General features: G+C 40.2%; 7 protein-coding genes, 3 non-coding genes and 1 pseudogene across 14 annotated transcripts; 4 read left to right on the forward strand and 7 right to left on the reverse strand.

Annotated features, from left to right (window-relative positions):
- Nucleotides 1-1,909: 1,909 nt before the first annotated feature.
- On the reverse strand, nt 1,910-32,800 carry STX7 (syntaxin 7). 3 transcript variants are annotated; one of them, XM_058836201.1, is made up of 11 exons: nt 32,687-32,800; nt 29,284-29,456; nt 26,148-26,288; nt 11,628-11,697; nt 10,023-10,113; nt 8,258-8,395; nt 7,521-7,573; nt 6,768-6,858; nt 6,044-6,116; nt 4,983-5,065; nt 1,910-3,317 (listed from the first exon to the last, which is right to left on the reverse strand). In XM_058836201.1, exons 3-11 carry the CDS (start codon nt 26,227-26,229, stop codon nt 3,225-3,227), a joined length of 774 nt encoding a protein of 257 aa, XP_058692184.1. In that variant the 5' UTR covers nt 26,230-26,288; nt 29,284-29,456; nt 32,687-32,800; the 3' UTR covers nt 1,910-3,224. The 3 variants fall into 3 exon arrangements, with proteins under 3 accessions (XP_058692184.1, XP_058692185.1, XP_058692186.1); XM_058836202.1 differs by lacking the exon at nt 29,284-29,456 and having other exon boundaries at nt 32,687-32,797; XM_058836203.1 differs by lacking the exon at nt 32,687-32,800 and having other exon boundaries at nt 29,235-29,456.
- A 13,979-nt stretch (nt 32,801-46,779) lies between these two features.
- On the reverse strand, nt 46,780-47,614 carry TAAR2 (trace amine associated receptor 2). Its single transcript, XM_058835709.1, is given in 5 exon segments — nt 46,780-46,859; nt 46,862-46,989; nt 47,027-47,121; nt 47,124-47,215; nt 47,218-47,614. Coding segments are annotated over 5 exon segments (792 nt in total).
- Nucleotides 47,615-53,761: 6,147 nt separating this feature from the next.
- On the reverse strand, nt 53,762-62,098 carry TAAR1 (trace amine associated receptor 1). Its single transcript, XM_058835562.1, has 3 exons — nt 62,004-62,098; nt 57,496-57,623; nt 53,762-55,311 (listed from the first exon to the last, which is right to left on the reverse strand). Exon 3 carries the CDS (start codon nt 55,274-55,276, stop codon nt 54,206-54,208), a length of 1,071 nt encoding a protein of 356 aa, XP_058691545.1. The 5' UTR covers nt 55,277-55,311; nt 57,496-57,623; nt 62,004-62,098; the 3' UTR covers nt 53,762-54,205.
- A 5,808-nt stretch (nt 62,099-67,906) lies between these two features.
- On the reverse strand, nt 67,907-76,655 carry LOC131577272 (pantetheinase-like). The gene is made up of 8 exons (XM_058834933.1): nt 76,444-76,655; nt 73,615-73,846; nt 73,380-73,510; nt 72,145-72,337; nt 71,232-71,523; nt 69,969-70,342; nt 69,645-69,815; nt 67,907-68,330 (listed from the first exon to the last, which is right to left on the reverse strand). Exons 2-8 carry the CDS (start codon nt 73,825-73,827, stop codon nt 68,211-68,213), a joined length of 1,494 nt encoding a protein of 497 aa, XP_058690916.1. The 5' UTR covers nt 73,828-73,846; nt 76,444-76,655; the 3' UTR covers nt 67,907-68,210.
- A 6,318-nt stretch (nt 76,656-82,973) lies between these two features.
- Nucleotides 82,974-93,611, reverse strand: LOC131577271 (pantetheinase-like). The gene is made up of 8 exons (XM_058834932.1): nt 93,460-93,611; nt 91,494-91,749; nt 91,259-91,389; nt 89,308-89,500; nt 87,587-87,878; nt 86,021-86,394; nt 83,585-83,755; nt 82,974-83,225 (listed from the first exon to the last, which is right to left on the reverse strand). The coding sequence occupies exons 2-8, from the start codon at nt 91,704-91,706 to the stop codon at nt 83,106-83,108; spliced, it is 1,494 nt and encodes a 497-aa protein (XP_058690915.1). The 5' UTR covers nt 91,707-91,749; nt 93,460-93,611; the 3' UTR covers nt 82,974-83,105.
- A 1,269-nt stretch (nt 93,612-94,880) lies between these two features.
- LOC131577669 (pantetheinase-like) lies at nt 94,881-101,309 on the reverse strand (annotated as a pseudogene).
- A 243-nt stretch (nt 101,310-101,552) lies between these two features.
- SLC18B1 (solute carrier family 18 member B1) lies at nt 101,553-118,706 on the reverse strand. Its single transcript, XM_058836719.1, has 14 exons — nt 118,451-118,706; nt 117,688-117,827; nt 116,623-116,718; nt 114,918-114,991; nt 114,016-114,163; nt 111,076-111,232; nt 109,452-109,588; nt 107,832-107,933; nt 106,945-107,036; nt 105,703-105,798; nt 105,057-105,131; nt 103,555-103,648; nt 103,407-103,453; nt 101,553-102,653 (listed from the first exon to the last, which is right to left on the reverse strand). The coding sequence occupies exons 1-14, from the start codon at nt 118,494-118,496 to the stop codon at nt 102,581-102,583; spliced, it is 1,377 nt and encodes a 458-aa protein (XP_058692702.1). The 5' UTR covers nt 118,497-118,706; the 3' UTR covers nt 101,553-102,580.
- A 6,110-nt stretch (nt 118,707-124,816) lies between these two features.
- On the forward strand, nt 124,817-128,577 carry RPS12 (ribosomal protein S12). 3 transcript variants are annotated; one of them, XM_058836176.1, is made up of 6 exons: nt 124,817-124,871; nt 125,011-125,062; nt 125,480-125,596; nt 127,272-127,374; nt 127,832-127,933; nt 128,488-128,577. In XM_058836176.1, exons 2-6 carry the CDS (start codon nt 125,049-125,051, stop codon nt 128,548-128,550), a joined length of 399 nt encoding a protein of 132 aa, XP_058692159.1. In that variant the 5' UTR covers nt 124,817-124,871; nt 125,011-125,048; the 3' UTR covers nt 128,551-128,577. The 3 variants fall into 3 exon arrangements, with proteins under 3 accessions (XP_058692159.1, XP_058692160.1, XP_058692161.1); XM_058836177.1 differs by lacking the exon at nt 125,011-125,062 and having other exon boundaries at nt 124,847-124,871; XM_058836178.1 differs by lacking the exons at nt 124,817-124,871; nt 125,011-125,062 and having other exon boundaries at nt 127,256-127,374.
- LOC131578365 (small nucleolar RNA SNORD101) lies at nt 126,319-126,400 on the forward strand. Its single transcript, XR_009277457.1, has one exon. It is a non-coding gene; the product is annotated as a small nucleolar RNA SNORD101 (small nucleolar RNA).
- Nucleotides 127,678-127,764, forward strand: LOC131578375 (small nucleolar RNA SNORD100). The gene has a single exon (XR_009277466.1). It is a non-coding gene; the product is annotated as a small nucleolar RNA SNORD100 (small nucleolar RNA).
- Nucleotides 128,036-128,170, forward strand: LOC131578374 (small nucleolar RNA SNORA33). Its single transcript, XR_009277465.1, has one exon. It is a non-coding gene; the product is annotated as a small nucleolar RNA SNORA33 (small nucleolar RNA).
- Nucleotides 128,578-143,264: the final 14,687 nt, after the last annotated feature.

Consider the following 143,264-nt stretch of genomic DNA (forward strand, 5'->3'; position numbering starts at 1 on the left):
AAGTCTCCTAGGTATGAAGTTAGCTTGGGGATATTGCATACCCTGCTGATTATCAGAACAATTTAAAAGGGGAGAGGTACAGGAGAAAAAACAACAACAACAACAAAAACTTTAAAAAGCTGTGTGCTCCTGTGATTTTTAGCTCTTTGAGAAAATAAGAAAGAAGAGAAAAGCACCCCTGGTGTGTGGTAAAGATAACTACAAAGGAACTATTCTTAGCATGTTCCTTCAGTAAAATGAAGGGTGCTTTGATTGCATTTTTTTGCCTTCTTAATCTGACAGATATTGATGGATAATTCAGAACAGCCAAAATCTTTCTTATAAAAACATTGACTCATACGTGTTACACCCAGTGTTTTATTGGGTTCTTAACAGATATCAAAGCTTCCTTTAAATACTTGGAAGTTGCATTTCATACATTTAAGAGTGTATGCATGTAGGAGAGGGAAATGATAGAGAAGCTCCATTAAGAGCAGCTTAGAAAGGAGTATTTATGCCCCCCAACATGTACACTCTAAATACAACCTCTCCCAGCACTTTGTTTCTGCCTAATCAAATTTGAAAATTAACATCACCAGGATCCTTAACGTGCAATTACGGCCTTGCAGGCAGGTCTCTCCAACAGGTACAGGAGCTTGTGTGTAAACACTCCAGCACTGACCTCCTGACCAGCCCCTGCCTCACAGATGGGGCAGCAGCAGCAGCAGAAGCCTCCACACCTGCCAGAACCATTCCTCTGACTTCTGAGAGCTGGCCCTTCATCATTTCTAGAGGTAAAGGGCTCCACTGTCCCACCTCCAGTGGGATTCAAGGAAGAATTCTTCCATCTGAGAGCACATGGGGGAGCCACCCCCACACCACACCAAGCAGGATTTAATTTCAATAAATCATAAATGAAAGCAAGCAAGGCACCCATGGGGACTCTCAGAAGCACTCTTCTCCCTCAATGTGCCCCAACCACTAACACCAGAGAACAGCTGAACAGGCACATGACTGAAAACAGAGACAATTCCATGTGGGCGATAAAGACTTGCAGACAAATCAGACACAGAAGAGCAGAGACTGCAGGTTGCAGCAGGGGTTTGGGAAATGCAACACTGTGCCTCTTGCAGAATTTCCAAGTTATTTGGTGCTGTTGCCCCAGCCTGATTCCCACCAGCTCCTCATAGTGGATGCTTTTATGAACTGGCTATCCCACCTTGCAGTCACTACTGGACAAACTCAGTAAAGAGGGTACACATCCCTTTATAAGGTAAACAATCAGTAATACACCATCTCTTCCTAAGAACAGTATTTCTCAAGGTGGTATGAATTTTAGTATAGAATCCTCCTAGTAGAAAACCTAAGACAAATGCACTGTAAGAAATATCAAGCATAGAGTGAATTTCTGATCTGTCAGGAGTCAGAGCTGAAGTTCTGCTACCAAAGAGCTATTTTCATTCCTCAGCATGTCAATGGAATCAGTCACAAACAGAGGCAGGTATGAGGTATTGCAACAGGGAAAAGATTCTCCTGGCAAACAGGATCCTTCCATCCTTCTGTGCCTGTTTGCAGTAGTGCAGAGTTGGCTAAACATTAAAGCCAGGAAACTTCCAAAGTCAGTTTTAGACAGCTTACTGGTAAGAAAGCTAAACCTGACTAAATGCTGACTGTTCTAGTTTAGACTAGTGTAATCTGAAAACAAAAATCCCAGGGCATTAGCATCACTATGGGAATGCAAGACTCAGGAGCATTTTCATTAACCATGTGAAGTACAGCACAGGAAGAGAGGTTCCCTGGTACCTCCTCCCAGCTGACCTAAAATTCTCTGGAGTTGTTCAGAGAAGTTTCAATCATTCACATAAAGGCAAAGACAACAGCTGTGCTTTTAAAGATGGATTCTGAAAAAAAGCAGCTACTAGAAAAGTGTACTCTTTAAAAGACCTTTATTTTGGTTGCATGGTTACAATTAATTTATGCTTACAGTTAGATTGTTCCCAAATAATATTTCATAGTTCACCATGTACACAGTGCATTCTCTATCCATCTGGTATGGAAGAAATTTATAAAATACAGATTAAGTGACTTTGTACACTTTTAAGATTAGTTCATCAAGATTAAGTAAAAAGGCAAATAGTTTAATTGGCAAAAAAGTGTTTTTACATTTTTAATATATTAGTAAAAAATGGCACAAAAGGAAAAAACGTCATTTTAAAGGCTATAAGCATCAAACTTTTAAAATGCTTTCAATCAGATTCAACCAATTTTAACTTAATTCCACATACCACTGTTAAACTTGGAATTGAATTTGTAATCTTCTTTTCTTAAGCTGCGTAAAAGACATCATATAGAGCTTTGGACCTGTTTGTGGGGACTAAATCACAGCAGTTTCAGAACAGTGACATTCAAGTGCAGATAGGAAGTTGGGAATTTCTATTCTTCCCAGTAAGTCTCTGAAGTCACAGACTAGAGCATATTTTCATCTAACCAAACCCACTCATGCACACTTCAGATGCAAAGATACCAGATGTGTGCAATAAAACACAGTATTTCTTAATGCAAGGACTGGAAAAAAAAATTTCACGTAATTACATCGTTCACTCTACCTACCTTTGCAGGAGGTTTCCAGACATAACCATACTTGATGCCAGATACAGAGATAAACAGAACATTTATAAGATTTCAAGCAAACTGAAGGCTTAATTCACAGGCTTCAGGTATAGAAGAGAAATCACATTGACTTCAGCAACTTACATTTTATTTTGGAACCACCCATATCAAACGTGTAGGTGAATGTGATGGAATGGAGAGAAAAAAATATATTTCTAACTTAAAAATAAATTCTGAGATGTGAATTTATTGCCTCAAGCAACAATTCAGGAGTTTGTTTTGGCAGCAACATTTAGCAATATCCCAAAATATAATTACCCACCCTGTCAACACAAATTATCATTACTTTGATTAGCCCCCTAAATCTTAAGATGTTTCATGTTAAAGTTAATGGAACAGTTTATGAACTTGACTGTTTTTTCTGGTAAGACAGCACCCACACCTGAGAGGGCAGGCAGTTATACTGATGGCAGTAGTGAGAACATTATTTCTCAGGTTAAAACAAAAAGTCTTATAAAAATGTAAGTGTGATGAAGTACAGAACCACTATTTTACTCAGCTTCACAATGAGCAAACCATGACTATGAATTTCCTTTCCTAATTTAAATACAAATTACAAAGCTTTCTCCAGAGACTTATCTTGTAGATAACCATATGATGATTCCAAGAAGCAATGCTCCAACAGTAAGTATAATAATCAGTATGCACATCTTCTTTCGGGATCTTTGCTGCCAACAGAGAAAAAAACAAGTTGATTGAAAACTGTACCACATGAGAACATCAGAAAACTATCAGACGCTTTTATGGTCCTACTGCTTGTGCAATCTAACTAAATTGTGTCCTTACATACAAAGATGGTCAAGTCATCTGAGGATGTTCAAGGAAAAAAAAAAAAGCAAAAGCAAAGTTATCTACATTACTTTATGGCTATATTAATCAGCAGAATTATTTCAGTGTTATTTCTGGTATACATAATAAACTAATGAAAGAACACACAATAATGTAATGAATGGATGTAATTAGAATGCTGGGGGAAATAACATGAGCACAGGTGACAGCATAGAGAGGAAAATGGACAATCAGTTGTACAACAGAGGAGGTAGAAATGGCCTGCTAGAAAAAAAAAATACTATTATTGTATATACAGAAGGGAACAATGGACTACAATTTTAGAATGCTGTGTCTAAAGTTATTTTAAAAATAAAATGGTCTAAATGTGTCTAAAAATAAAAGTGTGTCTAAGTTATTTTAAAGGTGTTTTTGCCAAGTTTCTTAGGTAGAACCTGCTCTTAAAGAAAACAAACAAACAAAAAAGCCCACACCAGAGACATTACTAGTGACCCACTTATATAGATGTCACTACAATATAGTCTAAATTATGAGCATGTTGAGAACTTTCACATTTCCCATACACGTCTGTAACTTGAGATACCAAAGCACTCAAGACCAGCACTCTGTCATCCTTTCCTCCATAAAATAAATCATGAAGCTTTTAATTTTAAATTTCAACCAGAAAACTTATACCTTACATTGAAATTTTTGGTTGCTATTATTTTCTTTCCTGAATTTTTTAAGTATCACAGTAGGAGTCATCAAATGTATTTAATGTGCCAAGTAGTCCCACTTAAAATACAGCTCAAGGATGCGCCCTCTCCCACTTCTGAAATCAGTAAGGCAGTCTTTCAGACATTCTATCACTCATTTACTGTCCTAGCTACTACTAACACACATAAGATTTTTAAAAAGGAAGTCTAAGGACTAACTCTAACTTAAAGCAGAAGATTAATTACTAATGAGATTATTTCTAATAAATTCCGAAAATGTTATAAAGAAGTAGAATTTAAAGGTATTAGAAGGCTTTTCAAAAAACTTTGACAGTTTGAAATATGTTCTCAGCATCGGAGTAGCAAATAACAAAAGCTGGATATATACAGCTTTGGGAAGATTTTAGACAACAAAAATAAGTGCCAACTGGACACATCTTCAGAAGATTTTCCTGCCTATCTTCCCTACTCCTCCAGTGATCTCCAAGGGCTTGCTCTCTCCCCTATACAGGAACCTTTAACGTCTTGAATTATAAAAGTAGGAGTCTGTTTGTATAAGATTTTTTGGTTGGTTTTTGGATTTTTGTTTGTTTGTTTATTTTAAGTAAAGAGTGCTCTCACAGAATCTCAGAAGGCTCTGAAACAGTCTGGCTGAAAACAGCTTCACACAAAGCCCAAAGCTTTCAGAAGTCACTGACTTTTATTTTCTATTGACCTAGAAATAGCATTGTAGTTTAACATAAATCTTTAAGTCTTCAACCTTTGAGGAACTTGCTAGGCAAAATCCAAAGTGCCTAAGAAAGTTTAAGTCAGGACTACTTCAGGACAGTTTCACACAACTGGCATTACCTGGTAGTTTGCTGCTCTTGACAGCTGCTGGTTTGCTTGCTGCACATGTACATCTGCATTTTCCACATTGGCTTCTATGCTGTCTTGGTTTTGAAATGAAAAATTTCAAATTTTGGTAAGTCATAAACCAGTCAAAGGTTTTGAATGCTAAAATATACTTGAAAGCATATACAGCAGCTGTCCCAAAATGCTGGTGTCTTCATCAGTATTCAACAATGTACCTTGTATTATGAAAGCTTGACCCATCATATGCCTGAGTCCACTCCAGAACTGCCCAGGCAATGATTGGCTGAATTCATGTCAGCTAACAGCTCTCCTGTTGTGTATGCAGGGCTAAAATTTAGATACCAACCAGGGCACAAATTTTCAGTACTTCCGCCTTTTTTTTTTTTTCTTTTTAAATTATCTTTTACTTGTCCTCCAACTTGCTACTGATTACTCTCTGCTCAGATTAAAAGAAGTCTTAAGGTTTATGAAACAGAGGCAACAGACCAAACAATACCCCAAGAGGCATGACTCTAGTTTGGTGTTCTACCATATTGTCACAGATGGTATTTTTTTTCAGTAAAAAAACCATGAACCGATTATGGATCAATGTGATACAAAAAAGCCCTGAAAATATATTCTGAACATAGACAAGAGCATGGTTTAGCAGTTGACATAGAAAATAGATTCTCCAATCACATATTGTTACAACAATAAACCTGTTTGCATGAAAGGCAAAGTATAAATATTTGCTGAATCTACACTCTTAGATCATTAACAAACACAGCAAGCTGTCCCACATAAACTCCAATTTTATGTACAATCAGTTCAAAAAACTACTTTAAAGACATTTTATACACATGAAAAATTACATGGCTTAAACTATATCTTAGGCATTCTTTCTTACTGCATTCCCAGTCATCTCAGCCAGTTTACCCATTATTAGGTTGTACCTGATTTGTTTTAGCATTGATAGTGTCATTAGAGGAATTTTTCCAGCAAAAGGAAGTTCTACACTGCAGCTTGCCAGAGAAACTGAATTAAAAAATTTCAGGTAATACTTGAATTGGACTTACCTATCACATCGCCTTGTTCATGAATCATCATTCCTAGATCTTTGAAAATTTCATTGATGTCCATAATATCAGCCTGCAAAATGAAATCATTAACGTACATCACACATTTTAACATCTGTGGTGCATTTAGATACAAATACTGTTTATTCTTCTCCAGGGTGTGCATCCATGACTCTTTATACTACAGGATGAAAAAAAAAATTGTAATGTGCTTATTTTGATGGTTTTTCTGGTACTTTGAGATCGAGTTTATGAAGCCCTTGCTTACAAAAGTTTCAGTGAAACAGAAAATCTCTGTATTTCCAGAAATATTTTTGAAAAAATCCACTTAAGAATGAACATATTGAACAATACATTGGGAAGACGTGTGAGGAGAGGTATAATTTTGGTACATTTATATTCACTGTTTCAAATGGTTCTATAATATGATCATATTATAAAAAAAATATACATACTTTTTCTTGTAATCACATGAGCACTCCTATTTTATAGCCAAACCACTGAGGTTCAACACAGTATCAAAACATGGTTTTCTTACAGTAGATTTCAAATGTACATTTCACATCTAAAGACAATATTTGCAGTTTTGAAAGGAAAAATCACACCCACGGACAAACCCAAACTCCTCAAGAGTCATGCCTCCAATTAATGCTCATGCTCCTTTAAAATGCTATTTCTTTGGAACATCAAAAGCATATTCTGCTGTAAAACCACTTATACTTACTTCAAGCTGCCTAATGGAAGACTCCCTCTCCTCGATAAGACGGAGGTCATCTTCTGTAATTTCTTCATCTTGCACTTGTGCTTGTGGTTGACTATCAGACAAAAAAAACCAAACTAAAACCCATGCAGAATTGAACACAATGAGAAATTATTCAGAAGGATAAACCTACAGTTAAGTACATAGCCCATTTTACATTATCAGTTAATAAAATATGTGTTTTTACCCTTGTCTATCCCTGGCTAACAGAAATGGTATAACCATCACAGCTTTGGTGCAGCAGAGCTCCTGAAGCACTGCTGCACAGAGCCGGTGGCTGACTGGAAATTCTAAGTATGAATACAAGGTCAAAGTTGCTTCTGAATTATCAACTGCAGAGTTTACATCTACCTGAGCAACAAAAAATAATCTGAGACTGAAAAACAGTTCTTGGAGAGTATGGAAGTAATGGGAGTTCCCAGTAAATACTGGGCCCTTATCACAACAGCTTTACTATATTCAAGTTGGACTCTTCTTCCCTAAATTTGGGTCCCAGAATACCTAAATGCAGCTTAGGGGAACTAAAGGACATGGCTGCGGCTGAAGCATCAGGAAACAAAGGAGGGACTTTATGTGAACTGCTTCTTTCTCTCCCCATGTATGCCATCAAAGTATCTTCCTTATGCTAAAAACCAGAAAAATCATAGGCAGCTTGTTTCCCTGCAAGCCATTTATTATTCTGAGCTAGATTAAGGCATATTAAGTAATTCAACCTACCTGTCCCAAGAGACAAGTGTTCCTTCTTTGTAGTTATCCTCTGGAGCCCCACCCTACATGATCAGTGTTTAAAAACATAAATAAAACATTATAGCCCTGAAAACAGTACTGGCAGCATTTCTATAAGGAGACAATACTAGAAGGTTTCTAGTAAGTCAAAGTGAAGCATGATTCAACACATTCTCATCCTGATTTTGCTTTATGCATGCATAAGGCTGAAATACAAGCAAAAGCATTCAGCTCAGTAACTGCCTGCTACAACTGACAAGTACAGAATGTGTATTTGGCACAAAGTGAAAAGGCAAAATTGATATACTGACAAGGAAAAGCTTAACATCTGAAGCTACTCAGCACTTCTCCACCTTAATACTCCACTGAAATCTGGTAAGTCATTCTTCCCCAAAGGAAAAAATCTGTTGATATCTAAAGATAAATGCAAAAGCATTTCAAAATCTACTAGAAGTTGCTTTTGCAAGATTACAGCATGAACATAGCAGCAGTTCATTCCTTTGTGTGACAAAGGCAAGGAAAAAGTAACAGTTGTCCAGGGAGGTTATTATAACTTAATGCAGCCTTTACTATAAAATCATATAGCACGTGTTCTGCAGCATTTAGACTCAGCTATAAGCTAAGTAAATTTGTCTTAAGTAATTTGCCTCCAGTGTGGAGACAAATCTGACACATAACACCACTAACACCAATGTAAAGAATGTAGTGGCACATTTTCTGATACTTACAGACACCCTTGAGCTGGCTCTTACTCTGGCTACAAAGTCTTTTTCCTTCTCAGCAGCTTGCCTTTGGAGTCTTTGGAAATTTGTTAGTGCTGTGGTGAACTCCCCCACGAGACGGTCTTTCTGTATTTTTCTTTGACGCTGTAGGAGAAAAAGCTTTACCAAGTCAAATGAGCTCAGGCTTTCCAAGGTTTTACTATTTCCAGGCTGCTAAATACCAAGGTATATATATTCTAAATTGGTCTGAGGGAAGGCTGTCAACAAAGCCATTTGCAATTCCATGGACAAACCTTCTTTCCTTCTGGGACCACATAACCACACAAATTAAGGCATTTAAAAAGGAAATTAATGTATTTATTTTAATTTAACAGCTGGAAATGAGAAACGATAAGAGATTAGAAAACTTCCACCTTCCTTATGATCTGCTGATTGTGAAATCTGCTTTGGTGTGAAGTATTTTGACACCAGGAATGCTAAAATATGCAGAGGTGACTGAATTTAGAGGGAAGGAAGGGCGCAGAAAAGAAAGAACAGAGCACTTCATATGTATTTTACATAAATGCTGGAAATACATATTAAACTGAATCCAGAAGTGGGTTCACACCCCTTAAGTCCTTTAGAACAGATCCAGAAATACTTGTTCTAACCTTTCAGGTTTGGGGTGATGTAGTGAAGTGAAGGGGAATATTGGGCACTCAAGAGAGCCTCCACCATATTTTCCCAGTAGATGCATATATCAACCCTTACAAATTTCTGAAAGGTTGTCATTTGCCATTCATGAATCTGTTATTTATACATTTCATTAAGAAATAGCTTTGATAAAAGCATAAAATTAACCAGTAAAACATTTCACTGTGAACTTTTCAACTCCAAGATAAGCAGACAATAAAAAACTCAACAAACTAAGGAAGGCTGAACTAGAGGTTATATACCAAGGCTGTTTTAACACTGCTCTTAGAAGTTTACAGCTTGACAGGATGAGCACACATGGATCATGGCCTGTCATTTGAACTCAGTGTTTCAAAACCATTACTTTCCCAAAAGCTCCTTAGTAACCACCCTCAGACCTTGCAAGCTGTTTAAGTGACAATAACCCAAATCCATGTTTTCTAGGATCCTGTTGTTCTTCCCTTATTTAAGTGACAGATTTTGCTAGGATAAGAAACTACAGGAGGGCAGACAGGAGTGTACTAACCACAACAGCCACTTCACGTATTTCTGACTGAAAGATTTTACACAGATGTCAGAAAGAAGCAGTTTGAAGACTGCAAAGGTTGATTTAGTAACAGCTCCTGTCTAGTCCTCTTGCTAAAGGAAAAGTCTGTGACAAGACATAGCACATATGCTGATCTGAGTGATGCAGAACAGACATACTGTAATGATCAAATTAATTAGGCAGTGGGTGAACAGCACTTTGGCACACAATTCCTTGACCCTGGAAGCAGTCAGAGTGCTGGCAGAGTCAGATACAGCATCACTGCAATGGATTACAAAGTGTGCAGCTACCTGAAAAATCAGAAAGGCACAGCACACTGCCTTGATTCCCACTACTTCAGTCACATTACTTCACTCCTGATACATAAAAACAACTCTGAGACAAGTCTGGACAGCAACAAAATATTCTTACATTTTAAGTATTCCTGCATTGCGCTAATGTGTTGACTAACTAAACAGTGCTTTGAAAACAGGAATAAAGAACTGAAGTGACTCAACTACTTTACATGAGCCAACATAATAGTCAAACAAGCCATGCTTTTTGTTTTTATACCTGTTCACTTGTCGCAGGCAAAGATCCAAACTCTTTAATGTATTTGTCAGTTTCTTTGGCAAGTTGGTTGGTGTATTGCTGCTTCTGTTGCCTAAAACCAAATGCAAATTTTCATTAGAGACCATTGGGTTACTTTGCTGAATTCTACTGATTCTTGGAAAAACATCAGTACTAAAAGCTTCTCTGAAGCACACAAAGCCATCTTTAGTCTGTTCTTCGCTGTAAAGGCAAGAAATCATGAATTCCAGGCAGGACAGGTGTTGAAGAAGGTGTGTTGCTCAGTGTGACAGCATTATTAATTACCCACTTGTTTTTTTCCCCTTAGGTTTCTTCTATTTTATTTGTGTAGTCATTATGAATACATAAATATACTTCTTATATTATCATACAAGCCTTTACCAATAGTCTTTTTTTTTTTTTTTTTCCTTGAAGCAACTCAAATTCTTTACCTGCTTTGGCTTCCTCCCTGCCCAGTCTATATAAAAAGGTTTTTCCTGGAAAGCTATTATCAAAGCCTTCAGCATCAGTATTTAAAATAATCAAATAACTCTTGGAAAGGCCAAATATTCAGGCAAGTGAAAAACAGATAAAAACTCAGGCAAGCTTACTATATATACATAAATTATCTCAATAAGGGTCTGAAGCATGTCCTTAACAACAGTTTCTGCTCTGTTTAGGTGTGAATTTATGCCTAGATCCTGTTGGGTTACTGCATAAACTGTGTATGTTGCTTTTTATCTATTTCTAGTCCCCAGAAGAATATCTCCTGTGGATTGTACCTGGCTAATATTACAGGTCCCTGAACTCAGCTACTATGAAGTAATTAGGCTGTTCACACAAACTGAACATCATGACTTTGGTCCAACACACCTCCTCCTACTATTCAGCGGCTGCAGCACAGCATAAAACACACAAAAAATGCCAGGGTGAGCACAACACATTGCTTACATGCATTTGTGGTGCTGAGATTAATGTGATAAAGGAGTTTAATGAAAAAAATCATACTGGTTCATAGACCATGCAGAGAAGCAGAGAGCAGCGGCTGTCTCTCCTAGAGCCGTATTAGTGAAAGTCAACCTTTAAGTGACTGAACTCCAGCAGAGCATCTGCCCTGGAGTCTGATTTCACTTCTGTTACTATTTCTGGTACACATTTTTTCTATAATGTCATCCCTTACTGTAGCTTACATCACTAAAAATGACATTCCCTTTCTTCTCCCAGTATCCCACCTCATAAAAAACACACCCCACTATATTTATTACCTTATGACACTTCTACAGATAGGAAATGTTGATGAGAGGAGGGGTGTGGGGGTATGTTTTTGAGCAGTGATACTGCTTTCTGGTTGTGCCACTTTGCTAACAAACAGCACAGGTTTTATAGATGCACTGATACTACAGGCAACATGCACAAGCAAACCAGCTGATTCGAGTTTACAGACTATCCTACTTTTAGAAAGCACATCTCAACATCTAAGTTACAAATATTTCTCTATGCTCACCTTTCTCAGGGAAATCAAGCACTCTGCCTAACAGAAATCCACTTCATCACCTAAGAGGAGATTGTTTACTATGCAATGAAATTGTTTTCGTGTGAAGTACTCACAGCTGTTGCCTCAGCTCAGGCGTGTCCTGTGGTGTTCCGAGCTGATGTAGTATTCTTTGTATTTCAGCAGCTGTTTGTGAAGAGGAAGAAAAATTTGAATGAGGCAGAGCCAATTGCTACTCAGTTTTATGCATTCTTGCTTGACAATTCTAAAGCCATATAAATAAATTGACAGAAATGGATATGCAGGACTTTTTAAACCTACAACAAAGACCCTATTTGTAAGTCCCAGAACAACTACTGAATGATTTTTGCCATGTCAAAGACAAAACCTGGGGTTTCTTATGAAGTATAGGAATGTATTCAAATCTTTAGGTTGAAAAAGGCAATCTAAAGACTATTCAATTTCATTATACTAAGTCTAAATCAGCACCATTCTTATTCTGCTTTATTTTATGTACATAATTTTGGAAAACTATTTGGAAGACTTCTATAACATTATCTTACACAAATATTTCAGAATCCATGTATCAATGAAGAGACAGCAACAAAGCATTCATGGGTTTACAGCACATTAAAAAGGAAATAAAACTCACATGTCCAGGTTTAAACTGCAGTTTTGAGACTCTTATGTTTCTAAGTCTAGGATACAAACTGCCAGTGATTTTTAAGTGCATTTCATAAAACATTAGTTTTGAACTGCAAGAAGTGACATATTGTCTGGGCCTTATTTTCAGCCTAATATATTTTATTGTCACATGAGAAAGCAAGGAGAGAAACGGACAGAAACTTAAAGAATAGGTAGTTTTTCACATTGAAAATCTTGCAGCTTCAAGATGCTTTATCTCAGTTTAACAATCTCATGTTCTAGACAGAACAATAAATATTCAGAATAACTCATTTTACTTGACTTCAGCTAGGAGTAGATTTGTCTTCCCTGTATTTCTGTGACTCTCCCCAGGCAGATTGGTGTGCCAGACAGATAGATATGGTAAGATATTATGTGGGATCCTCACTTCATTAGTTCACTATTTTTTTTTTCCTAAACACAGTTAAAAATGCAATAAGTGACAACCCTACATAAGGAAGAAAGAACATATTAAAAAAAGAGAGTACTTTTCCATTCACTACAGAAGCAATCTGTAGCAGACAGAACTTCAGGTAAAATAAGAAAATAAGCTACGAGTTACATTAACCAGTTAGATAAAACTTGCAATTCCTTAACGCATTTTTAGCAATAATATTAATTCTGATCTTTGCTTCATAACCAGTCTTCAGTGAATGTTTTATAGATAATACTGGATTACCTACACTACTTTACAAAACATCCCAATGCTGACAACTGCTATAGCCAATACTTGGTGTGCACACCCTGGTAATGAATACATAAAAATGGGAAAGTTAGATTTACATGAGGTAAAAAATAAGATACTTAAAGCAAGTGTTTTTGAGAGAACTAAATGGCATAAAGTACTAACAGAACTTCTGTGGGGAATAGCACTGTAAGGTGGGTTTCATGCATCTTGTATTTTAACTGAGCTGAAAACCAGCAAAACACGAGAGGAGATTTTTGATTTTGGCTACCACTGGCTACTAAGGACCAGTCCTTCCCTGCCTCCCGTCTGCTGGGCGAGGCAGTGACCGCTGCCCGCACTTCTGGGCAGCTGCAGCTGCTCACGCACACTGATTAACACGAGCTCAGGGCAATTAAGCTTCCTTTTTATGGTCAGTGTAATGCACTGTTTTAAAACAAACAAAAAGATAACTGGCTGGTGTTATCTTGAAGAACACAGTGTTTTAATATCTATAAGACTGAACGCCAATTTATTTCTCTCTTCTGACTCCAGAGCCGAGGAGCTCGGTTATTCCGTATGTACTTTTAAAAGGGAGAGTAAAAAGAAAACCAAAAGAGATAGAAAAAGTCCCGGTGTGTCCTGCCGCCACCTAGAGGTGCGTTATTTAACTGCCAGTAAAGAAAACGCAGGTTTGTGTTTTAAATAAAAATTCCCTAAAACGTGTCTTATACTTAAAATATTTGCATTCCAACATAATTGCATACTCATCCTCCTTCTAAAGCTGGACACAAGTACATAAATGCGAGAAAATTAAAAGCCAGCACTGCTGAATTGGTCAGATATACAATTCCAGAGGCAGAGCTCATGGCAGTTCTGGTCTTGTGATTCAAAAATTTAGCTTCATTTTACCATGAAGTCTGTAAGTATGCATAAAAATAGCAAATTTCCAATAGGACTTCAAATCACAAGGGAAAAAAATAGAGGAAAAAAATCCTAAGGGCTGAAATAATAGAATTTTTTATTGTGCTTCCTGTGATTCAGTATTTTCCACCTGAATCTTTCACAATAATGGTTATTATTGAAAAAAATTGAACTATTTGTTTATATGAAGTATACCACATAGAAAAATGAAAATGCTTATTCAAGTAAGTAAATAGAAAAAAAAAAGGCAGAGCAGAAAAAGTAAATTTTGGCCAATAGTCTTCAGCAGCACTCTGAAAGATGCTTCATAAAAAAGCCAAAAAGAAGTTAGTAGGACCAGTATAACAAAGTAAGTAGAGAAGCTGACTTTCCAGAAATCTTCATTTAAAGTATACACCTACAGGTTGATGAGTTAAAGAAATCCAGTCTTTGTTCTCCTTTGTATTAATATAAATATGCTGGAGTGTATACCAGACTAAAAAATACACTCTTTATAGTCTTACAACTCTTTTGGTTTGGCTTGTTCTTACTGATTTCTCACTGTAGCTACTTCTCATTCAAATATTTGATATAACATTATACATATAATCATAAAGCCACCTAAACTATAGACATTCAGTTTATAGTCATAGTTTCATGAACCAAATTTTTTAACAGGATTAAAGATGTTACCACAGGGATCACTGAGGGAAGGGTCCTCTTCCCTCACATGCACACACAGATCTCACAGAATCCAATTAAAAGCAAGGACAAGCTTTACAACTTCTTGAATAAGACAATATCCCTTCCTTTCCTTAAGGGAAAAGCAGAGTAGCCTTAGTGTCTCCTACTAAAAGTTAGACTACAGAAATACCTCTGCTTGCTCCTTCCACTGCTCCATTTGTGAAACAAGCAGGGAGAAGAACCAAGCATGCAATGAAGAGCAAAACTGCTGGAAACCTGGGATTACTTTTTGGAAAACAGAAGTTCCTAAATTCCTGATTTCACTGCAGATAGTTGTATTTATAAAGGTACTGCCTTCTTCATTTAACCAGCTTTTCAGCCCTGTGTAGGGAGTTCAGGCTGGCAAGTCACAGCACACAGCATCTGCTCTGGTCCCCTCAATCCATCAGCAACACCCAGGTGTCCCAGAGAGCCAAAGGCTTAGGCCTAGCCCACAAAGCCCTAGCACTGCACTGCAAACATATTGGTAACAGTCAGGGACCCAAGATCACAGCACAGTTTTGACAGGCTCCTAGGTTGCTTCACTCATTATGGTTTTCCCTTCCCCAGTTCCCCAATTCTTCAAACATTCCAAGGAGTTCCAAAAGACAGGAGTAATCTAAGGTCCCTTCTGTCCTGGACATTACCAATCCTGCCAGTGAGACTGACTGGATCCTGTGCATGATTTTAATTCATTTCAGTGCAAAGTCAGACACAGGCTCACATGAGCACTTGGGCATACATAGGTGGCTGCTGCACTTCGCTCAGGAGCTGCACAAGGGGACACACCACGTGTGCATACAGGTGTTCTTTACCAAAGTCACCAGGGTATGACAACAGCCTGCATCACAGGCTGGAAACTCCTGCAGCCACTTCACACTGCACATCAGGGTAGATGTTTGCATAGAATGGAAATCAACAGCTGTGTAAGGGCTCACACTCCACCAGCAGGAACAGCACCTTGCCAGCTGTGGGTTGGCAATAAAAGAAAGCAAGTCCACTTTGGAAACTGAGCAGAGCAGGAAGCAGGGTACATGACACCATGCAAGCAAAATGCACTTTTTCCCAAGAAACTGCTCTCTTGCATGCAAAGGAATCTAATTTTTTTCACCTGAAAATTAGTCTTGTCTTAGAAAGAAGCAATAACATAACATTAAGAAGACTTTTCATTTGTCTTTCCAGAATTCCTGATCTGGATCTCACAATACACAACTATTAGCTGATAAAAGCTGCTCAGCCTCTCTAAGGCTAGTCACATGCTCAGAAACAGGTCAGACATGGTTAATGATGAGCCAGAGAAACAATTAAGACCTAACCTGAATTCCTACAGAGAAAATTATTCAAGAGTCAGCTTGTGTTTATTTTTACTAAGCCAAACATTGGTTCCATTTCTAGTCAGTGGAAGACTCTTCCTCTAGTTAAGGAGAACATAAAAATGAAAGTAGTAATCTCTGCTATCAAAGACCTCCTTTTCTTTACAAGAGTCACCAAAGTAGAGATAGTTGCAGTGGAAATATTTACCATGTTTAACAGGTAGGAGTACTTGAGAAACGTGTTCCTGACTGAACTGTAATACATAGAATTTTTTTCATAAATAAAACCATGTTTCACATACTGGATCACACAACTACCCTTGCTTTAGAGCTGTCTAGCAAAGAAGAAAGTTTCTTCTCCTTTCTCCTCATTTTGTCTTGTTTTTCAGCCAGATTTGCAAAGTTGTTCTATTATTATAAGTAAAGCCACGTTGACATAACTGCTGGTTCCAGTCCTTGAAATCAGAACATTTAAAAGGTGGCATAGGAACTTTTAAATGTAAAATAAAGGCACAAATAAATTAATACAATGAAGACCAAAATGTAAACAACTTATTTCCTCTAAGATCATGGGTGCAAATATTCTTAATCCTGAACTGTGAATTAGAAATCACTGTGCAAGCTGCAACACCACAGCATTGCTGCACTAGGAAAGGTAAAAAAAAACCCTACCCAAATCCTTCAGTAAAATCCTAATGTTTGAAAGGCAATGCACTGACTAGGAGAATGGAAATGAAGAACAGAGTGGAGGTCACCTACCCTCTCTGGCATGGTTGAGAGGTGTCTGAACACTGTTTTTCATGTTCATCTACAGCATTAGCCAAAGGAAACTGAGGATGGTCTTACCATGTTTACCAATGTCATGTTTACATGTCTTACCAATGTTTACCAGTAACTCCAGCTACAGGAGATAAGCTTTCTCAAGCTACCTTCAGTCAGCTGTCTTCCTACCTTAAACTCCGTTCTATTTCACATTTGGAAAACCAAACTTTAAAACCTCAGGTGGCCAGGATGAGCTTTAGAAATGGAAAATGGCATGTACCAACAACATAATCCTGAGAATTCTAAAAATATACCTCAATATAGAAGCATGAAACTGAGGGCAAATATGTTTAATGAGTACTACTTATTACCCCACTGCAGTAATTTCACTTCTTACTTGGATTGCACAAGACTGCTTTATAGCCTTCCAGCAGCTGCTTCCTTCAGCTTCCTTCAGCCAGACCCACCACATTGCCCAGTTTCATAAAGCTATGGTCTAATGCTTCCACAGAAAATGCGGCACTCACTAGGTGTGCATGGAAGAAACACCAACAGCAACATGAGCAACAAACACCAAGGCACTGCACTGCAGAGAACACGAACCAGACAAGCAGGCAGAGCAAGCACAATGAAACCTGCCTTACAAAACAGCAAGGATTGGGACCTCACAGGAAGAAGGAGCAGAACAGCTCCTCCTGAATGTTAATTGTAATGGTCCCACCTCTGTCACCATCCTATACTTAAAAAGAGACAGACAGGGTTTTAGTAACTGAGGTTCTCAGGGTTAAAACAACAACAGGTATTTAAAGACACTGCTTTTCAGCCATTTTCCTTATTCCTGAGCCCAAGAAGAATAAACAGAATCAGCAAAATGTTCCTTTGCATGCAATTAACGCAACATTTGATTTGCTCCATGTGAGCCTTGTGCTCCAGCTATGGCTTCATAAGGCAAATAGGCAGCGATTACAGCACCAGCACAGTCACCTTGCAGAAATGCTTTGTCAAATACTTCACACACGCTGCAACCGGCTGGGTAACTATGAAGAAATCCCCTACTTCTTTCCAGCTGAACAAGTGAATCAACAAAGAGAACATCCAGTTACAGATTAATTTGTGTGGAATCTAATAAACTTCAGAGTCCCTTCAGAGCAGGTTATTGGAAAAAAAAGAATTATTTGTTAAAATTACACCAGTTCAAGCTGCTTTTTCCTGGGGCCAGACTTCCTCAATTTATTAAAATCCAATTCAATGTGTTTTCCTTCTGCACTTCCGCTGAGGGTACTTGACTAAAGATGAAGAGACGCTGCAGAAAACATTCCTGGATCAAGGAAAATGGAGAGTCCTTTTACAAGGGCACCTAGTGACTGGACAAGGAGGAATGGCTTCAATCCGAAAGAGAATAGGTTTAGGAAAAAAATTCTCTGCTGTGAAGGTGATAAGGCACTGGAACAGGTTGCCCAGAGAAGCTGTGGATATCCCATCTCTGGAAATCTTGACAACCAGGTTGGATGGGGCTTTGAGCAACATGATATAGTGTGTGGCATCCCTGCACATGGCCAGGGGTTGCACCTAGGTGATATCTAAGGTCTCTTCCAACCCAAGCCTTTACACAATTCAATGATTCTGATTTAGTTGCAATAGCTTCATCAGATGAAAGTCTTCTGTGCAAGACCCTCTTTAAAGCTAATAGTCTAGTTTACACTCCTTCAATTTTTACATAAATCACAATGCCACAGTGCTGTCTTGCTAGCCCTACTTAAACGAAGAGTGACAGTTTATCAGAGGAATCAAATCCAGGACACAAGTCAAGATACCAGTTTACACTAAAAACATCCCCATGAACCCACCTAAGTGGAATCAAGTATCTAAAAACTTCAGTAATTTGGTTTTAAGTAATTTGCTTTATTCTGTCTTAACTCAGTGTGTCACACTGATTATTCTAAAACAGGAGAATGCATCAGCACAGAAAAGCAGTAACTGATGTATGTGTGGGAAGGAGAAAATAAAATGAGGATGGGCCTGAAGATTGTCCTCTGTGCTCTAAGGACTAAAGACACAGTAAGCATGAAGAGTGGGAAAACATCCCACAATATCATAACCTTTTCTTTATATTTTGTTACAGCTTCTGTCATTTCTAAATAGTACCACACCCCAGAGCGACCAGGAACACCAGCAACAATGTCTCGACTTCAGGATCTGCCCTCAGTTCTTTCAGTGCTGTTGTAATTATTTCATTCTAGTCTACTCCCATGTATAATGGTCTTTCAGTGACGCAGTGAAGAGAGATTGAACTATTGGCTCTAATAAGGGCGTAGAACACACTAAGCACACATTAAGTGCACAGTAACTGATCATGCAATCATTTATTACAGCTCAGCCAACGGGAAGTCATTAAATCAATCACTTTATAGTCTTATCCTAAAGTGTCCTTGGTAACTTCCTGAAACCCAGAAGTTTGAACATTTCTCTAAAGAATACCACTAGCTTATTAAATTATGAAAATGAAGCATAGTTATGCAGTAAGCAGTATCTGCACAAACACCATAACCCAACCCAGTTACAAATTAAGGAAGTCTGGTTTTTAAGAGGCCAGGTCATTACTGCAGCTACCTCAGGAGCTGACATGTAAGGAGACACAGCACACCACAGACTGGTCAACACAAGCAAGTAGCTGCTACTGCAGGGTCACTCAGAATCAATCACTGAGCTGGGTTTATCCCAAGCCCTGACAGGTGTCCAGCCCCCAGCATAGCAGTTTTACAGGAGATTTGATAGAGGGCTCTCTATATAATCAAGCTGCTATGCAATCTCCTGCCCACAGAGAGGAAAATCCAACAAAACTGAGCTGCAACAGGCACTTTACCTTAGTGAGGATTTGAAATACAACTCTCTAGAGACAGGAAGAAGCATGAGGACCCTGGCCACCTCCCTTCTCCTCCTCTGCTGCAAATGCAGGCTGCTTTGCAAAAAGTTATCTTGTCAAGGTGAGTCCATTTATACTTGCTCCATCAACAAAAGCAACAGTTGCAGTAAAATTGTGGATGTCTTCATTGGACACCTTGCTATTTATAATAATTGTCATGCAATACAGTGTCAGTCAAGGAAAAACTCTGCCTTTTCTGCACATATTGACACAAACTGTGCAGGGGCATACATGGAAGACCCATTTTTTCATTCTATTCTGCTGCTAGCATAAATAAATCCCTGTCCCTCTTGTTAAATGTCATCAAAGTAAGACAAAGATAAGACAAAACACAGAAAAATATTTTAAAAATTTTCCATATTCATAGACAAATCTGTGAGGCATGCTTTCTTAAATGTATATGCTATTTTACATATAACAAAGCCTTTAAGAACTGTATGGAAATTATTCAGACTTGAGATTTTAAGAAATAGTTTATTTCTACAAGAACTTTATAACTTCACCTCATTACAAAGACAAACATTTAGAAAGAGCCAAATTAGCTAACTTTCTCTTCAATTCCTCAGTCTTGGAAGAAGTCCACAAAATGAAATGTCAAAGAACATAATGGTGCTCTAAATAACCGGCCTTTTCCAGGTTTTATAGAAACTTCATTCTAAATCCAAGAAACCTTCTGCACAACAGGAAAAATAATAATAAAAAAATTGTTTCAGCTGGTATGTTCCCATAAAGTTAAATCTGGTTAACTGCAGCTAATTGGAAATTTCTGACAATACCACTGCTAGAAGTCTCAACAAGCTCTTCTGAGAGCCTATTTTCTTTAGAACCACACCTTATATACAAAACCACACTCTATATACAGAAAAAACAGAATTTTGTTTTCATACAGGCTCTGATTTCAACACCTCAGTGATCTCATTTACTTTCCATGTGCCCATCTGTGCTCTTCTTTAGCCACGAGTAATCACGTGAATCTGCTGGTGTTTCAAACATAGTGACAGATACAGATTTTGGTGAATGTTTCAGCCTTTTAGCAGAAGATATTAACTACCTACTGGACTTAAACCACAACATAAAGGCATCTACCAAAAGTCTTAATATTTTTCATTGTTTAATCTACATTTATGATTTTCTACAGTTAGATAATGTTACAGGCAAAGTCATAAGATTGATCTCATTTGACTCCCATTTTAACAATGTTCAGTGAGAATAGTAGCTTATACACAACTTGAGATGCAAAAGAAATTGAGAAAAATTGTTGTCACAGGACAGGTATCACATGACACATGGATCTCTGCTGGCTTAAGCTGACCTTCCTGGAATGTGCTCTATATGAATCGATGCTTGTGCTGCCTTAACAAACAGCAAAGGAAGTCAGCAGAAAGCAGAAGTCCCTATGAGAAAGTATCTCTCAAAGTCAGCCAGACCCCCTCCAACCATATGTGGATTGTGGCTACTGAATTTTATTTTATTTTTATTACCTTGAAGCATGCAGAGAATGTGTTTGTTGAGCTGGGCTGATCTTTAGTGTGAATGAACAAGTCAAATATTCTAGCAGTGATCTACTGTGCCAATACTGAGCAAGGGTAGATTACACCATTCTTACTGGCTTTGCAACCAACTCTGCACAAAACACTGACACATCCCAGAGGAGCTGGCAAACGAAGGAAGGCTTTGGTGTGGAAGGAATATGAATGCATTACTACAGTTAGTCTAGGCTCTCTAGTTGCTTGCTTACTGTTTGCAAACAAAAAAAAAAGGTGCTTTAAAAGAAGTCTTTTAAAACCCAAAGACTGGGTATATTTTACAAGTATCAGGTTTTGTTCTGTGTTCCCAAGCAAAAGCCTAGGCATTCCCAAGCATTCTAAACTGCTTCTAAATGGACAGCTCACGAAACCCAGCTCAAGATGCCAGTGGAGACTTGATAGTTATTTATCTAGCCTGCACCATTCTTGCTTGTTTTCAGGAACTGCTCTCAAAAACATATTTGGTAGCTACAAATAAAATATTAACTACAGAGCAAAACAAAGGCATACTAGCCTGCTTCCTCAATGACCCCCACACAGCAGTTATTTAAGTATATGGGGAGAGGAAAAAGCATGGCTGGCTACTTCTTGCACAGTTCCTGTCAGAGACTTGAGTCAAATCTTTCCAGCTGAGCAGAAAAGGCACCTACTCCTTTTACAGTATCCTTCCTACATTTATAACTGTGGAGTTATTCCTGTAGAGGAATGCAACTACCATTTTTCTCCCTCTTGGGAACATATTTTTAAATATAATGCTTTCCCTCTTTTAGCCACACAAAGAGAAACAATTCTTTAAAATGAAGAAAATGGTCAGATTTCAAAGAACTGCTGCCTCTCATCTTCAGTTGTGAGAAGTCTGAAAGTTACATATTTTAAAGCCTTTAAATCAGGCTTTTTGTTTGTTTCACTTAATGTACATTCATCTTGGAAAGTACAGATTGGTACTTTCTGTACCAATTGCAAGATCAAATTTGTACAACTGTATGCCCTTCCAAAAGAGAGGGAGAGAAAAAAAAAAAGAAAACAAAACAAAAACAACAACAACAACAACAACAAAAAAGCCAATCACATATGGATTCAATGCACTCACATATGGATTCAATACACTCATCCTCCTAGGCATATCCCAGCAGGGTAAATGAACATGGCTGATAGAAATACAGTTTTGGAAGCAGGCAGAATTTGTTTTGTCACAGAGAAATATATTTTGATAGCTCATCTTGTGCATCACACTCATTCCTTGTCTATCCAGTTGCTATAAAAAAGCAACCAAGAGGAAATATTTCAGGAAGGCAGATTTGTCTGAAGTTAATAGCACTGCCATTAAGCTACCAAATAAGTGAGAGTGCTACCTGTGAAATCCAGTTCTAGAACAACTGCTCCTTCAGTAAACACTGATTAAACCATCTCGATAATAGGTTCTCTGTCTGCAAAGGCCAGACAGGTTGGAGTTTTACATCCTGCATATATTCTTCCATATATTCTCTCCTCCATATTTTTCTGTATTCAGAAAGTTAGGGGTAAAACTCAACCACCTTTAAATGCACTGGCCTTTCAAAATATGAAACATAGGTCACCTAGATTTTATAAACAGATATAATATAGGCCTGGAATGAGAATTACAGTTACTTTGGACTAGAATCCAGACAGACCATCAAACCTTAACCATCAGTTGCGTTCTAGTAAAACAGAAATTTAACAGCTGTCCAAATCTAGCTCATTATACACTTCTTTGGCTTTATTATTTCAATCCAAAGTTCCCTTAGCTGTTTGAAGATCTGCTTCTCATCACTGTTAACACAGACCTGAAACCAAACCAGTGAGACATGGCTTGCAGGCATCGCTGACCCCACCGAGGTTCAGCACACAGCACTGCAGCTCATTTGAGCACATGTGATTCATACTCTCCAGACTTCAGAGCACTGCTCAGAGTCACATGGATACTCTAAAAACTCCAAGAGTGCGTCTGAGAGCCCAACTCTCCCTCTCCTGCCTGAGCCCCGCCGCTCTCTTCGGATATCAAGAGCAGCCTTAAGTTTTGCAACTCCAGCTTCTCAGTGAAACAGTTGTAACAAAAGTAATAGGGAAATACCCCACAGACTAGTTCCCTAAATCTCAGCTCGAAGATATCACTGATAAAACATGAGTTTCAGGCTGAGGAAAGCAGACTGTTCTCTAGATGTTGTTAAGTGATGTTATAATCACTTATTTCTGCAGAAATGCTGGAAATGTGAAACAAACCACATCCTTCTTTAGAGGACAGCTGAGAGAAGCTTCTATACACAGAATGCTCTGGGGTTGGGGATCTCAAACACAGGCAGGTGTAAGACAACTCACAGATAGCTCAGTTTCAATCTTCAAGGTCCTGAAAAGGACTCACTAGCATCCTTTCCTCCAAAGAAACTCAAACAGTCCAGTACAGATAGCATTTATTGCAGTAATTGAACAAAGGTTTGTACAAGACAGAAGCAATTTATAGCTCTCAACACATCTTCAACCAAACAATCAACAGCATGATTGGATCAACAGATAAAAATATCTTCAAAGTTCAAAGGCTAAGATGTTACCAAACACAAATGTAGGCCCTTCCATTAACAAAGAACAACCCAAACCAAAAAGAATACTATCTTGCAACTGATATAATTCTTGAAGTAGTGTGTTAAACCAGCATAGAGAGGAGCTTTCCTAGTCAATCAGTAACAGTGGGCTAGATGAACTAGAAAATAAATGAGAGTACTAATACAACAGCAGCATACTGCCCATGCATTATGAAGTGTGAGGTACTTAATATATGTATTTTATCTTAAACAGATCAGATTTATTACTTGGAAGGCGAATATGTAACAATTCAACCTTGAAGAAATGTTAAAGATTGCTGTTCTCACCCATGCTACTTCCTATATACTCTGGTGTATTACAAAATGTTGGCTGCACAATGTTATCTAGTATAGGAAGTTCTGTATTTCTCCAACAAGTTCAAGGACCAGTTTATAGCTGGAAGGGATAGTTTCTTTTCAGCTAATCTGTATCTCATCTCCATCTCTGTAGTAGTATTCCCACGTTGCTTGCATGTTAGCAGAAGTGTGAACTAGTTTTGAGGTACCTCCTGAAGTAGCCTGGTGATCTGAAATGAAATTCTCTTCCTCTATTGATCTCACTGAAAACCAGAGCATCTACACACCTCCAGGTTAATGAAGAAGAATTCAAATGCGTTGACGCCTCTCACAAATGCTTAGCATGTCTGGGCAGAAGTGCAAGACCAAGTCAACTGCCTAGATGGAAACCCATGCATTTAGGGTCAAAATTCCTGCGCCTCTCCCCCTTCCTTCCTAACCAAGATGATAAATTGCAGTCTAAAAAGACATGCTCAGCATCTCACTAGCACTATAGGTGCCTAAGCTTGCAGGTTTGTTTCTTCCCGTCTGAAGTTCCTGCAGCTCACACATTCCAATAGAAAGCTGGACAGGTATTACACACTGGAAAAAAAAGGCTAGAAAAGAGTCCATAAGTCATTAGAGACCTCAGTTCAGGAAACACATTCAGGATGTCCGTAGGATCCAGATCCTCATAAAATCTAGCAGAGAATGGGTTGCAAGAGTAACTGAGTGGTTACAGTTCAGTCTGATCTACAGAAGAGCAAGAGATGGAATCCAGCTGTGTCCCTGCCAGAACTAGAAAAGTGCTTGGCTGGAGCTTTTCAGAGCAAGGCTCGTGTTTCTGAAGCCATGCAGCAGTGGGGCCAGGAGATATTTGGACTCGGGTCTTTGCATAGCAGTAGCACCTATCTAATGCTCAAACTTTAGCCATCTAAATCTCAAAATACCAAAGAGAGCAGGACAGCAGATAATTCTCCTGGCGTATCTTCTATCTATGCATGGGCAGCTTGCTCTTAGCATGCCTTGGGGAGGAAGAAGGAAGAGAAGGGGCGGAAGGGGAAAGATGAGATTAAGGAATCACCAAGTCCAGCACAAGATGGTTAATTGTGTTCAGCAACTTTCACAATACTCCAGTTTGAATCACTGACTTTATGTTTTCACCTGATAGAAAACCATTTTTTTACATCTTGGAGCCTCAGGTTGGCAGCTGCCTCTGGAAGACCAAGTTAGAAGCCATCAGACTGAATGAATTCACTGAGTAGATTTTAGGAAATAAAGCATAAGGACTTTTACAGAGTTGGTTTGTTAACTTTAGGTTGTGGAAATACCTGAAGTATGAAACCCTGAAGTACAGAAACATTTCAATAAGGCAAAATTGCAGTTCTTGTCCCTGTCTTGTTCCTGTTGAGATCTTAAGAAATTATTTCTGGAAGAAAATATAAAATGTAACTGAAAAAATAGAAAAAAATCCAATCTGTGCCACTAACCTGTGCTACAAATACCCATTTCTAGCACTTGTTTTGCAAAGCAAAGATCAAAATTTTGATGAAAACTGACATACTTTATTGTCCAGAATTAATTTGAAGTTTTAACATTAAATACCCATTTCTGCAAGCACTCTGTATCCTGCACAATATAAAATACATGTACCAAAACTAGCCAGGTGTTGTTCATGACTACCTGCCTTCTGATGAACCATATACTTTACAAATTTGTGAATCAAGTTGCATTTGCTTCGTAAAATGGAAAATGGTGGAAAAAGGAAAAAAGATTGAAAATCCCAGCAGCCTAATTAACCTCTAGCTATACCCCAGTTTGGTGGCTAAAAAATACTAAGTAGCATGAAACTAAGCACTGATATATTAAAACTTGCAGAATCTTATTTACATATCTAATATATACAAGGGACAAGGGGAAGCTGCAAGGCCACAGCTTCTGTCCCTGCTAAAAAATTCAAACTTCAGTGAATATTTGATGCAATCCTTGCTCATCAAACACCTCAGCCTACCATCTTAAAATGCCCTTTAAGTGCCAGGACAAAACTGAATACAGACTGATAGTACATTGTACTTGCCATGGCAGATCACTGCTAACCACACACATGAAGGAAGGAATGTACATGCTGAATGGGGTGCCACAAGCCTGCCAAATGAGTAGGCAGAGTCAGAGTTAATTCCCATGAATGAATCTGAGAAACTCACCTTGAATGGAGGCACCACAATTAATAAAATTTTACACAAAACATGCACAAGTGCAACTTACAGCATTGTGTGATCTTCTGGATGTTAGAAGTTATGCGTTGGGCTAGTTGATTAGGATCCCCAAAACCTGGTCCGTACGACATGGCTGAGTAGATCTGCTGTCACAGTCATCCACAACAGGAAAATGACAGGCAGTCTGTACCTACAGAAAACAATAGTTATGTTTTGGTCATTGGTCTATAAAGTCTTCAACTTCTTAAGGAATGCATAGGAGGAGATTAAACAAAACTACATACACTAATATTTATCCTCTCCAAAAGCACTGTACTTCAAAGATAGAGTTTATTCTTTCTCAAACTACTTATGTATTTTCCCCACTGTAATCAAAGAAAGAGTGTAATTTTCATTTACTGCCTTCCAGAAAAAAAAAAAGCTGTATGTTTAATCTGAAAATGCCAAACCTTCTGAAGAATTACATCCCAAACCAATTATATAGTTATTTACATACCATAAATCACCCATCCCACCAATACAATCCAGCATAAGTAACCACTGTGAAAAAAAACTCAGCAGATATCACACAAGATATCAGAAAAAAGGCAGCACCCAGTTTCCTCTAAACACCAATCATTTGTATCAACTTCAGTTTTAGTTTAACCCAGTGTCACCTAAATTCTACAAATTAGCACTTTATCCTGTTTCAGCTGCTGTGTTTGTCAATATGAATTCATTTTTCAACGACCTGGGTATTCAAACACATTTTTAGGGGTGTTTTTCCACCAATACAGATCAATTTTGAACACAAGTTCATGTGCTCATATCCTAAATTGAAATTAACAAGACATAGATTGCAATCAAAACTGAAAGTTTATCTGTTCTGCAGTGAGAATGCAGAATAATCAAGCATATACACATCCAACACAATCCCACAATTTCATCCAGGCTGTGCTCTTCTGCACATCACCTTCACAGGTTGAACATTTTAACTTCACCACTTCCCCACATTTCCACTGTTCAGTCCAAACCATGTGCCTTCCAAGCAAAGTCCTTTTTTCGTGGCCTGTCAGCTTCTGGTTAAAGTGACACCACTAAAACGCAGTTTCAGGTATAGAGAAAAAGAAAGCACATTTACTGTGTGAAAAGAAGAAAATGAAAAGGTCAACTGATCTGTCAACTATGACAGCAGCTGTGCTACAGTTTGCAAACTCAAGTCCTTATAAACTTCTTTTTAAATACAAATAACTAACAGTCCTTGTTGCCAAATATTTCCTTTGAAAATGCCTGGGCAGCAATACCCTGGCTGTTTTAAAACACGACTGGTTTCATATCTCTGTAATATGAAATGATCTCTAGTGGAGCCAAGACACTGGACTGATCCTGACGTTGTACATCCCACCAAAACTTCACCAGGATGTAACCACAGAGGTCAGGCCCACCCCTGCTGCCCTGCAGGTGACATCACCTGTGCCCCATGAAAAAGCTGCTGCTAGCGTGAAGACAAACCCTGCATGATTTTGAAATGGCTGCTTCACTATGATCCTAAACCCTGCTTGGAGTCTTCAGCCCCCTAGGTATCTCCTAGTAATGAACAACCTGACTGCAGATGAGGCGACAGGGAGTGTATTTGCACTTTTCTATTTGCTGCACTGTTGCCTGAGAGTCATGATAGCTGTCTGCAATGTCGTTTCCTGTCTTTTTCTGTACCACATGCAGATTCAACTTATTTTGTCTAAAGTCTGGAGTCAGTCAGGCAGTCAGCCTAAATCCCACTTATCTGGGCCAAGCCTGGCATTACAACCCTTGAGCTTTTTGGAAACTCTAGGCAACACTGCACTGAATTTTTATTGCAAGACTAAACCCACGCAAACTTTACAGCAAATAAATGGCTCTATACCTTGGTGGATTGACTAAGTAAGGAAATCTATTCAGTGAAAAATACAATCAATCATAGGCATAACATCCAAAGAAACCACCTAAAAACTAAGTTTGAAAAAGATTTCTTAGAACTGCTGACAGGTTTCTTTAAAAGTTATGACTATTTCTAGGTACCTTAGTAGCATGCTAACTACAATGCTACTGACTAAAAAGCTTTTTAGTTAAATATTATAGTTAATGTTAAAAGTTAAGCATACGTTTAATGGAAATGTTAAAATGTCACTGCTAAGAAGAGATGGCAAAAGGCCAAGCTACCTTGTTGTAGAATTAACTAAAATAGTATTTCATGATTGGTTTTTCTTCTTGTGTATTTATATTTGCCAAACAGCTGCCTCGAACACTGTTCTCAGGAGCACCTTTACAATCAAGAGATATACACTGAATATTTCATCCAAGTCTTGACAAAAGCAGTTATTGCTTTTCTTTGTCTTGCAAATTTCTACAGCTAACATTTAATTATCTTTAAAGAAGTTACACCCCACTGACAAATGTACAGATTGTTCAACACATAAGAATTTTCAACTTTCTACTACAGTGAAACACAACAGATAGTGAGATGTTCAGATGACAGACTGAAAAGTCCATAGGATATAGTTCAGCTTTTCATCTGCACATGTAGCTCTAATTGTTGACACAATTCTTTTTATCATCAACCCACATACTTAAGGATTGAGATTTGTAGTAAATTTTAGGATAGCCATGTAAATTCACAGCTGGTTTACTCCATGCACATTCTTCCATTAATAGAGCTATTCCTGACTATTTCAGTAATACAGGCTAGTGACAGAGTAGGCAACTGGTCCGAGGAAAAGACAGAGAGAGAGGTAAGAGGACAGCCATCAGCTGTCATCACCTCCCAGTCTTCACCACACTTTCTCCCTCTAGTTCTCACAGTAACATGGGCATTGGAACCAGACGAACACTCTATTTCCACTCACAACCTCTTCACTTGTTAGTGCCGAGTTACTCAGACTCCTCTGAAAACACAGATAAGCTGAGCCCTTGGAAAGTCAACTGCTAATGACCTAGACAAGGTCAGGGTTTCAAAGCACCAAGAAACAAAACAGGCATCCACCAAGCACTTCCTTCTGTCCACAATGATAGGAGCATTCATCAAGACACTGAATTTCCATAGAAATTATCCCTTTTCACTTTCACAGCATTTATCTACTCTGTCATGACATATTTTGGTATGACTGGCTGCACAACTTACAAAACAGGGAAGTTAAAAGCCTGCTGCAGTTGCAGGAAGTACACTTCACCTTCAAACTGGAACGGAGCTGCACTTGTGGTAGTCTTCAGTTCCTCTAAAAGTTTCAGTCAGGTGTGAGTATCTCATTGTACATTTTATCTTCTGCTCAACATCTCTGCCTCTGAATAGGAGTATACCTAATGCCAATTCATCTCGTCAAGCTTCTGTAGAAAGTCCAAGGAACTACAGGCACAAATGAAATGAAAAATCAGAACACTTTATTAACACTAACTGAAGCAGGACCTCACTGTACATTGTGGTTTAAAGAATTCAAAGGATTGAATAAATTTTTCATAATTTCTGCATTAACTAGTTCCTACATCACATGATCACTCCATACCAAAATAAAAAATGAACCTTAACATCAATGTATTTTCTATAAAGGTGTTTGGCAGGCAATAGAAAAAATCCAGTTTTCCATCAGCTATGGATGCAGAGACAAGAAAGTCTCCACATCTAAGCAGCTCCCCAGTGTCATTCCTGAAAGCTCCATCAGGACAAAAGGAAGTGATGTGACAAGCACTGAACATGTCAGATTTCACAGCAGTCACACAAATATTTTGCAGACTCCAGTCAGCTACAGTCAGCAAGCACCTAATCTACTCTTTATTTTCTCGTTTAGATATTCAAAGGATCCTTCTCCAAGAAATCTAGCCCAGATACATTAGGATAAAACCCTTAAGTAATAGTTTTACTGTTTGATCAATATTGCAGCATTAGGACCTAGAAATGTTTACATGGACCCTTAACTTTCAGAAAGCAAAAAGTATATACTGCATTCCATAGAACACTTGAAAATTTAAATCTGATCTGAATTTAAATCTGATTTTATGCTTTTAAGTATCCAGAAGGAAGTCATGGGGCTTTCCTTACAGGGTTTTTTTTTTTTCCTAAATAAAGGCCACAGTAACAAAGCTTCTCCTAAACAATATGTGGCTTCCTTTATAAACTACCCCTCCCAAAAAACAGAAGTGCAAAATTCTTCAAGGAGGGTGAAAACACAGGCAAAAGTAATAAACTCATGAAAAACTTGGGGAAAAATTTCAGCAAGTCACAATGTTAGCTACAGAAAAGATAAAGACCTCTTGCTACAGCACCTTGAGGGATTCTCATACCTGACTCATTGCAACTGACTTAGTAAGATACAGGTCAGCATTAAAACTGTCATTATTTTTGCTATGGGATGAGGGAGGTTTAATTTTCTTCCTGGACTTGTGTATTTTTTTCCTTTATACTTAAGCTAAAATATTTAGAGACTGAAGTTACATTTCTCGCTTTCTGTGTTTACAGCTCCAGTCCTGGTCCACAGGCAGGCTGAAGGACCCCATACCCTGGAGCATAATAAATATGCAAACAAAGTAGTAGTAAAACAAAATTCTTTTTGCCTTCTTAAAAGAAAAGTTTCCAATTTATTTTTTTTTTTAAAAATCCTCTAGTTTCATGTAGGAGTCAAACTTAAATCCATATATGGTAGGAAAAAGCAAAGTTTACTTAAATTGTATCTACACTAACAGATGTCAAAAGTTAACTTCCTACCTACTTCCTACTGCACAATTCCCTTAGCCTTGCCACCTTACTGGTGCTGAAATTTACCAAAACCACGCTTGCATCATCTAACAGCTCTATGTTTGGGGTTTTTTGAAGTAATTATTAAATTGTGCCACTGGTCAGTGTTTTAGTCATTTTTCCTAAAAATGATTCTGTTGAACAAAGATGCAGTTTAAAGCAGCAACATTTAAACTGCTCAGCAAGAAAAACTAAATTACAGAAGCCTGAAATTCTACTAGGCCTAATGCATCACCAAGACTTAGCACATATGGATAAAAATTAACATGCTTATAATTGTCTGATTCATCCATACTGATATTTATGATGAACTAGGTGAAGGAAGCTCATAGCTTTCACAAGTCTAAGAAAACATGTTAGTGCTTGGCAAAATGCCTTAAGAGAATTATGTTTCCTAGGAGCACACAAGGCATTTAAAGGCCTTATGATGAAGCAAGGAACAGGAAAATGAACAGAGGAGACTGGAACCATGGGGGAAGAGAGGGAACAGAAGAGGGAATGGGAAGTCTGAAAATGGACCTGAGATGACCATTTCAAAGTGCCCAGTTTCTTGTGCAGCTGGTAGGCAAACAACATCTCATGGGAAAAGGAAGATGGATGAGAAGCCTGACATATCTGGTGTGCTGTTTGTTCTCACCCAATTCTCCCTCACAGTAGCTTGTTCACATTGAACCAAGTACCCAGATCAAGCACACCAAGGGAAAAGTTACCTTTGCACAAAGTCTGATTGCAATGCATGCCGAATGTCTCCGAGGCCTACCAGGGTGCTAATGACTACATAGAGCCTGTGATCTCCTTTCTTCTCTCTCAAGAGTTTCACTTCAGCGTAAGCCACCAAGAGGAGTGCTACCTCATACTCTTCCCAAGACTACAAAAGGCGTCTTCATGAAGAAAACGCAGACACAGGTTATAACAATGCCACCATTTAGCACCACTTTCTTCTAATTTTAACTCTTTTTTTGGTCCCCTTTTCCTTCTTTCCCATTAAGAGAAATTGCATAGTCCCCAGGCTCCAAGCAGAAGGGCTGCACTGCCAGCAAAGCACAAGCCTCTATCGTGACCCGTCAGGAGGGCTCCACTCGCCCCGTGCCTTTGAACGGCTTGTGGAGGGGATCACAGCAAAGGCGCACATTGCTTCTGGCCAAGAATCCTGAGATTTTATCACTGGGATTCTGCAGTTAAGATGCAGTGCCCTGAACTGCATGCCAAGCGGAGTGAAACCTTCCACTGAATTGCTGAGTTTGAAGGAGCGCCCATCCCTGATGCCGCGGCGAGTGATTCACCAGGAAAACAGCGATAACGTCGGCCGGCGCGCCAGGCCCGGGCTCACTATTTACATCGGCCACTTTTATCATGTCCCCTCCTCCCGCTGACATGCTCGCCTCGGACCTGCAACAGCAAGGGGAGCATTTCCACAAGGCGGGGGTGCCCGTCCTAGCCTACAGCTCCACGCCGGCTGCTATAAAACACCTGCTGTAGGCCTCGACCCTCCCCCGAGAGCATCGCCGAGCCCCAAGCCCTGGTACCGCGGCTGTCACAGGGGAGGGTGCGGGGAAAGGAGCTGGTGCCGGCACCACCGACCGCGCTCCAACACCGCGCTCCCCTGGCGGCCCCGGCCCCGCGGCCCCGGCCCCGCCAGCCCCGCCTCGCCCACAGCCGTCCCGCTCGCCCCACGGCCGGGCACGGGGGCGCGGCCCCGGCCCCAGCGAGGCCCTTCCCGCCGCCCTCCGACAGGCTCCCCGCGCCTGACAGCCCCTCCCCGGCCGGCCGGAGGCCGCCCTGACAGCCCCCCTTGGCTTCGGCGGGCGGCACCCCCGGCGCCCCAGCGGAGCTCCCGCGGCTCTTACCCGGCCAGGCGAAGCCGCTCCCGGGGTGCGGCGGGGGGCGGTGGCGGTGCAGGGCGTGGAGGGGCGGGCCGGGCCGGCTCCTGCCCGCCCCGCCGTGACGGGGGAGGCGCGGCCCCGCCCGGGCGGCTGCGAGAGCGGGGCCGGGCGGTCCCTGAGGCGCGGCTCCGCCCGGGCCTGCGGAGAGACCCTGCTGCTGACCGGCTGCCGAGGGGAACGGGGCAACCCCGGCAGCCGCAGCTCTATGCGAATGGAAAAAATTAGGCTGAAGGGTGGGAGAGTGTAATTTAGGAAAAGGATGCTTTTGTATCAGAAAGCAAGGGGAAAACATGGGTAAGGTATCGCAGTGAAAAATTACGATGTTACTATGTTAGTAGCCTGTTTTGGCAGCCTCGCCTTCAGCTTGGGTCATTTCTTCTCTAAAGGGGAATGGACAATTCAAAGAGAGCGAGTGGGAAATCGTAGTAGATCTCTTTAAAGGTGCCTTTGAATGCTGAGGTACACAATAGACGGCTGGGAGAGGGGGCAAGCGACGCCGGGAGCACGAAAGACGAAGGATGCATTCCCGCCGCTGCCGGTACCGGGCTCGGGAGGACAAGGAGGATGCTGTAGCCACAGCACCAGAGCTCCTCCTGGCCCAGCCCCCTGAGAAGTGACGGGTGAGCTTCTAGGCTACATGCACAGCATTTGAGGAATTCCTCATCCTCCCCACTTCTTCAGAGGGACAATGACAGGGCCAGACCGTCCGCACAGCCCCGGGGCTGAGCTGCTTCGTTTGCAGGATACCCCCGTGCGCATTAAATAGCACGGAGCAAACAGCCCGGAGCACCCGATTGCTGGGAATGCCGCCTCCTCCGCACAGCCCAGCCTCCCCTGGGGAAGAGCTGCAGAAACTGGGAAGCACGAGTTTAATTCTGCTTCATCATAGATCTTGGTCGTTGCTAAGACTTAGAAATAGCTGAAGCAGTGGAAAACTCACTAGGCATCCTAACCCAATAATAACAGAGAAGTCTAATAAACTGCAAACACAGTGGAGGGTTAAGTTAAAGGCCTGAAATAGGCAACACTGCCCTTAACCTTACATGGGTGATTCTTGCTGCGTCTCAAAGCATGCTGAAAGGAGAGACAGCATAGACTCCGAGACTTGTATGCCTACATAGAGTTCTTATGTTAATAGATGGTTGGAAGTGTCATTTTCTCACTTTCATGAATTGAAGTTACTAAGGAAAAAAGTCATTCTGATGTGGCTTTTTTCTGCAGAAATGCTGTATACACAGTCAATCTATTTTTACTAGGCTATTTTTATTAGTGATGCATTTTTATTAGCATTGCTACGTGTGGGTTTTTCCCCCATGATCCCACTAGATGGTGCACTAATGAGAGTAGTTTCCACACTCCAAATTAAGGGCTTGCCTTAATTATTTTCTCTGTCATATAAACTCCATCGATTGACTCAGTCACTCCTGCTTTATAAAACTTCAGCAGAGATCACTGTCAGTTTTCCTCCAGAAAACAGTACATCTTTTACTATAGGATTTCAAAAATGTTTTTTCCCTTAAAAAAGTGGCCTTTCATCAGTGAGAGTACTTTTCCTGCAGATCACCACTCAGGTACATTTTTTTTTAGGCTTAGAGGTAAGATCCAGTCATCGCTGAACAATGCTCATTCCCATTCTACAGAAACAAGGTATCCAAGTGCTTGGCTAGTGAAGCTGTGTACTTTATGAAGAAAATCCTGTTCTTCGTGTGCTGTTAGCTCACTTACAAGCATTCATCTTTTACTGTTAAATATCTCAAGGTCATATGTTTATTTAAAGTAACCAGTTGAAGAATAATATGAAAGCCTGAGAGGGAAAAAAAGGATTATAAAATAATCTTTTCAATGAAATGTCTGTACAAAGATACCTAAATAGCCTTTGTAATAGAATCATAAAATAATTATAAATGTAAAGTTACTTGACTATTGATCATATTTATCGATCAGAACTGCTAAGAGCATGGTATGCCTTCAGAATATTTTTGTTAACTCCTATAGAAAAGCCATTGACTGGGAGAACATGCCCTGTTTCAGCCTTTTAAATAAAACAGGAAGATTCCTTCAGTTTCCTATTCCAGCAATAGTGCATGGACAGGGATTGTACAGAAGCCATGTCTAAATGTTATCAGAGACTCTGATGCATTTGTGCCTCTAAATGCATTTCATTGGCTCCTCTCTAGAGCTCTCACACCAGCATTATCTGCTGATTGAATTAAGAATCATAATTTTCCTTTCCTGTTTCTTGTGGAACATAATCAGATTTCAAATTATTAAATTAAATGGGGAAAGCTCTGGGCAAAGAAAAGGGGAAATGTTGAGCCCCTGGTATGCACAGTTACTGCTTACCATGGAGGATGCTCTGGATATTTACTGACTGAAGGTCAAAGTGTTTGCCACTTATATTCTTGTCATGTGTGTAAAACTGAAATAAAAGGATGTTGTGTTTGGGGATCCATGCCCACTATGGTGTATAACATCTGACAGAGATGGAAGTTAAGCCACAGCAGCATAGTGTGATTTTGAAAAAGCACATGTAGCCCAGTATCCAAATCAGGACCCACCTTCCTGATTGTATTTCTGCCTCCCACCTCCTGCTCCTGCCCTGGCCCCTCATAAGCAGACACACAGGCCTAGCAGTGTGGGTGGCACAAGCCCCAGGGCCACCAGTGACGCAGAAATGAGGCACTCATTTCCATGCAGCTCCCTGGGCTGGCACAATGCATGATGAAATGAAGGGGAGCAGCCCAGCCCTGGCCTCGTGCTCCTGATGAGTGTTCTCTTTCCAAGGCATGAGCAGTGCGTAAGCGGTGCGTAATTTATTGTATGGGCCAATTTCTTTCTCTGCTATCGCATCTCACTTGTGCACCTCTAGCTTTACATAGGAAGAGTAATATTTTCAGTATTTGGCAAAGAGTCTGGGAGAGCTTTCCAGACAGTTATTACTGATGCATTCCACCATCAGCAAGAATTCCTGTTATTATCGTTGTCATCCCTGTTTGCTAATTTAATCAAAATATCCACTCCAGAAGCTGAAATGAGATTAGATTCCTATTATACCCAGTCCTGTACATAATTATGATGGATGATAGCTTCTAGCTTGAACAAATTTATGGGTTAATTAAACTCCAGAATGACATGTAAAACCGCCTTATTAAAAAAAAAAAAAAAAAAAAAAAAGAAAAAAAAAAAAAAAGAAAGAAAGCATTGACCATTTGCATGTTATTTAGGCTGGCACTTGCTCTCCAGCAGCAGTAATTAACATAGTAGCACATATTTTAAACAAACAGAGAAATCTATTCTTGATATTGATAACATTTCCTAAAAAAAGAGAAAAATATCATTAGCAACTTATTTTCAAATCTTTCTTTGCCTAACAGCTTAATTTTCAAAGATATTCTACACTTTCATCTGCAGTAGTGAAATAAACTGACATTATTATTTCAAAGCCCCATGTTTAATTAAGTAGTACCTGAAAATACATAATTTCTCTAACTTCAGACAGACCATATTGAAAAAATAAACATTTGTAAAAGGCATAAAATTAAACAGCATTACTTTGTTCAGATACAGAAACACAAAACTACAGAAGAAAAAATATCAAAAGTAAAAGAATCTATGCACTGCAAGTTCAGCAACTAGCTCTGATAGAATCCAATAGGTCTTCATTTGGAAAATTAGGTCACTGTTAAGCAATCAATATTCATTTTACATTTTACAGCTCATCATGATCTTTGTCCTCCTCTTCATTTTCAATTCATAATTACCTTTTTGATTTCTGGAACCACGCAAAATGAAAGAAGAAACTCACACAATGGGATCCTGTCAGAATTTGTCTAGGTAAACCAAACAGAAATCAGAGGTAAGGGAACACAGGGCAGAGCTATAAAGGTGAGGAAAATGCTTTTTTAATATTTCAAAAATACCGTGTCAGAAAATCAGGAAATCTTGGCTGCTCCCAGAATTTTAGCAGTATTTCCTCCTCACTTACCTGCTCTGGCATTGCTACTGTACACATCAGTACTCTGGGTTCTGCTTTTCCCTTTCTCCATTATTCCAGCTTGCAGTTTAGTCAAAAAGGAGACCCAACAATCACAAGATATTATGGTACAATTCTCACATCACAGTATAGATGATGGTCACCCACTGAGGGACTAAAGCTCATCCACTTCCGCAGAAGAAACCTATAAAAGCAGATTATGCTGCAAATAAAACAAAATAAAAGTGACTGCATTCATGTCATATATGTTCTGTAATCTGCTGAGGACTGATAGAAAATATCTCAAAAAACACTTAACAACTTTATGAACCTCCCCTTTCTCTATAGCCTTGGCTCCAGTGAGTTCAGAGCAACAGATGTCGAAGTTAAAAAAAGTGTCAATGTTGTTACACTGCCCCTAGGACATGACTCAGTTTGAAGATTGCAGATTTCTGCACAGCTGAATGTCAAAACTTCTGTTATATGCCTTGCTTAAGCCTAATGCTTCCACAGAGAAGCATCTAGTTCAATTTTAGGTGCCTAGATGTGTCTCACCTGTCTCTCAGCTACTGTGTAGGCTTCTCAGGTGGCATTTGGCAAAAGATTCATATTTCCTGACTAGCCACTCACCACTACAGCTGAAACTTAAACAGCCATTCCAGCTGGAGCTATAATCAGGACTCAGACACTTACCAGAATTATAATTGCCTATTTATAAATTTAAGAGTCTTAATCTCAAAACTCATCCCCCAGTCTAGGTCTTCCAGTGTGTACCACAGATTTCCTGTGTATTTCTGTGGTAATTTGGCACCAGAACTTTTATAAGAATTCTATTCTGTGCTTCATTCTTCAGCCTGATCCTGTGGATTTGGTAAATTTATTATAGAAAATCTGCAACTACGTGCAGTATGGGATAGGTTTTTACCTTCTGCTACAGCATGAATAGACAGAGGAACAGTAGAAGCAGCTTTGGCTTTTATTCCAGGAAACAATGAATATTAATCTAGCAAAATGGGGGGAAATCAGACACTGGGAGAACGGAGTAAGACTGAATTACACTCCAACTCCAAGCACAAGACTTCCTATAAGTCACAGTTTAAAACCACCAAAATTTTATGATCACTCTTTATGATCACTATTCAGGAATTCCCAAAAGTATTATATAAGCCCTCTTTTTTGTCTCCTTCCTCTGGATATTTGGTCCAATTTCAAATATTTTGAATACCAATATTTTTTTTCTGACCAGAATCTTAACCATATGGACAAAACCAAGAAGGGTTTGAAATAAACAGATGTCAGAACAGATTACATCATCTCAAAGTTGTAAATAATTTGTACTAGGAAAGGAAACTGTTCTTGACATTCAAAAAAATAATGATAGGATAAAACAGAGGGAAAGAGTTTTACCATTTATATTATTGCACATATTAAAATATGTAGCAGCTACAGCAATCACTGTATTGCACTGATGTCCTACAGAATACCTACTGTGCCATTCCTTTTTCTAGTTCTTACACATGTAGGGCCTGATTCAATTGCCTGCTGCACGTTGTGAAAAACCACTTTTCAACAGGCTGTCAGGCATCTGCCGGTCTCTTGCTGTTAGCTGCATGCTTCCTACAGCTGTTTCTTCTTCTGGTGTTTGTATTTTTTCCCCTCTTTTCTCATCTGATCATGGAAAAAGAGACCAGTTCACAATCAAGACAAGGGTCGAATAATGATAATTTACATCTTTCTACTTTGGAACAAGAAGAGATTTTTTATCAAATATTGACTTACAATGTTAAGAATACTTTCACAAAATTTAAAAATGCCCATCATTTCTGCTCCTTCTCTTTACCCTTCCTTCTTCAGACAAAATTGCTGGGTAGTCTCAAACTGAACTTTTGTTGAATGTGCTATGCAGCCCAGCAATCCACAGGAAAACTTCCAAAAATAGGATAAGAGTGCTATCTGATATGGTTCAATCTGCAATGAAGTCATGCATTGCCAACACCTTCTTTTATTGAAACTGCAGCACATAACCTCTAAGATCTAAATACCTCTAAGCAACCTCTGAATCTGAATTCCTTAAAATAGAACAAGACAATTTCAGAGGATTATTGATTTTCTAAAAGGGCTATCATCTGTGCCCCTTTGCTGTGAATTTTTTTCCTCACAGCTACCAAAAGAGCCAATATGGGATCTTTAAATAGAATATAACAGCTTGAGAAAGCTATGGGCTTACTAAAATGACCTACAGAGAGATAGAACATTCAAATCTCAAATCTTCCATCATGTCTATTACTGCCCATAGTGCTGGCTTTTGCTCTCCCTTAGTAGTGAGCAGTGACCATCTCTGAAGAAGTTGCTTGAGTGTTTTATCATTAATTCAGAGTGGTGGGAATGTTTATAAATACTCTCTCAGCTCCTTTTAAGATCCTGCTAAGTGTAGCACACCCCACCTCCCAGACAGGGGATCTCCATAGGGTATATGGTATTTCTCTTCATATTTCTTGCAAAAAATGTAAAGATTTGACCTTAAGCTTTGTAGCTGGAAAATTCTAGTCTAAAGCACTTGCAAAAGATTCCTCCACCTGCTGGATCCTCTTTCTGTGTAACTTTAGCTTTTATTTTCCTGCTTTTAGTTTTATTGATCTGTTTTCTGCCTATTCAGCTACTCATGTAGGACACACCTATAGAAAAGCTTTAGAAGCAATACCTCTGTAAGTTAACCATTGCAACTTAAACTATGTTAAAACTGAATATGGAGAGAAATCACTGCCTTCTCCAGCTGTAGCATCTTTGTCCAAATTAGTCAGCTAATTCTTCTTTCAGAAGAATTAGAGAAGGATTAAAAAAAGGATAATTTAGTTCAGAAAGTCAATAAAAAGAAGAAATTCAGAATTTTGTCTCTTATCTTTGAAATTAACAGCTCATATATTTACTTCACTCTAGGATTGTCTTAATACAAAAGAAAATGTTCTTTCTTTCAATTTATTAATCTTGTTATTCTTTGTCTTTTTTTCACTTATGACAAATTTGCAGATATTAATCTCATAATAAAGTGAAAAATACCAATATTTCATCATATTCAAGACTTTCTATTTTATTTTTTTTTTCTGTCCAAACTTTTTCTGATTGTGATCCCAAAGTACAGGTTTTTAGTGATTATTAATGAAGTAGAGGAATTGCAAAATATTGACAAAATGTGTCAAAATACACATAGAAAAGAGTTGAATAGTTGAATGTGACAGTCTTTGGGTCCATTTTTCCCTGCTGAAGAATTAGTTAATAACTAATAATTAGTTAAAAGTAATCACTGAACTGCACAAGAGTTGTGCAGGTTCAACCAATACAGCCTTTCTCCAGAGTTCCCAATTCCCTTTGTTATTGTTTGCAGTGAGCAAAACACGAGTCAGTTGGGAATAATCTGACCAAAACAAACAAGGTGTTAGCAGGACTTATTCATTCATATTTCAGAACAAAAAGTAGAAATTTAGGCTATTTTAAGCTGATAGAAAAGGAAGGGAGAGGGGAGGGTAAGGTGCTGTGTTTCACAGTACTGGCAGAACAAATGAATGAAGAATTATTATACTGAAATGCAAGCCATCAAGTAGTCCAGCCTGTGGGAAGCACCAAATGGCCTCCAGCCACCTGGATACGGCCCATGAAAAGCTGCCTTTTTACACTGAGCAATATTTTAATGGTAGAAAAAAGGCTGAGGTGGCTGAACTGGCCTGGGCAAGGGGTAGGAGAAAGCAAGGCAGGTTGAAGCAGACCCCTCCATCCCCCATATTCTGCTGTCTCCAGGCACATGTGCAGCCCTGACCTGAAGCCAGACCACTGGTCTCAGGCTGTGCAGATATCACTTGCTCCCTGCAATTTCCACCAAAGGAAGCAGAATTGGCCAATGTAATTGCCTGCAATTCCTCCCTTGCTTGCCCTGTGGTGAATCTGCTATGATTAAAGGTGATGTTCTGGTCCTGGGTTGCTTCATAGACTTTAAATATAATTTTCAAACTCTGTAGAATGACACTTTCTTCCTCCCTGAGTGAACCATGTTGCACTACTGTGGTCGTGTTGATTTCTGCTAAATTGTCACAGCGAGAAATAAAAATCACTATCACTATTATTATGGGCTGATAAAAAAAATGATCAGCCCATAAAATTAGAAAAGCCAGATGCACCAGAATGTCTTGCGTCACCAAATAAGGTGATCTTGCTTCCGTACTCACACACTGAAATAGCCATCACTTTGGTGTCCTGTCTGTGAGAAAGGGGTGCAGTGCAGTAACCACTGGGGAGACAGAGCTGAAGCTTAGCCCATGTAACCTTTGACAAATATTATAGGGGTTTTATTTATATTTTATTTATTCCCTTTTTAAACATCTAACCTTTAATTTCTCTGAGGTAATGTAACAACCTTCCTAAATGATAACTTATTTTTCATAAGGAATGGAATGCAGCACATGGAAAGGCAGGCAGTTTTTCCAAAAGTAGACCATCATACCATAAATCAACCCACATTTAAAATATTTTTCAGGTACAGGATGAAAAATTACATTTATAAAAGCAGGCTGACACTGGTTTATCATGCCTGCAGTCCTGTGAGTAGGTAAAGATGATGGGAGTATTTCAGCTGGAAAAAGTTTTGGCGCCATTCTCATCCCCTAGCTCATTTGGAAAGATTGGTGTAACTAGGGTGCTAATTTTCAGCCAGTGATATCTAAATAACTACCTCCTGTGCTTTAAGCATGAGTGCTTCCACTGACTGATGGATACAATGGTTCTTCAGTGTCTTGGCCATGTAACTTGTGAGGGTATACACACAGCAGATAATCTGGATAATGTATCAAATGTACACGTTTCAGTGTGATGGGTCATTTCCTAGAATCCAGCACATTTCTTAGGTTACTGTATTATCTTGCTGTATCTAAGCCCACTCACATCTTACCAGTTACTATATGTAACAGTAGATGCAAATACTGAGAAGATAAAGGAGCCTGTATAAATATTTGCAAAGTTTTCTGAAAGGAATTCCAGGAGTTTCTAATTGATTTATAAAGAATATGACAGGAAGGCAGCAGAGTACACTGAAAATGGTAGTCTGAGTATTGCGACTGCAATGACTATTTATTTTCATAGTGTTTTTTAGTGAAATAATTAAGCATAAATTATAGACCTACAGTCAGAGTTGAAATAATCCATGCAGGAAGTGTCATTGCACAAATCCTTAGGTGCTGAGAAAGTAAAAATATCAACTATTGGAGAAAGGTAGTCAAGAACAACAAAAAAACAACCAATGAACCAACAATAGCAAAAAAGCCAAACCAAAACTATACGAACCAGCTCGTATTTAACCCTGAGAAAATCAAGCTAAAGGTGAACAAGAATTAAATTGAAAAGCTATCTAAGAAAATTACTTCTTTCACAGGGCTGGTGCTTTTGGTGATCTAAGGAAATGGGTGAAAGATGGTATAATTAGAGTTAAGAGAGAGAAATCCAACAGGAAGGTGAGGTGCTACACACAACTGCATCACAAGAGGTGCAGGGTTTGTAGGAGGGAGCCCCAAGGTACTCTCATGATTTCATGGAGCTGGCTGTGATGTTGGCCATAGCATGACACTGGGGAAATGTCAGTGTTCACCACGGAGCAGACCAGAAACTTGTTGGGAGAGTGGATTTCTGGAGATGATGGATGGAAGCACTCACGGACATATTTCCCAACATTTTGGACAGGATGGCTCCACACCTGTACGTGCATGTAGCAGAGGAACAAAGCCCACACTTTGCATTTCTAGGCCCTGAAATCTTAACAAAGTCAAACCAATACTACACGAGCTGTGAGATCCAGAGCCTGGATGAAGTCATAATCTGGAAACTCAAGGTATTCAACAAAGTATTGCAACACAGTCCTGATGAAGAAAACCAGATAAAAAAATTACTTACACATTGAAGAAAAAGATCAGTTGGGGAAAGCTCTCTAGGGAAAAAGATGTCCTTCCGTACACAATCCCATACTTGAGTCTTTTTTCTCCATCCTGCATTTCGGTGGAAATGGGTAATTAAAAATAAAAGTGAAAACATTCCTTCTTTATTACAGGAAAAATTGGAATGTTTTTTGTTTATATGCAGCTGAAAAGATTCACAGCTGTATTTTGAGAAACTCCACATCCTTTTTAATGTCAGTGTTAGCTGTAATGTTTCATCAATGCTCTGTTGCTGCTTCAGCCATGAAGGCTGACGCACAACTGATCTGGAAGGAAGATAATTTGATTAGGTTCTCCAAACAGAAAAAGAAATTACTTTAATATATTACTGCTATAGCTGCATATGCCCTTTTGTCAGAAAGCTGATTAAAATGTTGAAGTGTTTTTTTGTTAAAAACATTGTAGCTGAGAAATAGATGCTATTAAGCACTAATTTGCCTGAACTTATCTGACTTCTTTGGCATATTTTAGTTTTGAGTAGAAAATTAATGCCTGCAAACCAAGATTTTTAATTTAAATCTTGAAGAATTAATTTTGAAACTTTATGCTAAATATTTGTTAAGTGCTCTGCAGTATTAAGGTGTAAAATGAAAATCAACACAGAGCTTTCAAAAGTAAACCAATCTGCTTCTTGAAGTTTTCAGATGGTGTGTTTGCAACTCAAGGATTTGACTTTATTTTTTTTTTTTTACACCCCTGTCTTAATATAAGGTGCTGCTGACGCTTTTTGTTAAAGCTGCTTTTGCCTGTGGACTCCACAAGAGGGTAGGAAATCCTTCCTCAATGTTTAAGCTATGACAGAAAATATTAAAAGAATAAAAGAGAGTTTAACTATCCTGACCAGAAGCAGGCACTGCAGAAATACCTGAGTTCCTGAGCTGCAAATCATTTGAGGCTAAAAATGTAACATTTTTTTTTAATAAAAATCACTGTTTTTGAAGAGAACTCTGAATGTTGCTGTTGGAGGCAGTGCAAGAGGGAGGCTGAGTGCAGATTTCCTGGGTGGGATACTCTTAACCACACCTAGTTCTCCTGCATGTTCACACTGGGATGGACCAAAAAGGAAAAGGACCATGGAAGCACTCTCAGACTGGGGGCCTCATCTGGATGTGGAAGCTTGAACTTCCTCCTGAAACCAGGATTGTCCTTCCTCTGAGGGCAATGTCAGCTCTTGCTGGAATCAAGACATCCTAACCCTTCTGGCTGATTTCCTGAAGAATAAGAACACTGGATTTGATATAGACCAGAATTTGTGCTAAAGCAGTCCACTGTGTAGTGTGGAAAAATAGGTTAATAAATGATAATGTTTTTCAGGAAAAAAAAACCAAACTCCTCAAAAAAGCCCACCAAAACAAAAGGAAAAAAACCAATGAAGACACTTATGTTCTCCTGTGTACCAGCAGGTGTGGTCTGCAGAAAAAAAAGAAATCCCTTTTATTCTGATGCACCAGGTTTTGTGCAAAGCTGTGGGGTATTTTTTAGCAGCAAGTTTAGCACCACCATCAAGCTTAACAGCAGGGAGAACAGCATGGCATGCCACAAAGTTGCTCAGGAGCCAAATTACACCATCTGACAGATCTGCAAGAGCCCTTGTCCAGAAGAACTACTAAAGAAAGACCCACTGAGAAGTTGCAAGTCATTTAGCAAAACTAGAGAAGTAGATACTCATTTAACATCCAGGGCACACATTGAACACACAGAAGGACATGACACACTGAAACCTCCCAGACAGGTCAATATTGTTCCCTGAAGATGTGCTGTCTAATACAAAAGTTGTCACTGTAGGAGATGTAATGCACTGGGTTGACTCTAAATTATTTATGCTGTATGTTAATGAAGTAGTTTAATCATTACTTAAATGTCTCCAATTGCACTGTGTGTCACCAGCTAGACATTTAATACTTAGAAGACCCTTCAGAAATATTTAAATATGTATTTTGAGATGTAGGCATCTAACATTAATGTAGCACATTCTTGTGCACATAACAGAAGGGATTTAAACTCTGCAAAATAGCTGAGTGCTGTGGAAAATACTGCTGGCAACAAACATTGTGAAGACACTTAAAAAGGATCTGTAGTTATCTGAGACTAGTGTTATAGACAATTTTTTGTGATCCATCATTTGACTCATGGTGTCACTGCTAGGAGGATATCAGGGACCATATATAATTTGTTAACTTTCAATAAAATCCCATCATGGACTAGTTTTAACACGAAGACAAATCTGGCATGCAAATTTCTCTGAAGAAGCCAGGTTGAGCTGCATGCAGACAATAACTGGCTGCAACACCGTCTCTCCTGCAGGGAGCTCAGCTCTCCCTGCCATTGCTGACACACTACAGGCCCTGTGTGTCACACCCCAAACACTGTGTATTTCACATGTCTCAGCTCCAAAAGGAGACCCAGAAAGTTCCTGGTGACATCTCAGATGTCACCATGGTAGAGATGTCACCGTGTCACTAAGGTGTTGTGTGAAAGGTGTTGTATGCAAAGGCTGCCCTCTGCTTCCCCAGAGAGCTGGTCCCCAGGAACACACTGCAGGAGCAAAACCAGATTAAGATGAGGTTAGGAAAACCTGAGGCAACAGCACAGGCTCTGAAAGTCAGAGCTAGGCTGTGTTGGAGATCCAGCTTTCCAGAACTGAGTCACTGGCTGTAATCAACTTGCTGCTCAGTTTTCTTGCTCTCCCTAAGCATCACTCCAGCTGCCCTTGTGTTTAATCCAGGGGTCTCCCTAGGCATGCATGGAGCAATGGTGTGGGACACCATATTATCCACCTTGAAGGTGCCTAAAGATTTTATTGCATCCAACTATGCTCTGTTCCCTGGTCTGGCTGTTCAGCTAGTGACAACTGTGCACAAAGAATGTACTTGTGTCAACTTAAAGACCATGGGGTTTATGTTTCTGTTGGGAAAGGTGAGAGCCTTACACACCACTTCAGACAAGTCTATGACCTTTCAGATCCTTGCTGTCTTAAGAGTTACAGGGTTGGTATGAAACTGAAATTCTCCATATCCAAAATAGCAGGTGTTCATGTTATCACAGATCCATTAAAAAGTTTTTAGCAAACAAAACAAGCAGCCATCTCTGGCATGGCATGCTAGTGCAGATGTGATAAACCAACAAGTGGATAAGCGTGGATGGCTTTTTGGTAGTCACTCTTTAATAAGGGTGGAGTATACACTGTATGGGTACTGCAAAAGGTAAGGCAGAGGTACAATTCACAATAAAAACACTGCAGTGCCTGCATTCAGTAAAGACAACTCATTTATGTCTATTTTAAACATGTAATTGATGTGCATGCTGACAGTGCCTCTTTCTGACTTCAGAGGGAGCTCAGCATGGCAAGGAGCTAAATTAGAGGTTCCAGTTTGATGTGAATGTGCAGTGAGCTGTCAGTAAGCATATTTTATAACATCTGGGGCCTGACATCCAAACAAAGACCAGACACAAACAGAGAAGAGTACAAGCCATGCTCTGATTCCGAGTACTCCTTCCCAAATATGAAGCACAAGGAGGACAAGGGGTGAAATCCTGATTCTATTGTTTTCAGGGGAAAAGATCAGCTTCAAGCCAAAATTACACTCCCATTCTATTTGCTTGGGAATAGCAGGAGTCTATGTATCTGCTAATGCCTCCTTCACAAAAGGGTGTCAAATTTCTCACTGTATGAGCCTGGGATAGGTTTAGTTTTGGGTTATTAAGAGTGAACCCTAAGAAACACTACCTGCATAAGTACAAGATTAGGTGCAATATTGAGTTTATGTGCTGTATGTAAATAATTTCTGAAATGAAAAGAATTTTGCAGGACTGACTCATAAAATTCTTATTGTACTCATACTGAAACATGAATATTCAGTAGTCCACTGTTTCTTCTTCATTTCTAGAGCCACTCTCACTAGTGGAATCTATTACTCCGACAGATCTTGAGACAAAATTTTTATTATTTTTATTTTTAATTTTATTTTTAATTTTAATTTTAATTTTAATTTTAATTTTAATTTTAATTTTAATTTTAATTTATGAAAACATGGATTAAATATTTTGCTTTTCAAGATACATTTAAATGTTTTCTGAAACCATGGATACAGAAATTCACAGATAAATGGATTTCAGAAAGAATTTGGATACCCAAGCCAGTTTAGAGAATCAAACAGAGGTAAAGGAATGGAAAAATTTAAAAATGGACTGCAAAAAAACACGGAAACCAACATATTAAGAAACCCAGCATAAAAATACTCAAAGTCTTAACAGCTTTCTTGTCTTTATACTTAGAAAGCTCATGTTCTGTTTTGTTAGGTTTTTGGTTTTGGTTTTGTTTTGTTTTTTGAGAGCCTGTGTGCCTGGCTCGACTCTGATGTGTGCATTTGGGGGACTGTAAAAGTTTTAACAAAAATCCGTGTCATAATTCAAGCAGGACCAAATAAACTGACTGTCAATAAAAAAGCCCCCCACCCCCTGGTTTGTTGAACACAATTGGGCACAAGCCCAAGCATTTAATCAGCATTTCATAGCCCTCAATCCCAGAAGGAAAAGCTTTTGAGAAAATACACCAAAAGCAAAGGCAGCAGGCACTGACCAGCACACAGCCACAATTTGTTTTATGGCTGCTACAGTCATGGTGCTGCAGTAATGCAGAGGGTGGCAGATTGCACAAAACCAATCCATGGCAATGGAACAAAGATGGAAAATGGAAGCTAAACTGAGCATCAAGTCAAAACTGTAATGCACCTTGCAGAATGTAATCCCAAAAACCCAGCACTTTTCTACAGACCTTATCATGCTGTAGGGCATAATAGCAAAGCCCAGCAGAAAATCTGTTACAGCCATGGATAAAATGAGGAAATTGGTTGGAGAATGGAGCTGCTTGAAATACAAGATGGAAATTATTATGGCCAGATTCCCAAAGACAGTGAGAATGAAGACTGCTGTTATGAATAAATACATTACCCCTCCTGTTCTTGCTGACCTAAAATTCTCAAGACAGGATCTGTTTTCAAACCCAGAGCAGTCAAATCCTTTGAGATATTTGGAGAAAGCATAATCAATCCTTTATTAGATTTTTTTTTTGGAAGTGTAGTTACATCAGCAGATTTAATTTTCAATTAAATTAGTTCAATTCAGTTAATTAATTCAATTAAGTTTCCAAAATATTACAAATCCTAATATAAGAATACAAGGTAAAGTAAGTCAAGAGCATGAACTCCATAACTAAATGAAATACAGTAATTCAGAGGCAAATTTTCTCTTGGTTTAAATAGGGACCAACTACAACCAATTATTCTTCTGAAATGGTACATGAAATTTAGTAACTGGAAGCTATTTTAAAATTAATTATAATTTTTATAATTAAATAATAATATATAATTATATTAAATAATATATAATATATTATATATAATATATTATAATATATAATATACAGTATATTATTATATATAATATATAATATATAATATAATATATATATTAAATAATATATAAAAAAAGCAGTTGAAAGTTGAAAGAGTTAAGTTGGAAATTTAATTATCTCTCAAATTAACTAAATTATATTATAATATACATTTTATTTTGTATATGGAGCATTTTGTAAAATACGGTTCTTGTATTGTGTATATGTCATAATAATAGTAAATTTAAAGTGATAGAAGAAAAATATGCATAGACAAAGAAACCCCTCAAGTCACTTCAGTCCATAAATATTATATAGAATTTATATGTCTCTTAGAATAGTGATATTTTTTCTATGGGAGAAATGTTATGTGAGTTGGTATACCTCAGCTTTCTTGAAGGTTTCAGTTAATGAACTACTCACCCAGATGCTCATCTTAAGAGTCACAAATCAGTTTCCAAACACCCACTTACCAAATTATTTATGCTGCTAAAGTCACCAGCTGTGCATCACAAAGTACCAGCAATGAACCCATCTGATGGAAATCAGTTGTAAAATTGGCATGATAAGCAAGATTCTTTTCTTTCCCTACATATAAACCTGTTTCCTATCATTATAATTCCACTGACTAAAAGGATATTGAGGTTTACCTCCCGTAATAGATTGTGGTCCAGGTGCAGTAGTTATAAATGAATACACTAGTGAATAGTTTCAAGGGGAAAAGATTCCTTTCATTTTTTTGGGGAGAACCAGACCCATTTCTTCTACCTCTTTTCCTGATAATTTGTTTTGGACAAAGAGCAAATTTAGAAACAGAAGCAGAAGAAAAAGCAGAAACTGCTCTTCTTCACAGCAGTTTAACCCACTTAAAATGAACATGGGAAGCAGCTCAGACCACTGATCTTTTTTTTCAATTGGTATCACCTATCACCTATCACCTGGAATGAAGAAAATACTGAAATTGTGCATCAAAAGATTAAAAACAGATATGGGCAGCCAGCTTTATGGTTTAGTCTTCCCTCTATCTCTTAATAATACCATGCATCAACACTTTAAGTAGATATTTTTCGATCTTGCTATTGTCCTGCAAAACTGCAATGTGAGTAACAGGCAGATCCCCTCTGTAACCTGGCTTGAATTAATGAAAGATGGGGATTTATTTTTCTTTTATGACATTATACTTAATTCCCAGTAGATTTTGAGATAAATACATGTATGCAATGTAGGGGTCTACACCAATGGGCGATAAAGAAAGCCAAGTGTCGGTATTCCCAACACCATTATTTTTGTTTGCTCTATTAATTTGTTTACCCTCATGTATAGGGGGAACTCTTTTGGTGACTTAAGGTAGACAAAAAATGTTCCTCATTATTTTCATGTTGGGCTTAAATATTGATTGAAGAGAGTTATTTGATTATTTATTACTAACTGCTTTTATTCCACTGGGCCAGCTTCACCAAAGCAACGACAGCAAAAGACAAGCTCAAGTTTTCTCAAATAATTGTTTTCCCCTGTTGGTAACTGAGGAAGTCCAAAGGATATGGGATACACTCTTTTTTCAGTGATCCCTCTCTAACTGACAGATAGCTTTTAGTCTGTACCCTATGAACAGCCAGTGTTTAAGGAAATTGACTTTTCCTATACCTATGGGAAATCAGAAGTCAGGACATCTAGGAGCAGGCTATGGAGTTCCCACTGTCTAAGTTACTTGTAGATCCAGTCTCTTAAGAAGTAAATTTGTTTTTAAAGGCTGTTGTGTAATCGTTTCATAGAAAAAAATTCAATTACCCATGCAGCTAGTTGGATTTAAAGTGTCAGCACGAAGGTGAAAAGATCCTATTAAAAAACTACAAAGTAGGAAATCAAATGTATCTGGTTATGCAAGACCATGTAACATTGTGCAAGACTCAGTAACTATTATAGGAATTGAATTTCACAGAATCACAGAATTTTTAAGGTTGAAAGGGTACATTCTGCCCCATCATCCATCTCATTAATGAGGATGTTGAACAGGATTGGCCCTAGCGTTAGCCCTTAGGGTACATCACTTCTTACTGGTCTTCAACTAAATTTCATGCCAATGATCAGCACCCTCTGGGCCTGGCCAGTTTCCAATCTGCCTCACTGTCTTCTCATCCAGCCCATACTTCATTACCTTCTTGTGAAGCCCTTACCCTTGTCAGTGTTGAAAGTCCTCCTGAAGACTAGGTGGATAATAGCAACTGCTCTTCCTTTGTCTTCCAGACCAGTCATGTCACCGAAGAAATTAATAAAATTTAGTCTGTGTCTAGTGAAAGCAAATTAGTCAAAAAGTGCTTACAGGTAGACATAGTCTTTTTCAGAATTAAGTCTTTAAGTGCAGTGTGTGAAAGTAGCATCCAGGACAATGAAGATGATCACAAAATCTGCTGAAGGAGAGGAATTTAGTAGAACAGTGATTTCATCCAGTATTTTCTCCCTTGTCGAATGCATATTAACGCATTGTAGAGGTCAGAGAGTGCGCAGTGTGCATTGCCTAGATGAGTTAACAAGATGAGTTAATGATTTAAGAAAACCCATATGCCTTGTAATATTTACACATTTTGACATCTCAGTTTTCCTGTTTAACACTGCAATAATGGACTTTTTAATCTAGGAGTTTAAAATACTCGATTTTGGAATGACTCTTTCCTTTGTGAGGTTTCCAGAAGGGTCCTACTTGGGCAGCTGGTGCTCCTTCTCTTTTCCAATCCTCCTGCCTCTGGTATCTGAGAGACCACGAGATTTGGACACAGATGGTACCACCATGCATGAGGTGCTACACCAAAATGTGAGGCACTAAGGCAGGATACAGGCAGCAGTTCAGGACTCCGAAAGTTGCTGTCAGTTTTGTATAAAGTGTGGGAAGAAGGTGACATTGCAAACGGTCCTCACTGGTGACAAAAGGGACAGACACAAGTCTACTGGTGAAACAGAGCTTTTCATCATGCTGGAGTAATTGCTTTGCACAAGTAATCAGGTAAGTTAAAACATCTGAAATCACCCACAGGAGAATAATTTTTTCTGCAAAAGGTAGCCATCTGGGAAGTGTCTAACAAGGTTACTAATTAAATGTGTTGATAAGGAATTTGACAAATACCCTTTGCACTTAATTTGCATTATGACACTTTGAGATTGCAGTAAAGTATATTCTGCTCCACTAGCCCTAACTCATAATCTGATTGGACAAGAGTATGAGGGACTTTTCTTATGCTTTCCTAATTTATCCATGACTTGGGTTCAAATAGAGTCCCTGTGGCCTCATTAACACATCTCATTTGCACATCACCCTCACTGGCTGGGAAATAGCTTTATGCTGTCTGTGATTAGAGCTGAGAGGAAGTAACCTGGGACCTCACTACTGTCACTGTGTTAGAGAAGGCCCTCTGTAAATAGAAGGCAAGGAGGCTTTTTGGGAAGGTGCCACCTTTAGGTAACAAGACACCAGAGGAAAAAGTTATTTCTGAAACTTTCTGAGTTGGGCCATGCACAAAGCTGGTTTATATTTTAGTTTATTAAGAACAAGGAGGACAGCCTTCTAGGTATAGGTGAAGGTCATCAGCAATCTGTATGTGGAAACTCCTTCTTCTGCAGAGAATAAATATTGGTGACTCCTTGGCTAGACTGGCTTGCCCAGAGAGTTTTTCATCTGTGCACTGAAAATTTCTTTTACTATTTCCACTTACACTAAATAGATTATGGTGGTCTTATGCAGCCACAATGCTTGGATGCCCTCTCCACTGGTTTTGGCTGGGTTTTGGTTTTTCTTTATAGTAGTTTGTGTGGTGTGGTGTTTTGGACTTGTGATGAAAACAATGTTGACAACATACACACAATCCCCATTTAAGTTAAGACTGAGCAGTGCTTGCACAGTATTTTAAAGGCCTTCTCTTTGAGTAGCCTGGGGGTGCACAGCAGTTTGGGAGGGGACATCTGACCCCAGCTGACCAGAGAGATGCTCCACACCATATGATGTGCTCAGCAATAAAAACCTTGGGGGAAGAAGGAGGAACTGGGGTGTTGGAAGTTGCAGCGTTTTTTCCTTAAGTAACCATTACACTTGGTGGAGCCCTGCTTTCCTTGAAATGTCTGAAGATCAGCTTTGCAGATGGGAAGTGGTGATTAATTCCTTGATTTGCTTTATTTGCATGTATGGCTTTTGTTCTACCTAGCAGAGTGTCTTTATCTGTATTTTTTCTTACTTCAGGATCATGTCTCTGGTTTCCATGGGTTTATAAGAATTAGCTTTACAGTAGGGTCCAGGCACTGTCTGTAGGGACATGCTCTATTTGAACTACAGTCTGTCCTGCAGGCAAGTTGGGATCCTACTCATTCACAAACTCCTGCAACCAGGAAACAATGCCTGAGAGATGCCACAATTTATGAAAAGAAAATTACCAACTGTGAACTCTGGTAGAGCTGGAATTGTCTGGAAACACAGTAGTATTTCCAGATTTTCAAGGAGATAGGACTTTAAAGAATAAAGGAAAAGAAAAAACTTCATTGACTTCCTGAAGGGACTACATTAATATGTGCTGATCTTACTAAATATACTTCAAAATGCCTTAGATGGATACCATTTGTCATAGAAGATCTATCTCTCATTCAATCAAAAATATGATCAGACAAAAGGAGGTATCACTTGGCAGCACTTCTGAAATTGTCACTTCAATTGAGATCAAACTGTCCAAGTGATCACACATTTTTATTTCAGAAAGCAACACTGAGGGTGAGAATTTTTACTACAGCAGGGCCAGACTCACTGGAGATGAAGGAAGAAAATAATTACCCATTATTTATCAGAAAGAGATTTTGAAAAATTTTATCTTATTTTATTTTTGTAAGTATTAAAGTAGTCATATTGTTATTAGCAAGGATCCACAGTAGAAGTGCCAATGTGGTGTATGTTTCATTGTTCCTTTTTATGTCATTTTTAGGAGGGAAAATTTTACAAGATAGCAATGGAACAGTAAAATACACAATTTCAGATCCTGATTCTTTGCCCTGCTGAAATGTATCATCATTCAAATTTTAAGCTTTTCAGCACAGAGTGTTTCAGTGCTCTACAAAGCACAGGAAACAAAGACAAGATACAGATATGATGCACTTTTACAAGGATTATGAAAGGAGGAAAGACTGCTGAGTATCGCTCTTACTTTAGTACAGTCATTAATTTCTCTCCATGGTCTCTCCTCAGATACTGATCATTTCCTGCCCATGCCCAGTACTGTTCCTTCATATTCCAGCTGAGTTCAACCATAAGATTTCTTCACAATTATCTATGTGCTTTCCTTGAAAGCTCTTACAGCATTTCCAGGAGACAAAATAACAATATGTCAAAGCTAAGAATAAAAGTTCTCTAAGATGGAAAGTAGCAAATATTTTACATCTGAACATCCATTAGATAGACATAATTTTCTGGCATTGTAAGGTGCAATGCAGCTTTTTTTCAATTGTTTTTCACTTCATACTTCATATTTTTTCTTGTCTTTGATCTTGTTAAACACGCTTTTGATCTCATTAAGTAGCAAAGCTTTTGAGTAACAAACTCATAAGTGACATGTTCTAGTTGAAATCGAAACAGAAAGAGCAGCACAGCCTTTCTCTGCCTCCCCTTCCCTCCATGCAGTGTGCTGGTATGGCTGGTTATTGGCCTGTTCTGAGGTCTGCACACACATGGAAAGGGAAGGACAAAACTTAGAGAGCTTTGGGTTGTTAGCCAAAGATGTCAAGAAATCCAAAGGAAAAGGTTTTCCTGCTCTTTCTAGAGGAGAACACAAATGAACACAAATACTGTAATACAAACACACCTTGTTCAAGAAATTAATCTGTTGTGTCAGAATATTTTTTTAATTATGAAGATCAGGGATATAAACTGCTGTAAGTTTTTTAAATGGAAGTCTTGCTCTTTCTGTGCATTGCAAATAAATAGATACAATCAAAACACCACATACAAAACCCAATCTGGAATGAAAGAATACATAAAGCATAATGGTTGTCTAACTACTTGAACTACATTTGGTAAATAGGCAAACAAATAGGTGTTTCCTTCCTTCACAGCTCTTACATCTGGGAGTTCAGCCTCCAGGCAAAAGTTCAAAGCCATGAATCCAACCATTTAAAGCACGTTAGTCTGAGAACAAATGAGTTCTGGAAGAGTCCTGTTGAAAAACTTTTCCAAACAGAATAATTTTCAATGCCCTGCGAAACCACATGTAAAAAAATGCATAAACAATTGGGTTAAATGTAGAATTTAAATAGCCAAACCAAACCAAAGCATCAATGAGAACAGGAGGTATCACATAATTCATAAACGGATTGGTAGCTGTAAAGAAGAAGAATGGAGTCCAGCAGATGAGAAACACTCCTATTATTATGCCTAAAGTCTTAGCGGCTTTCCTTTCTCTGCAGAATGAAATGTGCTGCTTCATTTCAAATTGCATTTTTTTTCTGCTAATTGCATCGATGGATCTTGCCTGCTTCTTGGCTACAGAGTATATTTTCCTATAGATGTACAGCATAACAAATCCAGGGATGTAAAAAGACACTACAGAGGCCACAATACCTGAAGTTTCGCTAAAAATGAGAAAGCATCCTCCTGCACAGCGGACATGATCATAAATCTTTTCTGCCCCTCTCAAGTTTAGGTCTAGAAAGATCATCCCAAAAGCAAAAGCAGCAGGGACCATCCAGCTTATACACACCATGACCACAATGACAAAAGTATTTATCTTTGATTTGTATCTTAAAGGGTCACACACGGCATAGTAGCGGTCAATGGATATGAAGGAAAGATGGAAGATAGAAGCTGTGCTCAGCATAATGTCCGTGCTCGTGTGGATCTTGCAGAAGAACTCCCCAAAGTACCAGCAGTGCTCAACAGAGCGCACCATACTGCAGGGCATGATAAAGAATCCCAGCAGGAAGTCTACGGTAGCCATTGAAAGGATCAGGAAATTTGTAGGCGTGTGGAGCTGCTTGAAATGTGATATTGAGATGATAACTGTCAAATTTCCAACCACTGTGGCCAGAATAATGCAAGCCATGAAGATGTACATGGAAATACGGATACTGTTTGACCAGCTGCTCCTTATGCAAGAGCCATTTACGGATTCACAGCACAATTGCATCCTTACTGAGGTCTCAAATCCACGTAGGTATGCAGGACAGGTACTGTTTTTTCTAATTCTGAGGTACATTTACAACTGATTTTCCATTTTCTAGATGGGAAGAGCTGCAGAGAGGAAAATAAAAAGGCATTGTAAACACCTTAATTTGGATGGATGTGTAGGATGTGTAGGAAATTCACATTTAAGAAGGATGGAAGTATTTTGTAATCGCATTTAGCAGAATGACACTTTTATCCTCTGACTTCCCTGGAAATGAAAATCTCCTTTGATGAAATAAACTCCATAATGGGGTGCACTCACACCAGGATAGCAGTGACCCTGAGAAGCCTGCACTGGGCAGTGCCTTTTCCAGTGGGCAGATGAGAAGCCCTTTTCAATATTTCCTGTTTCTGTTTTCAGTCCTAGTCTTCTTCATCAATATTGGCCAAAGTCCTGCATCTCCACTTTGCTCTCGAAAATCAGTAATTTTAAATTCTGAAGCTCCCTCAACTTCTTTATGAACTTTTTTGTAACTCTGAAACTTACAAGTCTAAAATGAAGGCTACAGCTGAGGAGTCCACGTGTGACCTCTCCTCCAGCCCTGTCCTGATAGTGATGACTGGACAGATCAAGTTTTACTGGAAAATCCTTGCAGGCTGTAGCTGTAAATAGAGATGCAAGGGGGAGATCTAAGAGAATAAAAAACGTTTCTGCCCTTTTGCTGACAAAATAGAATGGAATAATATGACTAATCTGAACCATTATCTGCTGTACAAGCAAATGTTTTTTTTTTTCTGTTGAGCTCTATTTTTTTTCAGTGCTAGTAGTTTAGCATTACTGTGAGAATTGATTATATTAATCTGTTTTTTAGCTAAGGCACAAACATGGAGAGAAACATTTTCAGAACACAGGTTTAGTTTGCATCTAAGGATAAAAATATCCTTGTCCTCATGTGTAGGCAGTAGCATGTCCCTTTTGCAAGTCACTCTTTTTATGAAAACTTTTAAGGAAAGTACTTAAGCACTTGGCAAGCAATATTTATTTTTGAAAAATCTGTTTTTCTTTTAAACAACAGAAAGATAGTGTTATTGTGAAAAATAGAGATCATTAGCATATGTTGTTCAGTAGCACTATCATTGTGGTATAAAATGGTTGTCAGAAAAATACTGACATGGCAATTCAGCCAGTACTGATTAAAACCACCTGCTTTGGGATTTAGTTGCCTCTGGTTATTCTGGATAGAACACAATAAAAAAAAATTCTTTCCCATATGAGACGAAATGTTACTACAAGCACACTGGAAGCTGAATGAACATAGACAAAAATCTACAGCTAGCAAAACCTTGACAGCTACAACTAGCAAACAGCCTTTGATATACAGGAGGATTTTGCAAGTAGGGCCAGGCAGTGGCACCCAAGTGCCAGCACTTCAAACCAAAGGTTCACCCAAAGGCACTGTCAGGAGTGGGGGACATATGGAGTCTATTTATGTACTGTTTGGGGTGCTTTTCACTTCCCCTTTTTTCTGCCTACTAATATTTAACACCATCTCTAGTATTTTTCACCTCATTTCAATTATCACTTCGTATACCTTTTCCTTCCATTTTTGTCAGCCTCTTCATATTTCTTTTCCTGCCTGTCATTCCTTCTTGCAGCACATTTGCACCCAAGGCAGAGAAAGCACAGCAAGATGAATATTTATTAACTCCAATTTTCAATTTTCAATTTTCACAGTAGAAAGAATTAAACATCAATTTAACTGTTTCTACTAGGCATCATTATAAAGGTTTTAAGCCCATTAAGAATGTAAATATGTCAGATAGATTTTTGAACTTCATTTGTTCTGTATAAAAATATAAATAAATTAAACAATTGTGGTAAAACAGTCTATGAAGACAATCAAAAAGGATTAACATGCTATCTTTAGTTTTTCTTAATATTTTAAAGATTAATAATTTCTCTGTTGTTTTCTGATAGATAAACTGTTTAGCCTAAAGAAATATGATCTGCCCTGAAAACAGGTTTTCTTAAAAAAGAAACAAAACCAGAGAATTTTTTTTATTTTTTAATAAAAATAAGTAGAAACCCAAACCAAAGGATGAAGCAAACTGAGATCAAGTGTGTGGTTTTGCATTACATTGAAATTAAATAAATCAAAGAGAATGTGGCAAACTGTTCAAGTGGGCTGAATTCTGAAGAAGTTTTCAAGAAGAAAGCAGAATGATTTCCTTCCATGTATAGTTACAAAGGTTAAAATCTAATAAAATGAAAATATGAAGAAGCATACTCTTAAAAACCTCTTCTCTTACCTTTATCACTTCATGCTGGGTAGAAGCCTGCTCTTGACAGTCATTTGTTTTCTGCTGGTTGAATGGCACTTCTTCCTTTTAAAGACCATCTCAAAAGGCTGCTGATCCTCTTCAGCACCATTACAGCTCTGGGCAACACAAATTTTGAGAGAACAGATGTTTAATCCACAGCTGGAGGAGCCTCCAGAAACCCCTGTGTATTACTGGGGAATGCTGGTGTGCTGAACAGATTCTGGGCTGTTTGACTCAATAGCAGCTGTTGATGTGAATAGTAGCTTGGACTGTTTATTTTGTCACACTTGTAGAGAACAAAATCATGGCTCATACTTGTTTAAGGGGCCTTATTTATACGTAAATTGAATAGATTTGAAGTACATTCACTTGTTCGATTAAATGCTGCGGTCATATTGTGAGCGGCCCAGTATTATCTAAGCAAAGAACAAAAGACACCATGTACTCTACCTCCTGTAAGCTTTTAAAATACAGCAAAAATACATAAGTATATCTTGGTTACAGCAGCATGTAAGATTTCCTTGAAAAGGTATAATGTAGACAGAGTGACACATGGTGTATTTATCAGCCTAGTTATGATTACTGAGCAAACAGATTTAATCTAGAAGCTCACCAGTTAACAGCTATTTGCAAGATACCACTGTTGAAAAAGTGTTTTAAGTAAACACCTATTATTGGCTGTACCAGAGTCATGGATGAGGAGCATCAATTTTTTGCTCCACAAAGGACTATGCAGCCTTTTAAAATGGTGATACTGCTGAATGTAAAAGAGCATTATTGTGATGACCATCAGCTAAAGCCCAGCTAAGATGGGTGCCTCAAAGGCATATTGGGTTAAGATAATACTTCTTGCAAGTTCTTCTGATGACCTGGGTTAGCCAATTTACTATGTTATGTGCACAAAAATTAAAATGGGTGCATACAACTCAGTTCTTTAATTTTTTTTTTTGGCGGCTGCTCTCGCAGACAGACTGGGGTTTTGCATAACAACTTTTCTTTGCTATAGTAAGACAGTTTGACAACTAAAAAAAGTGCAGAAACAATGATTAGGCTGAGAGAGAAACCACTGGAGAGCGTCAAGAGGATGTGTTGAGGAGAGGAGTCAGGTCTGATTCTTCAGAGCTGGGCAAAAGTGAAAAAGACATATTAGGTCCCAAATACTGGTCTGTGAAAGAGGCCTTCACCCTTCTGAGATGCTGTGTGCTTCCTCAGAGCCAGGCACTTCTTTTTGAGGAGTGAAAGTTTAGACCTTGGTAATTACTATCTTGACACATATACATTTTATAGGAAGGTAAAATTTAGGGGAACAAACCCATGTTACATTACTCTGTACAACTCGCTGTTACAAAGGAGTCTGGCAGGCAGCTCATTTTGGGCACTCAGTCCAAGGCCACCCAGGCATGCACACAGTGCTCTCTCACCACGCTCCATCCTCTCTCCCTTGAGTAACACAGGGCCAAAACTCAAGGGCATTTTCTGGAATGGCAGCTATGCTTCAAGTGTTTGTTCCAGAGGCACCTCCCTGGCAGCAACCCCTGGGGCTGGGAAGCCTTCTCCTGCCCTGAGCAGGTCTGCCTTGCTGCAGAGGGACAGGCAGCAGCCAGCCACGGAGTGTGGGTTTTGCTTTGCCTCCTTTTGTGCCCAGGCTGTGCATCTGGTCAGGGAGTGCTTCCCTCCATCTCCTGGCTTGCAATAAAATTGTGCTGCAAGGCCCACACACATTGGAACAGAGAGAGCCACAGGTCTAGGGGGAGATGTAAGCATGGGAATGATGGTATTTAACGGTGTGTTGGCTGAAAGTAAAGCAGGAGGTTTTGATAGATGAAGATAATTAAATAATTAAGCAGGCCAAATTGTCAACTAATTTAGAGTGAGAAAGAACACTGTGGTAGCAAGCTTTCACTCTGTTGGTGCAGATGCTTCAAGCAGGCATTTTCTTGTGCCTTCATGCTGTTATAAATTTGTATTGTGATATTGGCTTTCGCAGATGAATATTATATGTTAAATACTTTTTAGCTATGTATGTACTTTTTTCTTGTTAACAAGTTTTAAGCTTAAAAGAATTTCCTAGGTACAGGGCAAGGAAACCCCAGAGGGCAAGGACAGTGGGGCCCAAGCTGCTTATCAGGAGAACAATAGAGCCCAAACTGTTACCAGCAGAAGATGTGAAGCCCAGCTGCCTTCTAAGGAAGGATGAGAGGCCCGGACTGTTATCAACAAGTGACCATTTGCAAAAGAAAGGAAACCAAACTTCAAATAATGCTGACCAGCTAGAATAATGATGACCAGCAAAAAATATGCTGACCAGCAGAAAATAAAAAATCGTGCAAAAGCATGATCTAAGAAGGCAGAACTAGGGAGGAGGCACGCTTTGAATATGCATTAAACCTTCACAGCATGGGGGGATAAAAAGAGTGTTCCCAAGATACCAGGTGTGTTCCTGGCAACCCACCAGGGCACCCGGCCATTTTAACCCTTTGCTTTATTTCTTTTGTCTCCTAATTGTCTTTTTGTTTATATTAAATTCTTTTTATAATTTATTAAGTGAATCTCGTTTTTAATAATGCTGATGTGTATCATGGGAATATTCTCAGACACTCTACTTAAAATATCAAAGAGAAACATGTTTTTCTGAGAACTCAAAACACTCATAAACTGTCAGTGTTTAGCAGTCTTTTGAATCTGTAGTATATTAAAGCAGTTATAATCAAAATTTAAAGTAAAAATGTTTCTACAAAATTGTTGCCATGTCTTTTTTTATCTAAAAAAAAATAGATTTCTGCAGTAAGGGGTTTTCAGAGTTTTGGAAAACCAAGAAAGAGAGACATCACAATGTCTAGAATACTGTGGGTCATCTACTCTCCTTGTTTGTTTGTCTTTAATACATAAAGTAATTAAAATGGAAAACAGCACAGGAGGGAATGGAAATAGCACTTTTTTTAGACACCAAACCTATTTGAAAAATGTGTTGAAAAGTTATCATGTCCTTCTTACACAAAACCATGGAAAGACCACTGGAAATGGGAAAGAACAGAAAAGCACTTGAGAATGAGAACTTTTACTGTGAGAAAAAAGTCAGGAAAGCACTGGTTTCTACTGTGGTACATTTAGCTTACATTTCTGTGGGTACTCTTTGGTCAATCAGCAGAAAGTTTCTCATTGTCACACAGTTCACTTTAAAAACCATTTCTCTGTTAGGGGAACCATGGATTTATAAATGCTGGAGGCTGTAAGGTGACCCTATGGCTGAAGAGGAGTTTTGAAAGTGTATAACTCCACTCATCTTTTATTCAGTTCTCAAGAGAAAAAAAAAAAAAAATAGCACAATATTTTAAAAAAAAAAAAAAAATCTTCCTACGTTTCCATTCGTATGCTTGAAATCTAGGGGGAAATGTCCAAGTTCCCAACAAGCTATTAGTACAAAATAATTGTTTGTTTATAGGGGTTAAACAAGAAGATCTGGAAGCTACCAATCTGAATGCTACTTCTGCAAACCTGATACAATTCCACTGAAGACTGTCTGAAATTAGCCCAGATTTGTACCAGAGGAATTTGGAGAATAGATGAGATGACTGAGCTGTAGACCTTTTCCCATGGTTTTTATTCTTAGTTTTAGTGAAAGACATCTCTTTTCCTTGCCAAGTAAAGCCAGCTGTTTATACAGAGTAATGAAATGTTTGTGCTCTTTCTGCAAGTATAATCCTTAGGATAAGGACTGTAAATCCAAACTCCAATGAACATGCAAATCTCTGAAATATACAGAGGGGTAGGAGATTCCAACAAAATAATGTTTTAATAGCAAAGCAAAACACATCCACCCAAAGCCAAGAAACTATCTCAGCAAGGGGTGAGGGATTCTACCAGAATATATTTGGTAGACTCAGTAAGCAATGCCATAACACAGTCCATTGCCTTCACTCTGCACCAAAAGCTTCTCTCAGGGCTCCCGAGGGCAGCAGCAGCCCCTTGCCTCTCACTCCAGCAGGGCAAGTGAATCCTTGCAGCCACAGCACAGAGCAGAGGCACAGCAGGGCAGGTCCCTTGTGCCTTGCCAGTGCTTCTCAGCACCCATCAATCCAACAGGAGCAAACGGCGCTTACTGACTCTAACTGCTTTGTGGATATTTGCTGGCCTCTGAACAACACCTCCAAAAAGAAGGCAAACACAGAGGAGGGAGGCACTGAAGAGTGAAAAGATCCCATTCTGCATCCTTATGGCCCTCTAATAACTTCACAGAAAGGAAAGAACCTTACTCACAGGAGTTCAGAGCTGTCTGTGAAAAGACAGCTTTGCCCCCTAGCTATGTTTCTCTTTCAGCCATTGGGAATGAATGGCTTTTTAAATCATACTTTAAATCATACTTACTGCTGTTGGTGCTATTGATGTTTACTACAGAAAGAACAGTGCAGAACAACAGCTATTATCTTCAGTGCTAACCGTAGGAGATTCATCTTTGTAAGAAAATTATATCCCAGACTAGCATATTAGCAGCTCACCATACTCCAGACTGCATGTCTCGGGGATGATACAGCACAGGAGTCACTTCCTCATCACCAGCCGGCGCAGGCTGCAGATACAGCGTGGAACTGACTCATTCCACACCAATTCTCCCAACTAAGTGGCTGCATGCTTGGTCTGACTGCTCCACAGCCTGCTGGGAAAATCTCATCAACTGGATGACGTAAATCTTAAATATCCAGGAAAGATTAACATGTAATAAATCTATTCTGACACAAGCCACTAGCATATGCAACGACGAATCAATTTGAAGTAAGATAAAGCCAGGCTTCTTTCATGAAAAGAAGTATGCAAAGTGAAGGAAATATTTGTTATGGTCAAGGAACAGACAGAGCTAAAAGCACCGAACTGTTTTGAAGATTGCCCAATATTTCACTTCCTCCTTTCAGTTTTGTTTAATGTTGACAAACCTTAACACTTTCAGTTATCTTTAAAAATTTGATTTGCCTATCTCAGGCTGGATATTTTCCAAAAACTCTAAGCACAATACTTGGACAGTATCTGAAAAGAAGACTGATTAAAAGCTATTGCTTTCTTCCAATGAAAAATTTTGCTAGCTGTTTATTTATGATGCTCAGGTATTTATCTGATATGCTTTGGAGCAGGGACTTAAGAGCTGTTGCTTTCTTATTAATATACTTTTACCATACCAGAGAACTATACCTGCAGCTCATTGACAGCATCCCTCATCTTCAAACAATAGTTTGAGTATTGCCGTGGAACTCAAGAAGGATCATCCTTCCAGGAAAACATAATCCCAGAGAAAAGAGTTGACCCACTTTGGGTCAGTTTGTGTGTGCCACTTGGTGGGCTGCATAGGTGGAGAGCCAGGCCTTTCAGCTCCTTCCCAGAGGTTTCTCTGAGCCTGCAGTGGGACCTGTGAGGCTCAGGCTACAACTTCTCCCCTGGGTTTTGGGGTGGGAATAAGCTTGGGACTTAGGAAAATACGGCACTGGCAAAGTGGCAGAAAGGACATAAGGCTGAACTCAGAAGGACAGCTCACGGTGAAATGAAAGTCTTGAAATGTCACATTGTGGTCTAGAAGTGTGACTACTCTACTGGAAACCACTGAGAGCTAAAATTGCTACTCAAGACTTACATTTCAAAAAATTATGTCCTCTAGCTTGCCTTCTCACAGACTGTTCCCTGCTCCTTTCACAAATACTGGATTTGACTACAGTAGACACATGCTATTTTCCCAGAAATATTGAATCTGACTGTTTCTAGTAGTCCATTTGCAAGCCCAATAGGCTGCAGATGCCAGTGCTAATGCACTGTGGGCCGTTTTTTAAGGGGGCAGCCTGCCATCTTTTGCTTCTGCAGTCATTTCTTGCTGCAGGAAGCAGCAATGCTGTGAGTGAACATCAGTGGTATCACGGCACTGCAGAAACAGCAACACAACTAGTGCAGAAATTACCAGTGCCAGAGGCTGTACCCTTTCTTGCTGACCCTCTGCTCAGGAAGCCATGCCCGGGCAGCCCATTTCTTTTTTTTCACCAGAAAAGCTTTATTTACCTTGCCAGTAGGCGCTGTCTATCAATTGTTTATCAGGTCACTGAAGAAGAGGTAAGGGTGCACTGAAGTTGATTTGAACTTGATTTATGAATTGTTATTGGGTTCTCACTGACTAGGTAGCTCCTGCCAATATCCATAACACTGAGAGGGAACAGATGGCAACAGGAGGTTCAGATGTTTAAATGTTCCCCTACCAACTTGCATAACTTTTTGTTCATGCAGGTGAGGACTAGGGAAGAAAAAGCATCTCTCTTTTCTCCTCTCTCCCTTTTTTACCCCCTGTAGTCAATTTTGTTCTTGTCTGAAATTGTTATCAATTCTCTCTTCCATTTGCAAATGTTTGTAAGTCATCAAGATCTAATGATGAGCCTTGGCCAGAGAGGAATACAGGTCACATCCTTGGTGACAGAACAGACAACGATCTATAAGAAAAGGCTCAGCAGGAAACAACTGGCATTGTAATAATCCCTTGGCAAAATACAGGCATGGTTACATTAAGTCTTACACAATCCTCAAGTACAAGAGGTTTCTGGTTTTGATTAGTCTAATGCTGAATTTGGAAGAATTCCTCCAAAGAGAAGTTAATGTTAACATGAATAAACAACTAAAAGGCCTAATGTAACATTAAAGACAGTCTCATAAACTCTTCAACAAACAAATGTTTAAGCCTGTTGCTAGGTAATGATGATTGATTAAACTTAAGCTTTTATGTATACACAATCTTCATACATACAGACATTTGATACTCCTAAAATACAGCTAATTGACACTAGTTATAAATATTTTTTTACTCACACCTGCCAAAAGCTTTCTGTCTTTCAGTAGCTACCAGGAAGTACCTCATTATCTATTGATGGCCATGTTTTCAGAGCTTGCTCTTCCCTCCTGTATCTCAGTGTCAGATATACTTGATTTCTTCTTAGGCAAGAATAATTCTTCTCTTTTAAAAAAGTGTTCCCATGAATTAATTACAATGTGTTTTCACCATTTGTTTATGGTAGCGATTGCAGCCAACTTGGCATAAGAACATCTCTGAGAAAATTGGAGAAGTCAACCACATAATGAGAAGGGGATGGGAAAAAAAAAAGGCTTGTACATATTTTTGATCAATTTTTGTACACTTTGTCAGCTGGGTGACAAAGTACTGAGAATTTCAAGGATCAGTGCACCTAACCTTTGTCAGGATGGGAGCTATATCAGTCACTATCTCTGAACTCATCAGGTCAAAGTTAAGGATTTCCAACCAAAACTAAACGCAGTCAAGTTTTGTGAGACTCTCCCTGCTTTGTATACCCCTTCCTAATCTTGCATCCCAACACTATCACAGCTCCCAGACTATGAGGTCATCAATTCACTTTAACAGTAGAAGCAGCAAATGAAGATGAATAGACAAAGTTAAAATCATGCAGTTACAATGTATTTCCTACATTGTACATATTTGTAGTAGAAATTGATTTCATGAGAATATCTGAACAGAAAATGGATTATTTCCCTTGAAACTTTGTAGTAATGAGTTACAAGAAATATTTTAATACTTTCACAGGTGCTATTTTTTTTTTTCTGGACTGAAAGAGAAAATAACATAGTGCTATCAGTATGCAAAGTTTCTGTTTCACCAATCAGCTGTGTCTGATTCACAGGCAGACTACACTTGGTAATGCTATCATGCTCATCTGTGGCTTCAGTCAGAGGTACTGTTTGTCTACAGTATTAAAAATTAATTTTTAGAAGGTGTACTATAATTACTTCTCTTTTGGGGCTCCATGACATCTCATGGTCCATCACAAGCCACAGAGAAGCATTCCTGTATTAGCTGTGGTAAATCTTATTATAACTGCTGCTCTCTATTGACCTAGGCAAGTTATTTCTCTTTTTCAACTTTGTTGCCCTGATGGTGGACAGTGGCATTGCAAATACTGTCTGGATGAAGTGGGGTTATAATTCAATTGTTGGTTAATTAGAAATTCTGCAGTTCAAATTCAGGTCATTGTCATTCTCTCTGTCACTCACTACACCTGCACTGATTCAATGTACCTAGGAATGGTGTCCCATACTGTCAGTAATTCACCCATAACATGAGTTTTTCATAAACATTTAGCTTTGAATTACTTGGTCTAAAAGTCGCATGGCCTCTGATTGTACCTCATTTAATGCATAGCTTGAGGTCATGATGACTTAAATATATGTGCAAGGACATGGCTGAAGAGTCCTCTCTTTAAAACTCCAGATTATTAAGATTTTGTTTCTCTATTTTTTCCCAAGGCCTCCCTATATTAATTCAACATGTAAAATAAAGTATTCAGTAAAATATGTTCAATTTTACTCAAAGCTTCCCCAAAATTGTTACCAGTTTTATGTAAGTTAGCTGCAAAGTTTGGATCATATTTGTTTAAATGGAATATTTTTCTAACTTCATCTGAAGTCTTGCATCAATAAAATCTATTATGAATTTGTTTTTCTTTCTGTGTGGTTAGAAACACTGTGGACAGGTGGGTCTTGTTTGCTTTGGCCAGCATCAAGGTGTAAGGAAGAAATATTGATGTATGAAGAGCATGTTTTTCCAGCTCAGAGAGGAATGGGTCTCATTATGATACCATCTGTAGCAGCTTTTGGGGTGGGGTCATTGATGTGAATTACTTATAAATTAATTTGACATTTCTACTCTGGCACATCTGTCCTAGAGTCAGTTAATACTGCTGCTGTTAAAGACAAATGCCATTTGTTGCATCAGGCATTCATTACCTCTCTGCTTCTCTATTCTGAATGCTTCTGTAATTTGCGTAATTTGAAATTTCCTTTTATTACAAAACCTCATATTTTGTTAACTGAACTTTGTCTATTCACTTGTGAGCACCAGTCACTCAGGTGAAGATCTGGTTGGTTTCTCCAACCCCTTCAGGGAATCCTCTCCCAAAGTGGGGTTCATGGTTCTTGTGTATTGAAATGATGGAGCTATTCTGCAACAGTCCATGCAACTTCATCCTCTGCTTGTCCAGAATCTTTCTTTGACATCAGAAATGGGAAAGGGCTTAATAAACTCCTCAGTGGTTTGTTGTATGAAACCCTTGGAACCCTCTCAGGGAGAGAAAAGTTGTGCATCACATCTCAAAAACTGCAGGTCAGCCATTCTTCAGTGTAATTTTAGTGTAATTTTCAAAGAATCCTGGACTCCTGCACTGCTAATGGATGAGATACGAGAGTCCTTTCCTGATATCTTATATTTAACTAGCAATATTAATTGTATCCTACCTGTGTCCAGCTCTGACAACTCGAGACAGTCAGCTCTGCACATACCTGGGAAGTACCCAGAACTTCAGAAATGACAGCAAGCAATGTGTGAGAGATTTTTGTGTTCTGTTGTGAGGTGCTGAACAAGGAACCAGCAAGCACAACTTAGAATCCCTGTCTGTTCCAAAAAACTGCTCACAAGTGGTACAGTTCTCCCACTGAGTGCAAGTTCAGCTGTTTTATTTCCAGGATGAAAAAAACTCCCAGAAAGAGCCCCTGAAATTGCACGCTGAGAAGCTGCAGCACGGGGGGAAATCAGGAATCATGTGATATATGATTCCAACAACTTCTGGATAACATACATGGGTGTGCATGATGCAAGCCACAGAGTGTTTCTTACATGCCATATTTATCACAGTTCAGTGCTAACCTTGGTGCAGGCTGTAAGAATGGCAGTAGATGCAAAATGCTATGGGATAAGCGTGGAGGTAGGGACCACTCCAAGGCGTATTTGATGCAAACAAAGCTCTTTTTGCTCCATATCAAGATAGGCAGACATGAGGCCCAGGGCTGCTAAATTGGATCATTGCTAGAAATCCAAAATAAGGCCCATTTTTCACACTACAGGGTGAAATGTGTTTCAGGTGCTAAAAGACTGCCTATTTCATATATCCTAACAGTTTTGAAGAAATTACCCGTATACCCAGAAGGTGTTGGAGTACTGTGTTTATATGGTAAGTTGGATGTGAAGTGCACTGGACCCAGCACCCATCTGCCACGTTTGAAGAGGTGCAAGATCAGAGGGACTGCAGAACTGGATGTGCTTTATGACCTTAGCCAGACCCAATACCTGGGTATTGTACCAATACCAGGGCTGTGGAGGACCACCTTCTCTCTCTATGATTGCACCTAAGATAATTTCAAATCTGATTTTCTCTTTATTGCAGAGTACCTTGGTCAGAATGAGGCCAAGGCTCATTGAGTGTTAAGTAGGCCCTGTTGATTGGGCTGTAAGGCTGAAAAATGCAGAAACCTAATGATTATACATTAGTCCAAAAATTAGGAAGGGGCAAAAGGGACAGAAAGGCTTTCTTGGAGCGAATTTATTCTCCAGTAAAATGACAAACTACATTTCATAGATTTTGATATGTTTTATTTCTACTGTAATCTTAGTAATCTATATGCTATCTTGGGGAAACAAAATTTCTGATTAAAAGGTTCATGTGACAGATCATGCATACTAAAAAATAATTGCACTGGCTCAAGCACTGTTAAAAAGGCATGCACAGCAGAGCAAACACACCATTTTCTCCCAAATAAGCCCAACTGCCACAGCCGCTGAGCAGAAACGCAGTATTGCAGAACAGGAATCATACAGGGCAACTGCTGTGGTTCAGGAGAAAATTCCCCTCCTGTAAGTGTGTAACTCCTAAGGAGGTACTTTATGGGGAAATTCGCAGAGGATGTGGCTGGTCCTTCTCATAAAGTCTTCCAAAAAGTGTCGCAGTTAGGAGCGGTTTCGATGTGCCGCGCTTGCTGTTCAAACGCCCGTCACGTAGCACCTGGTGGGAAAGAGAAAGAACAGCACAAACAGTGAACTAACAGAGCAGCAACATTGCATAGTATAGAAAGAATAGACCTTAGATGCTGAATATTTTGATGCAACACTTTTAAAAACAGTCACATGTTTGTGAAAGAAAAGAGAATTCTCTCTGGCTCTGCCATAGCTTCCCATTATAGTCTTCCCACATTTCCTTGGACCCAGAAGTCCTTAAACCTTCCTCCGTCTTGGGAAAAAAGTATCATTTTCTCCACCTTATAAGTAGGTGAATAACTAATTTGGTAGGTTCTCTTTAGTTACTCATACAAGGCAACTAAGGTTATATACATATCTAGGACATATTTGAAACATTTTTTGATTTGTAGTCCCCAAAACATTTTTCAGATGGAAATAGAGAATTTCGAGCTACTGGCCATATGTAGCTTATCTTAGTTACTTTTAACATATCAATTTGAAATCACTGTTCAGAAAATGTGAACACCTGCAACTAATTTTTTTGCCTCTGTGACAAAGGGTAAGCATGTATTTGTAAAGAAAATACAATCTATTGTTTTAAAATTAGACCATGATCATATTTTTAGCATACCAATAAGTTCTTTGATGTGTCCATTTTTAAAGAAGTCTCATTCAAAAACATGTATGAAGGATGAACAATGCTTTTCAATTTCCTTTTTAAAAAAAATCATCCTTTGTTTCCCCTAAAAATTTCAGGTCTTCCTCACTGTCTTCATTGTCTCTTGTAAGCTGTTCAATGCTTCTTCCAAATCAATTAGGATTTCATCTAGCCTACTGCATAAAACTAACCAAAGGTTTATGAATGAAAACATCTTTTGGCAAAAAAAAAAAAAAAAAAAAAAAAAGAACCGCAAATAAAAAAAAATGAGCCCCACAAACCCCTCAAAAATCACTTTTAACATTCTTAACTGTATAGACTCTCTACTCTTACACATGATACTTCTAATTGATTTTTCTTGTTTGGATAATTTCTCAGAGTATTTTATTTCTTTTTCTCCTAAAATGCCCATCATGAGAAAAATGTAGAAAATAGCTCCTTGAAAGCTGCAGTTTATTCATTTGTGACCTGAAGTGGGAAAGCAGATTTGCTAAAGAAAGCACTGAAGAGATTTTCAACTCCAGGACTGTATGTTCTCATCAGTAAGGATTGATTCAATCCACCTGTTCCAGTCTGTCCCCTTGGGTTACAGTCTGTAGGACCAAAGAAAGTGGTTCTTGGATGGGACCTTGCTGCCAGATCAGTTTTCAGCTCCACAACGTGAAAAACCTTGCAACAAACAGCTCCAGGGTGTCCCATTACCTGGAACTCCCCGGGGGCCAGCTGCACCCCGCTGTACAGCACTTCTGGGAAGACGTAGCTGGTGCCAAATGTGCCGCTGAGGGAGAACATCTCAAATTTGGTCTGAGCCGTCTCCACGGGCTGCCCACATGTGCTCAGGTTTGTGCTGGGGCACTTGAGCAGACTGCAGATCTGTGGGGAGGAGACACAAAGGCAAAACATCACTCAACTTTCAGCAATCATGAGCTGGATTTGATAGCAAGAAAAGTTCCCAGGATGCAGTAATGGACAAATGTTTCTAGGTGGTTGGCATGTGGCCACACTCACCTCTAAAAATGCAATTACCTGCCAATGGTACTTTATGACAGAACCGTGAAGCCCATCAAATGCACCCAGGACATAAACTTCATCTTTCCTCTTGTTTGACATCTGATAAACTAGATGACAGCAAAGGTCTCCTTGGCAAACAGTGTAATTTCCATCCTTGTGCTTGAGTTCACTGAAAGTGAATATATCCTTCCGGACAGCTCCGGAGAAAGTGTCGTTTTCTCCAGGAAATTTCTTGATGCTGGTGGCATACAAACTCCAGTTGATGGCAGGAGGGTAGGTGGGGGAAAGACGGGGGTGTGTTCTCATCTCTGCTAGCAGGAGCCGTCCCTCCTCGGTGGCACTGTCATAGTGGTAGGTGGCAGGTCCTTCTGGCGTGAACAGCCCACTGCCTGCCAAGGACACCACCAGCCCTCCGTTAGCCAGCACCACACAGCACGGCTTGGCAGGGGTGCCAGTCACCCCCACACCACACTGGCACTGTTTTTTCAGTGATACTTTTTTCATTCAATATGTTACTGAGAGTTTTGGAATCATTTTAAAGCACAGAACAGCTAAAATACCCATCCTAGTATTAAAACGTTGGTTCATTTAAAAATAAATCATAGCTGTCAGAGTGGGATATTTGACAAAGGAGGCAATCATGGGGGAAGTTATGTTCCACTGAAGGAAATACAGGGCTGTGGCCTAAACTCAGCCCAGTCTATTCAGGGCAGGCAAAAATGTTCCTCTGTAGTTTTCACTTTGCTTCAAGGGAGGATAACAGGTGCAGCTACACAATTTTTTCATTTACTAGAGGAAAAAAAAGGCAGCAAATATATATTCAGAGAAAAGCAAAACATAGTATCTGTAAATCTTCAGCAGCCACAAAAAAAAAAGAGAACGTTTTATTCCGTATACAAGAGGAATCTTCCTTTCGGTTTTACAATATTAGGCTCTGATTAAAAGGGTTTTTTTCTCCATTAAGTGTTGATTGAATTTTAAACAGAAAATGCTGCCTCTAGACAAGAGACTGCAAATTTAAGTGAAACTTTGTGCGCTTTTTGAAATAAAATTTCACATTTAAGTTATCAAAACTGAATGTCATGGGCTTTCTATTTTTACCCTTTTCAGAACATTCAACATTTTCTTACCTCAAGTTGTTTGCTACATTCAGTACCAAAATCGCAAAGATCTTTACTCCAATTAAAACATTGCTTTTCAGAGACTTCACTATGTCTAAAACATTTCTGCCTGCTTCTGAATCTGGGAACAATTTCCCTGTTCCTGAAAGCAACTCACCTGTCATTGCCATGCTGGTGTTGTGAGTATTTGCTGAAAGTAAATTAACACGCATGCCCATAGCCCAAGCAGAGTGAAACTCAATTGCAGTCAGAAAGGGCAGGACATTCATCCAAGCTGTTGGGAAGAGCACGGTGTCCACCTGCATCTTGCTCACCAGAACCACGGCAGGCTCATAGAAAAGGATGTCAAAGCAAGTGAAAGTGCCAAACTTCCCAAAAGGAGTCTCAAAGATGACAGCTTCTGGCTCTTTTGGGTAATTAAACTGAGTTTCACCTCTAAACAGATTGTACTGCAGGTAAAGAAAATGGCATATTAGAAACTGAAAATAAGGCAAGGTTATGAACAGCTTTTGCATCTGAGATAGGCTTTAATGCAAAACTGGGAGTTGAGCTACCTGAGCTGGCTGGCACGGCTGGTTTGTATCCATCCAGCTGGCCCTCCCTCCCAAAAATGGGGTGGCTGTTCCACATCTACCCTCCTGAAAGCAATGCCCAGTATTGGGCATTATATTTAGCAGTATTAGCTGCTAAACTCCAAGACCAAGGGCCAAGATGTTCCATGCAAAAGCACTGTCTAGGTTTGCTATGAATGTGCCAAGGAAAAGATAATGTTCACTGAGTATGGAAAATTCTGTCACTGATTCTTTGCCATTTACTGTCATAAACCTAGCACTCAAGTGTTTGGCAGCTGGCATGCATTCTGCAGCTACAGTGCTCCTGGGAATAATTTGCCTGACTGGCCAAGCAATTGCTTGGTTTTCCTTCTGGCCATAAGATCATCAAATCATCCTGGATTAGTTGTCACTTTATAATAATGTAAAATTCTTGTATAAACCATCTGAAATTGGTGCCAGAGGGTTGAAAAATATGTTGATAATAAATTAGATGTTGATGCTGAAGCACATCCTTGCCTTATGGTAACGAGCCACCAGTTTCCCCTGTGTGTCAAACACAACATCCGTATTGTACTGGTAGCGACCGTCCCTGGGGCAGTCGGGATCGCTGGAGTCACACGGCTTCTTGTCCCCGATATTTGCAACCACATAGATGGAGTTATTTCTGGCCATGCAGCTGAGTCGTTCCTGCACTGGTGCTGGACCAAATCTAAAGTATTTTAGAGAAAGAAAAAAAAATTTTTAGAAGTTTAAGTGCCCATGTAGAAGTAAGGCATTCAGTACTCTATTAACTGCACATCCCCAGATGCTGGAAAAGTAATAGATCAAATCATAGTTTCTGTTCATTTTCTTCCCTGTTCATAGTATCATTTTAAATGACCAGTCTCTTTTATCTTTAAAAAATGGTCTCCCTGTGTTCTTCTTTCCTGTACCCTTTACAATGTTATTTTCTGTGTAGATAGAATTCCCAGCCAACATGCATGCAAAGATGTGGAGAGCTTCACAAAGCACAGGCAAGAATAAATCAGTACAGAGATATAAATCTTAAACAGCTTAAAAGCAAATTATCAAGCAGCTCTAAGCCCTGATTCAGAAGACAATTTTAGCCTTTTTTAAAAATCACTATCTGTAAGCCTTTAGTAAAAAGCGGGCAAAGCATTTACAGAGCTGAGGACTCCTGAAATCTAGCTTCATAAGGCCTCAGAAGCAAGCATAAAAGCTTAGCTAAGACATGGACTTGGTCTTTTTGGTGTCCCCAGGTGACACACATTGAGACCACCTCTGTGTGTAACACAGCAGACTGCAAGTGGCTGTATTTCCAAAAGATATTTCTTTCAGATCTGGATTAGTATTTTGTGCAACTGGGTTTTGAAATCAATCTGCCACCTGAACTGAGGACTGAATCAGCTTGTCTGATCTATGCATCTAAATGATAACAAATTAGATTCTACTTATAGAAGGTTTTCACAAGTGATCTGAATTGATAAAGTTGTGCATGTTTTAAAAATAATTATTTTGCCTAAAACATCCTCATTTTTGTCCCTTTGCAAATAAAGCTGTCTCAGTGCTTTTTAGCTGACATATTCCCATTACCATTTAATTAAGACCTCTTTTTGACGCATCTCAATTCTACAGTACTTGTGATTTTATATAGATTAAAGAATTAGCAGTTCTCAGTAATTTAGTGTGAGCTGCTCAAGACTCCATGAGATACAGGTTGAAGTCACCTAAACCACCACAGAAGGAATCACCTTGAGGGGTCAGTGCAGGGAATCCAATTCACCACTGGATCTGGGATATCCTCCAGGTAGGGGTAGATGGATTCTCTTGTGAATCGCCAGCCATAGATGCCGTCTTCAGGAGTCACGATGATGTGGGCACCCTGTCACAACAGGCTCCGTTTAAAGGTCACCCACCAGCAGATAACCAGGAGGGCCAGCAGGAACAGAAAACACTGATGGACAACCCTGACGGTACCCCTCGTACCTGCTGGGCAGCTTCCTTGATGGCCCCTTCCAGGACATCCATGTTTTTGTTCATCAGGGCCAAAGCACTGTCGGGAGAAACAGGCTCCTCAGTGGGACCTGGCAGGATGACGGCGTGCTCGTAGACAGCTGCCATGAAGGTGTCAGAGGCAAGGGCCTGAAGGGCTGCGAGTGCAAACAGCACTGCGGGCAGGAGAGCCTGGGAAGGGAGCATGGCTGCAGCCTCCCAGCTCCTGGATTAACATGAGGAATATAAATCAGAGAGAAAGAGGAGGAGTAAAGACTAATACATTTACTTTGGAAGTAAACTTCTGTTAAGTAATCTCAGAAGCTACAGTATATTTCTGCCAAAAAGTCATAGAAACTCTTCTAGGAATTTGACCTTGTTTCCAATATGAAATGTTTTAAACAAAAGTAGAACAAAAGGCTAAGAGAGCTTGTCAGAAGCCATGTTAATCTACAGGGGGTCCACTGGAAGGAGCACTTGCACATTTCATTTGCACATCCCTCTCCAGGCTTTTAAATCCATCTCGGGGCAAGCCTAGGCTCCTGTTTAGGATACACTACTCCATACCTCCATACTGCACAAGGCTTCCATCAGTGAAAACTTCAGCCAGTGCTGAAGACAGATCACCTGTGTGGGGTACAGCCCTCCTGCTTCAGAGTGCAAATAATTCAGCGATGTTTATGAGATGTGTGGTCCCACCACACCTCCTGCTTTTGGCTAATGACTTATTATAGTTCAAGTGGGTGCCTTGAGAGTGTCCTCCCCACTGGGCTCACACTGCAGTATAAAGTGTCCCTTTGCTGACCTCTCTGCCTAGAGCTAAAAGACTAGCTTTTTTTGTGAGAAAGAATTCAAAACCACAATTTTTTCTTTATGATGGTGTAATAAATATAGTTATGAATAAAAATTCGTAAAGACCTAAATAAATATATCTGTAGTATAATAACATGAGAAAATAAAAAATATAGTGTGACTAGGGATTCCTCCCTAGATTCAGCTGCAAACATCCATTTTAGAGAGAACAATTCTACCGGCATCGGGATAATGATCCTAGTCAGCGCCCATCAGCCTAAAAGAATAAGCAGGACATGGGCCATCAGGCTGGACAAAAGAAACAAGCCCGGACGAGATACTCATCACCGGACCTGAGCACCCCGCCTGACAAGCTGCAGGTGGGGAGCAATCAAACTAGACAAAGAAAGAAGCCCAGTCGAGATATTCATCGGCCCCAACCCCGGAGCCAACCACTCCGTCCTGATGGCCTAAACCAGGATGAAATCAAGGAACATCCAGGACCTTTTTACATATGAGGAGACTCTGCCCCACTGTCTATTGATTCAGTTCCCGGTTCCAGGAAATCCATTCTACCAACCATCAAGACACTCTGTTGAACAGTAACTGCTCGGAGTTTTGGCCTCAGGGCACAAAACCCCTATAAGAACCCCGGACTGCAGCCCATACGGTGTGGATTTGGGAACACCTATACCTTGGGTATAGACCCCTGTCCACCCAGCGCTACGCTGACCTATTTATTGTGGTTTTTCTCTTTCGTTGCAGGTGCTTAAATTGTTTTATAATAAATTGCTTTTTATTGACCTTATTTTGCCATTGCATTTATAACAATGGTCCTTCCAAAAGGAAGTTTTTGTACAATAAGCAACTTGAAATTTCTTATGGAAAGCAGTGTTTTTTACTCATGGAAATAAATTTTTACCACAGTATTTTCTACAGTTTCAGATGAACCCTACAAAGGACCTGTGGTATATCAGTGAGGGTAAAGGAATGTAACCTGACTCGTCATTTATCACTTAGCAAGAAATAAAAAAAATCCTTCTTTCTCCTCACAAAATCTTCCTCTTCACTATGTAGTGTCACCCAAAAGAATGATTCTTCTCCATCAGCACCAAGGCCTCCTCAGGAGAAGCCAACACTTTGTCTAGCCTATGATTCTAAAACACCATTGTGCTTACAGATGGCTGCAACATCTGTGTCCAGGGCACAGGTCTCCAGAGCAGCCAACACAAAGCACAGCAGAGGCACAAGTTTTAGGAAGCCCCATGTCTGGAGCCTGGAATTCACCCAAGAGGAAGTCACAGGAAAGCAAAGGCAGGGGACTTTAAAAAGGAAGTCTTGTACAAAAGCCGGGAATTCCCCAGGGTGGCTGAAAGCTGACACCCAGTAATCACCCTATCCGGAAAGACTCAGTATCAAAGGCAAGAGAGCTGCCAGCATTGCGCAATTCTGCCTCACAGCAACAGCCGGGAAGTCACTGAGAAGTCACCACTGTGCTGCAGCTGAAGAAACATGTTATCTACCAGATATACAAAAAAATCAGGCATAGTATTGCTGTAGTAGCACCGTTCAAGGCAAGCCTGGGTCCCAGAAGGAAAACAACTTTGGGAAATCTCAGCAGAGACCAACATGGACACATTCCTGCCCAGACTCAAGGACATGAGGTGCAGGCATGGCTAGAGGAGGCAGGTGGCCAGGCCCCAGCATAGGGAGTACCTGTGCCACCCCAGCTCAGCACAGCTCAGAGTCGCAGGGACTTTGGGGGCTGCTGCATATCCTGCTGGGGGAGCTCCCGGGCAGGCTGGTTGTCTGAGCAAAACCATCAGCACACCCACCACTCAATTACCAAGTTCTGAAGATCTCTGGTCCCCAAAGGTCTCTGTAGGAAGACTGTGGTGAATAGGACACACAATTTCTAGATTTTGCCTACTGCAATGTACTTTCCTATATCCACAGGTCACTCCAGCAGAAATCTTGAAGCGAAAGCTGCATGTGCACAAAAATCACTTGTATCTAGCGCCCGTTTCTTACCTTCTTTGGTTCTGACTCAGCAGTCAGGTAACAAAAAGGTTTTTTCTGCACTGCCCTCGAAGAAGTGTTTACTGTTATCAGTGGTTACACACAGCCTTGTCTTTATACAGAGTGAGTTGGTATGTGGGCAAGGGGTGGATTTGCATAGGATTACTTTCTGTATGCTTGACTCACTTCTCACAATAACACATTTCACAATGATAAGTGTTATGCAATCTCTGTAGAGAAAAGAATTCAGTGTCATTATGGTTTCTGCCAGTCTTCTGTAGGAAAATACTCAACATCCAAATATACCTTAAGCAGACCACAATGGCCTTGAACCAAATCCTGGATTCAAGATACTCACCGTATTCAGGGCTGGGATTCTACACTACCTGCACACACATTCCATTATCCAGAGGACTGGCATCAGCAGTGAACAAACTTGAAGAAGCCACCTCTTAGCTTTGAGACTTGCCACGCACTCCTGCTGAATCCTTTCTGCAAGATGAGACCTTCTCAGGTGCCATAACTTCCCTTAAATCCAGATCCTTTCCTTGGGAGAGGGTTGTAGTATCACCCACCAGCTTGCCTGGGGACAAATACAGTGTCTGCACTGAGTTTGTACCCATGGGAAGAGGACTACACTGGATAATCTCTTGCTGGACTGAGATCAGTCTGTGGTGGTCACACAGTAACTGATTCAAACAGTGAACAAGGTTTTAAGACAGTGTGGCTTTAGCAGCAATAATGTTGAGCTTCCATGACTCAGAGCACATTGTCTGGGGCTTTTGATAAACATGTCATTATGTGAGACATGTCACTGTTATGTCTCATGTGAATATCTATTTACATTTGGAAACAAAAAAAGTCATATGGCGCACAGCAGCCATAATCAGGTAATCAGTGCTGGGGTTTGGAGAGTATTTGCACTCCCAGTGTCTCACCAGCTCCAGAACAGAAGTACAGGGGAGTGAGGACCTTGAGAGCATCATGGTAAAAAACTTTGATGAGTAAAAATATGGCTAGAAGACAGAAAGGTAGGTGGAAGTGTTGATCTACGTGAGGGTAGGGTCTACAGAGACACCTGCACAGACTCAACCGATGGCCTAAGACTAAGGGCAATTGCAGGAGGCTCAAGAAGGTGAGCTGCTGGGTCCTGCACTTGGGGCACAGCAACCCCAGGCAGTGCTACAGGCTGGGGAAGGAGCGGCTCGAGAGCTGTTTGGCAGAAATGGGCTTGGGAGTGCTGGCTGACAGCTTGCTCAGTATGAGCCAGCTGTGTGCCCAGGTAGCCAAGAAGGTCAATGGCATCTGGCCTGTATCAAGAACAGTGTGGCCAGCAGGACTAGGGAAGTGATCATCCACTGTACTCAGCAATGGTGAGGCTTGAGTGCTGTGCTCCATTCTGGAACTATCACTTTAATAAGGGCATTGAGGTGCTGGAGCCTGTCCAGAGAAGGGCAACAAGGGTCCTGAAAGGTCTAGAAAACATGGATTATGAGGAACAGCTGAGGGAGCTGGATTTGTTTAGTCTGGAGAACAGAAAGCTCAGGAGAGACCTCATCACTGTCTACAGCTCCTTGAAAGGAGTTTGCGGTGAGGTGAAGGCCGGTCTCTCCTGCTGTGCCTGCAGTGAAAGGACTAAAGGTAATGGCCTTAAACTAGGACAGAGGAGATTCAGATTAGATATTAGAAAAATTTTTTTTCACTGTTCAGGTGGTCAGGCATTGGAACAGGTTGTGCAGGGAGGTGGTGGAGTCTCAGAGATGTTTAAGAGGGGTCTGGATCTGGCACTGCATGATGGTTTAGAGGCTACAGTGGCAATGACAAGTTTACAGCTGGACTGGATGACCTCAAAGGTCTCTTCCAACCTGAAGATTCTATGATTCTATAGTGGGACCAGGAACAGTAGCAGTGTGGGGAAAAGGAAGGAGAAATTACACAAACAGAGGTCTCTGACCACTCTTAAGGACACAGCCATGGAACATGCACATGTTTATACACTGATGTGTTGAAAGAAAGTCACGAAGTTCCAGCAGCATCAACAAAACACAGGTCACTGGGGAGAAGAGAAAGCAAAAATGTGATCAGTTCCATCTCTAGATGGAACTAGACCAGGACTAGATGGTCTGAAATAGAATTCTAAATCCCCAAATTCTTACAGCAAATTCATCTGCAGGGCAGCACCACCCAGCATTAACAAGGAGCAAAGGGCAAGGCTTATTTCACATACATTGGTGTTACATGACTAGAAAGAAACAGAGAAGATGGGAGGGAGGAGCTGCCATGAGATACCAGGTCACTCAGTGACTTGTTGCAGTAAAAATTATGTCACTGAATGGCATCCAGTGCAGTCAGGAGGTGTCATCAAACTGTTTTTCAGAACTGACAACCAGAATAATTTGAGGTTTCTATTTCAAGTTTTGTTTCAACAGAGGTTTCATATAAAGAATGATTCAAATCATGTTCTGACCAAAAAGTGGTGGCATGTTTTGTTTCAGGAGGGGCTTTTTGACTGGAGTCCTCGTTCAGCTTCCATGATGCACTGTGTTGCCATTTCCTACATGATATGCACCAATAGCATAAAGGATATAAAACCAAAGTAACACAGATAGGGGAAAAAAAGGTCTAATTGTGGTAAAAGAGCCGACTGGCATTGGTCAGCCCAAGACATATTCCAGAGACAAAGAAAAATTGAACATGTGTATAGACCTGCCACAAATCACATCTTTCACTGTTTTATTTGTGGTCCCTTAATAATCTGCAATAGAAAAATATGCAATGCTGTATTAATAAGGATGTATACTCTGGACTACAGTTTGGGTTTTATGAGGGTCAGAAAAATAAAAATCCAGCAAAAAGAGAAAACTGCTGTTTTGTACTATTAAAACATTAGTAATCTTATGACATAGAAACACATTCTTCTCAATAAATGGTAATAATATTGCCACATTATTATTAAACCAAACAGATTGATGAGTTTTTGCAACTGGAAATGAGAAACATAGTTGGAATTGTTGTTTAGATGATGCTGTATCTCATTTGGACATAAGAATAACAGTGTAGAGCTTCATTTATGGAAATATCATGGGCAGGCATGTTGGCTGTGGGTCTTGTTTCAGAGGATCCCTTTAATAAAACCATCCAAAAAGCATCACAGCAATGACTGGTTTTCTTGGTTTTTCCTTACTTATCAAGCATCCATCATTCAAGACCTGATTGAAAAACATGAAACAAGGAGTTTAATAGAGTACCCATATGAACACACTAAGAGCTCAGAAAAATGTGACAAAAAAGGAAGAAGGTACGTCAGACCATATCTCTCACTGAAACTAGTGATTTCATTAAAATGCATTTAATAGGTCTGAATAATCACCTTTAATCACAATAAGCAGGCTCACTTTGGCTGCATTGAGACAGCTTATTCCATTGCTATCCTGCAGAGGCCTAGCAGGACACAGCTCCAGAGTGTCTTAAACACTTCTTTATTCTAGTATCTTCATATTCCTTAGTTCCTGTGCTATGTGTTAGTATGTGCAGCTTGCTTCAGAGTTTCTTTAGACCAAAGAAATTGCATTAGCATCTCACTATACTTAGATGTCATGCACCCAACATGCCAGCAACAGAACTTCCTTTGAGTTTATCCCAGTGTATCTCTCAGTCACTTCTGTTTAACTGGGCATCAATTCCCAACAGCTTTCCATCAGAAAATACAAATCTGGACAGAAGTTTTCCTCTGAAATAAGGCATGTAATAAGACCTCATTGCCTGACTCTTGCAAGCCTGAAGCAAAAGAGCAGGCTATTTCACCAGGTGCAGGAGCATCCCTGCTCCTCTGCACACCTTTCTGTCCCCACAAACCTGCTGTGGATTGAGAGGCATTCTCTTTTAATCTTCAACTCATTTCAAATTCATCTGTTGCTATGACATTTTCCAGTTTTTGACTTTCTAGTATTTGCAGTATTCCCATTTGAAAAAGGCTGTCTGAGCAGTAGGAGGCAGAACAGGCTGTCTGCTTCCAGCTAGAGCAGACTGTCACTGTAGAGCTGGTTCAGAAAAGACAGACTTGTGGATGAATGCAGATACCACAGAGCTCTCTCAGAGAGTACTGCTGACTCAGAGTTTCAATCATTAGGAACTTTGATTTTTATCTGGTCCTGTTCATCCCTAAGTACTTCTCTACACATCTACTTAAATCACTAGGTCCAGCATGTTCATTCAGGAACCTTAAATGCACTTTCTAGTGTATTTAAGACTAAAAGACTTTTAAAGGCTGCAGTAGAGATTTCGGTGATACTTCAACTAATGAACCTTTGAAGCCTTCCTCCCTCTCTGCCTCACTTTTTTTACCAAATGAAATATAGGTTGAGGCACATTAAGCACATCAGTGTCCAGGAGGAAGTAGCAAATGCTCTCTTGTTGAGCAATAGTGAGGACATCAGCCAGAAAGGTGACTGCCCTGCCAGGGAGGAGCAGAAATATTTACCAATGCTGTGCTAGGGGAATGCCGCACACAATTCAAGTCTCACTGCCGGGACAAGGTGCAAGTTATCCCTGTTTGCTCTGAACCAGCAGGCACGGCTCCCTGTTTCCTCCCAGGACCAGTTAAACAAACAAATCCACCGCATAAAGTGAAGAAAACTGCAGTGGTGCGGGCTGCACTTGGCTCTGCACAGTGTAAGGGAAAACTTACCTAGAGGTCCGCCTACTTTCCACTCCTCTCCCCCCACAATCCACTCTTCCCATCCCTGTGCTGCTCCCGGCCCCATCTCTGCTACTGTCTGATGGTGGGGGCTACCTGAGGACTTACTTCGGGAAGCAGGATGCAATTTGGGGCTAAATCAGCTTAGCTGTAGAGGGAGTCTGTGATCAGACTGTACTCCGGCTTCTCTTCTTGTGCTTAGCGAGAGCGTGAGGAAGCCACTGCACATTCCAAGGGTTAACCTCGCCTGGAGCAGGCTGTGTGAGAGGTCACTCCGGCAGGCACGCAATCACTGCGGAGCACTGAGTACACGTGAACAGGAGTCAGGAAGTCAGAGGGCGCTCACTTCTGGCAACAGCACATAGTTATGTTATAGATGGGTAATGGGATGGTTGGGTCTCACAATTAAGGGATGAATATTTTGTTTTTGTTAAGTGTTATAGATGTACAGCTATGTTATTATGTTCTCCCCATAGTTTTCTTTCACTTGCCCCTTATATTGTCATTGGCCGGGGCATCTGGGGAGGGCAGGCATGTTACCTGGAGGAGCGGCATGGCAACACCTGAACTCCAATCACCAATGGACAGTACAAAAAGGAGTAGACAGACAAGGCTTTAGAAGGGGCAAAGAGTATAAATAGTATAAATGCTATATAATTGCATTGTATAGATGAGCACATGGCAGTTTAGTCTTAGGCTCCCAGTGCTGCTCTTCTCCTTATTCAGTCTTTTATTGCCTCGTTAAGGTTTAATAAACCTTTGAAATCTTAAAAGTGAGCATCATTTCTCACAGTTATGTTACTTATGCTGTAACAAGACACCTTTTCTTAGGGCGTAGATATAGAGACTTACAGATACAGCACTTTTCCTTCCCCAAACAGAAGAATCTATTCTATTACTTCTATTATATGAAGTGTAGATGGTTTCAGTTTGATACTTTCATAGACTACAATCTTATTTTTAAAACACTCCCTTTAATAAATAAAAAAAACCAAAACAACAAACCAATGTATTTTGCCTTCGGCAGATCAATTTTTATAATGATGTTGGTCAGATTAAATGTAAACAATGTTTGTGCTTCAAAACAAATCTGCAGAACAAACAACAGAATTAGGCACACATAGAAATCTTAGCTGGGAAACACAACGTAATCCAGTCCACTTGCCTAAGCAGTGCAGGGCCCACATCTGCACAAGTGCCAGCGTGTCCCACCTGCTCCAGCTCTTCACTCCCCTTACCCAACACCTGCCCAACATCCCGACTCTCCCTCTCACTGGTAGGAGCAACCATTCCATGGGAAGACAGACATGCTCCTGAGAAATTGCTTGCTTTGAGCATTTGGGATACAAACAGTTATCAACAATTCTGTCCTAGGAAGATTTTCCACATCCTAAAAATGTAGTCAGAAAATTAAAGTAGACTCCTCCCCCATGAAGTGCCTATCATAGTCTGGTAACACATTACGGTGTGCTGAGTTGATTAACTGGTTTTTGAAGGTACATGTTTTCAAGGCTTGCTTTACTTTTCAACTGAAATTAGAATCTTCAAAGGTTCTGGTAATCTCTTGTTTACAAAAGTGCCTGCTCAGAAATGGGGTGGCAACAGGGTTGTGGAAATAGCTGCTAATACTGCACCAAAATTTTCCAATAATTAAAAAGTGCTTTTCAGTGGGGCAAAACCCACTGAATCCTACACCACTAAAGTCAGAGGAATTTATTTTCTATTGTTCCCAGTGTTAAGGCCAAGCCTATGCCAACCAAATCTATCATATAGAAATAAAAAACAGTCCAGCAGAGTATTGACTTTTGCTGCAAAATCAAGTCAATAAATGAAAGTGCAGTGACTATGCTGTTAGATAAAGCAACTTGAGAAATAGAATGCCATTTTAATTGTGAATATTAGTATTATTTACCATTATTTGTGATTAATTGACATTACAGAAACAAGGAGATGAAAGGTTGAAGGATCTGCAGTGAAATCATGGTGAAGCTTGATCTGTGCGTGGAGGATCCTTTTCATACCACCTCCCAAAGAGTGTTACACTCAAAACTGCCTGTGATGTAGCATTCCGACTTATCAGACGTCCATCAGTTAGCACCTGTTTATGAAAAAGGAAAATAAGCAGGAGCATCATCAAAGCACTACTCTTGTATGGCAAACACAAAATAATATATTCAGTAATGCTGATCTAGTGGAGAGACCTCCAGTCTCAACTGGAGCTAGCAGGAAGTCTGAGAAAAACTACATTTCTATCTTAAAAGAGATCTTGTTCTAGAGGATTTGGGGAAACAGGGCAGAATAAATTGGCAAGGTGGACTTACTGCATGAATACAACCAGGAAAATCAAAGCAGAAATAAAGCTGCCTTGAACTCAAGGCAGAGGATAGAGGACACTGATAATAATGAAGTTGCTTTTTGACCACAGATGTCTGACAAATCACAAGGGTGTCCCCTTACCTGGAACTCCCCGGGGGCCAGCTGCACCCCGCTGTACAGCACTTCTGGGAAGACGTAGCTGGTGCCAAATGTGCCGCTGAGGGAGAACATCTCAAACTTGGTCTGAGCCATCTCCACGGGCTGCCCACATGTGCTCAGGTTTGTGCTGAGGCACTTTAGCAGACTGCAGATCTGTGGGGAGGAGAAGATAACAATGTGTTTAGCAAGACCATAACAGTGCTAGGAAAGCCTTGTGTCATCAAAGCTAATGTGTGTCAGTGCAGGTAAGAGTCACAGGATCTTTTTCATAATTCTTGGGTGACTTCTTTTCAGTTGTAGCTTATCTTTTTACCCCTTGATCTGACTAGCAGTATTCCAGACATGTGTTGTCTTAGTCTTATAATTTTATAAATAGATTGTCTCTGACATAAATGCAGCCAGAGCACCTTATTTCATCTCTGAAGCATGATCCTGTCTCTTCCACTAATTCTTTCAATCACCAATTGTCTTATTTGAAGTTTTCTTTCCCACATGTTTTAGTAAGATGAGTTTGTGAATGGAAATTTTAGGCAAACCAAACAAAGCCCTCCACATAGATACATTGCACAAGTGCACATCCAGGTCCTCTTACTGCTAATTGTACATGTTGCTAATGGTTCTTCATTAGATGGCCTGGTAGTCCCATGCGAAGTCTGAATTTGATGTTCCCTGTTCAAATCCTAGGTAATATAGGCCAAGGAGATGAAGTTAGCATCTTTTGTTACAGCTTTGTGTTAGTAATTGCAACACATAGAGGAAAGTAGGAATCACAATGTTGTTTCCCTTTTGTCATGAGAGTTAATTATCCAGCTGACAAATGTTTATGGTCTTCATGAGGAAATATGAAATAGGGCTAGCACTCCTCTGATTCAGGAATGATTTGAAGGATGTTGTCTGGTTTTGCTGATAGGTGATGGACCTTTTCTACATGTCTGGTATTAGGTGACAGAAACATATTTGCAAAAAATCAAAAGTATTATCCATCAGCAAATACGGTTTTGTGTTCAAATGCAAATAAGCAGAGAAATAAGGAATATGTTCTGAGGAAATGAAAAAATACTGAAGGAAAAAGGAAGAATAGAAATTTCTGTATTCTCTAGAACTTTCAATACTGGCAGAGACTATCTGGAAGCTTCCACAAACACTGAAATTAATTTTACAATCAAGCTCACCAAGAACTGAATTTATTCAAGCTACCTTCCTAAAAGTATTAGATGAGCTGTTTGCTGGATAACACCTTCCCTCAGTGTTATCTGGAGTCTGTACCAGCTCATACAAAAAGGCCATGCTGACAGACAAAAGTAACTTTAAAAAAAGTATAATCTGCTGGCATAATAACTTAATTATGAAGGCAAAGGATGTTTACAAATATGGCTCTAAGCAAATTCAACCAGGATGTAGCTCACTGTCTTCCCAAATATTTGGTTAAAAGAGAAGAAGAGAGGACTTTCCCACTAAAAGTCATTTTAGTAAGCTTCATGGCTATGATTTGGACAATGACAAAAAATCAACATCTCTGTGACCTCTAACTTATCAGAGCATCTCATAAAAATAGCTGTCATCAACTGATTTTTAACAGCAACTCTTAGATGTAAATACAATGAGACCACATCTGGAGTACAGTGCCCAGGCTCCTCAGTACCAGAAAGAAAAGGAGCTAATGGAGAGTGTCCAGCTGAAGTCATAAAGATAATGAGGAGTCTGGAGCATCTCTCTTATGAGGAGAGACTGCAGGAGCTTGGCCTGTTAAGTCTAGAGAAGACTGAGAGGGGACTAATCAATACATACAAATATCTCAAAGGTGCACCAAGAAGATGGTGCCAGACTCTTTTCAGTGGTGCCCAGCAACAGGACAAGAAGCAATGGCCATAAAAACACAAGTTTCCCTTCAACATGAGGAAGAACTTTTTCACATTTAGTGTGGCAGAGCATCACAACAGACTGCCCAGGAAGGTCTTGGATTCTCCCTCTCTGGAGATACTCAAAACCCACCCAGATACATGTCTGTGTAATCTGCTCTAGGTGACCTCGTCTTGGCAGGGGCATTGGACTATCTGATCTTCAGATGTCACTTTCAACCCTATCTATTCTGTGATTCTGTGATACTGAGGAGATTCAGAACACTTACTGCAGATATTCAAAGAAGCTAATGTAAATTTAGTCAATACTGCACACCCCCAAAAGTTGTGTGTGTGCTTGGGGCATTTAAAAGTGGTTTAGAGACCTCTCTACTGCATTTTAGGTTTGGAAGGCAAAATAGGCTTGGAAGTTTTAGCAACTCCTTTCCGTTACTAATGAACAGGTCACTAGGACTCCAGCATAGAAGACAGTCATTGTCCTCTCTTTTTCACCACAGAGCTGAAGGTTTCTCCCTGTAAATAAGCTTCTGAAAGTAAGCAACACCCTCCAAAGACTTACCTGCAGATAGTACTGTCCTTCAATAACATGAAGGCCATCAAAAGCACCCAGCACATAAACTTCATCATCTCTTTTCTCTGCCATCTTGTATGTCAAGTGACAGCAGAGGTCTTTTTGGCAGACAGTGAGATTCCCCCCAGGCTTAGTGAGCTCCGTGAAGGTAAAGGGGTCTTCAAAGATTATTCCTGTGAATTCATGGTCATTCTGTGAGAATCTTCCAACACTCAAAGCATATGAGTTCCAGCTGACAGCAGGTGGGGAGGCAGGAGAAAGACGAGGGTGTGCATCTAGTTCAGCAATGAGGAGGTGACCATCTTCAGTTTTCATGTTGTAGGAGTATGTTCTGGCTCCAGCTGGTGCATAAATGCCACTCCCTGTGGAGAGCACAATAGTCAGTCCAAGAAGAATTTAAAAAATCATGGTGTGCTAAGTGTCTCTACTGATACCTTATCCACTGTTCCACACAGATTTCAGTCATTTAAGTCCCATCAAAGGTGATCATACAGAGCTCATGCTTTGGCAAAGAATAACATTTGTTCCCTCAGATGAGGTCTGCTCAGAGTAACTGAAAGCAGAGGATGTTTGTTTTTTTACGTTATGATTATATTTATGGTCTCCTCCTAAGGTCTCTTTTCTCCTGTATGCACTAGGGTTGATAATTCCTTTTTTCTCAGCTGATGGATGTGAAAGGACCATCTGTTGATTGAGATGATCCAAAACACAACACAGGCAAGTTAGGGTCACAGAGATGTTAATTTTTTGTCATTATCCAAATCACAGGCCTATCCTCATGAACAGAAGGAGACAATAATTGTCCAGCCCCCTTTACATTGGTTGAGAACTCCACCCCTCATGGGGAGGAGATTCACATCTGATCAGCACCAAGCAACAGAGGGAAGTCGAAGGTCTGTCATACCTATCACTACAGAAGCCCGTCAGGTATTTCAAATTAGAAGTTCCAAAACAATACTGTGGTTGCACAGCTCAGTTAAGATACTGGTCTGTTAATGAAATACTGGTCTATATGAAATATACTATTCCATAAGCTGAGCTCTGAAAAAATCAATGCTACATTCTAAAATGAAGATGTGGACTTCTTACCAGAGTTACAACAACAGGCCTGAACATGTGTTTTTAACAGTTTTCCGTAACAGTGTTAAATACAGGCATATAAATAAGTCTCTCATTTGGCAGAATAAATGTAGCCACATATATGGTTTATGAGTATATTTGCAGCTCAGCATTCAATCATAGACTTAGAAGTGGAGAGGAAAATAGCCTTAAAAATCTCAAAAATTTCTATTCAGTGATAGTAACCTACTACTTGTTTAGAGCCATTAAAAGAAAAGTTAATCTTAAGAACTTAGGGAAAAGAAAACACTACAAGTTTTGTTGTGCATTGTATGATACCAATAGGAACAGGATCTATCAGTTTTAAAATTTGGTGACTAGATTCTTCACCTTCCAGAAAAATACATTATATTCCTCTGCAAAATCACTTTGTAGAACAGGGAATAAGAGATTCATGGTTATAAAGACTTTTGCACAGACTGAAAATTAAGTTACCTGTCATTGCCATGCTGGTGTTGTGAGTATTGGCAGCTAAGACATTGACACGCATGCCCATAGCCCAAGCAGAGTGAAACTCAATTGCAGTCAGAAAGGGCAGGACATTCATCCAAGCTGTTGGGAAGAGCACGGTGTCCACCTGCATCTTGCTCACCAGAACCACGGCAGGCTCATAGAAAAGGATGTCAAAGCAAGTGAAAATGCCAAACTTCCCAAAAGGACTCTCAAAGATGACAGCTTCTGGCTCTTTTGGGTAATTAAACTGACTTTCTCCTTGAAAGAGATTATACTGTAGGGGAAGAAAAATAGAGAAACCAGTTAGAGGCATAGTTACTAACTATGCATCCTGGAGTCATTCCCTAAAGCTGTTCAGAATGACTAGAGAAAATTTGTGACCTGTGTTGGAAGACCTCACAGGTAGGAGGCAATCAGGCTAAAATTGTATGATCATTCTACCCAAAATATGGAACACATATTTCAGGTTGCCCTGGCATCTAGCTAGGAAAGCAGCCAGCTGCCTTCAGGTCTGTTGGTGTCATCTGCATAAGAATAATCTCTCCACTCTCCCCACCTAGTTTATATTCTGGTAACCCAAATGCAACCAGAAGAGAAATAGCAATGTAAGAGAGGCATGGGGGAACTGGTGTCAAGAGATAAAATTGGTGACCTTGGTGTGGAGATACCCAAAAGCACTGGAAGTACAGAGCACCAGCATGAAGCACAGGACAGTATTTGGGACACTGCAGAGTAGAAAACAAAGGCTGTGCTGATGGTGGAAAGGCAGATGATCTCAGGCAACAGAAATGCAGAAGTTTGTGACATTTTCAGCTTTCCAACATTTTCCTTCTTCCTTCACATATATATTTAATAAGAATCCTTTATTAATGTCCAGGTGGTCTGAAAGTAAATATGGACAACAAGCCATAAAATAAGTTCAAGTTTACTTAACTTGTAATTCAGCACCTGGGCCATGGCAGGCTGGGGGAGAGACTTGCACTATTAGCATTTCACTCACACAGTCTGCTCACAAATAGATATCTTGGCATTGTCTCTAAATAACCAGATGAAATACTGGGCCTGAAGTGCATTAAATAAACTGGCTTCACTCTATGCACATTGGCATGATATCTGGCACACGAATCATAAATGGCTGTGATGGAACTTGCAGGTAGGCACATAATACTGACAGAGAAACTTCCATTGGGTGCAAATGTTTCAATATCCTTATCTCTTTTTAAACCCATCTTAGGGCCATAGTTTTGTCAAAAAAATTGCCATTGTGTAAAAACTGTGCAAAAGCAGCATTAGAAAAAAGGTCCCGCTTCTCTGAAATCAGACTACTAATCTACAATGGAATAGAGATGAACACTGAAATCCTGGAACATGAAGTGGTAGTCTGGTAAAAAACTGGCACTGGAAACTGCTTAAGCAGCAGAATTTATGGTAGTAGTGATCTAATGAAATGAGGAAGTCAACCAAAACCATATGCCGCTAGATTGCACAAGAGCAATCATTTTTCATTCCAGTCTGTTTTGAGAAACCTGACAGCAAATGAAAATTTGGCACTGATGCTTCATAGCAAGAGAGATATTCTTTTAAATTATAAAGAAAAGCAAAGCTCTGCCAGTGGACAATGACCGGCATCTAATTCTCTTCCCAAACTGAGACATTTTGGAAGAAGTGGAAAATTAGTTCCTGTCTCTCCAAGGCCACTTTACCTTATGGTAACGAGCCACCAGTTTCCCCTGTGTGTCAAACACAACATCCGTATTGTACTGGTAGCGACCATCCCTGGGGCAGTCGGGATCGCTGGAGTCACACGGCTTCTTGTCCCCAATATTTGCAACCACATAGATGGAGTTATTTCTGGCCATGCAGCTGAGTCGTTCCTGCACTGGTGCTGGACCAAATCTAAAGTATTTTAGAGAAAGAAAAAAAAATTAACAAAACCTGTGCTGTCAGCAGTGTCCATTTCCAGAGTGCTTGAGGTCACATCAGCAGTATCTCCAACCCTACAGCCAGGGCAGGGTAAGCAGACACACAGAACTGCTACAGTTCAGATTGCTTCCTGCACCTTGGGGTAGGCCTTGGGGACCTCCCATTGGCCTCTGCAGGGATGTGCCTGCCAGTCCCCTTCAGAACCTGGAACATGTTCTGCAGTAAACAGATAGTCCTTGGGCTGGAAAAGGGCAGGAGAGCAATCTCTGGGCAGAGGAAGACACTAGCTTGGTGTCACACAAGCAAATATTTTAGCATCAAGCATACTGGCAACTGAGGACTGCAGCTCTGGGCCCTTAACATGCTAAGCAGAGTTGAGCTGTGGGATAGGGCAGATGATATGGTCCAGGCAATTCATCAATTCATTTCCTCCTATAGACAGGAGCTCACAGACCTGTAACCCTGGCATGAAAAGCAGTGTACTATTAATTTCACAATGCAACAGGGTCCACGTGCCAGAAACTGGCAGCACCTCTGAAGTACCCAGACCAGGCCATAAAGACAGCAGCCATCCCCCTTTGTAGTGTGGCAATGCCTATGGCTTTGCAAGGTGTGCCTGGGCCACACAAGGAGGACCTCCATGCAGTATACACATACAGCACCAGGAATAAGGCATGCCAGACACTAATGGCACTAATGGCAAGCGTTATATTCCCAAAAGCCACTAGTCCCTGATTTGAAACAGTGAGGAGGAACCCAGATCACCTCTGCTAAACCTGTGCGATGCACTAGAATAAAGACCTACTTATACATATTGCCACCCCACACTCCACCTTCAATGAAAGAATGTAAATTTTAGCTTCTTATCTCTCAGAAAAAAATTGCACATCCTGTGCTGCTCCGAATTGTGACTCTTCTTCTTGGAAACATTGAGTTATTATATCCTCACAGATATAATAACCTGATCCTTATCAAGCAGGTGCAGAAAGCTATGGTGAAAAGGGCAGACTATGGTTATAATTCCATGGTTGAACACTTTTTGCTTCCTGTAAGAGTCTAAAGTCCAGTGCTCAGCTATAGCTTAGTTTGTCACTGCTGCTTGAATGACAGATCATGTTCTACAGCACAGACGCTAGCAATTCAGACCTTATCTTACCTTAATTGTGGAAAACCAAGATCTAAAGATCCTGGGTTTTTAAAATTTATCATTTTATCATTTATAATTTTTTATCATTTAGAAGTCTGGACTTTAACTACTGACCTCAACCTTCTTATTATCTACTCAGAGACTACTTCTTGGCTGTCCACAAAAATGGTTTGTGTGCTTTTGTTTCAACATGTCATTTGTAAAAGACAAACCCAAAAATCAAAGAAATACTAGTGTTAATAATTTACAGTTAGTTCTATGCAAAATAGTGTGGAAAATTGAAAGCAGAATGAGAAGCAGGATATTCTGGTATCAAAAAAAGCCATGTCCTCAACTTTCAGTAACCCAAACCCTGTATGTTGTTTGAATTTCTCTTTGATGTGTCTAATTTAAAAAAAAAAACAATGTTTCACTCATCAATTAGTCATGGACATGCTATATATTTAACCATTTAACTACCTTCACACTTAATTTTAATTAAAACTTATGTCAGTCATTAGCAGTTCTCAGTAATTTAGTGTGAGCTGCTCAAGACTCCATGAGATACAGGTTGAAATCACCTAAACCACCGCAGAAGGAATCACCTTGAGGGGTCAGTGCAGGGAATCCAATTCACCACTGGATCTGGGATATCCTCCAGGTAGGGGTAGATGGATTCTCTTGTGAATCGCCAGCCATAGATGCCGTCTTCAGGAGTCACGATGATGTGGGCACCCTGTCACAACAGGCTCCGTTTAAAGGTCACCCACCAGCAGATAACCAGGAGGGCCAGCAGGAACAGAAAACACTGATGGACAACCCTGACGGTACCCCTCGTACCTGCTGGGCAGCTTCCTTGATGGCCCCTTCCAGGACATCCATGTTTTTGTTCATCAGGGCCAAAGCACTGTCGGGAGAAACAGGCTCCTCGGTGGGACCTGGCAGGATGACGGCGTGCTCATAGACAGCTGCCATGAAGGTGTCAGAGGCAAGGGCCTGAAGGGCTGCGAATGCAAACAGCACTGCGGGCAGGAGAGCCTGGGAAGGGAGCATGGCTGCAGCCTCCCACCAGGTAGAGTGCTCTGGACAAACAGTGCTAAAGGAATATGCACAGAAAAGAGAAGGGGGACAAAGTTTACTTTGAAAGAGGGAGGAACGAACTGCAGGTCTGTTAAAGCATTACCTTGGAACCATGTGTGTCATATAAGTACTGTTGTACACAGTAAGGATGTCACAACTGAACAAACCTAAAATGCTGGGCAATGCCAAGACTAATGGAGCCAATAAAAGATAAGTCATTAAAAATATATCTAGAAAGAACAGTCCAATTTTTTTTGTTTATACTTTACTCTGTTACTAATTACAGCAAGACTTTTTCTATCTGTGTGGGCTCAGCTCTGATTTGCAGGTGGATATTGTCACCCATGGAGCTAGTCTTCTGTGAATTTTTAGTGGCAAAACTCAGGGTGTCTTAAAAACTTCTTTATTCTAGTATCTTCATATTCCTTAGTTCCTGTGCTATGTGTTAGTATGTGCAGCTTGCTTCAGAGTTTCTTTAGACCAAAGAAATTGCATTAGCATCTCACTATACTTAGATGTCATGCACCCAACATGCCAGCAACAGAACTTCCTTTGAGTTTATCCCAGTGTATCTCTCAGTCACTTCTGTTTAACTGGGCATCAATTCCCAACAGCTTTCCATCAGAAAATACAAATCTGGACAGAACTTTTCCTCTGAAATAAGGCATGTAATAAGACCTCATTGCCTGACTCTTGCAAGCCTGAAGCAAAAGAGCAGGCTATTTCACCAGGTGCAGGAGCATCCCTGCTCCTCTGCACACCTTTCTGTCCCCATAAACCTGCTGTGGATTGAGAGGCATTCTCTTTTAATCTTCAACTCATTTCAAATTCATCTGTTGCTATGACATTTTCCAGTTTTTGACTTTCTAGTATTTGCAGTATTCCCATTTGAAAAAGGCTGTCTGAGCAGTAGGAGGCAGAACAGGCTGTCTGCTTCCAGCTACGGCAGACTGTCACTGTAGAGCTGGTTCAGAAAAGACAGACTTGTGGATGAATGCAGATACCACAGAGCTCTCTCAGAGGGTACTGCTGACTCAGTTTCAATCATTAGGAACTTTGATTTTTATCTGGTCCTGTTCATCCCTAAGTACTTCTCTACACATCTACTTAAATCACTAGGTCCAGCATGTTCATTCAGGAACCTTAAATGCACTTTCTAGTGTATTTAAGACTAAAAGACTTTTAAAGGCTGCAGTAGAGATTTCGGTGATACTTCAACTAATGAACCTTTGAAGCCTTCCTCCCTCTCTGCCTCACTTTTTTTACCAAATGAAATATAGGTTGAGGCACATTAAGCACATCAGTGTCCAGGAGGAAGTAGCAAATGCTCTCTTGTTGAGCAATAGTGAGGACATCAGCCAGAAAGGTGACTGCCCTGCCAGGAAGGAGCAGAAATATTTACCAATGCTGTGCTAGGAGAATGCCGCACACAATTCAAGTCTCACTGCCGGGACAAGGTGCAAGTTATCCCTGTTTGCTCTGAACCAGCAGGCACGGCTCCCTGTTTCCTCCCAGGACCAGTTAAACAAACAAATCCACCGCATAAAGTGAAGAAAACTGCAGTGGTGCGGGCTGCACTTGGCTCTGCACAGTGTAAGGGAAAACTTACCTAGAGGTCCGCCTACTTTCCACTCCTCTCCCCCCACAATCCACTCTTCCCATCCCTGTGCTGCTCCCGGCCCCATCTCTGCTACTGTCTGATGGTGGGGGCTACCTGAGGACTTACTTCGGGAAGCAGGATGCAATTTGGCGCTAAATCAGCTTAGCTGTAGAGGGAGTCTGTGATCAGACTGTACTCCGGCTTCTCTTCTTGTGCTTAGCGAGAGCGTGAGGAAGCCACTGCACATTCCAAGGGTTAACCTCGCCTGGAGCAGGCTGTGTGAGAGGTCACTCCGGCAGGCACGCAATCACTGCGGAGCACTGAGTACACGTGAACAGGAGTCAGGAAGTCAGAGGGCGCTCACTTCTGGCAACAGCACATAGTTATGTCACTTATGCTGTAATAGGACACCTTTTCCTAGGGCGCAGATATACAGATTTAAAGATACAGTGCTTTTCCTTCCAAACAGAATAATGTTTTCCATTACTTCTACTCTATGAATTGCATAGGGTTTCAGTTTGATACTTTCATAGACTACAATCTTATTTTTAAAACACTCCCTTTGTTAAAAAAAAATTAAAAAAGTATTTTGCCTCTTTTCAAGTCTGTTTTTATAATGATGTTGGTCAGATTAAATGTAAACAATGTGCTTCAAAACAAATCTGCAGAACAAACAACAGAATTAGGCACACATAGAAATCCTAGCTGGGAAACACAACATAATCCAGTCCACTTGCCTAAGCAGTGCAGGGCCCACATCTGCACAAGTGCCAGCGTGTCCCACCTGCTCCAGCTCTTCACTCCCCTTACCCAACACCTGCCCAACATCCCGACTCTCCCTCTCACTGGTAGGAGCAACCATTCCATGGGAAGACAGACATGCTCCTGAGAAATTGCTTGCTTTGAGCATTTGGGATACAAACAGTTATCAACAATTCTGTCCTAGGAAGATTTTCCACATCCTAAAAATGTAGTCAGAAAATTAAAGTAGACTCCTCCCCCATGAAGTGACTATCATAGTCTGGTAACACATTACGGTGTGCTGAGTTGATTAACTGGTTTTTGAAGGTACATGTTTTCAAGGCTTGCTTTACTTTTCAACTGAAATTAGAATCTTCAAAGGTTCTGGTAATCTCTTGTTTACAAAAGTGCCTGTTCAGAAATGGGGTGGCAACAGGGTTGTGGAAATAGCTGCTAATACTGCACCAAAATTTTCCAATAATTAAAAAGTGCTTTTCAGTGGGGCAAAACCCACTGAATCCTACACCACTAATGTCAGAGGAATTTATTTTCTATTGTTCCCAGGTTAAGGCCAAGCCTATGCCAACCAAATCTATCATATAGAAATAAAAAACAGTCCAGCAGAGTATTGACTTTTGCTGCAAAATCAAGTCAATAAATGAAAGTGCAGTGACTATACTGTTAGATAAGGAATAGCTGAGGAATAGAATGCCATTATATTTTTAAATATTAGTATTAATTACCATTCTTAATACTAATTACCCTTATTTGTGATTGTTATTAGAGAAAGAAGGAGATGAAAGGTTGAAGGATCTGCAGTGAAATCATGGTGAAGCTTGATCTGTGCGTGGAGGATCCTTTTCATACCACCTCCCAAAGAGTGTTACACTCAAAACTGCCTGTGATGTAGCATTCCGACTTATCAGACGTCCATCAGTTAGCACCTGTTTATGAAAAAGGAAAATAAGCAGGAGCATCATCAAAGCACTACTCTTGTATGGCAAACACAAAATAATATATTCAGTAATGCTGATCTAGTGGAGAGACCTCCAGTCTCAACTGGAGCTAGCAGGAAGTCTGAGAAAAACTACATTTCTATCTTAAAAGAGATCTTGTTCTAGAGGATTTGGGGAAACAGGGCAGAATAAATTGGCAAGGTGGACTTACTGCATGAATACAACCAGGAAAATCAAAGCAGAAATAAGGCTGCCTTGAACTCAAGGCAGAGGATAGAGGACACTGATAATAACTAAGTTGCTTTTTGACCACAGATGTCTGACAAATCACAAGGGTGTCCCCTTACCTGGAACTCCCCGGGGGCCAGCTGCACCCCGCTGTACAGCACTTCTGGGAAGACGTAGCTGGTGCCAAATGTGCCGCTGAGGGAGAACATCTCAAACTTGGTCTGAGCCATCTCCACGGGCTGCCCACATGTGCTCAAGTGTGCAGAGTACTGATCTGTGGTGAGGAGGAGACAGAAAGGCAAAACACCACTAAGTTTTCAGCAACCACGAGCTGGATTTGATAGCAAGAAGAGTTGTCATGATGAAAAAATGATGCAATACATCTCTGCATTTACTTATAGTACACTCGGAATAGGTCCCTATATATTTCTATGTATGTACAAATGATTTGTAGCACACTAAAAAAAAGTATAGCAGTAAAATTTTAAAGAATCAACACACTTGCAAGCAAGTAAATACAAATGGTATATCCGTATTTTGTTTCCTTATTTTGTTAGATAACCAGATGGTAGATAATCACATCAGCACAATGTGAGCACAATGTGCACAACTGAGCAGAAAACAGCTCTCTTGTGACAAAAGCATCCCTATGAAGACAGGGGGAGACACATTATTCTGTCCTTTTCGTACACATATACCGAAACCTGCTTAGAATCATAAAATGATTTAAGTTAGAAAAGACCTCTATGATCATCAATTCCACCATTACCCAGCACTGCTAAACCAATCACTAAACCATATTCCTAAGCACCACATCTATACATTCTTTAAATATTTTCAGGGATCATAACTGAACCACCTCCCTGGGCAGCCTGTTCCAATGCTTGACAATCCTTTCAGTGAAGATATTTTTCTTAGTAGCCAATCTAAACTTCCCCTGGCACAACCTGAGGCCACTTCCATATGTCCTGTCATCTGGGAGAAATGATGGATCCGACCTCCACCTCACCACAACCTCCTTTCAGGTAGTTGCAGGGAGCAATAAGGTCTCCCCTCAGCAATAAATCCTGACAAACCTACAGCCTGCAAAACCTGAAAAGCAACTTCTGCAAGATGTGTTGTAGATGTACAATCAGCACAGAGAAGCATATGTACTTGTCCTGTCCTTGCCAAAACTGCTGGGTGACCTCACCTTCAAGGGTGTTACAACAGCATAGAATCAATCCAAGGTCTACACTTCCATCATTTATGACACAGAAAAGCAGATTAACACTCCTAATGAAGTCAATGGTGGGGGGCTAATAAATGTCTTGCCCCAGTAAAAAAAAACAAAAGCAAACAGACAGCAAAGAGAGTAGTACAGCCTTTCTACTGTTCAAATAAGGGCAGAAAACTCTTACCTGCAAATAATACCATCCTTCAACAACATGTAGCCCATGAAAGGCACCCAGGACATAAATTTCATCTTGCTGCTTCTCTACCATCTTGTGACTCAGCTGGCAAGAGAGGTCCTGCTGGCAAATGGCTTGATTTCCCTCAGATTCAGTGAGTTCTGTGAAGGAGAAGAGATCATGGTAAACAACCCCACTGAAAGAGTGTTTGATGGAAGCTGTTTGATCTGGCTGGCATACAATGTCCAGCTAACAGCAGCAGAAAAGTCAGGAGAGAGACGTGGGTGTTAACTCAGTTCTGTCACCAAAAGGCGACCATTATCCATTTCAATATTGTAGTAATATGCTCTTGGACCATCTGGGGCATAAATACCACCCCCTGCAAACACATAACACCAGAAATTTTCTAATCTGAAAGCAAATATTTGGAACAGGCAAGCAGTAGTCACTAATTATATATGTGCAAAATGTAATTCTAACATTTACCAGACTGATTACCTGATTTACCAGACAATTGAGCCTTCACAGACTACAATCTTAACCTAGTGGTCTTTGCCATCGGTGGAAATTATGTCAAACTTTGATGCTTCATGTATTGTAAATGACAAGGTTAGTGTCCTGATTACATATGATTTAAGTGGCTGAAGTTTTGTGTTCTTCTTTGAGTTTAACTGCACTAGAAATCAGTAATTCTGATTAAAGTGGGTGGTAACACTGTCCAATCAAAAAGCTCTGTAAGGAAAAGATATTACCAAAACTCCCATCTTTATGCAAGTACTTTACACAAACAGAGAAATCTTTAAAGCCCAGAGTAAAACCTACTCATAAAGAATATGAGTTGTATGACATAAGGTCATTCAACAACTGAGAACTAAAGGAATGGCTCACATCTACTTTCATTTGGATGGCAAAGGTTAGAGCTACATTTTAGCAGTAAGTTTCTCTCAATTCTGCAAACACATGCACACAAAATCTGTGCTTTACTTCTAGCATCTGTTCAGGAAAAATATACAGTGAAAAGAAAGCCTATAATGAAAATGTGACACACAGTGGCTCCAGCCCAGACGTACTAGTTGCAGAACTCACAAGAACATTTCTCAGAGTTAGGGTTCCATCTAGTGGAGAAAATTAAGTTTGGGTCTTTACTTGGCGAAAACGCCAATAAAACACCAGGGTCAGAAGATGAAAAATAACACTCATATTTAACAAAGACTAGAGGTGTTGTAGTCAACTTAAGAATTTCCAAGTTCTTACATAGCACATTTTTTATTTCCTTTATATCAAGAACTTTACAAGTTCTCATGTTCTAGTCCTGTTAACATGAGTATGCATGCTTAGAGCTGATGGGAATTTCCGCTCAGGTCAGCTGCACTACACAGATACAAATGCTGCCCATGAGAAGGAGGATCAATTAGAGTAGTCTCACATTAACTGTCATATCTAAAGCGGAGTTGTGTTTATTTCCTGAAAGGAAGCTGACCTCCAGTCATATGGCCCACGCTGTGACACTGGACCATTAAAGAGCTGACAATAGTGCAAGGGAGTTCACCCAAGCACTTGGGAACAGAAGGGTATCAACCTGAAATCTACTTGCCAAGAGCACAGCTGGGATGTGGTAGAGTATGTCTGCGCATGTGAAAATGCCGAAGTAGCCAAAGGATGTATTGAAAGTCACAAATCCTGGATCCTTGGGGTAATTTAACTGTTTCTCTGCCACAAAAAGGTTGTACTGCTCATGGAAAAGAAAAAAAGAATGGAGAAAATAAAATATGAGAAAATAAATCAAACCATTCAAGTTAAATGATCATTGAATTATTCACATAAATACAAGTAATGGAGAATATATTTTGTGAATGTGCTATACGTTAATTTCAAAAAGGGGAACTCATACCACTACAAGAGAAGTCAGCCACAAATATCTGTTCCTTCTGGTTTATACCAATAAAGTGGACTTGTATTTAGTCAGTAAGAGTTTATTTAGGATGTTAATGTTTAAATATCTTGTGTGTCACTTCCTACTGAGATGCAGTAAAAACAGAGGGTTTATTGAGCTTTACTTCTCATTTAATGACTTGTTCTTAAATTCAGAATAGTGGCAGTGGTTTTCACCTGCCCTCTGACAATACGTCTATTATGACTCTACACAGAAATACATTTAAGCCCAGGAAGAAGCTTCTCTTTCATATCTTTAATCTCCTGAGAATCGTGCACTTCCTGAACATTGTAAAATTCTCTCACCTCGCGATAACAAGCCAACAGTTTCCCTTCTGAGTCAAAGACTACATTGGTATTGTACTGGTAGCAGTCATCACTTGGGCACCTCGGGTCACTGGAATTACGCGGTTTCCTTCCTCCCATATTTGCAACCACATAGATGGAGTTATTCCTTGCAGACAGCTCAGTCTTCCAAGCATGGATGAAGGAGCAAACCTAATCAGGAGTGAAAAAAGAAAGAAAGAAAAAATCAAAACCATTTAATAAAAAAACCTTTCAATGTTAAGACTACAGATCATCAGACTGATAGATCTAAGTTAGTTGTATCTACAAGAAGATTGCTGTTTTCTGTTACTTGATAGAAAACAACAGATTTGTGCTTCAGAGCTTAGCAGCTGAAATGCTCCCATCACTCACATTAACTGAGGAATGCAGGAGCTTCCTTGCAGTAGAAGCAAATCTTCACACCTTCAAATCTCCATTCTGCTGCTGGTGTGTGGTGCAGGGCTGACGTTACACCCACACAGGGGCTACTCTCAGCCCTTCTGCTCCAGCTCTCCATGTGGCTGGTGTGCTGAGGTAGCTTAGGATTTGTTTCTTCTGTGATGTATTTTGTTACCTGTCTGCTTACTGCAGATTCAATAAATGGTGCCATTTATTAAGGAAAATAACAGAACGAAAAGGCTGCCACACAATGATTCAAAAATCTGAGTTTTATATTGTGCAGTATATTCTTTCAGTGGTAGCTGTTATTTTATTCACAAATATTCCTAATAATTCTGTATCTTAAACATTTCTACAATATGCGTAGAATTTCTTACTAAAACATAGATTCTATGTACTTGTTTTTCTATTAAATAAATCTCAACCTTCCTGGTATACTAACTAAAACAGAAAAAATTACACTGAGAAAAAATGGCAGAGAAAAATTATGAAGAAAGTTGTCTGAAGCCATTTATGGCAACTACATGATGTCTTAACTTGGCTTCATTTCACAGAACTTGTTCCAAGACATTTAAAACTATCAACAACTGCCCCTAACTGTCTTTCCCTTCAGACTGTTCCCCCATATATAACAGGCATGATACCTTCCAGGATGAGCACAAGGAATACAGTCCACCTGTGGGTCTGGGATATCCCCAAGATAAAGTTATATTGTTTTCCTTATGAAGACCCATCCATAAATGCTGTCTTCAGGAGTCACAATGATACGGGAACCCTGCTACTAACATACAAACACCATTAAGACAATAAACAATGGTTGGTGTTTACTCAAACAAATGTCTCTAATGAGTCTGGCTCCTTCCTTGATGGCTGCTTCCAAAATTGCAATATTTTTCTCCATCAGCATCAAGACCTCCTCAGGAGAAACAGGAACTTCAGTGTCCTCTGACAACACCATGTTGTGCTCATAGACAGCTGCAACATCTGTCCAGGGCACAGGCCCCAGAGCAGACAACACAAAGCACAGCAGAGGCACAAGTTTTAGGAAGCCCCGTGTCTGGAGCCTGGAAGTCGCCTTAGGAAGTCACCCAAGAGGAGGCTGAAGGCAAGCAAAGGCAGTGGGGTTTAAAAACAGGAAGTCTTGCACAAAAGCTGCAAATTCCCCAGGGTGGCTGAAAGCTGACACCCAGAGAGGCAATCACCCTGCCTGGAAAGTCTCACAATATCAAAGGCAAGAGAGCTGCCAACACTGAACAATTCTGCCTTACACCTGGCAGGGAAGTCAGCACTGTGCTGCAGCCAAAGAAATCCATCACCTGGCCAGACTTGAGGGTCAGCCAGGCTGTGGTGACAGAGCTTAAGGCAAGCCTGGGTCGCAGCAGGAAAACAGTTTTGGGAAATCTCAGCAGAGACCAGCACTGCCCAAACCCAAGGGTGCAGGCATGGATGTGGAAGGTAGGCAGGCAGACGATCCCGAGCTCAGTGCTGCTACACGGACTCCTGCTCAGGGCTGCCCCGGTCCAGCCAAGTGCAGTCTGGCACCTGGCACAGTCTCTGCCCATCACAGCTTCTACAGCTGTGTCAGTAGTGGCAGGTAGGTATTTAGACCTGCCACTGCATGAGACAAGCACAGCACTAACCACAGTGGGGGGCTTAGCTTCTCATAGAAACGCTGACTGCTCTGTTAGAGGGGTTGGTTAAGCCTGTTTAGTTTCTACTGGTGGTCTTGTAAAGTTCACACCTTGCAGGGCAGCTCAGTAATTTCAGTTTCATTTGTGCTCTTTTTGGTCTTATGGCCCCTCTCAAGTCCTAAAACCACACATCAGGTAAATGAACAAATTGCACAAAATGAGCCAATTAAGTCTCATGTCTACAGATCTGTATCTTCCATCCAGCTGTAGTCTTCTCAGCTCCTTCTCACCTGGTTCATCATCAGCACTTCCATGGTCAGTGCTTCCTAATAAGTTGAGGTGTACATTCCTGGTTTCAGTAAATTCTGACATCTGATACAAAAAGGAAAGGAAGCTATTAACAAGATGTTCCATGAGGAAGCCTGCCCTTTGGTACCCTGAAGTTTCACAGCTCATTTGGCTACTGCAGCAGTTGTTCTTTCTAAGGAAAAGAAGTTCAAAATAATTAAAGTTCAAACGTTAAAGTTCAAAAGAGCTCTGGCAGAGAAAGAAATATTTCTTTTGTAAAATCCAGGACCTATTCACAAAAGAAACTGACTGGAAGTTGCTAGGACAGAGCATTTATTTGTAGGAAAAAAGCCACCACAGAGAACCCCCTTCTATAAACCAGTATCAATGATAAATTAAAACCAGCTAAAAAAATAAATTAAAGATAAATTAAACCAGCTCAATGATAAATTAAAATACTTTTGCCGCAACCAAAGTAAAGAAATCTAGTGTGAGTGTCCTTGCCTCAGTTACCCTTGGATATATTTAGCTGAGCATCTGGAAGAGGTGAGGAAATGTTTTTGGTTTTTTCCCATAGGAGCCCTAGACTGCCAATAGATTTGCTGTTGCAGAAGCAATTAGTGAAAACATTCCAGGTAGCATTTATTAGCAAAATAAATCTCACAATCACCAAGCTGAATCTTCATATATAATACAAACATGCATTTATCTTTTGTGTATGTATATCAATGTATACACCAGACGCCAAATCTCCCCCAGGACTGAAGATCAGGTTTTTCTGTGCAGACATGGCAAATTCTCATTATTTTTGCATCTCATTTTCAGGCACTCACAAGACAACACAAGTGCTAGTAGACAAAAAGTATTTTAGACCCTTGTTGTCTAAGAAAATTTAAAAAAACTTAGGAAAAAAGTTGCTTTATTGATAACAATATTGTGCTTAGTCCTTTATAATTTCAAATTCTGTTTTTACAAGATAATGAACTTCCTTTAAAAAAGTACAGAAAATCACGGTAGCAAAATAGTAGCTTTACCCAAGAATAATGCACAGCACATACAATTATGGAACAGACATTTGAAAACAACATCTTTTCACATACAGTGGTGCACTGTACATGGAACACAATTAAACAGGCTGACAGCTGTGGGTTACTCATCATTTAGGAGAACTTTCAAAGGAAAGGCAGTCAGTGTTTAGTGTTTCAAAATAGTAATGCCTCTACAATTAAACCATAACTGGTTGGTCACTAAGGGATCATGTCCCAGCTCCAGAATAATGAAGCACTGTTAAGGCCAGTCACCTCAATACTAGGTTAAACCACAACAGCAAACAGAGAATTCAAAGTATGTCTGGCTATGTTTCATTGCCCATTAGACGAGTTCTTTCTTCATTATCACCAGGAGGATTTTGCAGGCTGGAACTGGAACTGTTTGCATAAGGAAGAGAACAGGAGAGACAACACAATTTTATATTCTCTAGATACTTCTATATGATACCAATATAACAGGCAAAAAAGCACATTACATGCAAAGAGCTACAAGGATCACTGGGTTTGGTTCCCTGCTACTGCACAGAACCATGCACTGTTCATTCCCATGATCATGCAATGGTTCAGATTGAAAGGGACCTTTAAAGGTCAGCTAGTCCTGCTACCCTACCATGGGTAGGAACATCTTAAACTACATCCAGTTGCTCAGTCATGTCCACCCTGGGCCTGAATGTTTCCATTCACTACCCTTATGGTAAAATTTTTTTCCTCATATCTAGTCTGAATCTATCTTTTAGTTGTTGGTGAGGATACTACACAGCATGAGTCCCAAGTCAGACCCCTGAGGCACACCACTCGTCACTAGTCCATGTCTAGACGTTGAGCCATTGACCACTGCTCTCTGCAAGTGACCATCCAACCAATTCCAGCTCACAGACACCCTCCTAGGGTTTTCTCATCAATGCCATGGTCCTGCTGCTTGTATAGAATAGACATTGTCTGGTTTAGCTCATCGTTTAGGTCAGTAGGGATTTAGGAAACCATACAGACAAATTATTTAAGCAATGTTTTCATGCTCATCATTCATTATTAGGTTGGTAGTGAGGAAAAAATGCAAGCACAGATTTCAAAGATTTGCTTTATATGATTGTAAGGAAAGTAAAGAATAAATACCTCATATAAATAGCTTACCTTTTCCTTGTTGCCTCAATGATGTAAAATAATACAGTTGCAAGACCCTTTGAAGAAACAGCCAGTTACAATTGTAGTAATTATAACAACCTTATGCAATAGCTCATAACTGCAATAGATTTTTTTTTAAAAAAGTGTAATTACTTACACTTAACAGTGGCCATCCTCCTTGGATGGCTGCAGCCCATTCAAAACCCAGCTCTTCATTTAGAAATCCTCCCAGAATTGGACCTACAAATGCCCTGCATCAAATCAAAATCAGGCATTGGCATCCCAAGCAGAAAGAACAAAACATATTCTCAGAGAACTGTTTTATTGGGTTTTGTGGCCTTCTTTCATAGACTGTTACCTTTGACAACAAAGAGATTTTCTTCCACTGACCTAACTTTCCTAAAATCCACAAAAAGTATGAATTTGTTGTTTGCCAAGGCCCCAATAAATCTAATTACCTTCTCATCTGGAAATAGGATCCGCATCAGAAAGCTGATTGCAGTCTTTTTTAGTAGAAAGATCCCATTAAGAACCATGCTCTAAGAAAACATCTACACTGATCAATTCTATCATAAGAGAAATTCAAAGTCACATCCCTCAAGACACAAAGTTTCTAAACTTCAAGACAAAGGTCTGATAAATATAAGCAAGTGGGGAAGCACAATGTGACAGACATGGTCACTGCAAGGTTGAGCTGTGTGTAACTGCCCTGCACCTTTATGCCTGTCTAAAAATGCAGGTTATAAAGGTTATGCACCTTCTGTCTCTTTATGAAAGGTCTTACATTATATGGTCTCTCACAACAGAAAGGGACAAAACTGCATAGAACTAGAGAAGTTACATTATAAAACCAGGCTTCATAGCAGCATAAACCTGTGGTTTGCTAACTTTATACTACCTGTGACTGTACTGAACCCTATACCAAATAAATAGGACTGCTAGACAGCTGTATCTTGGAAAAAAAATGGTGCAGATCTGTGCCACTGAAACATACCTGCAGCCACCGAGGACTACAAGTTAAAATATCCTGTAAGTGGCTGCCAGTAGGGGTGCTGTCACTTCCCATTGAGTGACAGCTCTGAACAGTCACTCAACCAGTAGCACCTTTCACTTATTTCTGGAATGATGACCCTGAGTTATAAACACACTATATAGAGTTATAGGCACACTCTGCTAAGCTATACAAACATAGACCTTGAAGAATTGCTGTGGCTTAAAAAGAAGATTCTATCTTAAACTATCCCAGACAAAAGGAAGAAATGTGGGAAAAGGAAAACAGAATTAGTCAGGAGCAGATATCTAGCTCACTCCATCTGAATGGACTTAGCCTTGTAAAGAATTACGGTCCACATCTGTCTGTATTGAGCATTAGATATTACAGTGAAAAGAAAAATGACCACACAGAAGTGCAAGCTAACATCCACTTTAATCACTGCAGTTTTTTGATATGCAGAGCAATATGTTTCAAGAAAGTTCAGAGAATTGTCAGAAGAAGTTTTACCTTTTCTTGGGTAAAAAGCTTTGTTTTAACATGCCTATCAGGCACCTGTCAAGCAAGAAACTTTTGAATCAAGGTCAACACATTAACAGCCAGGTTTCCATGTGTCAGTAGTGTGGAACAGCTGAACTCTCATAGCTTACAAAAAGGGGTACACTTACCCAAGGGACCACATAGCATTGAAGAGCCCAGACACCAGTCCCAGAAGACTCAGACCTTCTTCAAATCCATTCTCACTGCAGAAAGACAGACCAGTTAGAGTAGTACAATACAAACTGTATCTCAGTCTTTAGCCTTTCCCTACAGACTTTTTCTTCTCCTTTTAATTTTCACACCACATAAATAGTTAACAAGCAAAAGTGTACAGCAGAACGTCTGTTTACCCAGTACTTTCTTCTCTGCAGCCTCTCTGGAGGATTTCAGTGCTACTCCTCATCTCTGATTTCTGCCTAGTAAGATCACACCATCACAGCAATTCCCCATGTTTCATATGGCAAATATGAAACTGTGACAGGTGGCTTTTTAGAAGCAAACACCTTGTTCCAAAATGAACATACTAATAAGAGTAACTCAAGACACATCTAGGTCCTTACTGAGGTATGCATTTACAAAGTTATACTAGAAGGATAATGACTGGGGTGCTCAGTCAGAAAAAACTAAGACAATAGCGTAGTGCAAGTATTTAAGTGTTACTATATACCTTTGCCTCAAAAAGTGGCAATAAAGCCACACTTCATATTCACCCCTGAAAAGCAGTTGCAGGTTCCTAGTGTCAGTAACATGAAAGGGTTGGGCTGAGTTACTTACTATGCACATTGCAGGATCTCTGGAAACACTGGGATAGCACTCATGCCAAGGGAAAAGCCAACCAAAACCAACACTAGGACAAACATCCACAGCTGACTGAAAGAGAAGCATTTACAAGAAATTAGCTGCTCTTTCCAATAGGGACTCCATTTGACTGAAGGCTGTTTTATCAGCTCTCCCTGTCTGATCAGTAAACTATGTGTCTTGAAGCCAATACTAAAACTTGAAAAATCCAGTTCTATGCTTTAGAAAAAAGACTTTGTAAAATAATATGAAAAAGTTGTGCTCAAATTATATTATTTTCTTACCAAATGCAGTTAATTTTATGAGGTGCATTTAGGGAAGAAGTAGACAGGTGAGGTTAACTGAGCAACGCCTGTGTGCAAGCACCAGACGTGGTTTGTTGCAGAAGTGAAGGATTTTGAAATTAAAATTTTGTAGCCTAATATATTACAACCAAATAGACTTAGCTAAAGAATTTTGAAGACTTTACTAATTTATTTTTCTCCACAGCTCAAATCTATAATCTAAATTTGAAACGGCAACAGTTTAAAATCTACGATATTTAAAAATTAGCAACCTTGGAGGAGTTCTATGATTAACAAGCCTATTATTATTTTAATAGAGTATCTAACCTAGGACAAAAGGATTGTGGAGTTGTTTTGTAAATGTAATTTGCTGTGTTTTGCTGTGAATTAACTTGAGAAATATGACATTACAGCATTCAGGTGCAACAGACATTGTCATTACTTTGCTAGTGATAACAAAGCTATAATCTGTCACTTTTCTCAGTAGGCTATACACAGAGAAAAGTAAAATCAGCACTGCTGCAGCCATGCAAATAAACCCCTTAGTTTAAAAACACCGATGAAATAGAAAAATTTGGAAAATAAGATAAAATGAGAACTTTGTTTTGTTGAACTGGAAATGGCACAAAATGTGAGTGAAGGAAAATAAAATGCAACATTCTTCCTACCATACATATTAATATGAACACAGCAGCAGCAAAAAGCAAAGGATCTATTTTATGAAGCTGTAAAATCTCCATTTTCAGATGCTTTCACTGCTTTACATTCACAGTCTCATACTACACATCAAAAAAACCCCATGTTTCACGGTCAAAGGTAGAAGTTAAAAACCAAATCCTTTTCATGGTTAGAGCTGCTAATTACAGACTTACGGACATACATGACTATGGTTGAAAACATCGTATGACTGGACAGGCTTAGGTAGAGGCAGTACCTTTCAATGTGCAGTACAGGAGCAGGTCCTAGCATGAAAAAGCACACTGCTGTCATTAAGCCTCCAAATATCAGCAGCCACTTCCTGATGTACTGTGTAAGAAATGGAAAAGCAATGCAATTTAAAATTTGGAATTTGTCATATACATCAAGAAACAATAAATTATTGTTTCCTCACCCCAGATGCAATCACTGGCAGCAGTGGCTTAGTACAGAGATTTCAGGATACTGAGGAATGGTCCTTCTCAGTTAGCAAAATATTTTAGGTCTTAGTCTTCCTTAATATTCGAAGCACCCTGTAGCACTTCATGATGATCTTTTAAGTTTCCTCCAACCCGTTCTATGATTCTATGTAATTCTCATGTGCAAACAACATTACTTGTTTGTGTCAGGAAAGAAGTGTCAGAAAACAGGCTAAAAAATAGGCAGCCCACTATGCTGATCTAATCAGGATATTACACTTTTTAAGAGTCAATACAGTCAATACAGCTAACCAGAACATCATTACTCCTCAAAAGCTAGTAAAATTAGATGTGGTTAAAAGCATGGATAACTGGGACATATTTTCCCACTCTCTATTCCATATTGCTTGGAAAAAGATTGTGTTTAGTCCACTAGAAAAGCTCAGCACACTTCAGCTGCTCGTCCAATTTCCTTTACTGACTTGGACATTCTTAAATTATCCGGGATCTCGCAAAAGCAATCTCCCATGTGGCAGCAATGGATGCATTTGCAAGGTCTTGAAAGGCAGATCCCTTTACAAGACCAGGGCTACAACCTTTGCTTCATCCATTGTCCCCACCTTTAAACAAATGAATGGAGTGCTTTAATAACCCTGCACACACACACACACACACACACACACACACACCCCATGGTAGGACTCACCGGCAGTTTGTCGCTTAGGAGTCCAAGGAGGGGAGAAGACAGGGAGTATGAGAGTGCCAAACCAAGGAACACCAAACCCACATAACCAGCTGAGAGTTTGAACTATGGAAAGGAAGACAAAACAAAAAGACAAACCATATATGCTACATACATTGAAGGACAATCCAAGAATTATATATTAAGTCAAAATACCGAAATGCGCAATTTCAAGTATTTTACTGATACCATACAGAGCTTTTTTCAAGTATTTGAAATCATCCACTAATGACAGATGATTTCTGTTCATCAGTGCATGATTTCAAATATTTGAAGAAGAGCTTCAGTTTCATTGCTTCCACCAACATTGTTTAAGTACAGAGTGATGAAAGCACCTGACACAACTGTACTCATATGAAGCCTAAATAAGGTCAAGAGGAAACATAATGCTATGTCCCCTACACTGAACACTGGATTCTAGCATTACAATCTGACACACTTGAAACAAACACCTCAGACACTAGAATTTCAATGGATTTAGCCTCTACCTCTTTAATCTTTAGTTTTATTTGCATTAGAAAAGCCTAAGTACTGTATTCATCCACTGTTAATCAGCACATCTTAAAAGTAAGTAGTGCCGTAAAACTCAACTCCAACTTGTCAACCAAAGGATGATTTTTAGGAGAAGGAATAAGAGGTTTTTTGCTAACACCCTGAAGCCCACATTTTCCTAATACAGATACATGTTTCTGCATTGAAACAAAATGTGTAATGAATCCAAAGCATCTTAGTTTCTCAAATAAGTGCCCTAACTAAGAGAAGGTATTCTAAGATGTTTCGTATGGTATAGGCTATATAAATATTCACTGTTTCCTTTTCATATGCAAATACATGATAATAACCCTAATTTAGTGGTTAGAATACCTGCTAATAGGGCCACAGCCCTTTCACAGCAAGTATCTGCCAGCACAGAGCAGAGGGAAAGCAGAAAAGCCATAGAAACACACAGATTCTACAGGGGGATAATTTCAGATCCCTCCTGGGAGATGGAAGATGTACATTCACATCTCCAGCAATGAAAGAGGTTAGCAACAATTCCCCTCCATCCTGGACAAGTGCTCAAAGTAGAGACTAGGCAGACAAAAAGTAACAGCCATCTGTGAAACACTACCCCTTGGAAAAACAGTTCATAAATAAAGCCCTCAAAGACCATTGCTTAATTTCACCTAGGAACAGAATCTTAAAGGGGTTCACATCAAGAAATATAACACTGTCAGTGACTCCAGCAGCTTTCAAGAATTTGATTTCAGGAAGGAAGAAAAAGTCCCTTTTTCACAAAAGCAGTTTCCAAGCCCAATTCAGAGACAGTGTTAGCAGCTGAAAGACATTTCAGTGGAGAAAGCCCATTTTAAAAGGCCTTACATTTCTTCATTCTCAAAGTTATCAAGACCCAGCAGGAAGAGATGGTGCAATGGATACTGACTTACCGGTACTGTGGAAATCAAGGTATTTGGAATTCATACAACTGACAATTAAAGCAGTGTTAACTGGACAAAGCTCAATTTTGTTACAGATACTAGCATTTATAAGCAGTTACTTACTATTTATTAAGTCAAGACTTCACTGCATGTTAGCAGGACTTACCTTCTTTAGGATAAATAGAGACATTGTGGGATCCAAAAAGCCCAAGCACGCACTTAGAGAAAATATAGTGAGACAGAGTATTATGACTTTTGGCAGAAGAATGAGCTTCCGAAAGGACTCCTTCCTAGGAGTTGAATCTGTTTCAGTAGAAGAAAGGGGGGAAACTGCATTATTTTCAGCAGCATAAGCTCATGATTTATCTTCTTGCTTTAGAAAAGAAATGGTATTTCCCATTCTTTATTCCTCTTACTCCTGGTTGCACAACAGATGAAAGTCAATAGTTGATTATTATGTGCTATACTATATTTATAGTGAAAAACAAAATTCGATAAGTGAAGAAAAGTGCACAATTTAGATTCAAACACTGCAAATCCCCAACTTGAAAAGAACTACAGCATGTATTACTCCAACTATGCAAAAAAAGCATTTGCTTCTTTGCTAGTAGTTATACAATGAAATCCTCATAGATATGTCACAGCTTGATACATGAACATGTATATGAACAATTCATAGCAAATAAAAGAAACATGCTTTGAGAGTAAGATAAAAAGATTGCTATTTATTGATTGAGATCTATCCAGGCTTTTAAGCAACTAATTGAATTCCAACATGTTCAATTTGTACTCCAGGAAACTTCTTTCAGATGTCACGGTTATGCAGGAATTTTAAGTCAGGCCCACTTCCTGATGGTGTTTCCCCTGTAATACCTGAATGTGGTCTCAAAGTATACAAAGAACTATAAGTTCAAGCATTAGCATCCACCAGCTCAGAGTTAACATTTATGTAACATTTTTCCAAACTGGCAGCAATGTCATGACAATTTCAGAGCTTGGGGAGGTCAGGGGGAAAGTCAGCAGTAGCAACACATGGTTTAGCATTGTTAGTTTCTTCTAAAAGCCAATACACTTGAAGTTATTCTCCATGGTTTTCATACTAAAGGATAAAAAAAAAAATATTAAAAAAGCCTTTCAAAGTTACTAGCTTTTTTTTCTTCTAGAAAAGAATAACAGAATTGCAACCTTACAATTATGGGCTTGCATGAGAATTTATCTTCAAGCTAGTTTTTTGTCCAAGCAGGATCATCTAAAATTTAATAAATTTATATGACCTCCATCACTTCTTTAAACCCCTCTTTTGTTAACATTCTTTCATGTTAATCAGATCCTGCATTACTCAGTACAAATAAACACTTAGTTTTTTCCCTATAATTAGTTTTCCCCTCCACTGTTAACTCCTCAAACACGTTGACTTCTGTGTTTTAGGCAAAATCTGCCTTCAGCTTTTCTTCAACTGGCTGCAATGACAAACCTCTAGGAAGCAGATACAACTGGTCCTTTACAAGCCCTGGATCTAAGACAAAAGAAAATAAAAACATATCCAAGTTCACTTCCATACAGAGTTCCTAGTGTTTGCAGAAATGGGCATGAGGAGTTGTATTAAATTCCAGGCCATCTCATTAATTTAGGGGATCATTAAATATGGGCCTGACCAAGATGATCAGTTAATTCAACTGGAGTTTTGCCCTCTGACTTGGATCAGACTCCAGAAGGTGACACTTTTTTAAAGACACTTAAGTACATAAGAAGTTAAGGAGAGTGAAGGAAGCAGGTAGAAGGATGCTTACCATATTTTGGCAATATGCACATATTCACAGGCACCAAAGCCAACACTATGCATCCCAGCGTGATGAAAGGGACCTCATAACCAAATGATTGATACAAAAAGCCACCCAAAGGTGGGCCCAGCACCAGTCCAAGTCCTGTAAAAATTTCAAGGCTGCCCTAAAGGATGAAAAAGCAAGCAGAAAGGAAGTCGGTATGTTAAGAAAATACAATGCAACAATACAAAGCAAGCCATGTGTCTGACAAGCAGCACAACACATCCAGAGTAGTCAAAAGCAAGACACTGCATTGCTAGAACAAGAGCTAGCAGTGACCTTCACAGGATGGGATAGCATAAGGAATTCCACATTTATGTGTCTGACAGTTATGACCTCTTTTGCGTCACTATAGAGAACCACCTGTACAGCAGCATTCACAACTCTGCTGTCACCCAACAGATCGCAGTCTTGAGGAAAGACAAATACTCCAGTGGCAGAAAGCATCCACAGGACAACTCAGGCTGAAGGGATCACCTCTCCCACCTGCCATTACACTGAGGGAAAGGATCGAAACAAACCTACTCAGATGGGTCATTATCTCATGGGATAAACCACATGTGCCAAATTAAAGCTTTCTCTCCATAAACACCTGTTGGACCCACTCCCTAGGGGTAGGAAAAAAATAATGGAACTGCAATGGGGACAACTCAGATTTTTTTGGATATAATTTAATAATCTGGTATCTCTTATAAGATATGAATTTGTAAAAGGACAGTAATACAGATACATCTTGTGCTAAAACATCATAGTCATCACTGTCAACATCTGCCTCAACACTTGATTAATCAATGCTTAGACCACCAGTAAAAGCTGGTGCTAATAACTGCTTACAGATAAAAGTTTTGATACTTCCAGAACCCAGAAAGATACGCTAGGGAATCATCCCCATCTTTAATTTTACTGATACAAGTCAGAGTAGTCAAATGACCTGAAAACAGGCAGAGTCAGCAAAAGCCAAGTTCTTTACCCTAGGTCAGTCTGGAGTCACAACCTTTTTCTTCCTAGCAAAGAAAATAACTAGTAACAACATGCAACTAGTAAGTTACAAAATTTTCAGATAAACTTGACACATTCTGAAAAACTATGACTATGTGGAATGGTCTTTAACATTGCATCCAGATGATGCTTTCACTTTTGTTGCTCACCAACCATAAAAATTATTTGTTTTGTGAGACATTGGTTCAAATAATTTACATGATTTGGGGCTGCACATAATTTAACCCTTCTAAGTTAATGAAGTGGGGACACTGTAAGAGAAGTGAGGATGATTATGTTCTGAAGTCCATACCTCCTCCCACAGAGGGATCACATTGACATATGCTCAACTTCCCACTTCAACAAGGCTAATGTGTCTATATTTAATAACTTCCCCATATACCCTCTAGGGTACCCAACAAGTAAAAGGAAGGCTGAAAACTGGTAACAAAGTGATAAGTTTTCAGCATCTATCACTATCAAGAAGGAAAATACAGAGCAAGGCTAAAAAAGCCTCATCCACTCCTTCAGGCTTCAATTTTACCCAAGGATGCACCTTGCTCAAACAATCAGCTTTCTTCTGCCACCTGCCTCAGAGCTCACAGTAACAAGAACTCTCCATCATGTCCATTTAAGGACATCTAAGATTTAAATCTACATGAATAAATATGAAGAGGTTTTATTCTCATGCAGAACAATACACCAGCATACACAATATTGTAAAAAAGACAAACATTTAGAAGTCATCTGTCTTTTTACAGCAACCTGTCTAGATTTTAAACAAAGGTAGATACCAAGCCACAGCTGTGTAGCATTTCTGGTTCTGGTCTTGAGATGACCTTCACCACCATATAGTGCTTTCAGCCATGCATTGTGGTTACTGTGCTGCCATAACAGAATTTCTTTTCTTTTCAATTCTGATTATAAAATGGGTAACTAAGTCCCTTTAAGTCAACTTTACTTTACTTACCTATTTAGGTTATGCTTTGAAATTTACAAACAGGAAACCTTAACCTTATTGACTAAATAAATGCAATACATAATTACAATATATAAGTTGCTCTCCAATGAAAAGGTCAGCTAATCACTGCTGATACAACTTAGTAGGTTTTTTCTAGTTAGAAAGACATATAGGTATATGTTTATCTATAGACGTAATGAAACAGCTTAACAGCAATATTAATAAAAGCAGCAACTTTTCTGATTTTATTTAATGATCTTAAATAAGTTCTCAACATTTGTTCACTTATTAAAATTTAACCCAGCTATTTCTAACAGAATATATTTGAACTGAAAACCAGAATGTATTGACAGATAGAGAAAGCATCATTTTATTAAACACAAAACTTTTCTTTAACACCTTAAAACCCCAGCTGAAAATGGGTAATATCTCTGGTTGAGATGAATTGTTGATGATCAGAAATACTGCCCTCAAGATTTCTAGAAATTCTAGCACTTATCTTTTATACATAACTTTTATCAACAGATTGGAAAAATTAAGCCAAAATTGTTTCAGTTTTGCATCTTTCAGTCATTTAAATCAACACTATTTGAATTAATTTACCATTTTGTTAATCAATTCACATGGATCCTTACTATCCAGGTAGAAGTAGTCACTAAAAGCTATACTAGTATTTTATTAGTATTTTGTTTTGATTTTCACTGAAGTGACAACTACTGCCACTAATGTTCAGTTGTCTTCAAAGGACAAGCAACTAATACAAACTGCTTAATTTATATCTAACCAGAATTATGCTAGGTCTAAACTGATTCTATGATTGTGATTCTAGACCACAAACAAACATTATGTGATGATTTCAAATAAGCCTGCATATGAGACAACAGATTCTCTCCTCCTGATTTTAGGCTGCCCATTGGCAATTTGTCATGTTGCTGGTACTCAGTTGTAACACTGCTTTCTGAACTTACCAGGACAGTAGCTATATTAGTGGGAAATGCCTTTGCAAGGATTGAGAACGATGCTGTAATTGCTGCTGCAAAGCTTATTGCATCCATTGCTCTTACTAAAAAGCAGAAACTGATGAACATTGGTCCACTTGGCACCTTGTCGAGCATTCTGGAAAAGAAAAATCCCAACTGTAAATTGGACCTCTCTCAGGATGGAAGAAGCCATCTACTAAAGGCCCTTGCGCATCATTTCTTGCTCATTAAAAGACACAGTTACAAGACACTCAATGCTTTCTATTGCCACTTATCTTTGAACCACATCTGTGAAATCATTCAAACTCTACCAAACTATTTCTGACAGCTTTCTTCTTTTCTCCATTGCTTGGCAGTGAAAATAGCATGAAAACTGTAACTTGTGAAAAACTCCAATGCCACTTTGTTGTATTTCATAGCTTTTCCAAGCACCTGTGCAAGGAGTCTGATGAAATGTGCTAGAACTAACTAATAAGAGATTCCTTCATTGTTAATAAAGCATTTATTTTTCTAAAACTAATGACTTAGCCTCTCCACCTGCCAGCCCAATATTTTAAAGGAAACAATAATTAAAACATTATGCAGAAATAGTTTTCCGATTGCTGTGCTTTGACAGACTTCTCACCGTCCACCAGCTACTACTGAAATAGACAGAACCTACCTCGTCTGCTTTCAAAGTAGTAAACAGACTTTGAAACCTAGTGAAAGGGAGAAATGTTCATTCTGCTTTACAAGAGGTAGATAAAAATTAAAGATACAAGTTAGATGACCTAACCAACACACAAAAGATGCCCAAGAGTTTCTACTTTTGTTTTGTGTCTATCTTTTTCATATGGATGAAAATGGTCAGAAGACAAATGCAACAAAACCAAGCAACAGAAATTACTTACCCAAACAGAATGGTCACACATCCTGAAACAAACATCCCTGCCACAAACATGAATTTTGCTCCAATTTGTGAAAGCTGTAAATTAAATACCATTTTTACATGTTAGTATTTCAAGGAAAGATCAAAAATTTTCAATGTAAGGTACTGCTAAGAAATCAAAAAATTATGAGAACTTTATAGCACCTGTAGCTAAAAGATTGGGAAACACTGCTTCTGCTGGTGTGCCTTCATTAAATAATGAACCTAAAAATACTCTGAACAGTTAAGTGACTTAACCCAGATTTAGAAAGGTAAGACAATGCTGCAGCCTCTGTAGAGCAGCAGGTTACAGCAGCATTCCTCATTATAAACAAGCAGAAAGTTTGTTTCCAAACCTCCCCTCCAGCATTAACACTGAGACAAGGCCAGCAATACCCGTCATGTATAGCTAGTGAGAGTCAATGCAAGCTGATTTTTAAGCATATTTATGACAACCCTTAACAGCACAAAGCTTTGGCATGGGAAGCATGGTACTTTCAGGCTGCCCCATTCATCACCAGGGAAGGACCCCACCTTACTTCATTTCACTCTCTCACCAGAATGAAGGATGACAGGAGGCATGCCATAAAGCAAACTCAATCCCACAGCAAAGTACAGCTGAGCTTCTAATTCCATGCTGCAACTTCCCCTAAGGACAGTAGGTATTTCAGGCTCCTTTTTTGTTCAGGCCTGAACAAAGTCCCTGCCTTTCAGCCATTACTACTAAAGCCCATATGTTGTTGAGTTTCACTGAAACCCTCAGGATCTCTGATTGCTGCACTGTCCAAGCCTTTCGATGCTCACTTCAGGTGTCTGCAGTGAGGATGGCACACTCACTCTCTCCCCCACTTGGTGAGGCTTGTGCCATAGTTGGATGCCACTACAGGCACCAAGACTTGGCCTTAGTAATGGCACTTACGTGACATTTTGTGAACCATCTCAGCACAAGAGAAAAGCACTCGCCACAGGGTCAGCAAAGAGGCTGCCCAGCCAAAGACAGAAACGATTTTGACTCTGCAGCAGCCCCGGCCTAGGGAATGATCCTGAGCAGCTCTAGCAAATAATGCATAGACAGAGGTGCTCCAGCACATAAACAAATATTTATATAATTTAATTGTGATATCTTCAAAATGAGAAAAATCCTGAATCTGTGGGAAAGCTCAAACTACAAGAACTGGAGACATTTCTCTCATATTGCTATAAAAAGGGGAAATGGAGTTAAGCAGCAGAGACTCGTAACAGGAGCAAATGTTAAAAAAAAAAGACAACATACCAGAAAAGAAGAAGAGTGCAGCTAACTAAAGAAAAAACAAAATAAAAACAAAACACCTTAAGAATGACGCCAAAGGCAAACTGAATATATAAGTGCAACAAATAAAATTGGGGAGGGGAGGAGAAAGGACGTCATAGAAAGCAGAATTGATCACAGATTAAAGCAAACAGAGCAGTTAACCAGAGAATCAGAACTGTTACATGTCCATTGCCCTATGCTACTCTCCGGAACAACAGAAGAGTACTGACAAGACTTAGACCACATTCAGACTGACTGATCAGACTCCAGTTACTGCAGACAGAAAATTGCAGGAGCACTACTGAAGAGACATCTCTTTTCTCAGGCTTGCAGAACTGTATTCATGTACCAACCTGTGTCATCACAGAAAAAAAGTTGCAGCTTCAATTATACTCACATAATTTCCCAATATTAAAGAAGCCAAGAAATTGAACAAGGCAAAACACCCAAAAATCAGGCCAACAATTGTATTACTGGCACCTTTTTTTTCTGCCTGCAAAAAAGATCAAAAAGACATATGTAAAGACAGTCAAATTCTTGAGGTGGATAACATTCATGCCTTGCGCATTTAACTATTTTTAATTGTCTATTCATTCAGTTAAAAAGCAATTTCTTTTCTCAAAGGCAGTATGGGCTAATAAAGTAACAACAAAATTTAAAGATATGTTGCACTTCTAATACGTCATCAAGGGAAGAGCAATGTTAATTTGTCAGTGAAAGGAAATTTGTGTTAGCAGCTGAACAGGCAGCCAGACTATACAAAGGTGGCTTTGACTGGTGTGCCACAGCAAGGGCACTAGCTACAAAACTTTGATCCCTTGCACAGTGAGAGGGCAGTAAACGGAGATATCTGTTATCTTCACTGTGGCATGCCACCTCACAACAAGCACCAGACAATTTTTTACTTATTTAGCTGGTCAAATACACTCACTTGGGCACAAGCAGTATATAGGACTATTTAGACAAAAATAATATTTCTTTTAAAATACTTATACAAAAAGAATATTTCTTTGAAATATTCTTTCTAGGTCAGGAAGTTAGCACAGCTAATGATAGCCCAGAACAAGTTAACAGAGGAAGCTACAAATAAAAAGTCACTGAGTCGCTAGGGCACAGAAATGCAAGTCAGAACATTGGCAGAGTTTAATCTTTGCTTTATAAAACTACTATGCAATATTGAGCAAAAAATTATTTCACTTCTCCAATAATTCACTTTGACTTCTATCTCATCTCATTAGTTTGCTGTCTCCTCTGCAGTGGTAGGGAAGATTAGTCCATGGACAAGATCCAGGTCACCATTTTATGCACTGTAGCTACATCAGCATCATGCTCCCACAATTGAAAAGTCTTAACTCAGAGCTTACATCCAGCCATAAACATCCCATGGAGTTCAAGATATTTCTAAAGGTTTCAACATGCAAAAAAGTAATGAAGAGATTAAGTAACTAAGTTGTTCGTTTACCTCTGAAGGGAAAAAGGGTCCCAGGATTGAGTAGCATATCATTGAACTGAAATTTATAGAAGCTGTTGCAACTATTGTACAAAGCTGTTCTCTGGTAAACCGTCTTGATTCTTCACCAACTGATTCTGACACGCTGTCATCTAAAAACAGCAAATAAAAATAATAACAAAGTATTACAAGGGGAGGGGGAACAATTTACAAACCAGGCTGTAAAGTTAAAATCCTCACAGAACTTGTGCCCTCCCGGCTCTGAGAACGGAGTCGAGCCGTGCTGCCTTTTGCCCCGTGCACGAGCGCAGACCTGGCCGCGGAGCAGCCGCTCCTCAGCCCGCCCCGGAGGCGCTGGGGCTGCGGCCGGAGCTCCCTCTCATCCCGCTTCCTGCGGGCTGTGCCTCAGCGGCACAGCCCGGCCAGAGACCCGTCCTGTTCCCTGCATCTCAGCGGCACAGCCCGGCCAGAGACCCGTCCTGTTCCCTGCTCCCTGCATCTCAGCGGCACAGCCCGGCCAGAGACCCGTCCTGCTCCCTGCTCCCTGCGCCTCAGCGGCACAGCCCGGCCAGAGACCCGTCCTGCTCCCTGCACCTCAGCGGCACAGCCCGGCCAGAGACCCGTCCTGATCCCTGCACCTCAGCGGCACAGCCCGGCCAGAGACCCGTCCCGCTCCCTGGGCTCCCGCTCCCGGCCCGGCCGCGCCCGCGGGGGAGCCGCTGCCCCCAGCCCGGGCCGTGCCGGCGGAGGAACGCGGGGCGCCCCCGCCTCGCACCTGGGGGCCGCTCGCTGCCCTCGCCGCCCACCGCCCGGCTGCCCATGGGGCCGCAGCGGCGCCTCCCGCCGCCCGTGTGGCAGCGGCCGCGGGCTCAGCGAGCAGCGGGGGCAGCGCCAGCCCCGCCGCCGGCACTGAGCATGCCCGGCCTGGGGAGCGGCCGCCGCGCCCCGGGCCCAGAGCCGCCGCCGGGACTGCCCGCACGGGCCGGGAGAGCGCCGCGCTTGCTGCAGAACGATGGCAACCTGCCGGCTGCGGGGGTGCGCCGCACACCTGGCCCAGGGCATGCACACCTGGCTCACGGCATTCACGATACTTTGTTAAGATTGGTAGACCAAGCAAGATCTGCGATTGTTACACAGCCTCCGGGAAGTTGCGGGATTCGTGATACAGGGGCTTCACGACAGCGTTGCCGCAAGAATAAATTAATAGCTGTGAACACTCCAGGAGTAAATTCAAACTGGAGATGAAGAAGAGGTGGTATAATCAGTGTGTTTGGCACAAGGTCCTACCTGCAGGGCAGGAAAGTGAGGAAGGAGATGGGGTGTGAGCTAAGGATAATTTCCAAACATAATAAGAGACAGACCACCTGTTGGTTGAAGAGAAAAAACAGTGATTACATCCTAAAAGCACTATTCTAACTAAGCTATCAGTATTCCATCTAGTCACCAGTTACAATATTAAGACGCTTAAAAAGGACATTTCAGAACAAATGTTGCCATGTACCTCACTTCAGAATCTCACATTCTACATGACAGGAAAAAGCAGAACCACTTTCTTAACACAAGATTAGAAGACTTAAATTTAGCAGCCACAAAGAAAAACAGCAACATGTTCTTTTGCTGAAGCCTACTTTGAGAATATTTTGTGTGGCATGTATTATGGCTGTTGAAAAGTCCCTAAGAGAACTGCCTTGAACTTTTCCTGTCTGCCTCCAGAAAAAGACATAATCCTTTCCATAGATACTGCCTCTTGAGCAGCCTTACTCCCTCCACAAAAAAAAAAAAAAAAAAAAAAAAAAGGAAAAAGGAAAAAGAAAGAGGAGAAAGAGGAAGAGCATTTGCAAGTCATAGTGAGTTCACAAAAGGATAATAACAAAAACATGATATATTCAAAGTATGGCAGAAATCGAGTGAATAAGAGAAATGTATAGAGAAAGAATAAAATTGTAGCAAGAGAATAAAGCATTCATTTTTGTGGCTGAAGATGAAGTAAATTATCTTCAGGAGATGAAACAGTTCTTATTCCAACTGCTCTTTCCAGTCCAGACTCCTAACTCCACATCTTCCAACTACTTTCAAACCCCAGTCCTACTTTCACTAATAATTACATATGAGTAACCCAACAAAGCCCATAGAGTCAGATTTCCACAGTCAATGTGCACAGAAGTCTGAAGTGTGTGAAGTAGCAGGGATACATGACTCCAATAATGAAACACGGCTGTGAACTTCCTTGTTTATGCATTGCTCATTATTGTCGAAAGAAACTTGTTGCTATAACATGTTGATTAATTCTTCACATATTCTTAGTAAGCTATCATTGTGGTTTAATACCAGCCAGCAACTCAGCCCCACACATTCTCTCATTCACTCCCTCCCAGTGGGACGTGGCAAAGAATCAGAAGAGCAGAAGTTAGAGAACCTATGCATTGTGATCAAGACAGTTAAACTGGTGAAAGAAGAGCTATGCATGCAAGCAAAGCAAAACAAGGAAATTCTTCACCAGTTCCCATGGGCAGGCAGGTGTTCAGCAATTTGCAGAAAAGCAGGACTCCATCACATGTAACCATTACTTGGGAAGACAAATGCCATCACTCCAAATGTCCCCCACTTCTTCTTATCCCAGCTCTACATATGGTGAGCATGACACCATACACTATGGGATATCCCTGTTGTCTGTTGGGGTCAGCTGTCTCAGCTGAATCCCCTACCAGGTCCTTGTGCATCCCCAGCTCCCTCACTGTTGCAGTGGGCTGAGAAGCAGAAAAGGCCTTAGCTCTGTGCAAACACTGCTCAGCAGAAACTAAAACATCCCTGCTTTATCAACACTGTTTACAGCACAAATCCAAAACACAACCCAACACCAGCTACTGTGAAGACAAATAACACTACCCCAGCTGAAACCAGTACAGCTACAAATTCTTGCTAACCTTTGAACCAGGACCTGTTACCAGCCTTATTACAACAGTTTATCAAGTCTAATAATAAAAAAAAAAAATAAAAATTTAAAGGCATACAAGCCTTTCTTGCTTATGTCACACATACAACAACTTTAATAACATGTATTTTTTCTTTCAGATCCCCAACTGTATGTAGAATTCAAGGCTTAGAGCACTGGTTCTCTATAAATGCTAGACATAGAGTCAAATTCATGGCTTATGTCCACAAGGTAACAACATATGAAGGACAATTGCTTTAAGAGCAGCTTCCTTCATGGATATCCAATATGAAATAATGAAATGTGACATAATGAAATGTTCAGCACATATAGAAATATATGTTCTTTATTATTGCTCTGTCTAGTTGTAGAGATCTTAGAAAGACTTGCATTGGAATCAAGAAAATCCTTAGTGCATATTTTCATAATTTTTTTTTTTTTTTTTTTTGTCAGCAGATGCACAATGCTATTGGGAAATAGTTTAAAATTACTCTAATGTGACCACATGATAACCACATCCTTTTAGCGTCTTGTGCAAAATCTGTGGAAGGCAACAGAAACCAGCAAACTGTTTTGTTCAGTTATTATGAATCAAGGCCTTAGTTAATTTCAAATTGATATTGAAATACCATAGATTTTTCTCTCTCTGAAACTGTGGAACAATCTCTCCATAATTTCTCCAAGCACTTGAAATTTGACATGGGTATCTCTTGCACATGGGTGGCTGTTCTCTTTTACATCTGGAGGCACTTGGAAATACACATCTCTCCCCTCTGAGCTGGTGAGCAGAACTTCTGTGGATATAGAACAAGAAGGCTTCCAGCCTGATTTTCCTCAAGACTGAGAAATCATTTCTGTTTTGCAAGGAAAGTGAGATAATTCTATCCTATGACATTTATTTATTGCACATGCCTGTATTTTGTATTTCTAGAGACAGATGTGAGATGAAAGTAAGTTTTTGCAAGGATTGTTCAGAACTGAAATTCAGAACTTACTGTTCAGAGTTTAGTAGTGCCATGGACCTCTTTTGGGAGTTTGCAATACCTGATACTTTCATCTGCCTATGTGGCTACCTCACCACACTGTGCCACTGTCTAAACTGCTCATTACTCAGTTCCTGAGTCTCCACAGTTTACAATATGGCACTTTAAGCTACCCCTGAAGTCTGACATTTTGAATAATATATGAGTTGTTTCCAGGGTGAATACAAGGGGAGAATAAATGTTGCCAGAGCAATAGAGAGGGAGAGATAAAGGGGAAAAGGAGCTGGAAGGGGGTGGCTGAGACAAGAGTGAACTATTATAGCCTCATTGTGGTACTGCTCTTCTGAAAAAAGTCCCTAAGTTCAGTTCCCATTTTCATGAGAGTAAAAAAAAAAGAAAAGGGAGACAGTCAGGGAGACTCAAGGAACTGAATGGCATGCACAAAGGCTAGTAGCTATAACCAAAGGATTTTTAAATATATGCAGCAAGATGGTGGGTCCACATGGATCACTCAGAACAGCAAGCTGGAGAGAATCAAAATTCTTGAATGCTGTGTGACAGCAGCTTGTCTTTCTCTCCCCAAATCCAAGTCTATAGGTAGCATGTTATGCTGTTTTTAATATAATCAAATGTTGAGAGTTCCTCTGCTGGGACTGGCTGCTCAGTGAAGCTGCAGGTCAGCATCTGCACTGACACCACCTCAGCCCTTCAGAACCCAGGCAGGCTCTTGCCCTGCATCTGGCAGCTCCTCATTTTCTAGCACTCCCATTACACCACTCACCCAGCCTCAAGTGCACTAGAAGTACTTTTAGCACAGGACTACAATCCTTGGCTTAAACATGTCATTCCCCATGGCTGTATGCCAGCATTTGAACTGCAGGGTGCTCAATGAACATAGCTCCAAGGGAAAATGCAGAGTTTAAGAAATTATCTACTGCTTCTAGGAATATGGACAGAAAGGTGGAGCAGGTGGAGTAGCACCAACAGCATGCAGAACACCTGCATGAATGCTAAGCTCACACTGGGCAATGAAGCATACCTTCCAACAGGATCACACATTTTCATTACTTATTAGACAAAAATAACAGACTCCTATCAGGCTATTCCACACAGAGTTCAGTGCTAATGAAAACCTCCTCTCTACACATACATAACTTTTATCTCAGCACAGTTTTGTTTTCCTGCAACTGTTCTAGGAAAACTGCTTTTAGGTGCTCTGCTGCTAGAATATTAGACTATACTTTGACAGTTATTATAATTTTTGCTGTCATATAAAGCTTTCAGATGTGCATACTTCCATCTCCAGGGCTGAATGTATATAGCACTTCCTGGACATACTGATATGTCTTAGGCTGCGTACACACTTCTTATCCTTTCAAGAACTTTAGGGGAAATAGTGGTATACTGTTCCACTCAGTACAAAAGCTACTCTATAGATTAGGTGCCTTTGGAGCTTTTCAAGGGCACAAGAAGATTAAGTGATGGGTGGATATAGGGAAAAACATTCTCCCCTGAAGCGATAGGAAACAAATGAGCAGTATTATTTGCGTGTGCTTGTACACTTTCTGAGCAGCACAAAGAAATTATATGTTCCCAGTTCTTGTGGAGGAAGGAGGGAAGAAGTCAGGACCACAAGTCTCACAGGAGCTGCTAAATTAGAATATCAGTGTTGGGACTGAAGTGGATGCAACACACTTGGGGTATTGTTGGGATGTTGCAACACGAGTAGCAGTTCAGAGTTTCAAGCAATATATGCCATCAGAGGTGCCAAATGCATCTCAGAGGCTGCCTGTGTTAGCAGTGGGCACTGTCATTCCTACCCACTTTGTCCTTGGCAGCTCAGCTTGCAGGGAGAGGACAGTCCCCATACTATACTTCTCTCTCCATGACTTGCTCAGAGGTTGGTTTCTGACCTTTCTAGATCTCTGTAGTGTAAATGTACGTGACTGCCTCAGACTTGACATGAGCTGTGTCTCACAGCTGCAACCTGGAAGCGCTGCAGCCCCAGCCAGGCCTTTCCCCCAGGCAGGCTCTGAAAGGCTGTGCTGCCGGAGCTGGGGGCACGTGGGGTGGCTCCAAGACAGCCGAGCAGGTTCCACTTCTCCTCTCTCCTCTGCCCTGGCCAGTTCCAGTGAGTTGCTTTGTGCACAGTGTCTCTTCCCTAGCTGTATTAGCCTACATCCTGCTGTTTGGCGACACCAGGAAGATCAAGGAAGAGCGTACGGTGGAAAAGGTGTCTGACAATACTGGTGACAAATGTGTTTGATTGCACTAGCCATAAACCATGTCTATCAATATTTGTTACCTATTCCTCTTGTATTTTGTCACTATGTACTTTTTACAAAGATGACACGCAGAATACCCAACAGTCAAGTCATCCAGCCTGAAGCAGCTGGGATGGACAAAGCCCAATGTCAGACTGACAGCACGCGAGCAAGGAACACGTTTCAGTGCGGTGGCTGTGCTGCACTCGCCATCAGCTGAATCACCTGTGCGTGTGTAATGGGAACTGGGGTGGGCAGTCGCACTTTTGAGGTTTCCAATCTACAGCTCAGTGTTGTGACCCGCTGGCAGAGAGGGGAATTAGGGTGTTTTCCCCATGCTCCCCATCTCTTGGCTGCCAGTGACAGAGAGACAGTGCAGGATGAAGCCAGGCACTTCCTGCCCTAGGGAAGCAGCCCAGGTGACGCCTGGCTGGTGATCCACCCCTAGGACTGGACTCCTGCCCAGCTGCCACAGTTGGTTTTCCCCCCAGAGGCTGCTCCCCAAAATCAAATGGATACTTTAAGCACTTAGAAATGGTTTTGCCATTAGAAGAACGGTGTTCCTTTTTATGGAACCTCTTGGGTGATAGTTTTCCTTCGAAGAATTAATTTGCACCATTGTTTCCCTGGAAAATAGCAAACCGACTTTCTTGCGAGGCTTTATTTAATCCTCATTCAGGAAGGGCCTCTCCTGTGGCTGCTGGGGTCAGTCATCGGTAACAGCAGAGGTATCTCCCGTGGAGTACTTGTTTGACAAAGGAAGTTTGCAGTTATGGCTTACAGCTATTCAGTTTCATCCTTTAATTTCTCTTTCAAACCACTTCCCGGCTCTGGGCTTCAAACCTGCGCAAATCTCCCTCTCCCGCGAACACGGGCCGGGCGAACCGAAGCTCAGGCACCGCGGCGGGCAGCCCCGGCACGCGCGCACGCGCGCGCAGGCCGGGGTCCTGTGGCGTTATAAAAGCGCGCGGCGGCAGTCCCACCTCCTCTCTGTGCAGCGGCGCGCGGCGGTGCCGGGTGAGTGTCCGCGATGGCGCCGGGGCCCGGCCGGGCGGGATCCCCCCGGCCCTCGGGGCATCGCGGCGGGAGCGGGCCGGGCGGGGGCCCCGGGGCGGCCGGCGCCGCTCACCGGGGCGGCCTGTGTCTGTATTTGCAGTAGGAACCCAGGCGGGGACCGCACCCACCGAGAGCGCCATGGCCGAGGAAGGGTGAGCAGGGCCGGGGCCGTCGGGGGCGGCGGGCGGAGGGGCCGGGTCGTTCTGGTGCGCGTCAGGCTCGGGAGCTCTGGCTGTGCCGTGTGTGCAGGCCCCGGCGCGGTGCTGCTGCGTGCTTCCTGCAGGCCGGGAGATGGGAGCGGGGTCCGCCGGGCAGGGCCGCTGTGCACATGGCGTCCTCTCTTCTCCAAAGGAGCATGGAGGCAGCATGGCCCGGCGGCTCGCCTGGAGGATTTAATGCTTTGGCTTCTTTCAAGTTCGTCCTTCGTCAGTCCTTCCTGTGGCTTAGTGCTTTAACTTGATTTTGTTCTGTACTTCTTTAATGGCCGGATGCTTGCAGGTGAACGGGAAGCTTTTGCTTTTAGTTGAAAGTTGCTGGTACGATCAGAACGCTGTGTGTCTTCTCTTTAGCATTACTGCTGGAGGTGTAATGGATGTTAACACCGCTCTGCAAGAAGTGCTGAAGACCGCACTTATCCACGATGGCCTTGCTCGCGGTATCCGTGAAGCAGCCAAAGCCTTGGACAAGTAAGTGTGGTGTCACCAGTTTCTCTACTGTGAATAGTAAAACTGGGTGAGACCTTGAGATGAGGTATGATGAACACCTGCAACAGCCATTTTATCCAGGTGTTAAGTTTGAACCTTTGCCAAGACTATAGTTTTCTGCCAGTAATTTTTGTCTTTTCTAACGTCTGGTTTGGTGCCTTAAAGTGGAGTCTTGAAATATAGAAGCTAAACTCGATGATTCAAGAAGAGCAGTATCTGGTGTGTTAGGTTCTGTCATTTTGTGACCCCAGGGCCATCGAGTGTTCATGTTGGGGTGTATGGGTTTTGTGAAAAAAACTGAGTGATGCTTGCTGTATGTAGCTATGAAGATCTGGGTCTCAAGAACCCTATGTTTTAGGAAGTAATAAAATACTTACAAAACTTTATAAGCTTTTAGTCGGGTTAATATGTATTTCAGATTTTTCCCAGAAGAGTTAATTTTGTTTTTATGAAAAAGCCTTAAATTCATAGTTTCCTTATACTTTTTTTGCTGTCATTTTTTGTATGTTGCAACAGTAAATAAATTTGCAATTGTGCAATATCAAAACAATATTGAACTTACATGCCAGTCATTCAGTAACTAGTGATGGTCTCTTGTAGGGCAAGGTGTATATATATATAAATATACATACACACCTGTGTGTGTTTATATTCAATCCATACTTGTCTTGCAAGAAAAATCTGCTTAAATATAAAGCTACAGTGTTTGGATGATGACTTATAACTTTAATGTTAGTCGGATACCCCTTCACTCATCCTGTGAGTGAGAACTGCTGTCTGACAAACCTGTATGCGGAAGCCTCTGGGACAAAGCACTAAACAAGGGTGGAGAAACACAACTTAGGTGACAGCTAAGAACTCAGCTTGTATGAGTTCTTCTGAGTTCAGCTACAGCTCTATAAGCTGTGTGTTAAAAGGATAATGTGTGTGTGAGGTTTGTACACATTTGTGTGTGATGGTTCTTGCTTGGAAATGTTTCTGGCATTCTGGTGGCAGTCGTGATGTAGAAGGTCTTTTTAGGGGAAACTGGCTTTGTTTGCAGAGGTCACATTGCATTAGGTTAAGCATAGAAGACCTACTCAGCTCTCTCTGTTGTCAGGTATCCCTTTGGTATCTTAACATTGTACCACAGTATACAAAGATCCTAATTAGAATTGGGGCCCTGTCATAAGAGCTTCTCTGAACGTAAGTAGAAAAGATTGCTCTGAAGAACTTGCAACAACTTGACATGGAAATTCAGGCTTTTAGTAATTACAATTCTAATGTTAAATTGCTGTAGTATGAAAAAGTGTTACTTGGTTGCTTTGTAACAGTGATAGGTCTGTAGAGGATCTGGTGTTTATCCAGTCATCAGACGTTTTTCCAGTGGCTGAGAATTTCTTTAGTGGGATTTTTAGAAGCTTTCAAAACAGGAAATAGACTCTAAGGGTAAAGTTAACAATGTATGAAAAGCCTGTAATGTATGTATGAAGAATATAAAAATGTGACAAAGCACATCAAAAGTATATTTAGTATTTCAAAAGCTTATGGTGTCTCATAACCAAAACTTAGGAAATGGTTCTCTAGAAATGCATGTGCTGAATTCAGTTATATTTTTATTATCAAGAAATTTCAATTAGTGTCTGAAGTAACATTTGTCAGTTCTCATTTTTTTTAGACGCCAAGCCCATCTCTGTGTTCTGGCTTCAAACTGTGATGAGCCCACATATGTAAAATTAGTTGAAGCACTCTGTGCAGAACATCAGATCAACTTAATAAAGGTGAGTGTCAACTTGAGACAAAAGTTTGGAACAGTTACGCTGCTTGTTTCAGCATGTAGAGAGCTGGACCTTTATCTGTGTATGGCTTACCTAGGTAGAACTTTCCTTAGCAGCAGATTGTTCTAGTTCTGTGTGATTGCCATTTTTCCGCAGTACAAAAGCTATGGATGTAAATGGCAAGGGGTGTGGATTGGTTATTTTGCACAGTTAAAGTGAATTCTGGTGGCCTGTGTTATAAGAAATAAAGTTACTGTTGGGAGTGGAGGGCAGGAGGAGCATTCCTGTGACTCCAGGGAGGCTCAAGCTGTACGATGATGATACTTTGGCTCCCTCTGCTGATGCCTGTGAGGAAAGCAGCCATCCGTTACCCAATGCTTCTGACAGTACAGCAGCTTCTGGGCTGGAGCCAGGTGTGCCAGGAATGGCAGGTTCTAATGTCATGTGATGCTCTGCACAGGTTGATGACAACAAGAAGCTGGGCGAATGGGTGGGTCTCTGCAAGATCGACAGAGAAGGAAAACCTCGCAAAGTCGTGGGCTGCAGTTGTGTGGTTGTCAAAGTAAGATTGCCAATTATGTGTTATTTATCATCTGAAAATAAGTAGTAAACTTGAGGGTGGCAAGGGCCTGCCTAGAAGATAAAAAGCCTTACTTCAGAAAAAGAGCCAGTTCAGTGTGTCTGCTCAACTTGAAAATGTTTTGCGGAGTTTATTTCACAATAACACTGGCAAAGTAAAGCCACAGTACGAGCCTTGAAGACTTTGTGGTCTCTGAGGTCCCAAGAGATGGCTACATCTTCACAGTCAAGACCAGTGCCTTCTGCATGCATTTTCATAGTTAGGCTGCTTTTTTCACATACTGGAATTTCTGTAAGCAGAAAAGATTTTGTTTACATCCTTGTCTTAGCGGATGTTACATTTAAATGAAATACAACAGTACTTTATTATAATAGTCTTATTAGAAAGAACAAGGGGGAAACTGGCAAATTGCTCGAGCTTACTTGTGTGGAATTTTGGCATTTCCTTGTGGAAAACTTAGAATCCCATTTGTCCTTGTAAAAAAGTTGGTAAAATCTAGGGTCTGTATGCTAATAATGGGTTATTTTGTGTTACAGGACTATGGCAAGGAATCTCAGGCCAAAGATGTCATCGAAGAGTACTTTAAGTGCAAGAAATGAATGACAAATAAATTTTGAACCAGTCTAGTGTATGTGTGATTGATTCGGTATCTGTGGAACAGTTGTTTGAGTTGCCAAGGATGGCATCAGAACATGCGAAAAATTCGCAAATGTTGGTGCAGTTTATTAGTATTGCAACTGTGTCAGTTTGTGGAAAAGATTGTGGGGATCCCTGCATTCCTGTTTCAGGGTAGGTCTGTTTCCTGTTCCTATCCTAGAAGTCACCAGGTAGAACGTGGCACAGATTCAAGTTGCAATAATGCAGACAGTTCTATCAACTACTGTCCTTGCTTGGTAGTGCTTTGGTCTGTATTTCAAGGATTCTGAGTGACTTGTCTTGCTGCCTCTGTGATAAAAATTTGGGTCCGTCTGCTGGGACAATAAGTGGACTTAAGTATTTCGCAAGTCTGGAGATGTTGCAGAATTTCTATATGCTTTCTTAATTTATCCAGGGAGCTTAATGGACACAAGATGTGTTTTACTTGTTCCTCTGCCTCAGATTGTGGGGTGATAGCATCTTATTATAAGTATTGTCATGCACTTGTAGGTCCAATTCTGTAGTTCTCATTAGGTAGGGTAACCAAGTAGTTGAGTTCTCAGTTGCTCAAATGGGGCAGTGGTTTGGTTTCTGTAGTAAATTGATGCTCAGAACTTAGATTTTTGTGTGTTTTTTGGAAGCAAAGGATTTGGACTGGACAATATGATTTGTTTCTCTCCCTCCTGCAAATTGTTTTATGTGTCTTAAATTTCCTGCAGAGTAGCTCTTTAAGTGGAATGAGTCATAAGGAATTGCACTATTATGCTGATGTGTAAGATATGAATGTGAATATGTGAGCACCTGCAGCTGAGGAGATGGGAATGTTTGCCATTTTCAGGCTCTTAAATTTGCATTTTCATTATGGTTTGTAACCCCTCGATATCCCTAGTCATAAGCATAAGAGTGAAGGCAGGCATCTTCTCCAGCTGGCTCAGAGGCACTTCTGTTAGAGCTCTTTATAAGGCTCTTGAAGGGTCTCAGTTTTGGGCTTATCCAAGTTTTGTAGTAGATCTGGGTAACTTGGGTTGTTGAAATGTTTCTGTAGTAACATTTTCAGGTGTACTCTAATAAAGTCACCTGTTTAAATCTGTGAGGTCTGTATCCTTTTGTTAAACTTTATGCATGTTCTCAGAAAACAGACCTTAAGGTACTGGAGTATGTCTAAAGGAGGATGGCAAATCTTGGGGAAAGGTCTGGAGCCAGTTCAGAGGCTGGGGTTATTTGGCCTGGAGGAGGCTTTGGAGAGACCATGCCACTACACCCATCTGAAAGGAGGTGATGAGGTGGGGGTCTCAGAAGTAGCAAGTTACAGGTTAAGAGAAAGTGGCCTGGGGAGCTTTAGACTGGGTATTAGAAAATACGGTGAGGCACTGGAGCAGGCTCCCCAGGGAAGTGGTGGAATCAGTCCTGGGGACAGTTAAAAGACTACATGGGACACTTAAGAACATGGCTTAATGGTGGGCTTGGCAGTGTTTGGTTTGCAGTTGGACTCCATGATCTTTTCCAACATGATTTATTCCGTGATTTAATTCATATGTGTTAAGCCTACACCCAAGTTGAGAAGAGTCCAGCTCACACAAACTATTTAGGTTTACAAAATAATTTGACACTTTTTAACTTGGTGTGAGAGAAATGACATCAAAATGTTTTTTCTATTTGATTTATACCAATAGAATAGCAGCATTAGCAGTAGCTGGGTTATTATATTTCCTCTGAATTACTATGAAGGGATTCAAGTAAGGGGAGCTGTAGTTTACAAGCAAGTTTATTAGGCAGTGTTTCTTTAGCTGCAGTGGAATGACACCTCAGTAAATGTTCAGGAATGTTTCTTATTTTTAGTGTCACCATTTTACATAGCAATGAATTAATACTAGGGAATGACATCTTTTCATGCCAAGTTTTTTTCATTGGAATAGAATCAACACTTCCTAAATGTTTTTTGGAGGAAGGAATTAGGTTGAAATCATCATTTTCTTATCAAAATGCCTAGGTGTCAAATTAGGGCTTTTCCAGGAAACAAAACACAAGAAGTGACCTTAGGGCCTATGCAGGGTAAGCATTGGAGAGCTGATTAAGTTTGCTTTATGCTTTTTACTTAAGATTTTCTCTAGGGTTTGGTTTATTTTCAGAAATTTTTGGAGAGCCAGATCCCACCCAAGGTTTTTGATTCACCTTGATATTTAGTGAAAGTTCATTTTATTTTTCTAAATTGGCTGAGCCAAAGAAGTTGTTACTAGTCTTTCATACTGGAACACCTACTAAATGCTTCGCTGAGACCTCTGCTTTGTAGAGTAAGAGAGCCTGTATCTTCATGCTTTCCTGATCAGGGTTTGTTTTTTTTTGTTTAACTGCAGAAGATGTACTGATTTTGATATGTCCTGCAGGATTTCAGGTAAGATTTTGGAGGAGTAGGCTCTGGGATTCTACTTGAGGTTGCAGCCCCCCTGCCCAAAGGAGTACATTACTGGTCTCCAGAATGGATGTGGTTAGCACTAAACAGGAATGGAAATTAAAGACTTCAGAGTTACGGCTCCAGGACTGACCCGGACTTCCTCTTTTCATCATATTTAATGTCACTTGCATGTTTTCCTTATGAAACTGGGATAACACAGAATGGTTTGCTTAATGATGTATGTTTTGTGGCTTTTGGTTGGCAAAAGCATCAGAATTTTTTTCTGAACTAAAATAGAGGGTTTGGGTGGTTTTGTGTGGAAGGGTAGGTGCTTTCAGGCCTAAATTATGTTTCACTGTCAATTAGAAAACCAATTAAGTGCTTTGACAAAATTCTGGTGAGTCATTGTAAAGGTGTCTTGAACAGACTTCCAGACAGGATGGGGGAACATTCTATGTGATAATTTAAAAAAAAAATCTTGAAACCAGGTAAGCTCATTTTCTTTTAGAACCACCTGTGTGTCATCTGGGCCACTACGCTTTTTCTGTCATGTGTTTTGCTGCAGGTCACAAAAGCTCGAGTATCTGCACAGCAGCAGTACCACCATATTAGCACGGTTCCTGCTTCGATGGAGTCATGGGCCTGCCTGTGGCTCCTGTAGGAGAATTTGTTATGCCTGACCTCCCCTTTTTCCCATGACTGTGCATATTTCACTGTTTCAGCCCCTTGGAGTCTGGGATGGTGGCACAGCTACTCTGCTACTTCTGGTTAAAAGTGGGTGGTGTGCGTGCTTCTAATGTGTGGGCCAGAGAAGATTACCACTTGAAGGTAATCTAGTTTTAGGACAGCTCACTCACAGCAGGGTCCTGTTGTGATCCTTGGTGTGCTTTGCAGTAGCACAAGTGAGGGGGCATCAGGGCTTGTCAGCAGCAAATCTGCTGCTGCTGCTGCACAAGCACTTTTGTGGGCTTCAGCCAGTGGTTTGGAGAATATTGTTTACTTTGCCTGCTTTGCAAGAAGAGTGTATGTTCCTGTCTTATTTAATGCAAACAGTACTTTATGAAGGATGAGAACTAAGCCCACATATAGAAAAAATATAACCAATAATAAACCACAAAATAGCCTGTAAAAAATTAGGCACAGGCCCCAGTATTTTCTGTTTAAAAACATTTCTGGTTTAGAATTGCCTCTACCTATCTGATTTTGTTCCTTGTTTTAGAAAATCTGGCTATGCCAGCTGCAAAACAGTGGTCCTCGTGTCTGTTCCTGAAGCTGGTGCAAGCATTGTCCCCAAAACCTGCTCCCTTTCCTGGAGACTTTACAAAGGTCTCTCATCCAAGGATATGAAGGAACTTTGAACATGCATCTATTTGTCAGCCTTGAAAAAAACTCTTGGAGCGGATATGTTTGGGAAGTGAAGCCTTAGTAGGATTTGTCATTTGTGTTAGGCAGTTGACTGGAAAATAGAAGAGATCTTCCCAAACAGCGTTAGAGTGATAACATAAAAGCAAACCTTTGCTTGAAAACTTTCAAGTACACAATATTGCAAAAAATACACATGGTACAGTAATTCTACTATTCTTATGAGGTTAATTGATTAGTATACCTATCATATATTGTCCAATTAAAAGGTTGGTTGGTTAACTAATAATTCCCAGGGTTCTGGCCCACTGGAAGCACACGAGGGCTTCTTTGCCCCAATTCTGTTATTGCTAGTCCACTATCTCTAGATTCTGATTGGAAAACAGAACGTTCTTGTACTTGGTTCTCTTCTTGGAATAAGACTAAATGGTATTTTAGGAGGTTAGCTTATTGTTCCTAAATGTTGGGAAAGAGGACAGAAAAATTACTAGGAGCTACATCTGTGTAGTATTAGTGATCTACAAAGCTACAAATATATGAAAAATACAAAAAGCTCAAAATCTTGGGCATCAAGACCATTGAACCAGGTAGCAGATGTTATGTGAGCATAGATGTGGTTTGTACTTTTCAGCCTTAAGGAAAGAAGTAATGACAAATTATTTTTTCAATGGTTTTAGACAGTTAAGTAAATACACAGAAATGTTTTCAGCCATTGGTCAGCAAGTAAATGTTTGGTTTGAGATTCTCTTTAATAAATTGGGCAGATGGAGTGCTTAGTATGTGTTGTGTGTAATGCCCCCACATGCATTCGTAATTTCTTGGTTCACTGGCATTATTTTTCTATGACAGTCCGCCACAAAAAGCCCTAAGCACATCAACTGCTTCATGTACCTGATCTACTCTAAATTATGATACAATCTTTTACAGAAGTAAATCACTATACAAATATCTGAACTTTTAGCTATTGGTTACCATGCTTCCTCCTTTTCATTAAGTGTTCAAGTCATGTTATAATATATGAACTAATGGAAACTAATCAGAAAATTGCTTTGTTTTAAGGAGCTTTCCCCCTCCTCTCCAATTCAAAAGCAACTGGGGGGACTTTTTATACTGTGTAAGCAAAATATTTAAAATATTTTAATTGTGACCTCTGAGGAACGTAGTATTACACAAAATGGGGATATGTTAAGTAACAAGTATGCTTTAAAAAAAATTTACAAACAATTTGGATTGTACTTGATGGGCTTAATGTTTTAAAAAAATTATTTTATTGATATCTAATATTCCATACTGCCAGAAGATTAATAGGCACAAAACAGAGTTATATATATACAAGGGAGAAAATATTTAGGTACAAATTAATCTATCTTGGCCTATAGCTCAGTCAGTGTCAGGAATCTGTTCATTTTTGCTATAGTCTACTAAGGTCTAAGGTAAGTTTTACACTTTGAAGCAGAAGAGTAGAGTTAGTATGTTGATGTTCTAAAATACATTAATGTGTAAGCAGACAGATAATATTTTCCAAATGTGATGAAAAAGGCATTTATGTCAGTGCCTGGCATGCCAGGTTCCTGCCCTATAAAATTTACAATCAAGTTGTGAAACTGAAAAAATGTATTTTATGTGGATGTGCAGAAAAATGTTTATTAAATTACCTGTTTTAATATTGAAAAAAAACAAACTGTACTTCCAGTATGCTTTTTTTTCCCTTCTCACCTGAGTTGTTCTAAGACATTTTCTGCAGTGAAAGAGTTCAAATCCCTGTTAAAATAAGCTTTGCATTTTGAGAACAGAAAAAAAACCAAACATGACCCCTAAATAACCTTCTGTATTGATTGTATTGTTAGCAGCCAGTGTGTTGGATAACATAATACAGATGCTTAGGACAGGTTTAGGAAGGCAAATGGGGGGGAAAAACAAAAGGTTACTAGTTTTAAGACTATGTGTTTAAGGGAATTGAGGTCATGTTTTGTAGAACCCCTCCACAAAAAATGAAACACCCTTAGATATCCATATATATAAAAGTGTTCATATGTCAATAGAGCTATGGTATACATTCCTTTTAATCCATTTATTTGAATGGACAAAATTCAAGTAACACCCTTCAGCTTTGCTGTTTTCAGAGCAGCAAAATAGAATGTTTGTCAGAACATGTACAAGAAGTACCTTTACAAGCATAGAACTTAGGAAGCTACTGTACTTGAAAAAACCATGTAAATTCAAATCCTGTTTCTGCAGGGGCAGAATCCTTCCAAATAAAAATCTCAGCTGGTTCTGACTCTTCCCTCATGGTTATCTACCAGTTGTTTTTCAGCATGACAGCTTTTATACTTTCTTTTGAAACCAGTATGTCTTCATCCTTTTTTGATCATTGTGAACAGCATCATCATTCTATCTGACCCTCAAGCCCATATATATGTCCTTTTCAGGTGAAAATTATTGGAAATATATGTGCCTCTTCTACTTGTAACTGTGTGAAAGCACCCCTAAAGCTACTGTTTGGACATGAATTTTGAGTGATTTTTCTTACACGAAGAAGAGAAGAGGCAGACTGGTCAACATGGTTAGTAGCAGGTGGAGGTAGAGCAACAATTCCAAGAGGCTGAGTCAAAAAAACAGAATCTGGCAGTGAGCCTCAAGATGACCCTCTCTCACCCTTGCTTTCTTGCCAATAAAAATCCATGAAATGAGTGGCAAAATATAGGGAGAACATCGGTCAAGGGACAGAAGAGTGGATGAACAGAGATGCATGCATGCAGAGGCATGTGTGTACCATTTCAAATGTAGATTACAAAGCTCAAGATAGTATTGGGAAGGAAAGAAAGGCTGTGTGTGCCATCCTGTTCAAGTCTTGTCGTTCTAATTAGGAATGGCGGAAAGAACGACACGGACTCTCAAGGGAGTCAGAACAGGAGAAGATCTCTAGTTTATTGCTATAGCCATGTTATATAGACTGGTTCGTGGAAAGTACAGAAAGGAAACTCTTATTGGTTAGTAAAGTACTACATTACCATCATTGGTCAGTGGGGTTTACCACCCCCTGACCTTCTCCTGCAAGGAAAACACGGGGACAGACAAACAGCACCTTCAGGCTGTTTTGTGTCATTGAGGATTATTTTGAATCCTCTCATGAATTTCCCAGGCTAGCTTCTCAGGCAGGCCTGGCAGGCCATGGGGCCTGCAGCTTGCTCCAAAGCTAGCCTCCATAAAGTCTCTTGACATGTATGCGTTATTTAAACATGCAGTTGTGTGCTATTGTTTCTACAGCTGTCTCAGGAAATTTGAAGGCAAACCTGCAGGCCCTAAGAATGATCCAAGGTTGTACTGGGATGAAGGTTCCAGTATGTAAAATAAACCAAACAGCAACCCCCCACCCACCAAACAAGCCCTAACAAACCAAAATGAAGACTGTGGTTTTATGGTTAAAAATGGTGTTGAATGTTTGTCTGTGCCACCAAGCTCCTATGTGGAGTTTGGCAAGTCACTTGGAAATGTTCATTGACCGTGTGTTTTCATTCCTTGGATGCACCAGCTTACTTGTGCCTTGTTCTTTAGGAATGAATAATGCTCACACATATGGACATTTTGTTTTAAGCATGGAAAGCGACCAAGCTTGCTTTATTCCTGAAAAATGGAGTTTAGAAGAGTCTCGGACGGCGAGGTCTGCACGGACGGGTGCCTGTAGCTTATGAGTTGTAATTTTCCCAAAGTGTAGAATGGGAAAGTAGTCCCGTTTGGGGGGACGGGGCCCCCCAGAGCCGGTTGTGCCTGTCCCGTGTGCCCGTGCTGGGGCTGGCCGGCGTGCGGGATGCGGGATGCGGGCACGCTCCCGGGAGCCGGCGGGAGGTGGCAGCCGAGCGCCGGCCGGGAGCCCGCGGCGGCGGGAGCAGGTGCCGCGGTGGTCCCGGCGGGCTCGCAGCGCAGGAAGCAAATGTGGAATGTGACTCTTTAATGCCTTCGAATGCTGTCGGTTTCTATGCCCACTTTCCAGCCTTCCAGCCTTGTAAAACCCCAGCACGTCAGATGCTGGAGCTTTTACGGTGTGTAGAAATGTGTTTGCTAAACCCAAGGACTTTGTTGTACACCTGCGACACCTTTAATCCGTTTTTGTGGGAGCTGTACCACACAGAGCAAACACTCTCGTCTGCTTTCCTGCACAGAGATACTTAATGAACAAGCTAACAGCTTTGGGGGATGTGGTCAAGGATCCAGTTGTTTGGAAGCTCTCTTTATACGCTGTAATTAGCACCATCCATCAGACCAAAGAACACCGTTGTCAAATACATAAAGGAACAGCACAGACTTGAGATAAGAGCCAAGATAGGTGAGGGCTTTTTTTTTTTTTTTCCCCTCCCTGACTCAAGTGTCTGATGTATTACAGCGTTCAAAGCATTTCAGTATGCTTATATTGTATTCACACATATGCAATGTATTTGAAACATTCCTACCGAGGAGATTGTGGTAAAAACTGTAATGTGCAGCTTGCTGGGTTTCATTGTAAAGTAATATAATCTCCACATGTGTGAAGGCCAATGCAATATTTTATTTTTTGCTTACCCCAGGGAATATGATATTAAATTTATCAGCTGAAGTATTCGAATGAGAACTCATAAATATTTTCTGAGGTGCATCAGTGGCATACATAGGGAGGGAGCAGACGTGCAGCACTGGGTGAAGAGGAAGTTGTTCATACTTTCCATCCTCCACTGTCACATAACAGCTATGCCTTGCCCTTCAGATGGGATACTGGTAAAGTTTCTTGGTGACTGAAAACAAGTCTTAAATTGTGGAGAACTTGTTAGTCAGTGATTTTTCCTGGTAATTGTTAACTCTGTAGTACATGAAATGCAGATGTTGTTCACATCGGATATAGAGCTTGGGGAGAGAGGGGAGTGCTCCCAAAAAGAGAGGTACTGTTCTGAAGACATTTCAAATGCACAGGAGGGCTGTTGGCCTGCCCACTTCACCTGATGCAGTGATTGCAGGCATCCTAGATGGACAAGCTGCTACCAAATCAACCACAAATCTACCACACTGCCTTTGTAGTTGTAAAACTTCCAGGGCTTAAGCAAGCATCTCTGCATGTCATTATCTTGTGTTGCTCTGTGATCTAGCCTCTTGTTTGGAGTTAATTTGAGCATCTCCAAAACAATTCTGTGGTGCTTTAGAACAGCCCAAGCCATGTTGAGTTAGCAGTTCTCTATCAGCATTGACTTTGTGTGCACCTGCAGCTAAAATTGCCCGTATCAGGAATGGTACTGAGAACATGACCAAAGATGACATTTTGCCAATGGAGAAAATCTTTGTGCCTCCACACCTCAAGTATCACATACAATTGGTCTCTGTATTTCAAGAAGAACATGTTCTTTCTCAAAAATAAAATGATAAAAAAAAAAAAATATGGAAAAGGACATCCAAATTTGCTGCAAAAATGTAATAGCAGGCTTATGGTTTCACTTCAGTTTGGAGAGAAAGCTGAAGAGGGATGAAGCTGATTTATGGCATCAAGAAGGCAGTGCAGAAGATGAGTGCTAAACTTGTTTACCAAATCCTACAGTACTGAATCAGAGAACATGTATTGAAACTGATTGGATGTAATTTAAAACAGATTTTTAAAAGTGCCTTTCTTCAAAGCCTGTAATAAACTTCTAAAACTGGCTGTGGCAAGAAAGTGTGAAGTCAGAGCTCATAAAGAGTTTCAAAATAGATTAGACAAATTAATGGATAAAAGGTGTAAACCAGATCCTATTGGGAAGGCAGTGATACTCCTTCTAACATCTGAAATCTAACAGCAGGATGCAGAAGCAGCATGAGGATTAGATTTCAGATAGCAGCTTTTTTCGTGTGCTCTCCTTAAGCCACCTCTGCAACTGTGGGAGACAGAAGCCTGGGTGATGGACATTGCCCTCACCACATGGGGCATTTCTGATAGAAAAAGTTTAGATGGGCATGTCCTCTGGAGTGCTAAAAGAGCTCAAATTGCTGCCTATATCTTCTTGTTTCAAGGTCACAGACTTAAAAACATACAAAAGAAATCAACACTTGCAGAGCAAGGAAATCAAGAGGAGGTAGCTGCTTCAATCCTTCGGAAGTCAGGAAACAAGACTTTTTAGGAATCACCTGATTAGCAGCCAGCTTAAAGGTGAAGACTAGCAGGCTGAGGATGGCTCAGAAGTGGAAGAAGTAAAAAAATCTTTTTTTGTTGTCATTTGAGTTGAGAATATGAGAACCATGAGCAGTCAGTTAGCTTTCTAGCTTTACTTGTGGGAAATTGTATTAAAATGTCCTTGAGGTTCTTTCTTTCTGAGCTTGCTCTGGTTTTGCAGTGGATATACCTTCTGTGCAAATGTCATCCTGGGAGCTACATTGCTCTTGGATCTACTTATCTACTACTGGCTGAAGTTGGTCCAGGGCTGAAGCTGGCGTGAGCTCTCTATTGCCCTCCAAGTATGTGACCTCTGTGCACCAGGATGGGCTATTTCCAAAAGAAGTTGAAAGCTGTATTTGTCCAGCCCATAGCATCTTTGGTCACCCAGCTCTGCCCTCTTTAGATACACTCTCTCTCCATAATATTTAATCCATTAGAAGAGGTGAACTGGTGAACACTTTTTTTCTGGTATAACAGCAACTCTTGGCACTTCAGAAGGCATGTCTCCCTTTGATCTAAAATAGCCTGTATGCACTGACTTCTCTGGCACACTGCAATGCTCACCAGCTCTCTTAAGTTTTCCTGAGAGGAACAGAATTGTGAAGGTGGTGAAAGGGTGAACGGGGCAAGAATTTATTTGTTTTTTTTCTTTTAGCTGTTGTTGGCCTGAGATCTGAGGAATGAATCTAAATTTGTAAGGACTGTATTTTAAAATATTTGCCAGTTGTTCCAGATAATAAAATAGGGATTTGTGTCCAGAGGAGAAGAAATGAAAATAAATAAACATGGATCTTTTTCACCTAATTTATGACCTGCAAATAGGGTTCCTCCTCAGCCCGCATGATTAAATCTCTCCAGTCAAAAGGGACCATTTTGCTTATATCTTCTATCAATAAAAAGTCATGAAAACTTTTTCTTATAAGAGAAAAGAAATCAAACAATATCAGGTGGCTGTGGTCTAGATTGTTCTGCCATTTCTACCAGGAATTTACATATTCTATCAGGAATATTACATATTCTGGACCATATTGCAGGCAATATATAAATTATAGTTCCTCACCTTTAACATCGCTGTCAAATTTAGTTTAATGGACATTGCCTTTACTCATACTAAATTTATACATGGTAGAGATGGAAAGGTTTTTTGTATAGGCATGATATTATTTGTTTTTACTGATGCTGGTTATGGTACAGCTTTGGTTTTTGACCTTGTAGATGTGTCAAGAGGAATTAGAAAGATTTGTTTAAAATGTTGCATATGATTAACATTTTTGAAGCCCAGTCTTAGAAGTACTTTGAGGCATAAGTGCTTTTGGAGGATAGGTGATTCCCAAAGGAAAAGGTGCATCAGTTCTGTGTTAAGATCACTGTTCAGACTTATTGCCCCAGCCTCAGAAATATGTTTTCACTAACCTTAAAGTGTGATAAGCTGAAGGAGAAGGTGCACAGTTTAGGCATTTGGCAGTGCTTCCAGTGGAGCTGCTGTGCAGGGGTAGTGATGGAGGATCATGAAGTGAGGTGTTCTTTCAAGTCTTATCATGTCTCAGCTACTTTACAATCTCTGGAGGGTCCCAGGCAGAGTTTCTACAAGCTGTGCCTTAGTGTTCACCAAACAGTACATGTGCTGCAGATGTTTCGGGCTATCACCTGAAGTTTGTGATAGCTACAACACATGCTGTTTTGGATGATCTCAGTAGGGCATCTAGTATCTTATTTCTGAGGCATTTTTGCTGCAAGAAGTAGTAAATTCAATTCTGTCATCATTTGGCAGGTGTTTATAAGTATTGCAAGACTTTAATCTCTCTCCAGGGAGAAAAATACTTCAGAGGCCCATTCTACAACTTGGCATTTGCTTTGCATCTCTGGCATGTTCCTGTTTCTATGTCTATGCCAGGAGAGCAAGCAAGGTTTTACAGCTAGGACACAGGTCTTGAATAGTTTCCCAGCTTTGCCAGTGACTGCTATGAAGTGTAGAGAAAATTTGATTTTTTTGAACAAATATGATTTGCTCCTCAAATCTCCATCTACAAAGAGTGAGGGTAGTGTGACTTTTAATTCTGTGGGGTGTTTCTTCTACATAGTTTTAGGACACAGACGATGTTGCGTTAGATCTATGTATCATGGGTCCAAAATTTGTACACAAATTCACCATCTACTGCTAATAATAGAGAAAAAAATTATTCTAATTTAATCACAATATTTAATAACTCTACCTCCAAATTACATTACCATCGTGCTATATTTTGATAGTCATATGATGTGCCAACAAGAGGTTCATGGTGCTATGACTACTGCAGTGTTTGGGTTCGGGAGAGAGTCAGTGTGTACCAGCTCTGGTTTCCTAAAACAGGTTTATGTAGATGGTGAGCTAATTTATAACTGGATCATGAATTCATGTTCTTCCGACCTACAAAAGTTCATCCATGCAATGTCTCCCTGGTCCCTATAGGAAGCCCTGTGGTCTCTCATGTCCTCCATCTCCAAGGAGCCAGTTTTTTTCTGGCTGCAGTGGTTCCTGGATCTGAAGGCAGTGTGCTTCATCTGAGAGGCTTGGAAAATCTGAAGTCCACTCACTGATAGCTGTTGAGTGGTCACTGGTGAAACTTTGTGCTGAAACTTTTTGAAAATTTTTTGGGTAGTTATGAGAAAACTCATAAAAAGAGAACACAGTGAAAGAAAATGTCTTGAAGAAGCTTTGAATAGATTGCATAGAAGCCCAGTAGCTCTCATTGTTGGAAAATTACCTCAGGGAAGAAAAGAATAGCATTTTTAAAGTTTTGGGCCCCGGGAGAAAAGTCACAAAGAAATTGAACAGGTTGTCTCAAGAAAATTTTGATGTGCCACATTGACTTGGAACAGCCCACCCATAAAGGCAATGTTAAAACAATTATCCCAAGAAATTGTGGTGAACTGAAAAAAAATAAACATTTCCAAGTAAACTTCCCATATTTAGAAGAATATGCTAGAATAACATTAAGGCAAACAGGAAGACTATGAGAAATACAAACAAATCCTTAAAGCTTTAAATATGAGCTAATTTGATGTATGCATAAAGTCATGACAACTGCTGCCATTTGCATCAATCAGCTATTTGCTTTTAGCTGTAGTTTAATTTTTTTCCATTAAATTAAGATATTCTTTGTTTTAATCATGAAAACATTTACAAATTCATCATAATATAAACTATAGCCTATAGTTAACTTTCAGAAATCTGTGCTGATGCAAAGAAGAAATTACTGCATTGTTATTTTACAGCTTTTAATTTGTTTACTTCAGGAAAAATACACTATAATCTATTTTTGATTTTTCCTGGTGAGTCTAGGAAAATTAAATTGTTTCCTTTCCTTCCCCACTGCATGTTTTTGCACACATATAAGTGCAGATGTGCATACACGTTTCCCTCGCATGAGAAGGTAATGTACTTGCAAACATTCATGTTATTTCTACCCACTTCTTTCTTGACTTTAAAAAGAATGGTATCAGAGTTTCACATTCTCTTGTTCTTAAAAATCTGAAGTCCTTAAGTGCTTCTAAATGTGCAGTACAATAATTTGGTATATTTTTATTCCAGCAAACAAATATCCATTCTATTATTTTTTTCTGTGTTAGAAAATTTCTGTAATAGTGATTGTAACTGGTTTATCTTCTGAACTAGCCCAGACTTTTCTGTCCATCTGTGTAGGTTGTGTCTCCCCAGTCCTGCTGAAGTTAGACCTGTGCAGGATAAATGTTGAAATCTTGAAGCAAGAAGGAGGGCTGGCATGGAGATCTTTGGTGTGTACAGTCCTGGACTGGGAATGGGGAGAAAGAAGTTTGGTCCTTTATGTCCAAGTAATTTCTTGAGTCTTTGCATTTTTTTTTTATTTTTTTTTTCAATAACTCTCTAAAGTAAAATGCAGAAGCAATCCATGGGACAAAATAACAGGAAGGCTATTGAGTTTCTTCTGGTAAGGTCCCTCCTCTCTCCCCTGGTGTCTCTGTTTATGACTTCAAGACTGGTTTATCAAACCTATGTATCTACAAGGCACAGTAAGCACCCCTGACTCTCCTTATGGCCAATGAAAAACACAATTGAAGTCACTTTATCTTACCTTAAAGCAGATATTTAAACAGAGAGTGAAATTAACATCTACTGCTCCAGAACTGCGAGGAGAGCCTTTGAAGACTGGTCCAGGTGCCTGCATACCTCTGGTGCATGGACCCTCATGATACTGTTAACAAAGACACCTCAGGCCAGTGCTAAGTCAGAGTACACCAGCTAAGTAGGCCTGACTTAATATTTTACAGGAAAAGCCTGAGTTGAACAACCTTTTGTTTCCTTGCTCCACGGTTTTGTCTGCATGTCTGAATGTGACTAGCAGCCACTAGTAATTGTCTCTTCTCCAAATTTGGTAAGAATAGGGAGAATCTCCCTTCCAAAAAAACCTGCAAAAAACCCAACAAACCAACAACAGAACCTCAGGAGTTGCCACATATAAAGAAGTGGATTGTGCTTGGTTAGTGAGTTGTATGTGGGGGAAGGCATTCGAAGGAAATCAAAGGCAAGGTCAGTGTTAAAAATAGTGTGTGCACATGGCTGCTTTACCTTTAGCACAGCCACCTAAAAACTGTCCAAAGCTGCAGTTCTGCTCTCAGGGTGCAAACTGAATATATCCCAAAGCTCAAATTGCAGTCCATGAGACTGCAAACCCACGTGGACAGTTGGTAATGCTGGAAGTCTGTTAAATAAATGTCAGTAAACATGAACACACTGTAGCTGTCCCTACTTTTAAAGG

Source organism: Poecile atricapillus, chromosome 3, assembly GCF_030490865.1.
Source record: "Poecile atricapillus isolate bPoeAtr1 chromosome 3, bPoeAtr1.hap1, whole genome shotgun sequence".
Lineage (NCBI taxonomy): Eukaryota > Metazoa > Chordata > Aves > Passeriformes > Paridae > Poecile > Poecile atricapillus.

Bases quoted from the DNA above. Each gene is read 5' to 3' on its own strand.
- SLC18B1 (XM_058836719.1), bottom strand. From the start codon at position 118,496: ATGGGCAGCCGGGCGGTGGGCGGCGAGGGCAGCGAGCGGCCCCCAG. The intron at 114,992-116,622 runs GTGAGTATAATT...TTTAATTTACAG, and splicing joins CTTTAATATTGGGAAATTAT to CTTTCACAAATTGGAGCAAA. The intron at 114,164-114,917 runs GTAAGTAATTTC...TTTCTTTTCCAG, and splicing joins TGTGTGACCATTCTGTTTGG to AATGCTCGACAAGGTGCCAA.
- RPS12 (XM_058836176.1), top strand. The intron at 127,375-127,831 runs GTGAGTGTCAAC...TGCTCTGCACAG, and splicing joins ATCAGATCAACTTAATAAAG to GTTGATGACAACAAGAAGCT. The intron at 127,934-128,487 runs GTAAGATTGCCA...TTTGTGTTACAG, and splicing joins GCAGTTGTGTGGTTGTCAAA to GACTATGGCAAGGAATCTCA.
- LOC131577272 (XM_058834933.1), bottom strand. From the start codon at position 73,827: ATGCTCCCTTCCCAGGCTCTCCTGCCCGCAGTGCTGTTTGCACTCGCA. The intron at 72,338-73,379 runs GTGATTCCTTCT...AAAATACTTTAG, and splicing joins CCCTGCACTGACCCCTCAAG to ATTTGGTCCAGCACCAGTGC. The intron at 68,331-69,644 runs GTAATGGGACAC...CTTTCCCACCAG, and splicing joins TGGCCCCCGGGGAGTTCCAG to GTGCTACGTGACGGGCGTTT.
- LOC131577271 (XM_058834932.1), bottom strand. From the start codon at position 91,706: ATGCTCCCTTCCCAGGCTCTCCTGCCCGCAGTGCTGTTTGCATTCGCA. The intron at 87,879-89,307 runs GTAAAGTGGCCT...CTTCCCCTACAG, and splicing joins TGGTGGCTCGTTACCATAAG to TATAATCTCTTTCAAGGAGA. The intron at 86,395-87,586 runs GTAACTTAATTT...TGCTCTCCACAG, and splicing joins CACCAGCATGGCAATGACAG to GGAGTGGCATTTATGCACCA.
- TAAR1 (XM_058835562.1), bottom strand. From the start codon at position 55,276: ATGTACCTCAGAATTAGAAAAAACAGTACCTGTCCTGCATACCTACGT.
- STX7 (XM_058836201.1), bottom strand. From the start codon at position 26,229: ATGTCGTACGGACCAGGTTTTGGGGATCCTAATCAACTAGCCCAACGC. The intron at 10,114-11,627 runs GTGAGTACTTCA...ATTTGGTTTTAG, and splicing joins CCTGAGCTGAGGCAACAGCT to GCAACAGAAGCAGCAATACA. The intron at 7,574-8,257 runs GTAAGTATCAGA...CTGATCATGTAG, and splicing joins GAGCCAGCTCAAGGGTGTCT to GGTGGGGCTCCAGAGGATAA.